Genomic DNA, 103,867 nt, shown 5'->3' with positions numbered 1-103,867 from the left:
GTGTGTCTTGAGGGTCTTCTTGAAAACAAACAGAGAAGACGACTGCTGGGAGACATGATAGAGGTCTATAAAATCATGCATGGTGTGGAGAAAGTGGAGAGAGAGAAATTCTTTTCCCTCCAACACAACACTAGAATCGGGTCACTCCATGAAATTGATTGCCAGGAGGTCTAGGACCAACAAACGGAAGTACCTTTTCACACAACGCGTGATCCACTTGTGGAACTCTCTGCCACAGGATGTGGTGACAGCCAGAAACCTGGATGGCTTTAAGAGGGGTTTGGATAACTTCATGGAAGAGAGGTCTATCAATGGCTACCAGTCAGAGGGCTGTGGGCCACCTCCAGCCTCAAAGGCAGGATGCCTCTGAGTACCAGTTGCAGGGGAGTAACGGCAGGAGAGAGGTCATGCCCTCAACTCCTGCCTGTAGGCTTCCAGTGGCATCTGGTGGGCCACTGTGCGAAACAGGATGCTGGACTAGATGGGCCTCCTTGGGCCTGATCTAGCAGGGCTGTTCTTATCTTATCTTATCTTATCTTATCTTATCTAAGGAGATGCTCTTATTTCAGCAGGGAGCATATTCCAAAGCCTGGGGGCAGCCACAGAGAAAGCCCAGTCATGGTCGCCACCAAACGAGCTGGTGGCAAACGTTACCAGACCTCTCCATAATATCGTAACAGGCGGCAGGGTTCATGACAAAGGAGGTGCTCTCAAAAAGCCTGGACCCAAGCCAATAAGGGATTGATAGGTAACCAGCACTTTGTATTTCACCCGGAATACAGTACCTCCATCTTATTATTATTATTATTTCTTGTTTACACAGTCAGACAGGTGTTATTGACTGGTTTGTTTTATCCAGACATCGAGTCCTTCCCAAGGACCTGGGATGGCTGAATTTTATTGTCAATTGTTATAGATATCGTTGCAGAATATAGGCTGTTCCCAGTAAAGCTGCTTTTTGTAATTGGCTGATGGTGATTTCTGTGGCCCCGATGGGGTTGAGGTGCTCTTCAAGGTCTTTGGGAACTGCACCCAGGGTGCCAATGACCACTGGGATTATTTGGGTCTTCTTCTGCCACAGCCTTTCAATTTCAATTTGTAGATCTTTGTATTTTGTAATTTTTTTCTATTTCTTTTTCTTCTATTCTGCTATCCCATGGTATTGCTATGTCGATTATTTTGACTTGTTTTTCTTTCTTCTCGACTAAAGTGATGTCTGGTGTATTGTGTGGCAGATGTTTGTCTGTTTGTAGTCGGAAGTCCCATGATATTTCTACATCTTCATTTTCTTCAACTTTTTCAATTTTATGGTCCCACCAATGTTTGGCTACAGGTAGCTTTTCTTTTTTGCAGATGTTCCAGTGTATCATCCCTGCTACCTTGTCATGCCTTTGTTTGTAGTCAGTCTGTGCGATCTTCTTACAACAGCTGATTAGGTGGTCCACGGTTTCATCTGCTTCTTTACAAAGGCGGCACTTGCTGTTTGTGGTGGATTTTTTGACTTTTGCTCTTATTGCATTTGTTCTTAGTGCCTGTTCTTGTGCAGCCAGTATTAAACCCTCTGTTTCTTTCTTCAAGTTGCCATTCTTAAGCCATTGCCAGGTCTTGGTGATGTCTGATTTTCCACGTATATTGTGCAAATATTGACCATGCAGGGGCTTATTTCTCCATTTTTCTGCTCGGTTCTTGACTTGTTCTTTCTTGTAGGCCTACTTTCTTTCATTGGTGTTGAATAGTTTCGCATTATTGACCATTTGAAGTGCATCTTCTTCACTGTCCTTGATATATTCTTCAAGGCCTCTTTTCTCCTCCTCTACTGTTTGATGGACTTGCAGCATTCCTCTTCCACCTGAGCTGCGAGGGAGGTAGAGCCTATCTACATCACTACTGCGGGGGTGCAGAGCATGATTGATGGTCATGATTTTCCTGGTCTTACGATCTAGCGTCTCTAGCTCTGCCTGGGTCCAGTCTATTATTCCTGCAGTGTATCTGATAACAGGTATAGCCCAGGTGTTTATGGCTTTTATGGTGTTCCCACCATTGAGTTTGGACTTGAGGATTTTTCTAACCCTCCTGATGTATTCACTTCCAATTTTTCTTTTAACTTCAGTGTGTGCGATGTTATCAGCCTGGAGAATGCCCAGGTATTTGTAATGTTCTTTCTCTTCCAGGTTCTTGAGGTTGCTTTCATTGGGCAGTTCTATTCCTTCTGTTTTTCTTATTTTCCCTGTGTTCATTATTAATGCAGCACACTAGTCTAGTCCAAACTCCATTGCTATATCGCTACTGAATATACGGGACAGTGTTTTAGCAGTGATTCGATTTCTGACTGGGACTTTCCATACAACTTCAGATCGTCCATGTACAGCAGATGGTTGATTTTACTTGATGTTTTAGATGTTTGGTATCAGAGGCCTGTTTTGTTTAGTATTTGTGAAAGTGGGGTCATGGCGATTACAAACAATAGAGGGGATAGTGAGTCCCCTTGGAAAATGCCTCTTCTAATGCTAACCTGTCCAAGTGCCTCGCCATTGATTGTTAACTGTGTACTCCACATGCTCATTGCTTTTTTAATAAATATCTGAATGTTTTTGCTGACACCAGTTGTTTCTAAACATTTTAGTATCCATGTGTGAGGCAATGAATCAAAGGCTTTCTTGTAGTCAATCCATGCAACACTTAGATTGATTTTTCTTCTCTTGCAATTTTCTAAAATCATTTTGTCAATCAGCAGCTGGTCTTTTGTGCCTCTGGTGTTCGGGCAATTTCCTTTCTGTTCAACTGGAAGCTGTTTGTTAGTTAATGTTGCATCACTTCATCTGCTATTATTCCAGTTAATAATTTGAACATGGTTGGCAGGCAGGTTATCAGTCTGTAATTACTTGGAACTGCACCTTTTGCTGGGTCTTTCATGATGAGATGAGTTTTCCCCGTTGTTAGCCATTGTTCAATATCACCGCCTTTCATAATGTGATTGAACTGTTTTGATAGTTGTTTATGAAGGCTTGTTAGGTGTTTAAGCCAAAAGCCATGCAGTTCATCGTCGCCTGGCGCAGTCCAATTTTTAATTTTCTTTGCTCTTTCACTTATTAATTCTGGTGTTATTATTAGATCTTGCATTTGTTGGTTACATTTTTTGACCTCTTTCATCCAGCCTGCTTTTTTATTATAATCTATTGGATTGTTCCATAATTTCCCCCAGAATTGCACCGTTTCTTCTTTATTTGGTGTTTCTATGTTTCTTGCAGTTTCTCCTTCTATGCTTTGGTAGAAACGTCTCTGATTCGACTGGAATTGGAGATTCTGCCTGTGTTGTGTAATTCTGGCTTCATATCTGCTAATCTTCTTCTTTGACACTGGTGTTATTTGCTGCTTTACTATTTCCAGGACTTCTCTAATTTTCCTTGAATCTAGGTGGTATTTTTAGATCAGATATTGTTTGGTGTTTTCATTCTTCAGCTTCTTGTCTTTCATATCTTTCAGTTTACTAGCATCTGATCTAAGCCTGGAGATTTTATTTTCTAATCTAATCTTCCATTTAGGTGATGTACTGCTTTCTTTTTTGACAGGTCAACTGATCTTATATCCGAGCTCTTGTGCTCTTATTGTTGCTGCACTGTACATTAGTTGGTTTGTTTCTTGCAAATTATTGGTTATTATTTCTGCAAGTGCAGCATTGACATCTTTTAATGCCTGAGCAAGTTGTTTTTTGGCAACTGTTTTTAGAGCTGGAAGTCGAACCCTGGTGGTTGTTTGGTTCATGTGCTCAGTTATTTTTTGCTTTAGTTCTTGTTGCTTTTCTGTTAAACGGCATTCGGGTTTTTGAGGTGAAGGCAAAGGGGAGGTTGCCTGGTTTTGATTTTGAAACAGTTCAGCAACAGTGGCATCCTCTATTTCCAACACCTCCTCCACCTACGCCTGAGCAACTTCTTCAATTGGTGATAATTCTTCTTCCATATCTTGAGCCCGTGTTGCTCTTTGCAGTTCTTCCAGCTCAACTTCTGTGAATACTTTATTTCTTATTATGAATCTTCTCTGGTCTGCTAGCCTTTGTTCTGTGATTTCTGTGTCTGGATGCTTCTCTTTCCAAATTTGGTACATTCTTTTTAAATAACCTCTTCTAGTTGGACTAGACTTGTAATAGCAGATCATTATTTCCTTGTTGGCATTTTTTGTATATATTTTTTGTTGAGCGACGTTTCTTCCAGTAACTTTGCTCTCTTCAGCCCTGGTTGCTCAACTGAAGATCCTGAGTCCTGTTGCCCATTTGCCACCAGATGTCCAGGGACTATAGCACCTGGCGCGGTCCTTGTTGACCCGGGCGACGACCGATCCGGTATAGATTTCTTAAAATTACGTCTCACCACATTGTTGATGGGAGAGGCACTCTTTGTCTGGCTCCTCTGGTGAGACCTGTCCAGTATGGTTGGACCTCTGGCATAGCTCTCACCTTCCTCAGAGCATGCAAGCCCCACAACCACGCCAAGGTAGTGCCTCACTGGGGGTTTATTATTATCATTATCATTATTATTATTAATTTGATTTCTATACCGCCCTTCTAAAAATGACTACACAGAGAAATAATAAATAAATAAGATGGCTCCTGTCCCCAAAGGGCTCACAATCTAAAAAGAAACACAAGACAGATACCAGCAACAATCACTGGAGGTCCTGTGCTGGGGGTGGAGAGGGCCAGTTACTCTCCCCCTGCTAAATACAGAGAATCACCACATTAAAAGGTGCCTCTTTGCCAAGTTAGCAGGGGTCTTATTTGGATTCCACTTCAGTTTGTTATCTCTCATCCAGCCCATTATTGTTTCCAAGCAGGCATTTAGGGAAGATATACCATTTCCTGATGAGGTCAGCATGGAGAAGTAGATCTAGATGTCATCAGCATATTGATAACACCCAGCACCAAACCTCCTGATGATCTCTCCCAGCCGTTTCATGTAGATGAAATATGTTGGAAAACCCAATATCTGAGCTACTCGTGAGGTGTTTCCCCCCAAACGGTCTCCATCTTGAATGTAGCTGTAGGTTGGATTCTGTCAGGTGAAGAAGGCTCACTTTGATTTTTTGAGTTGGTATGATCTGTTGGTATGATCATTGTGGTAGTCTTCTGTCTTGTTTCTGGGAGTATGTGGAGTACTCGGGTGTGAATGACCTTCAGGCCAACACACCTTCTTCTGAACATCCCAACAGCATTCCATTCTCTGGTTAGCTACCAAAGGTGTCAGTTAAAGAGGTGAGCTGTTGTCCAGCAGGCTTGTGTAGACACCCATGTTTACATTGCTGCTGGTGGTGCTGTGCTTTTTAGTTTGGAGAGTGGAGGGGTGTGTGTGTATGTGTGTGTGTTCGGTGTAATAAGCTCGTTGAAACTTGTGAACACTGCTGTGTGTTGGCCTGTGCTCCTGATATGAGATCTGGTTTGCGCAAGCAGTGCACACAGCAGAGTGAAGTGGTAGTAGGGACCATACCATATGAGGCTGCAGGTGGGCAAATTGTGTGCTTCAGGGCTCCCCGGTGTGCATAAAAACCCCCTCTCTGCCTGCAGACTTAAAACAGGAGTTCTTCCTATCTGCTGTTTGTGGTGTCTTACTTGTAGGGAGCATTTTCTGGAGGGCAGAGAATTCAGAAATGGCACCCTGCACTGGCAGAGACCTCTCTGCAGCCTGTTCTTACTATCCTGTTCTGCTGCATGGCTAGACCAGGCCTTAGTTTCTGTTAGCGACTCAAGAAGGCAGCTGCAGAACAAGCAGCAGCTGTCCACGCCACTCCTGGAGAAGCTCCCCAAGGCCGTGACCGCAGCGCTGCCCCACCCTCGGTGCCTCTTGGCAGCACTGGCTCTGCCGGGAGGGGCTGCTCAGCTGCGGCGTTGCTCCCCCTCCCCACCGCAGTGCTCCCTCTAGGGTGGGCGCCTGTGTCCACATGCACTCCCAAGTTTCTGATGTCTGCTCAGTCCGTTTTCGGTCCCACTCAGGTGGAATCAGGGAGGCCCCACTCTGAATGCACAGGTGTGCACACACTGCCTTGATCCTGCCGCCCAGAACAAAACTCATCCTGCACACAGATGAAAAAAATGAGAGAGAGAATCCTTGTGTGCCGTCTACAGAGGTGTTGCCACGCGGGAGCACCACAGGGTGGGGCAGGCCCAGAGCAAGAGGACGACTCCGATCTGTGCTTCACTGCCCTGTTAGGGAGATGGGGGCGATCAGTTAGCGTGCAAATCCTGAGTCATCTTCTGAACATCTTGCTAAAAATAAACTTGCATTTATTTTTCTCCACATTTTGTCAAGCGCATTCTCGCAATTATTGCCTTGTAGCAAAATAAATTCTTGGTCTCAGGTAGAGAGCAGCTAAATTCTTGGTTTCAGAAACTGTAGGCACAGTTTAAAGATCTTTGATGAACATTTGTGCTTATACTAACTAAATGCTCCAAGGAATAATTCTGCAAGTCTTCATTATGAGCACTGACCTTCTCACTCAGTAAAGGAGTGTATCCTCATACGGGCTTAAATCCCTGCGCACTCTGGACAGCCATGGATGTCGCCCCTCAGGTCATCTTTTTTTCTAAATTAAAAAGGTCCAGGTGTTGTAGCCTTGCCTTGGAAGGAAGGTGCTCTAGGCCCCTGATCATCTAAATGCCTCTTCTGCACCTTCTTGGGTTCTATAATGTATTTTTGGAGGTATGGTGACCAGAACTGGACATAGTACTCCAAATGTGGCTGCACCATAGTTCTGTATATGAGCATTATAATATTAGCCGTTTTATTTTCAGTCCCCTTCCTAATGATTCCAAACATGGATTGGTCTTTTTTCACGGCTGCTGCACATTGTGTCAACACTTTCAATGAGCTGTCCATCACAAACCCCAACATTCCTCTCCTGGTCAGTCACCAACAACTCCGACCCCATCAGTGTATATGTGAAGTTGGTTTTTGTTTTAGTTTTTTGCTCCAATATGCATCACTTTACACTTGCTAACATTGAATAACATTTACCATTTTGTTGCCCACTCCCCCAGTTTGGAGAGATCTTTTTTGAGCTCCTCACAATCTCTTTTGGATTTCACTTACCAATCCACACACGAACCTTTCTTATCCCATGACTGCTAAGTTTTTCTCATGAGTCTTTGTGAGAAACTTTGTTGAAAGCTTTTTGGAAGTCCAGGTATACTATGTCAATTGGATCACCTTGATCCACACACTTTTTGACACTCTCAAAGAAGTCCAAAAGGTTGGTGAGGCAAGATTTACCTTTACAGAAGCCATGCTGGCTCACTCCCAGCAGGGCCTGTTCTTCTAGGTGCTTTACAGTTTTATCCTTGAGGATGCTTTCCATCAATTTGCCTGGAAGAGATGTTAAGCCTGTTATTTCCCGGATCGCCCCTGGATCCCTTTTTGAAAATCGGTGTTACATTTGCTACTTTTCAGTCCTCCAGTACAGAGCCTGATTGCAGGGATAAGTTATATATTTTAGCAAGCAGGTTGGCAATTTCACATTTGAGTTCTTTGAGGACTCTGGGATGGATGCCATCCGGCCCTGGTGATTTGTTAACTTTCAGTTTTTCCAGACAGTTTAGAACATCATCCCTTGTCACTTCTCTCTGACTCAGCTCTCTAGCCTCCATCCCTAAACAGCCTGGTTCTGGAACAGGTATATGCTCAGTATCCTCTGCCGTGAAGACAGATGCAAAGAACTCATTCAGCTTCTCTGCAACCTCCATATCCTCCTTAATAATCCCTTTCACTCCCTCATTGTCTAATGGCCCAACCGCCTCCCTGGCAGGTTTCCTGCTTCTGATGTACTTGAAGTTTTTGTTATTCCCCTTGATACTTTTGACTAAATGTTCCTCAAACTCTCTTTTTGCCTCCCTTATTGTCACCTTGCATTTCTTTTGCCAGAGTTTGTGTTCCTTTCTGTTCTCTTCGTTTGGACAGGCCTTCCAATTTCGGAAGGAGGTCCTCTCTTCTTTGAGGACTGCTGATACAGGACTCTTCCCTTTGTAGGCCGCTGTAGCAGTGACTTATTTTTCCCCTGTGGTAGGCAATTGCAGCTGAGTAGCAATGTTCCCTCTAACAGGGATTCCCAGATGTTGTTGACTACAACTCCCAGAACCCCCAAGCAAAAGCCTGGGATTCTGGGACAGCTGGGGATTCTGGGAGTTGTAGTCAACATCATCTGGGAAGCCCTGTTAGAGGGAACACTGCTCAGCAGCCTTGCTCAGGTGGTTTGGAGCCCAGGCGAGATGTTGTCTGGACGCAGCACAGGAGCAAGCAGCTTCTCTGCCGGGCTCTGCAAACCCTGCTGGCCCACGCTCATGGCTGGCGCTGCTGTGTGGGTGAAAGCAGGTGCTGCAAAGCCCTGTCCCTCCATGGAAGGTCATCCAAGGGCCGTGATGCATTCCCAGCATCCTCTGCCCTGTCAGAAGACTGGAAAAGCCTCATGGTGCCAGTGGCTGCCCTCCCATTGGCCAGGTAGTAGCAGGAGGCGGGTGCAACACCCACACACCCACCCCCCGCCACCCAAGGGCTGGAACCCAGAGGGGAGGCGCTTAGCCCTTTCCTGGCACGCGGTGTGGCTTCCAGGGCTCTGCAGCTGGTCTTGCTCAGATCAGGGTGCTCCGCCAGCCCAGAGAACTGAGTGGCAGCCCTTGTTGCCCTGCCCTTCCTTGGAGAATCAGGTTTTTGGAAGGAGACTTTTGCCTCCGCTGTTCTGGTAGTTCACGGGTAGGACTCTGCCCCGGAGCAAGAAGGGGCTGCTGCCTCCCGCCACGCCACCCCACCCCACCCCACCCCACCCCCTGCTGCAGCACAGCCGCCTGCCGTCACAGCCGAGGGATGCAGCTGGTGGCAGGATGGGGCCTGCTCCAACAGAGTGTGCTTGGGAGGCCAGCATGTCCTGCACGAGTGGCTGCCGCCGGTGTTCTTGACACTGCCGGTGCCTTCGGGGGCCGGGCCGGGCGTGCGCCAGTAGTCCTAGTGGGAGCAGAGCTCCGGTTCACACAACAGACGGATCTGGGCAGGGGGGCTCTGCTGTCCTGCCTCCTCTTACAGAAACTGGGTAGCCCTGTGATCAGCCTGGGCTGCTGGGGAGTGCGTGGGTTCTGATGGCCCCACACATGGAGGGGAGTGGGGTCCCCCAGAGACCTGCACTGGGACCGGTGCTCTTCAACTTGTTCATATAATCGATCTAGACATTGGGGTGAGCAGTGAGAGAGCCTCATTTGCAGATGACACTGAACTCTTTAGGGTCCGGAAATCCAAAACAGATCATGAGGCACTTCAAAAGGCTCTCTCCAAACTGGGTGAGTGGGCAACACAATAGCAAATGTGGTTCAGCGTTGGCTCAGTGGGTAAAGTGATGCACATTGGGATGAAAAACCCCAACTTCACGTATACGTTGGTTTGGCACAGCGGGGTATATACCCGCGATGATTTGATTTACTCCTCTCAGATCTTGTACTATTCGATAATCCCCTGTCTACAGTTTTTTCATGGGTAGGGTTGGTGTGTTAAAGGGAGACTGGCTAAAGAGAGTGCCAGTTTTAGAAACCTTTGTATGGTGCGTTGGAGCCCTAATCGGGCCTCTAGACATACTGGATACTGTGGGACACGAGGAGGGACTACATTCTCCTCCAGCTCAAGGTGCACAGGTGCAACGAACCGAGCCCTCCCCGGAGCTTCACCCATCCAGACTAACAGAAACACAGCATTCAAAACTTCTTCTGGAAGAGAATGGGCGTTCTCCCTCTTAATTCCCATCAAATATGCTTGCAACTGCCATCCCTCCTCCTCAGGCACAGAGAAAGTGATTCTCCCTGGAGAGAACCTCCATTCTGCCTGCATCTTACAAAGCCTGACACGACCGCAGAGCGCAGTGGGCATTCTGGCATATAAAGGAAGTGATGGGAGAGCTGCCAGTTCCCCACCACACAGTCCATGGGCTGCAAAAAGGGCTGGTATACTTTCTGCCCAGTCACTCCAGTAATAGGCACAACTCTTTCCCCTAGTTTTCAGTCACATTTTTCAGTCCTCACTGAATGCCTGGCACCAGTATCAGTCAAGAAATCCACCAGTCTCCCCGCTACCTTCATTTTAACCAGGGGCTCCTCGGGAGGAGTCTTCCATTGCGGGACGCCCAGCCCCCAGGGCTCTGACATGCCGAGTCTTCCCGAGGGCCCCCCCCCCGCCCATGTCTTTGTTGGCCTTCGTGGCTCCAGTGGCCCCTCCCATGACACCGTCCACACTGCTCACAGTCTGAAGGCTGGTCCCACTCCAGACATCTGCCTTCGGAGGGCCCCCTACGCCGTCCTCCCCGATCTCTGCCTCCTCAGAGATCTGTGGAACGGGGACCTTTCAAGGCGCCAAGATTCCAGACTTCTTGCCAGACTCTCTCTCTTGCCACAGTTTCATAAGCTTCTGAGTAGAATAATGTTCCACACACTTTCTAGCATGCGAGCAAAACAACAATTGCATAATAGTATTATAGTCTACGGAACCTCCCGGCGGGCATCTAACCCCGGCTTCTAGTACGGCAAATGATCTTGACAAAAGGCAATCATGAGTTTCTTTTTTATAGAACCATCACTCTAATTTTTCCATTCTCTTAGAATACACTCCAACGGGACGCAGGTCTCTCCGTCGCATTATGACACGCAACGACCCACAAGTGCCCTCTCTTCCGTGGCCTGACGGTCAGATCAGCCTCGGTAAGCAGACCCTTGCCTGATGGCCCGGCTCAGTTCCCTGCTGCAGGAACAGGCCTACCGGAAACACAGGTCCGCAGAACCGAGCCCTCCCCACTCGAATGAAAGCTCTCGCTACCGGGAACACTTTCCCCACTGAAGTGACCCCTGGCTACCGAACGCGCAGCTCCCCCCAGAGCGGCCCTCACCAAGGGCACTCCGGGGGCGACCTCTGTCCCCGAGGGGCTTCCCTTCCTCCGCCCTGTCCTGTGGATGTGCCCTTGGAACGGAAGGGTCTCCTCTCATGCTGGAGAGCACCTCAGGTTGGAGGTCTCCTCTTGGCTGGAGAGCACCTCAGACGGCCCCCCCTCGAGATCTGCGCTCCGGACAATCGGCCGCTGCACACTGCCCAGAGTTTCGCTGGGGCTGTAGAGGGGCTGCTCACAGGCCAGGCAGGGGAGGCGGGGGTCGCCCTTTTATTCCGGAAAACAAGCCCCCAAATTGATAACCATAAATTGTCTGGTGCACTTAGCCAATTGAACTCACCCGCGGAGACCATTTAGAAAGCTTTATTCTACCTCTGCAGAGTAAAACAGCAAAAACCAACCCAGGGAATTGCTTCCAAACCAGGGCAGTACAAACCGGAGACTGTCCTGCGTTTATATACAAAAATGGATACAAATTTAGCACCTGCAGCAATAACAACAGACTTGACAGGCAGTCTACAATGCATCACCATATTGGTTCTCTGAAGAATACAACACTGCTTTGTTCCTAGCCTAAATTGTTAGTTTCCTACAGAGCAGACCCTTCTCAGAACTCATTCCCACCCTCTGATCACTGAGCCTAGCAGGGAGGTGCATCAATTAATGATCTGTTGCAGGTTTCGAGGCTGTAAAAGGGAGAGAGGGTGAGAATCTAAACAAATGCTGACTTCTACATGCTGGCAAAAAACTCACAAAATGGCAGACAAGGCCTCTGCTTCTAAGCAGGAAATCTAAAAGGGCGTTACTAATCCTAACGTACAGGTATCAGCAGTCTATAATTTATTTATGTATTTATTTATTTAATACATTTCTATACCACCCCAAACGCAAGTTCTCTGGGCAGTTTACAAGACAATAAAAACAGCCAATAAAAGATTAAAGCATTTCAACAATTAAAATTTAAAAGTTTAAACTATTAAAACAGTATCTAATTAAAAGCCTGGGTGAACAAATGCATCTTGACTGCCCGTTTAAATGTTGCAAGAGATGGGGAGGCTCTTCTTTCAGCAGGAAGTCTGTTCCAAAGCCTCAGGACAGCAATGGAGAAGGCCTATCCCTGAGTAGCCACCAGACGAGCCAGTGGCAACTGTAGACGAACCTCTCCAGATGATCTCAATGGGCGGTGGGGTTCATAGCAAAGAAGGCGTTCTCCTAAATACCCGGTCTCTATGGTCTCTCCGAGATGACTCAATCTGGCCACCGCATTCTGGACCAACTGCAGTTTCCGGACTATGCACAAAGGCAACCCCACACAGAGCGCATTGCAGTAGTCAAGTCTGGAGGTGACCAACATATGCACTACTGTTCTGAGGTCATTTATCTCAAGAAATGAACGCAGCTGGCATATCAGCCGAAGCTGATAAAAGGCACTTCTGGCCACCGCCTCATCCTGGGACACCAAGGAGAGTTTTGTGTCCAGAAGCACCCCCAGACTGCGTACCTGTTCCTTCTGGGGAAGTGTGACCCCATCCAGAACAGGGAGATAAAAATCATCTCCCGAGTTCCAACCCCGCACAATAAGTACCTCCGTCTTATCTGGATTCAGCCTCAGCTTGCTACCTCTCATCCAGCCCATCACGGCTTCCAGGCAGGCATTTAGGGAGGTTGTGCCTTCTCCTGATGATGCTGACATGGAGAAGTAGATCTGGGTGTCATCGGCAGACTGATAACATACTGCACCAAATCTGCTGATGATCTCTCCCAGCGATTTCATGTAGATGTTAAACAACATCGGAGACAATATGGAGCCCTGAGGGACACCATATCGAAGTTCAGGGTTTGTTTGTTTTTGGGTTTTTTTTTAAGAACAACAGTTCCCGAGAGACACCATCTGGAATCTGCCCGAGAGGTATGAGTGGAACCACTGCAAAGCAGTGCCTCCCACCCCCAACCCCCTCAGACACTCCAGAAGGATATTATGGTCGATAGTATCGAAAGCCTCCGAGAGGTCCAAAAGGACCAACAGAGTCACACTTCCTCTGTCCATTGCCAATTGGAGATCATCCATCAGGCTGACCAAGGCAGTCTCCACCCCATAGTCAGTCTAGAAGCCGGTCTGAGATGGGTCTAGATAATCAGTTTCCTCAAACACTGTCTGGAGCTGATTGGCCACCACCCTCTCAATCACCTTGCCCAGCCATGGAAGGTTGGAGACAGGCCTATAGTTGCTCAACTCTGAGGGATCCAGGGCAGGCTTCTTCAGAAGCGGTCTAGTAATTGCTTCCTTAAGGCTAGGAGGCATCCTGACCTCTCAGAGAAGCATTTATGATCTCTACCAGACCTTCTACGACAACCTCCCTGCCAGACAGTATTAGCCATGTCGGACAAGAGTCAAGAGAACAGGTGGTGGGCTGCATCGCTCCAAGCACCTTGTCCACATCCCCACGAGTCACAAACTGAAACTGATCCAGTCTAACCACACAAGTGGAGTCGCTGGACACCTCCAATTCAGACACTGCAGTAATTGAGGGGTCTAAATCCAAGTCGGCCTGGATACGAGAGATTTTATCCACACAAAAATCATTAAACACGTCACAGCGGGTAACAGATGGTTCCAAATTCTGATTCAATATAGGTGTTCGGAAGGGCAAAGTGGGACACGCTCCTAGCTTTTAGAATATGGAGCAATTGCATTTTATCTCAAATTTGGAATGATGCCAGAGGGTGCAGGGTTAGCATTCCTGGCAGGGCTGGGGAAAGAGCTGTGGATTCTTTCCTTTTCCACAGTCCAGGAGATCCGGTCCCTTTCTGTTTTGTTATGTTAGGGGAGCATAATTTCTGACCTCCATTTCTTTTCTGTGAAGAAGGAACTGTACTGCCTTCACCAACATTTGCTGGGCCTGTATCTGGGATAAACAAGTTATCCCCTAGAAGCCAAGAGAACATGTTGTCTTTGTAGTCTAAGCCTAAACACTCCACCGAAAAAGCATATCACACTGGCTGTGTACTTTGGCCCGGAGGCTGTATGCTTGGGAATGCTTTTCACCCGAGGTCTTTTATGAAGACAGCTGCAAAGCAGCTCTTTCTAGGTGGGCCAAGGTCTGCATGTCCCAAGCCTAGGAACTGCTTGCCCCATCCCAGCCCCTTCTGCTTCAGGGGCATTTTGCACCAGCCCACGGGCCTCTTGCCGCAGTCCGCAGAGCACCTGCGGGGGCCTTTTGCTTTCCCCCTTGCCCAGGCAGGCAGGACAAGGCAAATGCACCTTTGCTTCTGTGGATGCCAGCTTATGGGCTCCCCCCCCCCCCCCACTTGCCTGGGGCCTAAAGGCAGTGGTCTTGCACAGGGCTTGCTTTGGGGTGTGGGTGTGGGTGTCTTGGTCTCTTGACGGTGTCCTGTTGCATGGAATGCACCTGTGAGCGGAAGGCTTGGCTGTCCATCCCTGGCTCTTTATTCCGTTTCGGTTGATAGTTGCAGATTTCCCCTGCTTTGGAGTGCAATTGTGTCCGGTGCCTTGGACAGAAGCAGCAGGCAATGCATGACTGACAGACACGCTCGAACCCCCCTCATGGTGTTGCCAAACCCGAGTGGCTCCAGCACCTGGCACTGGCATTCTAGCTGGGGCTTGCCTGCTACTGCTGCATCTTGCAGCCCAGGCCCTTCTGGGGATACAGGGAAGGAACTGCTCCTGGGTGTGCCCCACAACCCCACCCCCCTTTAGGCCTGCCAGGGAGGTCCCCTCTCTCCCCAGGCCCTTCGCCGGGGCCCCTCCTGGCCATTCTCCCTCCATTCCGTTCCATCCTTGACTCACCAAGCCCCGCCCCCATTACAAAGGTAACCCCACTGACGGTTGCTATGGACAGAATCCTGCTCCTCCTCCTCCTCTGCGTCAGCTGGAGCCCCCTTCCCGTCCTGCTCCCGGCCCTGCTGGGCCCTTCCCTCCGCTGGATGAGAAGCTGGGGCCGGCTGCTCTGGAGAATTCTTTCCCTGCCCGGGAAGATGACTAGCAGCCTTGCATGGCTGCTGCTGCTGGTCCTGAGAAACAGCCTGAGCGAGATGGGCTCCGGGCAGGGGGTCTCCACTTTGTTCAGGACAAGCTCCCCTCCCTGGCTGCCCTCAGCACTTGCTCAGGGGGGCTCCGGGGACTCCTGCAAGTGGACAGTAAGACCTATGAGACTGAACCTGTCCAGGCTTCTGCTGCCTTTCAGCCTGCGGTGTACCGGCTGGAAGAAGAGAAGAGTTCTGCCCGCATGAGCTGTGGGCTGACAGAGGAGGAGCGAAGAGGCCATGATCCAGAACCCAGATGATGTCGGGGCAACCGTTGTTCAGACACACTCTAAAGATACATACACCAGGTATAATAATAATTAATCATAAATCATAACAAACAACTGTATTTGTTTTGTGGCCCCCCTCCCCCCCATAGCAATGGTCTTTTGGCCAGCTCACAAAGCAAAGCAAGAACGGAGCCAGGGAAGGCTGCCGCTGTGGTGCGCCATGACGCAGAGCCGCTAGGACTGGCGTGGCCGTTGCCGTGGCCCTGAAAGAGCGGCCGGCCAGCGGGCTGGGCTGGGCTCCTGGCTGTGGCTGACCCAGAGGGCAGAAGCGCCTTTGAGCCATTCCACCTGCTGAGTCCGCATATGGCTCCTTCCCGAAGTCCCTGGGACTGAGAGCTGCCATTCGAGCTGGCTGTGAACCGCCCAGGGACCTTTCGTTTGGGGTGGGAGGGAAATGACGGGAATAAACAAACAAATGCCTGGCCCACACACCCCACACCCCCCATGCCTTTCCTTCTACGTAGGGCTACAGTTTGCATCGTATGCTGGGGCCAGAAAACAAACTAGGGGTATATTTTTAAAAATTTTGACTGCCTTCCAGGCCTGGCTGCCGGCCAAAAGGGATGTTTGGTGAGAGTGAACATCTCTACATCTGGGTGGCCTTTGGCCCACCGAAGGCCGTTCTTGGACTCCAGCTCCCATCATCCCCCTGCCCATTGGCTTCTCTGGAGCCTGGTGGGGATGTGGGAGTTGCAGCCCAGCAGCGGCCGGAGGGGCTCACCCCTGGCTGGCACTGGCAGCTTCCCAGGGCTGGAGGCCAAGGAGGCTCTTGCCCAGCCCTTCTTGGAGATGCTGCCAGGACCGGAGCCTGGGCCCTTCTGCGTGCAGAACAAGGGCCCGGCCACTGGACGGTAGCCCCATCCCCGTCAGGCGGATGCACGGGACCCGGAGTGCCCAGCTTTGTCGGTGTGTTTTCCGGAACTGCCGTGGGACGGGCTGGAATTGGGAGGGAGGCTGTGTCCCGTTTCTGCCATGTCAGCTCCGTGAGGCACCTCCTCCCCCCCCGCCTCCATCCATGCCCCAATGCAGATCTCCCCCCAGGGAAGGGGGCGTGTGCCACCCAGGGCCCTCCTCTGCACCCTGCTGGCTCAGCAGGAGCGATGGCCCTCGCGGCCTCCTCGCTGGCTCTTTGAACGGAAGATTGCCTCTCTCCGCGGTCTGGCAGAGGCCGCCTTCTGGTTCGCATTCTGTTCAGTGCCTTGGATAGGGGCGGTGGGATATAACTGACACATGTTTTGAACAGTCCAGCCTGTCGCCCTGTTGCCAGATGCTAGCAGTCGCCATCTGTGTTGGGCATCCTTGCTGGGCTTTACGTGCTACTGCTGCCCCCTCCACCCCCGCGCCTCTTCATGGAGGAGACGTCTGCCCACGGCTGGGCCCCATTATAGCTACAGACTGCCTCCAGGAGGCTTAGAGGCAGAAGGCGTCTGTGTGCCAGTTGCTTTGAAGCAGCCCTGGGAGAGGGCCACTGGTCTCTAGGCCCCACTAGTGGACTACCCAGAGGCATCTAGTTGGCCACTGCAGATAAAGAGGATACTGGGCTGGTTGGACGTTGGTCTGACTCAGCAAGGCTTTTCTGGTCCCGGTCAGGAAATTAGGCTACTGGAGGGTGTCACCCATCTCTGTATGTGATAGACTACTCCCACCCCCCTTTAGGCCTGCCAGGGAGGCCCCCTCTCTCCCCAGGCCCTTCGCCGGGGCCCCTCCTGGCCATTCTCCCTCCATTCCGTTCCATCCTTGACTCACCAAGCCCCGCCCCCATTACAAAGGTAACCCCACTGACGGTTGCTATGGACAGAATCCTGCTCCTCCTCCTCCTCTGCGTCAGCTGGAGCCCCCTTCCCGTCTCGCTCCCGGCCCTGCTGGGCCCTTCCCTCCGCTGGATGAGAAGCTGGGGCCGGCTGCTCTGGAGAATTCTTTCCCTGCCCGGGAAGATGACTAGCAGCCTTGCATGGCTGCTGCTGCTGGTCCTGAGAAACAGCCTGAGCGAGTTGGCTGCTCACATCCCGCCTCCAGGGTTTAGGTATGCCTCTTACGAGGTGACCATCCCAAGGAAGCTGATCTCCAGATATGGACAGCGGAAACCCCAGGAGGTCCTCTATCTGCTGCAGATTGAGGGAGAGGGCCTTGTGGTGCACCTCAGGCAGAAGAGGGGCTTTGTCCCTAAACACTTCCCTGTCTTTACCTACAACAAGGCAGGGGGTCTCCAGGTGGACTACCCTTTCATCAGGGACGACTGCTTCTACCATGGCTTTGTACAGGACAAGCTCTCCTCCCTGGCTGCCCTCAGCACTTGCTCAGGGGGGCTCCGGGGGCTCCTGCAAGTGGACAGTAAGACCTATGAGATTGAACCTGTCCAGGCTTCTGCTGCCTTTCAGCACGTGGTGTACCGGCTGGAAGAAGAGAAGAGTTCTGCCCGCATGAGCTGTGGGCTGACAGAGGAGGAGCGAAGTCACCAAGAGGCCATGATCCAGAACCCAGATGATGTCGGGGGCAACCGTTATTCAGACAGACTCTGGCGGACATACACCAAGTATGCGAAGGTTGCCATTGTGGTGGACCATGAACGATATATTCGTTTTGGCAAAAATGAAACTCTTACTATTATGCAAGTGCTGGATACGATCAATTTTGCTGATTCATTCTACCAACCACTTGGAATTCGTGTGATCATGGTTGGACTGGAGATATGGTCACAAAAGAACCTCATCACAATTGCTAAGAGTATAGACGAACTGCTCGATGTTTTCAATACTTGGAGGAAAATGAGTCTAGTTCAGCGTCTAAAGCATGATGTTGGCCACTTATTGGTCTACAAACATTTTGGGGTGCAAGTTGGATTGTCGTTTGTAGGAACAGTGTGTGATCCTATTTGGGCATCTGCTGTGGAGGTGTTCATTACTTCCAGCTCATTCTCATTTGCGATAACCTTTGCTCATCAGTTGGGTCATAACCTTGGCATGCAACATGATGAGAAATACTGTACTTGTAATCAGCCTTCTTGCATTATGGCTGCATTACAAAGTGGCACAAGCAAGTTCAGCAATTGCAGTTATGGCAGCTATTTCAGCCAAATGAATAGAAGTAGGAAACAATGTCTGCTCATTCCACCTGAACATGAGAAACTGTATGAACTCAAAAACTGTGGCAACAAGGTGGTTGAGAGTGGAGAACAATGCGACTGTGGTTCAGACTTTCATTGTGAGTCAGATGCCTGTTGCCAGTCTAACTGTATGCTGCGGTCGGGAGCCAATTGTGCTTTTGGGAAATGCTGCTCCAACTGTCAGTTCCTTCCCGCTGGGACAATTTGCAGAGAAAGGATGAATATCTGTGACCTTCCTGAATACTGCACTGGGATTTCAGAGTGGTGTCCTGAAGATGTATATGTACAGGATGGCGCTCCATGCCTTGCTGGTGCTTACTGCTATCATGGGAAATGCTCGACACACAACGAACAGTGCAAAATGGCCTTCGGCAAGCAAGCTGTAGTTGCCCCTCTGAGTTGCTTCAAAGAAATCAATACTCAAGGTGACCGCTTTGGAAATTGTGGGATGATTCGTGGTAGTGTTTATAAGAAATGTGAAAGCAGCCATGTCTTGTGTGGCAGAGTCCAGTGCTCGAATGTCATGGAAGTGCCTACTTTAACTGAGCGTAGCACCGTCATCCAAACGTCTGTTAACGGCAACTTGTGCTGGGGTACAAACTCTCCAAGTGAAACAGGCGCAGCTGATCCTGGAGCAGTGAGAGATGGGACACCGTGTGGCAATGGCATGATCTGTATTAACCAGGATTGTATCCAGGTGTCCCTCCTGAACTACGACTGTAATCAAACCAAGTGCCACAACAGAGGAATATGCAACTCTCATAAAAACTGCCATTGTCATGAGGGCTGGGCCCCTCCATATTGCCTCGACGAAGGGGACGGGGGCAGCATTGATAGTGGCCCTCCCCCACCCAACAGCGGCCATGCAGGAATGGCGGCAAGCGTGGGACTCGTCCTTCTCTGTTTCTGCTGCTGCTGTTCTTGGGGATGGAGTTGGCTTACAAGGAGCTCTACTGATGGAATTGTCTTATAAGGAACTTCATGGTGGCGTTGCTTGAATTACTTATTGTGTCACTTATCAAAGTATCACATGGCAAATTCCTCGTGAGCTCTTGTGTGAGGATGACTCCGAACGGGTCCGACGCGACACAGTGAGCACTTCGGAGATGAGGAGCACACAGAGAAGGGCCGGCTCTGCCACACACAAGGCATTCTGTTTCTTGTAAAATAAATTTGGCCTCTCCCCACCCCCTTCAAAGAAAAAACCCAATTTTTTTTCAGTAGAATTAGTTCTCCAGGCTCATCAGTCCATGAACAGATTTGGGACAACCACCCAAATGGATGTCAAAGGATGTTTTCACACAGGGGCTGTCATGACACACTCATAGTGGAGTATCACTTAAACAAAGCACTCCCCTGTGTGTCAGTCTCACTCAAATGGGCTCTGGCTGACAGTATTATTTCCAGGTCTCATGGAGGCAGCACAAACCGACTACTAGAGAAAAGACTGGCGAAAGATTTGGCGAGGAACTCAAAGCTGATGCACATTCCATGTCAAAAGAACTCGACTCCCTCCAAGGAAGAGCCCTGGGTTCCTGGTTCTTGTTGTGGGTCCAGTGCCTTTGTAGTTTACAAAGGGAGCCCTTTCCAGGATAATCGTTTGCATCTACAAGATAGCCCTGGAAATGATTCCCATGGGCACACGCCCTTTCATTGGGAATGGACATTTACAGAGTTTGCTGAAAATACCAAAGACAGATATCTGGACAGATCTGGTTCATGGCTTCCTCTTCAAGCAAGTGATGATGTTTATTACCCATCCTGATGAAATATTTCCACTCCTGACTTGGAATCTTTCTCAATACCGTTTTGTGGAGGAGAACGTTTACACTGGAACTGACTTCTGTAGACTGCCAATGAAACAGGGCTGGAGGTTTGTCAAAACATCCATGCAGCCAGAGATTGCATCTAGTTGGATGATTCACATACACATAGAATCGGCTCAAAAGGGCACATTAATGAATTTTCCAATCAAGTTTTGGGTAAGGCGCTGTAATCAGCAACAGATTTGGGTAGAGGCCGTGATCACAAGATCAAATACTGCACAGCTTCATAGCATAAGTGATCTACATCAGAACCTGGTGGATAAACTACTAGTGCAAATATATTCTAGTGGGGTTTTATGTTGCTGCAAACAATATTTTGGGTAGAAGTGAAAGACTTTGGCAGTCACGCCAACACTCTCATTGACTTCCATGACAGTTAATCATGTGTGTGTCTGGACTGCAGCCTCAGCAGCTGCCACACGACTGCTCTCCATCCAAGATGGCACCAATGGTGGTTTCAGCTCTTGCAAACAGGAGAGTCAACACAGAGTTGGGACTTGCAGCAACCAGCCACCCGAATGCTGCCAGGCTTCTTGTACGCTGACTGCAGGACCCCAAAGGACTGAGCAGCAGAGCCTGGGGGTGGATGGAGAAGCTGCAGTAGCAACACACCAGAGGCAAGCAGCCAGCCAGCCCAAAAGTCCTCGGTAGATCTGTGCAGTGTTTCCAAGACATTGCCTTCTTTCCATCTCCTGTCTGCTTTGCGTTCTCATGGAACCCAATAGATTTGCCTTTGCAATTCCTTCTCAAAATCCCGATGGATCAGGATTGCATTTGGATGTCTGTAAGAATTGATTAGAGTTCAGAATGATATTTTTTTATCTTTCATATTCTTTATCATATTGCACAATATAGTGACTGTTTTAGAATGCACTTTACTTAAGTATAACCATGAGAACTATTCCTTGCATGATTTCAGATTACTTAATAAAAATATTTTTATTTACAAGAGATGTTTGGTTGCTGCAGTTTGAGTGCAAATGGTGCAGTAGTGACCTTGCAGAAAAGGCCGGCCTTTGTTTCTTCGGCTCTGGAATGCTAAGCAGCCTCCAGGAACGGGGTGGAATTCTCTCTCTCTCTCTCTGCCTTTTTTAGTGAAGGGATGGCGTCCAGAAGTATAAATGACAAGAGGTTATTTGTGAGTTTTGCACTTTAGGGGTACTCAAGTTAGTACAATATCCCCTCTACTTGGATGCCTCATGGGATTTAAATGTGACAGTGGTTTAAAAACTGCTCTGAAAACTGGAAATGATGTTCATGGCTGTCCCACCTCAGTTCCAAGGGATGTGACTCTTCCTTGAAGCCTCCACGTGAATCCCGCCCCCAGCCGTCATCTTGTATCTTGCTGCCTTGGACAGGAAGGAGGCTTGGAAACTAGAGGTTATCTGAATCACCTCAAAAGCCGGTGAACATTCTTCTAAGGTCTTGATTCCACAAAAAGAGAAGAATGCTACGCCATTTGCGCTGCAATAAATTGTGCATTTAATGTTTTTGCATATCTTTGCTAACTTTGCATAATGCAGTTCCGTGAAGAGGATATCACTGCATTTGGATCTATCTAAGAACAAGATTCTCCACATCCTACTGGAGTGTTCTCTGGAGAGATTTTCTGGAGCACTTTCTGCTCTCATTTGCCTATTAACATGGATAAATTTCAATATGCTGAGAGACAGAGGGGTGAAGAGACAGGTAGCCAATAAAAACAGCCCTGCTGGATCAGACCCAAGGCCCATCTAGTCCAGCATCCCGTTTCACACAGTGGCCCACCAGATGCCTCTGGGAAGCCCACAGGCAAGAGGTGAGGGCATGCCCTCTCTCCTGCTCTTGCTCCCCTGCAACTGGTATTGAGAGCCATCGTGCCTCTGAGGCTGGAGGTGGCCTATAACCCTCTGACTAGTAGCCGTTGATAGACTTCTCCATGAAGTTATCCAAACCCTTCTTATAGAGCCATCCAAACTAGAAGCCCATACCACATCTTGTGGCAGAGAATTCCACAAGTTGATTGTGTATTGTGTGAAAAAGTGCTTCCGTTTGTTGGGCCTAAATTTCTTGGCGATCAATTTCATGGGACGACTCCTGGTTCTAGTTTGTGTGAGAGATTTTTCTCTACCCACTTTCTCGGCACCATGCATGCTTTTATAGACCTCTGTCATGTCTCCCTGCAGTCGTCTTTCTTCTGAACAAAAAGCCCCAGGTGTAAGGAAGGTGCTCTAGGCCCCTGATCATCTTGGTTGCCATTTTCTGCACCTTTTCCAGTTCTACAATGTCCTTTTTTAGATGTGGTGACCAGAACTGTACGCAGTACTCCAAGTGTGGTCGCACCATAGTTTTGTATAAGGGCATTATAATGTTAGCAGTTTTATTTTCAGTCCCCTTCCTAATGATCCCTAGGATGGAATTGGCCTTTTTCACAGCTTTTTCAAGTTGGGGTTTTTCGTCCCAGCGTGTATCACTTTACACTTGCCAACATTGAAGCACATTTCTCATTTTGTTGCCCACTCGCCCAGTATGGAGAGATCCTTTTGGCACTCCTATCTATCTGTTTTGGATTTCACAACCCTAAATAGTTTGGGGTCAGCTGCAAATTTGGTCACCTCGCTGCTTACCCCTGCTTCTAGATCATTTATGAATAAATTAAAAAGCACCAGCCCCAGTACAGATCCCTGAGGTCTGAGTTTCCATTTTGAAAATTCTCCGTTTATACCAACTCTCTGTTTCCTGTCCTTCAACCAGTTAGCAGTCCACACATGTACTTGTCCCCTTATCCAATAACCGCTAAGTTTCCTCAAGAGTCTTTGATGAAGAACTTTGTCGGAAGCTTTTTGGAAGTCCAGGTATACTATTTCAACTGGATCACCTTGATCCACACACTTGACACTCTCCAAGAACTCCAAAAGGTTTGGGAGGCAAGGTTTACCTTTGCAGAAGCCATGCTGGTTCTCCCCCAGCAGGGCCTGTTCTTCTATGTGCTTTACAATTTTATCCTTGAGGATGCTTTCCATCAATTTGCCTGGAACAGACGTTAAGCTAACCAGCCTGTAATTTCCCGGATCACCCCTGGATCCCTTTTTGAAAATTGGTGTTACATTTGCTACCTTCCAGTCCTCCGGTACAGAGCCTGATTGCAGGGATAAGTTATATTTTTGCAAGGAGGATGGCAATTTCACATTTGAGTTCTTTGAGGACTCTTGGATGGATGCCATCTGGCCCTGGCGATTTCTTAGTTTTCAGTTTTTCCAGTCAGTTTAGAACATCATCTCTTGTCACTTCTATCTGACTCAGTTCTTTAGCCTCCATCCTCGAAAAGCCTGGTTCAGGAACAGGTATATGTTCTCTATCCTCTGCCATGAAGATGGACACAAAAGAACTCATTTAGCTTCGCTGCAACCTCCATATCCTCCTCAATTCATCCCTTTCACTCATTCATTGTCTAATGGTCCAACCGCCTCTTGTGGTAGTGAGCATGAATTGTCCCCTTTGGTAAGCAGAGTTTGTCTTAGTTTTCATTTGGATGGGTGACCACATGCAAGCACTATCTGCTGTAAGGGGATGGGGCTGTAGCTCAGGGGAAGAGCATCTGTTTGCATGCAGAATATTCGAGCTTCAGTCCCTCGTAGCTCCGGATAGAAATGGTGAAGTCCCTTGCCTGAAACCCTGGCAAGCCACTGCCAGTCCATGTAGACAGCCCTGAGCAGAAGGGGCCCCTGGTCCGACTCCATATAAGCCATCTTCCCAGGACCCCTCGCCCATGGCCAGTAGTAAATTATTGGAGGCAGGGGAGGGATTTGATGCAGAGCCATGGTGCAAAGGGTCTCCTTGCCCGCCCTGTGAGCAGGGTAAGGCACTCTCGATCCACATTGCTCCCCACCCCCCGTAGCTGCTTTTAACGAGAGCAAATGCAGCATGGGAGACCTGCTCGCGGAGCAGTCTCCTTCACCAGGCATGGTGTCCAAAGCCGCCGCCGCCACCCGTCTCCCCAGAGACAGAAAGTGGCAAACCAAGGCTCCTCACAGCCCTTTCGTTGCCTCTCCTCCTTCCCCTTGTCCTCAAGGGACACCCTCCACTCCTCCTCTTAGCTGTGTCTTTTGTGTGTGCAGCCCATGTGGAAACAGAGCCAACCCAGCTCTGCCCCACCAGAACACGCAGCCTTTTCTGAACGCTTGGAGGGGAGGCTGCTGTGCCAGAGCCGGGCCTGAGTGGCCCTGCAACGTGGAACGGAGAAGTGATCAGGGTGGAGGCCGCGGGGTGCTAGCAGGTCAAAAGTCCCCAAGAGGCACCTCTTAACGTGGTGATTCTCTTTATTGAGCTGGGGGAGAGTGACTGGCCCTGTCTCCACCCCCAGCACTGCTGGTGTCTGTCTTGTGTTTCTTTTTAGATTGTGAGCCCTTTGGGGACAGGGAGCCATCTGATTTATTTGTTATTTCTCTGTGTAAACCGCCCTGAGCCATTTGTGGAAGTGCGGTATAGAAATCGAATTAACACATGGCAGGAGCAGCAGCCGGGTGGAGTGCTGACTTCTCCTTTTAAAGCGTTACAATAAACTCATTTCTAGTCATCTTCATCTATTTTTGTATTTTTAAAATGTAGGCCAAATAGCGGCCTCATTAAGAATATTTATATACTGCTAATCAATAAGTCCTCAAAGGAGAGCTGGTCTAGTGGTAGCAAACATGAATTGTCACCTTTGCTAAGAAGGGCCCACCCTGGTTTGCTTTTGAATGAGAGACCATTCAAATTGAGAAGAGTCAGATGCCTGCTGGTCTGGGAGTAAGAGGAAGCAACAAGCTTGTATTTCCCTCCTAAAGAAGACATCAAGCAAGGGAACACAGCAAAGGAATAATAAAAAAATAAATCACCAAGAAAATGAGAGGGGAAGGAGAAACATAGTCTGTTAGGGCTGGAGATTTTCTAGGGTTTGTTTTCTGGCTGGGGAGAAGTGTTTGTGTCTTTGTATCGCCCTCCGGATCAAAACGCTGTCAGTGACTGGGAGTTGCAGGAGGAAATCAGGGAGGCATCAAGGAGAGGCAGGGCTGTAATCATGGGTGACTTCAATTCCCCACACATAGACTGGGTCAATTCACAGTCAAGTCATGACAAAGAGGTCAAATTTCTAGATACGCTGAATGACTGGGTCCTAGAACAGTTGGTCTTGGAACCAACCAGAGAGAAGGCAACCTTGGACTTAATTCTGAGTGGCACCCAGGACCTGGTGTGGGATGTCAGTGGCATCAACCTCTTAGGGAACAGTGACCATAGTGTGATCAAATTCAGCATACATGTGGGGAGAGAATCGGCAATGAAGTCTAACACGGACACTTTGATTTTCAGAAGAGATTGTATACCCAAAAGAAGGAAAGGTACCACTAAGTCCAGGAGGATGCCAGCATGGCTAACAGGTAAAGTCAAGGAAGCCATAAAAGGGAAGATGACTTCTGAAATTGGAAAGTCTGCCCCCCCCGATATATTATTTTCAGTACAAGACCAAGCAGAGCATACATACAACAAGCAGCTATAGTGCAATTATCAAAAGAAAAAAGAATAACACATAAAATCAATTGAAATTTTGTTAAAACATTTATTTTTATAGCAGCTGCACAAAATCTAGCCGTAGCCATGGTAATTTCCTTGTGCTGGACTGACAGGAAGAGCTCAACATAGAACTCATCCTGATGTCCTGGAAATTTGCTCAAGAAAGGTTCGAGCCAGGAGGTACGGATAGTTTTGTAAAAGGTACAATATAAAAGCACATGTGCAGCTGTATCTCCCACATCTGCACCACAGGGAGATAGTTGAGCCTTTTAAGGAACGCCCTTATACTTTCTCTCCAAATCCATAGATGGCAAAACACTGAATCGAGCCAGGGAGAATGCTCTCCTTTGGGTCAGAGCAGACAAATATGTAAGATAAGTTGCCAGAAATGAGTAACTTTAAAAGTAATCATTATAAACTCCAATAAAGACCCTACTCAGTTCCTTTTGTTTCTACAGGTCCCAAATTCTCTGTTTTAAAACTGTGTGTGTGTAAAAGATCCGTAAATCTGTGAAATCTGTAAAAGATCTGGAGCCTGCACAAATGAAGAGAACAGAAAGGAACACAAACTCTGGCAAAAGAAATGCAAGGTGACAATAAGGGAGGCAAAAAGAGAGTTTGCGGAACATTTTGCTAAAAGCATCAAGGGGAATAACAAAAACTTCTTGAAATACACCAGAAGCAGGAAACCTGCCAGGGAGATGGTTGGACCATTAGATAATGAGGGAGTGAAAGTGATTATTAAGGAGGATATGGAGGTTGCAGAGAAGCTCAATGAGTTCTTTGCATCTACCTTCACGGCAGAGAATACTGAGCATATACCATGTTTTGAAACAGGCTTTTTGGGGATGGAGGCTAAAGAACTGAGTCAGAAGTGAGAAGAGCTGATGTTCTAAATTGTCTGGAAAATTTGAAGACTAGCAAATCATCAGGGTCAGACATCATTCATCCAAGAGTCCTTGAAATTGCTGATCTCCATGCCAAAATATATAACTTATCCCTACAATCAGGCTCTGTACCCGAGGACTGGAGAGTAGCAAATATAACACATTTTCAAAAAGGGATCCAGGGGCGATCTGGGAAATTACAGGCCAGTTAGCTTAGATGAGGTCACCACATCTAAAGAACATTGTGGAACTGGAGAAGGTGCAGAAGAGGGCAACCAAGATGTTCAGGGGCCTAGAGCACCTTTCTTATGAGGCAAGACTACAACACCTGGGGCTTTTTAGTTTAGAAAAAAGACGACAGTGGGGAGATATGATAGAGCTCTAATAAAATCATGCATGGTGTGGAGAAAGTGGAGAGAGAGAAATTCTTCTCCCTCTCACATAACACTAGAACCAGGGGTCACTCCATGAAATTGATTGCCAGGAAATTTAGGCCCAACCAACAGAAGTACTTTTTCATACAATCCATAATCCACTTGTGGAATTCTCTCCCACGAGATGTAGTGACAGCCAACAACCTGGATGGCCTGAAGAGGGGTTTGGATAACTTCAGGGAAGAGAGGTCTATCAATGGCTGCTAGTTGGAGGGCTGTGGGCCACCTGCAGCCTCAAAGGCAGGATGCCTCTGAGTCCCAGTTGAGGGGGAGTAATGGCAGGAGAGAGGGCACGCCCTCAGCTCCTGCCTGTAGGCTTCCAGTGGCATCTGGTGGGTCACTGTGCAAAACAGGATGCTGGACTAGATAGGCCTTGTGGGGCCTGATCCAGCAGGGCTGTTCTTATGTTTTTTAGTGTCTGCACCTCACCCTCACCCTACCCAACCCTAAGCACAGTTGGAGGCTTCTTTGGGTCCTTGTCTCACTGGGAAATGGATACCTGTCTCCGCTCCACCTATGTCTCTATATGTATGCATCTACATACTCCTACGTGTAGCCAGCCAGATCACGCCATCGTGGATTGGCTGTTGTTTAGGACTGGGTCTGTCGCATACAACTTGCTTGGCCACTGTGTGAAACAGGATACTGGACTAGATGGGCCTTCTTGGTCCTGATCCAGCAGGGCTGTTCTTATGATGGAGCCAGTCTTGGACTCTGAAATTATTTGCCAGACCAGCTTAAGACTATTGCTATATATTCTTTATATTCTAAATACACCTATCTAAACAAAAGAATCTATGGAAGACACTCAGATGGGTTTGAAGTGCCACATCCTCTTGGTCTCATCTTTATTTCCCTCACCACGTAAAGGCACATGAGGCACAGAGTGATCAAGAGGCTGCAGGATGCCTGCATGGAGTCCGAGGCCAGCTGGGCCACCCTTCTCCGGTCACCAGGTCCTTCTTACCTTAAAGGACAGTTTGAGTTCTTCCCCTCCCCTCCCCTCCCCTCCCCACCCCTCCGTGGAAAGCCCTGATGTGAGATATGACCACCCACGTCAAGAGACCGGGGGCAGGGAGGGGCTCGTGACTACCAGCCACAGCATCTGCTCCCAGTCGTCACCTGCTCCCCTCCCCTCGTTCTCTTCCAATTGTCAAACTTTAAATGCTAAGCTCGTGGGGGGGAGGGACCTTTCCCACACCTCCCCCTTATGCTGGAAAGCACCAAGATCCCTCCCTCCCTCCCTCCCCACTACCCTGTGCGAATCTGCTTCCTGGATTCCTCATGCTGGCATCTCAGTTCTTGAAAACATGAGCATGAGAGGCCACATACACGCAGAGACCCATTACCGCGAACTTCAACCAAGCTCCCCTGCAGTTTAGAGGCCGTCCTGACCTGCCGTTAAAGCTTGTGCTGCAAGTAACTCTGCAATGCTTTGGATCTCCTACAGCGCTAGAGAAGCGCTCAAGATTTTATTGGGAACTTTCCCCGATTGCTTTCAGGCTCTAGGCTGGCTCTGCCTTGCCAGGGGAGCGTCTTGGTATGGTATCCTCCCCTCTCGGCATGCCAGCACATTCGCCATGGCGCCTGCCCTCTGCCCAGGGAGGAAGCTGGCCCAGCTCTTCCTCTGTGCCGCCGCCGCTCCTCCATGCTTTGGAGATCCTTCCTGGCACGCCAACTGGCTCCGTCAGGCTTTCTTCTTCCTGCCTTTGAAGCCCCGAGTGGCCCCTTGCCCAAAACAAATGGTGGGTGGGATTCTGGAAGACAAGACACAAGAGGGTTGCCTCGGCTTCCTGCCAGCTGAAACCCACCCCCAGCAAAGCCGGGGGGGGGAGAAGAAGAGCTCCTCCAGTGTCCCAAGCTGCTTAGGGCTTTCAAGTCTCAAGACCAGCCCTTTGAGCTGGACCTGGAAGTGGACTGGCAGCCGACCAGGCACTGGCAAGAGGTGATGAAAAGGCCCCGCTAATAATCCCGCACTCCTGTTTTGGACCAACTGCAGCTTCCAGACCGTTTCCAAAGGCAACCCCCAAAGGGGAGATGGCCAGCACATGGGCAGCTGTGGCTGTGCACTGCGCATCCACACCAGGGCACAGCTGGCAAATCAGGCGCTCCGAGCCAGAGGCCACTTCAGCCTCCAGCAACCGCCCCAGATTCCAGACCTGGTCTTTGGGGGCAGGAGACCTGCAGCCCCATCCCACACAGTCTGGACGCCATTCGCCCGGATGGGGGAACCGCCGGGGTTTCCTCGTGTTTCAGGACTACCCCGGGCATTGCAGCGCCTTTGCCCTTTCCTGCTTTTCTTGCAGCAGGCTTAGGCTGAACGAGCAGGACAGGGATATTCGAGACAGGTTCATGCTGAGGCAGCAGCCCGTGGGCCCTGCTCCTTGCAGAAGGCCGCAGACGCCACCAACCGGGATCTGTAGAGCCGCTTCTCAGCCACAGGCAAGGCCGGGGTGCTCTCGGGCCCAGGCAGCAGGCAGGCAGCCCCCTCCTCCTCCTCCTCCTCCTCCGCGGTGCTCTGGCTGGGACCCACTTCCATGGCATCGCCCTGCGACTGACGCTCCGCCTCCTCCGCAGCCACTTCCATCGGCACGGCGCTCTCCCTCGACAGCGGCTTTGGCTGCCTTGTGCTGCTGCAGAAAGAGGAGGGCGGCTGCCACTCTGGCCTGACAAGGAGCCGGTGGGAGGCCGCCTGCTGCAAGGGAGCGCGCTGGAGGGCCCTGACCCCGCCTCTCCCCGCCACACCCAGGAGGCCCTGCAGTCCTGCCCTCGCCTCCCTACTCCCCCCCCCCCACTTGCAGTTCTGGTGCAAAGCAGCCAAGGGAGGGGCCAGGCTTGGCCCTCGGGCCCCTGCCAGGAAGCCCCCCCCCCGGGTGCCCCTGAGCCAACTAGCCTTCTCAGCCGGACGCGCCCCAGCAGCTGCCACGAGGGTCACGGGAGGGGCAGGGGCCGGAGTCTGGCACACGGGCCTGAGCTCCTGGGAGGAGAGCAGCGTCCCGTGCACATGGCCGTCGCTGCTCTGCATGCAGAAGGCCCCAGGGGGGAGGGTGGGAAGAGGCCAGAACCTCTCTTTGCCGGGAAGCCCTTTCGTACTGCAATGGCTTTCCTTGCTCCTTAGCTGCACAGAGGTGAGAAGTTCACAGCTCGGTTGGGGAGGGAGATGAATTGCACTGGTTTGCTTTTAGAGAGAAGGGTTAGGGTTTGGTGGGATTGGAGAGGTTCCTAAAAAGTGGAGGAAACTTGAGCTGCGCTGATTAATTTGTCTGAAAAAATTTGGAAGGAAGAAGAATACAAGCGGGTTGCCTTCAGCATAACTTAGGGCAGTACAAGCCAGAGTAAAGATCGAGTGGACATCCAAGCTGGAGTAGGAAAGAAGGGCTGAAAAGGATTGCGGAGAAATCACTAGGAGAGAGCCAACCGCTCGGGAGAGCTCATCACTCGCCAGCAGTCTGGGACTGTAACCCCAGAACTGTGAAGTCAGAGGGGCTCTGGAACGCCACCTCCAGCCTCCAGGGCAGGATGCCTCTGAGGACCACTTGCAGGGGAGCCACAGCGGGAGGCGAGAGGGCCGGCCCCTTTCAGCTCCTGCCTGCGGGCTCCCCAGAGGCGGCATCTGGTGGGCCTCTGTACTGTGAAGCAGGAGGCGCTGGACTAGGTGGGCCTGCTGGGGGGGCCTGATCCAGCAGCAGGGCTGTTCTTAAGTGAGAGCAGGACCTCCGGCGGAACAAGGGACAGGCTGGGTTTGCTGGAGAAGCGAAGCTGAGCACAGAAGGCTCTGGGCAAGGACTCTGGAGATACGGCCCACTGGCCAGTTGGGGTATGTTTTGAGCAGTTTATTTCACCTTTGTACTCATTTGGTTGCTGTCTTGGTAATACATTTGCCAAACTGAACTGTTTTCAAAGTAAAACTTCTTCTTTATGTTTAAAAATCTGTAACTTCTGTCTGTTTTCTTCAGCCCACACCTAAAGTCTTTGCCGAACTGCTTAACTTTGAATACAACAGAAGTAGGATGGCTGGTTTCAGGAGACCCAGCCAGAGAGAGCCTAAAAGTCTACTTGGTGGCAGAGGTTAAAGTTAAGCATCACTGGGCAGGTGGGGGCAGCATGGTGGGATCCGTGACAGGCTGCAAAGGACTCCCACCCGAAATCTTTGAAGAGCAGAAAGACAACACCGACTCAAGGGAACCCTGCCCTGCCGGGACGCCAAGCAGCTTCTGGGGTGTTTCTGCATCCTCATCCTCTCCACAAGACCCCCTGGTGAGCTTCCACACAGAGAGAGAGAGAGCGAGAGCGAGAACCAACGCGGAGGTCTTTACCTTTTCGACTGCAGGGGTTTATCAAACCGGAAATCGGGTGGGTACCGATGCACTTTGACTAGGTGAGTTTTCCGTGCTTGGCTGCTCTTGAACTTCTCGGTACAGCTCTCAACCAGGCACTGGTACTAGAGGGGGGGGTGGCAAGGTTAGCCCAGCGAGTGGGGGAAGGAGCTGCCCGGTGGCTTCCTCCTCCCCCCAACAGCCTCCTGCACTTGGAAGGCAGGGCAGGATCCGCATCGGACTCCTAACACTGAAAGCACCCTAGAGGCCAGGCAGCAGCACCCGCTTGGCACAGCCTCACCAACCCCCCCCCCCCCGCCCCTTCTTCTCCCCAAGGATTTCAGGCAGCTCGAGACGGGAGCGGCCTGCCCTGGCCGGAGCCCTGGGAGAGCCACGGGGCAGTGCGGGGCTCGGGCGGCCGGAGCCGGGCTCCGCCGGTGGCAGCTGCGTCCTGCTCAGCCCCCGCCTGCAGGCGCCACCAGCCCCCCCCGCGTGTGCCCTCTGGGGGGGGGCCGCGGTGGCAGCCGCCGCCGCCGCTCACCATGTCGTGCTTCTGGGCCATGAGCTGGAAGAGGGAGTCGTGCCACTCCAGCAGGTGGAGGTCCAGCAGGTGGGCGGAGGGGAAGGCGCGCCGGCAGCAGGAGCAGACCTCCCGGTGCAGCAGGTTGTAGTGGTGCTCCAGGCCCTCCAGCGAGCCCAAGGCCTGGCAGCAGCCGCCCGCCGGGCAGAGGAACTCCCGGCCACTGGAAGGAAGGGAAGGAAGCCAGAGCCAGGGAGGCGGGTGTGGGTGGCGGCAGGCCCTGGCCCTGGCCCGGCGTGGGGGGGGGCCCTGTCGCCTCCAGGCCGCCGCCACTCACCCCAGAGCCTTTGGGCCGCTCAGCGCCCCCCCCCCCCGCGCTGGGGGTCGCGGCTGGAGAGGGAGGGGCGCGGCCTCCGCCCCCCCCACATCCCCCCCCGAGGCGGGCTGCAAGGGCGCCCCCCCCCGCCGCGCTGACCTGCCGGGCGGCTCCGGGGGCGCTTCCTCCTCCTCCTCCTCCTCCGCGTCCAGGCCCGTCAGCAGGAGGCCCTGCAGGGAGAGATGCCGGCGCACGTCGCCCTCCTGCGGGAGGAGGAAGAAGCACCGGGGGGGGGGGCGGAGAGGGGGGTCAGGCGGCGCGGGGGGGGAGGAGGAGGAGAGCCCCCCGCCCGCCCCCCCCGGGAGCCCCCACCTCGAAGAAGGGGTGCCGGGCGCCGAAGCGGAGCCGGGCCGGGGCGAAGCGGAACGCGGAGCAGGAGGCGGAGCAGGAGCCGGGCCCGGCCAGCGCCATCTTCTTCTTCCTCCTCCTCCTCCTCTTCCTCCTCCCGAGCCGGGCGGCAGCATCATCCCTTCGCTCCAGCCATCCGCGAGCGGCACCTACACGGTGCATCTGAGCATGCGCAAAAGCACTGGCGCATGCACAGTATGGGTAAATGAAGCTCCTTTTCGTTTTCTGCCCAAAACCCGGGCGGCCCGCGGGCGGAAGCCCCTCTCCTTCTCCTCCTCCCCTTCCGCCCTCCCTTCCGCTTCCGGTGGCGGGGGGGGGGGGCGCCGGCAGAGTCCTCCTCCCGGCCTGCCCGCGGCGGAGGCGGCGGCCCAGGATGAGCGAGTTCCGGATCCACCACGACGTGAACGAGCTGCTGAGCCTGCTGCGGCTGCCCCGGGCCGGAGGGGGGGGCGGCGGGGGCGGGGGCGGCGGGGGGGGGGGCCGAGGCCTACATCGAGCTGCTGCAGAAGAGCCGCAGCCCCTACGCCGCCACCACCGCCTCCGCCCTCGGCGCCAAGGTAGCCCCCCCGCCCAGGGAGGGGAGAGGGAGCCCCCCACCTCCCCCCTCCCTCCCCCCTCCCTCCTCCCAGGCGGCGCTGCTGCTGCTGCTGCTTCCAGGCAGGGCAGCCCCCCCGCCCCCCCCGGCTGCAGCAGCCTCCCCCCCGCCCCGCTGCCCCCCCCCCGGCGCTTGCCCAGGCCCGGCCGGCTCCGCAGGGAAAGGGGCCGCGCTGGCTGCCCGGCTGAAAGGGGGTCTCCGCCTCCGCCTCCTCCCCAGCTGGGGTCTCTCCGGGGAAATCGATCCCGTCTCTCCCGCAGGTGAAAATCGCCGAATTCTCTCGGACCCCGGAAGACTTCCTGAACAAGTACGAGGAGCTGAAGGCCAAGAACACGCGGCACCTGGACTCCTTGGTCTGCCTGCTGGCCAAGCTCACCGAGGACAAGGAGGTAGCCGCAGCCCGGACTCCGGGCACCCTCCGCACAGGCTCCGCCGGCAGCAGGCCTGGGCTCTGCAGGCAGGAGAGCGGAGGGCGCCGCTGCCCGGCGGGAAGAGGGCTCCGGGCAGGCGGGAGCCGCTGGCCAGCAGCAGGACAGCCAGCACCGCCCAGCTCTCCTCTCCCCAGAGGAGCGCGGGGGTCGGGAGAAGAGGCCCCCCACGGCCTCTCCCCATCCCCATCGCCCAGTGCAAAGGCCAGCAGGCCTCCTTCTCTCCCAAGCGTGCCAGAAAAGCGTGCGAGGGGAGACCAGTGGCAGGCACAAGTCATGAGCCAGGCCTACACTAGTGGGTCTCTGCCCCCCACCTGGGAGGGAAGGAAGGAAGGAAGAAACCCTTGATGTGGCAGGGGGTGGGGGGTACAAAATGCTGGCGTTCGGGCTCCTGTTGGAAGCTCTCCTGGACTGCTGTGGTGACTCCTCTCCGTTGGGCTTTTCCAGACCCTCCAATGTTTGCAGCAAAACGCCAAGGAGAGGGCAGAACTGGCTCTGAACAGTGGCGGCAGCGTCACTTTCTCCGCCCCCTCGACGGCTCCCAAGATGACCGTGCAGGAGCTTGAGGAGTTACGGAAGCAGCTGGGCACGGTGACCACCAGCGCCAGCACACAGCAGGTCACTTCTCTGGCTGGGGTGGCTTGACTCTGGGTGGCTGCTCTTTGGAAGAGCTGGCGGCGGCGGCGGCTGCTCTGGCTTCCATCCTGACACGACGGGGGGGAGGCAGGTGCATCCTTGTGACGCACAAGGGAGGCCTTGTGGTTCCCGCCCTCGTGCCATGGGTCAGGGGCTTATGATCCCAGTGGGCAGTTGCCCCATGCCTCAACTCTGCTTCTGTCCTGGGCCCAGAGCTGACCTCGTTCTGAGACGTGCAGAAGGCTGTGAGGACGGAGCCGTGGGGCTGAGATCGGGCCGGCCCAGCGAGCTCCCTGGCTCCAGCACAGCCTTTGGTTTCCTTCTGCGTGGTGCTTGGAGAAGGTTGGCTTCTGCAGGTGTCCTCCTGGCTCGGGGCCCGTGGGCTTCTGCCAGTGGCTCCTTGGCTGTGCTGCGTAGAGGGGCCTGGGCTGTTCTCAAGCCGGGTGCGGGTGGGCCCGGCTGGGGCTGGACGGGAGGCAGGTGGGTCCTTCCCTGTCTGCCGGGGAGAGCGCTGTTCCACACGTTCCGCCCTGCAAGAAGAGAACCTGGCCGCCCCGCCCCTTCCCCTCCCAGTGTCTAGGCCGCTGTTGCTGCAGGTGCCAATATGTCGAGTTTGGTTGTGACTGCCCCTCTTGGCAGCAGGAGCCGGGGCTTGAGCGGGGCGAGTGCTAGGTGGGCACGTGCCCGGCCTCTCCTTGCCCGGCAGCCTCGGTGGCTAGCTGAGCATTCCACTGCTCTGTGGCGGTGACCTGCCTCCCCCTTCTTCTTCTCCTCCCTTTGGCAGCCTCTGGAACTGGTACGGAAAATGCTGCGGGAGAAGCAGAACAAGAAGTCCGCGGGCCAGCCCATCCCGTTGTTTCCTGCGTGGGTGTATGAGCGGCCGGCCCTGATTGGCGATTTCCTCACGAGCTCCGCTTTGAGCACTGACACGGCTGTGCCCATCGGTCAGTCCTGCGGGGGGACGGTGGCTGAGCTGACGGCTCTGAGCCGTTTCCAGGCCCCCTCGCGGCAGGGAGCCATCCGCCGTGCAGGTCTCGGCCAGTCTCCCTCAGAGGACGTCGCTGCGGCTGCGCCCTCGTTCTGTTTTTCCCACAACGGTAGTCTGCGGTCCCCTGCTCAAGTGGGGCCCCCAGGGCCCCTGCCAAAGGTGCTGGAGCAACTGGCCCCCAGCTGATGGGCATCTCTTGTTCTCTTCCAGGAACGTTGCCGCTGCCCTCCCAAGAGTCCGCCATTGTGGAGGACTTGCTGTACGTTCTGATTGGGGTGGACGGCAGGTACATCACCGCCCAGCCGCTTGTGGGTCGAGAGAACCGAACTTTCTTGGTGGACCCCAATTTGGACATGTCTGTCAAGGAGCTTGTCACCAGGATTCTTCCCGTGGCTTCAAGTTACTCCATAGTAACCAGGTAGCCTCTTTGGCTTGCGGGCGGGGGGGGGGAGCTGTGTGGGGCACTGCTTGGCCCTGGGATGCTCTCCTCCCTTGGTGGCTGCAGGTAGCCGTGGCCGTCTCCTCCTTCCCTAGCAGACTGGGCTGCCTGTGGCTTGAAGGGCCGCCCCACTTTCTCTTCGTTGTCCAAAGGGCTTCCCTCCTTCTTGGAGCCAGCTTTGTCTCCACTTTTCCTGGCAGTTGTGGCTTCTAGTGGGGCTTCTGCAGGGAACATTCTCAGCGGGGAGCAGACGTTGCTTCCTCTTTGAGTGGCGTTTCCAAGCCAAGAGGACCCTCTTTGCCTGCTCCTTCCTTGCTCCCGCCATGTTGCCTGGGCTAGAAGCGCCCGAGTGTGGGGTTGTCCCTCTCCCTCTTCACGGCGTCCTGTTCTGCCTCTTCCCAGGTTCACCGAGGAGAAGTCTTCCTTTGAGTATGGGCAGGTGAATCACGCGCTGGCCGCGGCCATGCGGACCCTGGTGAAGGAGTACATGATCCTGATCACCCAGCTGGAGCACCTCCAGCGCCAAGGCCTCTTGTCCCTGCAGAAGCTCTGGTTCTACATCCAGCCCACCATGAGGACCCTGGAGATCCTGGCCTCTCTTGGTCAGGAGCGGGCGGAGGCGGGACCCTCTGGGTGGTTCTCCGGTTGGGGGGTGGGGGCGGGGGGGCAACGCTTCATGTCTCACGATGGCTGGTGGTGGCAGCAGCTGCTGCTGTGCCTGCCACCATCTGCCGGGTGACCGACTTGCGGTGGCTGGAACATCTGCCTGCCTCCCCGCCCAGTCGCATCCTTGTTTCATGCTCCTGGCTGACTGTGCCCTGAAACCAGACCCGGCTCTATGAGGAGTGTTGTTGTTGTTGTTGTTGTTTAATTGTAAACCACTCTGAGCCAGCTCAGAAGGGCAGTATAAAGATCAAATAAATAAATAATAACTGAAGCTTTTATACTGCTCTGTCAAAAAGGTTAGAGTGGTGTACTTTAAAACACCATTAAAGTCAGTTAATAATTAAAATGAAAATTATAAATGTATAAGCAATAATTAACAATTAAAAACATCGTAAAACAGCAATTAAATAAGCAGAGCAATTTAACAACAAGTTTTAAAAAGCTGAGAAAGCCTGGCTGAAGAGACGTGTTTTCAGAAGTTTTTAAGAAATGGCCAGAGCTGGGGAGGCTCGTATCCCAGCAGGCAGCGCGTCCCACAGCCTCGGGGCAGCGACCAAGAAGGCCCGTCTCGCTGCAGCCACCCAACGGCTGACTGTTGGCTGAGCAGAGCGTCTCTGCTGGATCCCCCTCGTCAGCCCGAGCTTCCCTTGCGCTGCAGAGTGAGGCTTTGCCTGAGCAGATGAGGGGGAGCTCAGGCGGGGCTGGCTCAGGCCGACTAGCATCGGTTTTGTCTCCAGAGGGGCGGCTTAAGCTAGCGGCGTGCACGATCCGGTTCGGCGCCACAGGGAGGGGAGCGGGATCTCTTTCTAAAAAGCCCTTACCTGCTCGCCAGCACCACTCGTCCCCAGGACCCGCGTGTGGTGCCGGCACGCCCATGGTGTCCCCGCCGCAGTCGCTGGAGGCGGCATGTGGCCCCGGGGAGCAGGCAAGGCCTGCCTTGAGGTCCATGCACTGCCCCGCTTCAAGCCTCTTTCCCAGCCCCGGGTAAAAGGACACCGCACTTAAGGGGCAGGCTGCTTGCCCCGAGGGAGTCTCTCTGGCCTCCCTCCACGCGTTGGGTTAGCCGGCCCGGCCAAGGGTGTGTCTCTCCCACGCAGTGCTTGTTCCCAGGAGTGGGACACTTGCGGAGCCGCGGCAGGGGCTGGATCGCGGAGCACAGCGCCAAGCGTCTGCCTCCTCTGGTTTCAGCTACTTCGGTAGACCGAGGGGAGTGCCTGGGAGGCTCCACCCTCAGCCTGCTGCATGACAAGACGTTCAACTATACGGGGGACAGCCAAGCCCAGGAGCTGTGCCTCTACTTGACCAAAGCCGCCAGCGTCCCTTACTTTGAAATCCTGGAGAGGTGGATCTACCGAGGCATCATCCACGATCCGTACAGGTATGCCGAGAGAGCCTTGCCTTGCTTGCCGGCTCACACGGTGGGAGGCCCAGCTCAGGGGCCCGTTTCCAAGGCCCTGCTGGTCACAGCCAGCACCCTGGGAAATGGGGGGGCCGCCCCCTCCCTGCCGTGCAGCCTTCCCCTTCCCCCACTCTTCTCCCTGCTGCAGTGAATTCATGGTGGAAGAACATGAGCTCCAGAAGGAGAAGATCCAGGAGGATTACAATGACAAGTACTGGGACCAAAGATACACCATCGTTCAGCCGCAGATTCCGTCCTTCCTGCAGAAGATCGCAGACAAAATCCTCAGCACAGGTGAGCTGCTGCTTCCCATAGGCTGTGTGGGGAGAGGACCGGCCCAGTTGGAGGCACGGGCGGGTTTCCAGCCTGGCCCTTTGGGCTCTTGAGAGCCTCCTCGGCCTGGCGTCTTGGGCCAGGGCTGCTCTGGAGGGGAGCTCCCCGGCCTTCACCGCCCTTCCTCTCCAGCCATCCTTCTCTCCTTCCGTGTAGGGAAGTATTTGAACGTCGTCCGGGAGTGCGGTCACGACGTTACCTGTCCGGTGGCCAAAGAGGTCATTTATACGTTGAAGGAGCGCGAATATGTGGAGCAAATCGAGAAGGCCTATAACTACGCCAGCAAAGTCTTGCTGGACTTCCTGATGGAGGAAAAAGAACTCGTGGCCCACTTAAGGTCTGCTTCCTCCTGGGGAAGGCGGACGGGCCCTCGCCTCAGGCCTTGAAGGGCCGAGCTGGCAAGGGTTTGGGCGGGGGGGGGGCCATCGACGGAGCCTCCCCTCTGCAAACCAAGGCTTGCACTCTGGGGCTGCTCCCTGACCCAGGCCTGGCCCTGGCCCCACAGGGGTCGGCTGGGGCGAGGCGTGGCTGCGCTTGGCCCCCTTGGGACTGCAGCCAGGGCAGGAAGTGGCAGCCAGGCCCCCGAGTGGAGCTGGGCCGCTGGGCTCCATCCACAGGGCTGGCCAGGCGCCCTCGGGAGCTGGGGCCCTGAGTCTGCCTGCCTCCTTGCTGGGCCTGGGGGAGGCCCTCCTGCTGGGCCCTCCGGCCCCCTCGGCCCCAGCCGTGTCACTCCCCCACCCCCGCCAGCGGCCTTGCAGCGGCCTCGCTCCTGGGGCCTTTGGCTCTGCTTGGCCCCTGACCTTGGCGTGAGTCTCAGGGACCGTGTCCTAATTGCTAGTTGCAGGCCACCCTGGGCATTGCTGGAGAGGGGGGGCAGCAATCCTGGGAACCGGGGCCTGCCTTTGTTGCAGGATGGTTTGGGGAAGTGCCTCCTCACAGCCCCCTTGCCTGCCTGCCTGCCTGTCTGCCTGCCTGTGGGGCAGCGCTGGGCGTGGGAGAGGCCTCTGACCACAGCAGGGCCAGCCCTTGTGGGGAGCCCGGATAGAGGAGAGAGCCCTTCCGCTCCGAGGGGGCCCCGCCTGCCCCTTGCCCCCCGGGGAAGCGTCTGGGGAGACGTGGGAGCTGCCTGCCTGCCTGCCTGCCTCCTGACATGGCAGACTACCCGGTTGGTGCCTCAAGCTGCTCTTCTCTGGGGCCACAAAGAACAGCGGCTGCTGCAAGCTGAACCCCGGCGATGGCCCGTGTGGGGGGAGCGGAGGCGGCCTCTCTGGGGCCGGGCCTCTGGGCTGAGGGCCTCTTGCTCTCTTGGCGAGCAGGTCGATCAAGCATTACTTCCTCATGGACCAGGGCGACTTCTACGTCCACTTCATGGACCTCACCGAAGAAGAGCTGAAGAAGCCGGTGGAGGAGATCATCCCCCCCCGCCTGGAAGCGCTGCTGGAGCTGGCGCTGCGCATGAGCACCGCCAACACAGACCCCTTCAAAGATGACCTGAAGGTGCCGGCCTCTGCAAGCTGCGACCAAGGCGGGGGGGCCGGCAAGAACGGGGCCAGTTGGGCAGCTCCGTCGCGGGCCACCGGGCAGGATGGCTGGAGAGGCTCTGCTTCTGCAGGGAGGGCCTGGGGGAAGCAGCCGTGCGGGGCTCACGGCCTGGTCTGGTCGCTGCCGCCGCCGCCGCCACTCCTCAAGGCCCTGGCGCTCCCCGCCGGCAGCCACCGCTCTGGCAGTGGGGCGGTTCCAGCACGGAGCTGGCCTCTGCGCATCCAGATTGGGCCCGAGCCACAGCGGTCGGGGTGCAGGCAGAGCCCTCTGTGGGGACTGGGTGGGAGAGTCCGCCGCAGGCCTGGCCAGCCCGCCCGCCCGCCCAGGCAGGTGTGGCAGTGGCTGCTGGTGCTTCTGGCTGCCCTTCGGAGGAGGAAGCTGGCAGCCCCCCTCAGGGCCTCTTCACGGCCGCCTCTCCTCCTCCCAGATCGAGCTGATGCCCCACGACCTCGTCACGCAGCTCTTGCGGGTGCTGGCCATCGAGACCAGGCAGGAGAAGGCGGTCATCAGCGCCGACCCCACGGAGCTCTCCCTCAGCGGCCTGGAGGCCTTCTCCTTCGACTACGTGGTGAAGTGGCCGCTCTCTCTGATCATCAACAGGTGAGCTGCGCCTGGGGGGCCCGGGGGGGGGGGGAGGGCGGCATGGCTCGTGCCTCAGCACCCTTCAGGGGACTTTCTCACACACACACACACACACGCCCCTAATTTGGGGCTGGGAGGGGCTGGACTACGGGGGGCCCCGCCCTGCCCCTCTTCCCTCGCAGGATGCAGCGGCTGGGTTGCCCGGGGGGGGGGTCCGGGCAGGGGCTGCCAGCGCCTCCGCCCCCTCCTCCGCCCCCAGCCGCTGCCTGCAGCCCTCCTTCCCCGCCTGCCTGCCTCCCTCCCTCCTAGGAAGGCCCTGACGCGCTACCAGATGCTCTTCCGCCACCTGTTCTACTGCAAGCACGTGGAGCGGCAGCTCTGCAACGTCTGGCTGAGCAGCAAAGCCGCCAAGCAGCACTCGCTCCACTCCTCCAAGTGGTAAGGCGGCCGGGGCACAACAGAGCCCCCTGCGGGGCTTCGCGGGGGGCTGGCAGGGGGCCCCAGGAGCAACTCCTCTCGGGCTGGCCCGCGTGGCCCTGCCGGGGCCCGGCTGCGAAGGGGCCCCCCCGACTAGTTTCCAAATCTCTTCAGCAGAGAGCCACGGGGGGGGGAGGCGCCCTCTTTTCCCTGCCCCGGGAAGAGCTCCTCTCCAGCCCCCAGCAGCAGCGCAGGCGCCTTCTGTGCTCGCGCCCCCCGCCCCCCCTGCGTGCTTCTGCAGGCCCCCAGCCCACCCCTTCCTTCTGTTCTAGTGGAGGGAGGTTCCTGGGCTCACGGCCTGCTTCTGCCCCCAGGTTTGCTGGTGCTTTCACTCTCCGGCAGCGGATGCTCAACTTTGTGCAGAATATCCAGTATTACATGATGTTTGAAGTGATGGAGCCCACCTGGCACGTGCTCGAGAAGAACCTCAAGTCGGTGAGCCTGCGGCGGGAACGGAGCGGAGCTTCTGCCCCCGAGGGGGCTTCCTCCCCGCCCAGGGCCCGGCTGCGCTCCCGAGTGCTGCTCCCTCCGGGGGTGTGTGTGTGTCTGTCTCATCCATTGGCTGCCAGGAGAGCGCGGCCGGCCTCGGCATTTTCTTGCTGACTAGAAACGAGATTCCTTCCCCACCCAATGGCCTTGCCCTGGAGCCACTGTTGCCTGCTGTTTGGTGGAGTGTGAGTGAGACAGACCGCGGCGGTCCTGCTCAAGGCCAACCCATGCATGCAGCTTCTTGTCTTCCTCCTGGGGGGGGGTGCGCCCCCCCCCCCTTCAGGCCACCCGGCATGAGGTCAGCAGCCCCAGGAGAGCGGAAGGAGCCACTGCTTCCAGCTCCGTCTGGATTCTCTGGGGTTGTGAGTCAGTCCCAAGAGACTGAACGCAGACGGAGCCATGCCCGGCTCAGGGGGTCTGCTCTCCTCCTCCTCCTCCTCCTCCTCTCTGGGTGGCTTTGGCTCATCCAGCGGCCCTTGATGGTCCAGGCTGCTGTCTCTGGCAGCCTCTGGAGGGGAGGGTTGGTGCATCGTCTGTCTCCTTCCTTGCACAGGCCTCCAACATCGACGATGTCCTCAGCCACCATACGAGCTTCCTGGACAACTGCTTGAAGGACTGCATGCTCACCAATCCAGAGCTGCTCAAGATCTTCTCCAAGATGATGTCTGTCTGCGTCGTGTTCACCAACTGCATGCAGGTAGGGTCACTCTCTCTCTCTCTGATCTATACCGACTGTCTGTTTTTAGAGAATGACAAGAGATGCATTTTCCAAAATCCACAGGCTTTCTCAAAGACCTCTTTAATGCGTAAAACAAAACACAAAACAGGCTGAAACATGTTCTTCAAGACAGTAACTAAGCAAACTGACAGCAAAGAGCCAATCCTGTGACAAAATCCCCACATCTCATAATTTGTGGGTGTCGGGGAGGGAGTCAGAATGCACACCCTCTCTCAGTAGCCAGTGAATCCCACCACTTCCCTCATTTCCTCTGTGACATTTATAGCAGCTGTTCTGTGTACAACATGGATAACCTTGTATTCACTGCTTTGCCTTGATGTTTCTCATAACATGCACTGCCCTGATGACCTTGAGACAGCATTTAGTGATGTGAAATGGAGGAGTGCCAGATTAATTTTGTTTGTTTGCTTGATTGATTGTTTATTTAACTTGTATTCCGCCCAAACTTTCCTCTCTGGGCAGTTAACAATGACATAAAATCAAAGATTTGTGAAAACAATGAAGGGAAGTGTCAAAGGGGGTGGAATATGCAGGCAGTTTTATATCGGGGAGTCACCTTAAGTGGCGCAGTGGGGAACTACTTGACTAACAAGCAGAAGGTTGCCGGTTCAAATCCCCATTGGTCTGTTTCCCAAACTATGGGAAGCACCCATATCGGGCAGCAGCAATCTAGGAAGATGCTGAAAGGCATCTTCTCACATTGTGCGGGAGGCGGCCAGGGTCAACCCCTCCTACCAAAGACAACCACAGGGCTCTGTGGATGCCAGGAGTCGAAATCGACTTGACGGCACACTTTACCTTACCTTTATATCGGGGAGACAGGTAGACCCTTGATAAAAAAATACAAGGAACATCTGGCAGACCTACAATATAAAGACTGAACAAGACCCTGAGCGGAGCATGTTATTCTGTTGAGAAGCAGGTACGGGGACGTGGGCGGGGAGGTGGAGTGTCTGTGGTCTATAAGAATAACTTCTCCCTAACCAGGATCCCTGTGGAAGTGTCTGACCGTATTGAATGTGTGTACCTAAGTTTGGGGACCAGGGATAGACTGCGAGTTCTCTTGGTGTACTGATCATCCCGCTGCCCGATGCAGTCCCTGAACTGATGGACTTGGTTTTGGGTTTGGCGTTGGAGTCTCCCAGGCTTGTGGTGCTGGGGGACTTCAGTGACAACTTCGGGGCCAATTTGTCTGGGGCAGCTCAGGAGTTCATAGCGGCCATGACAACTATGGGCCTATCCCAAAGGGTCTCGGAACTGATGCATATTGCAGGTCACACGCTTGACCTGGTCTCTCACTCTGATCCGGGTGGTGTTCTGTGGGTGGGGACTCGGGAGATTTCCCCATTGTCATGGACGGATCAACATCTGGTTACGGTTGGACTCACAGTCACACCCCACCTTCTCAGGGGTGAGGGGTCCATTAGAATGGTCCTCCTAAGAAGGTTATTAGATCCAATAGGGTCCCAAGAAGCCTTGGAGGGATTTAGGGTTGGCTCTGCTGGTGATCCTGTTGATGCCCTGGTGGAGAACTGGGACTCACCAGGGCAGTAGACATAATCGCACCGAAGCCTCTTCTCCAACCTGCTTCAAAATTGGCCCCTTGGTATACAGAAGAACTACGGGGGCTGAAGCGGCAAGGCAGGCGACTGGAGCGCAAGTGGAGGACTCGAATCCGACAGATTATAACATAGAGCACATTTGAAGATCTATGCTCTGGCTATACGGGCAGCAAAGAAGAGATTCTTTTCGGCCCATATTGCATCCACAAGTTCACGTCCGGCGGAGCTGTCCAGGGTTGTGAAGGGCTAGTGAGTGCTCCTCCTCCCTCGAATCAGAATTTGGAACCATCTGTTACCCGCTGTGACGTGTTTAATGATTTTTGTGTGGATAAAATCTCTCGTATCCAGGCCGACTTGGATTTAGACCCCTCAATTACTGCAGTGTCTGAATTGGAGGTGTCCAGCGACTCCACTTGTGTGGTTAGACTGGATCAGTTTCAGTTTGTGACTCGTGGGGATGTGGACAAGGTGCTTGGAGCGATGCAGCCCACCACCTGTTCTCTTGACTCTTGTCCGACATGGCTAATACTGTCTGGCAGGGAGGTTGTCGTAGAAGGTCTGGTAGAGATCATAAATGCTTCTCTGAGAGGTCAGGATGCCTCCTAGCCTTAAGGAAGCAATTACTAGACCGCTTCTGAAGAAGCCTGCCCTGGATCCCTCAGAGTTGAGCAACTATAGGCCTGTCTCCAACCTTCCATGGCTGGGCAAGGTGATTGAGAGGGTGGTGGCCAATCAGCTCCAGACAGTGTTTGAGGAAACTGATTATCTAGACCCATCTCAGACCGGCTTCTAGACTGACTATGGGGTGGAGACTGCCTTGGTCAGCCTGATGGATGATCTCCAATTGGCAATGGACAGAGGAAGTGTGACTCTGTTGGTCCTTTTGGACCTCTCGGAGGCTTTCGATACTATCGACCATAATATCCTTCTGGAGTGTCTGAGGGGGTTGGGGGTGGGAGGCACTGCTTTGCAGTGGTTCCACTCATACCTCTCGGGCAGATTCCAGATGGTGTCTCTCGGGAACTGTTGTTCTTAAAAAAAAACCCCAAAACAAACAAACCCTGAACTTCGATATGGTGTCCCTCAGGGCTCCATATTGTCTCCGATGTTGTTTAACATCTACATGAAATCGCTGGGAGAGATCATCAGCAGATTTGGTGCAGTATGTTATCAGTCTGCCGATGACACCCAGATCTACTTCTCCATGTCAGCATCATCAGGAGAAGGCACAACCTCCCTAAATGCCTGCCTGGAAGCCGTGATGGGCTGGATGAGAGGTAGCAAGCTGAGGCTGAATCCAGATAAGACGGAGGTACTTATTGTGCGGGGTTGGAACTCGGGAGATGGTTTTTATCTCCCTGTTCTGGATGGGGTCACACTTCCCCAGAAGGAACAGGTACGCAGTCTGGGGGTGCTTCTGGGCACAAAACTCTCCTTGGTGTCCCAGGATGAGGCAGTGGCCAGAGGTGCCTTTTATCAGCTTCGGCTGATATGCCAGCTGCGTTCATTTCTTGAGATAAATGACCTCAGAACAGTAGTGCATATGTTGGTCACCTCCAGACTTGACTACTGCAATGCGCTCTGTGTGGGGTTGCCTTTGTGCATAGTCCGGAAACTGCAGTTGGTCCAGAATGAGGTGGCCAGATTGAGTCATCTCGGAGAGACCATAGAGACCGGGTATTTAGGAGAACGCCTTCTTTGCTATGAACCCCACCGCCCACTGAGATCATCTGGAGAGGTTCGTCTACAGTTGCCACTGGCTCGTCTGGTGGCTACTCAGGGATAGGCCTTCTCCATTGCTGTCCTGAGACTTTGGAACAGACTTCCTGCTGAAAGAAGAGCCTCCCCATCTCTTGCAACATTTAAACGGGCAGTCAAGATGCATTTGTTCACCCAGGCTTTTAATTAGACCTTGTTTTAATAGTTTTAATGTTTTAAATTCTAACTAGCCGACCCCGCACAGAGCATCTGTGCGCGCTTTGGGGCCGGCTGTTTCCCCCTCCCTCTTCCTCCTGCCCCGGTCTCTCCTCTCTTCCCCTTCCCTCCAGCCCCACGCTCTCCAGCCCTCCCCCTCCCCTTCCTCCCCCCACACAGAGCCTCGGCGGACGGCCAAGAGGGGCTCCGCCACCCACGTGCCGCCGCCGTTTTTTCCTCCCTCCCGTTCGCCTGCTGCCGCTGTGGCTTTTCTCTCCCCCCCCATCCTCCCGCCGCCGCCACCTTTCTCCCCCTCACCCACCCACCGCTGCTACTCCCCCCCCCCCGCCCCCGCCGGCCAGCCACCGCCAGCACTTTCTGCCCCCTCTCTTCCTCCCTCTGCAGAACTCTCGCAGCGTCACAAGAGTTCTGCCACCAAATCCTGGAGGACACACACTGGCTAAGAGAATTAAATATAATTTAATTGAAATATGAATTTAAATAAATTTAATAAATAATGATAATAATAAATAATAATTAATAATTATTAAATAATTAATAATAACTAATTAATAATAATTTAAATAAATTTAATTTAAATATAATTCACAAGGAGCCTGGTGGAGAAGAGAACGTAATTATATATCCCTCCCTCGTTTCCCTCATATTCTTGGGAAAGGCCTTTTGGACAGTTAAATAGCTGACCATTACAGCTGAGACCTATCCTAATAAACTATCTAATAAATGGACAATAAGCTCCCTAAATACTGTAAACAGCCAACTAAAACAGTATGGAGATAGAAGGTCAGCAGGGGAGGGGGCACTTCCCAGTGTATTGCACAGAGTGCCACATGTACGACTATTTGCCCCATGGGCAGAAGTCATGGGTGTGTGCTCGGTGCAAGGAGCTCCTGGCTCTCAGGGAACAAATCCGTTCCCTCCAGACCAAGGTGGTGGATCTGGAGAAGCTCAGAGAGACAGAGAGGCATGTGGATGAGACCTTCAGGGATGTGATAGGGGCATCCCACTCCAGGGCTGGTAGCTCCTCTGCTGTCAGGGAGAATGAAGGTCTTGGGCAAGGAGGACATCAGTCCGAGGAAGAGGGAAATGCTCCTTTAGAAGGGACCCCTTCCGTGGATGATGAGCCCATATCCTCTCGCACGGGGGATACTACTCTGGGGGGTGGGGGCCTCCTTGTAGTTGGTGATTCGATCATTAGAGGTATAGAGAGATGGATTTGTGACCCACGTGTTGACCGCACGGTGACTTGCCTGCCTGGTGCGAAGGTTGCGGACATCACGCGGCATCTAGATAGGCTCCTAGGCAGTGCTGGGGTGAAGACAGCTGTCGTGGTGCACATCAGCACCAACGATGTGAGGAAATGTAAGGTCCTGGAAGCCAAATTTAGGCTGATAGGTAGTGTATTGAAGTCCAGGACCCCCAAGGGAGCATTCTCAGAAATGCTACCTGTTCTACGCACAGGTACAGTGAGACAGGCAGAGTTGAGGGGTTTCAATAAGTGTATGAGACGTTGGTGCTGGAAGGAGGGGTTTAGATTTGTTAGGCACTGGGATACATTTTGGGAAAAGCAAGGCCTCTACAAAAGGGACAGGCTGCACTTGAACCAAGATGGAACCAGACTGCTGGCACTTAAAATCAGAAAGGTTGCAGAGCAGCTTTTAAAGTGACGCCTGGGGAACAGCCGATGGGAGCTGGGCAGTATCCCATGTGGCAAAAGCCATCCTTTAAAGTGTGAGGCTGCAAAGAATTCAAATAAAACAGATGGGGACAGAGCAGAGCCGCATAAAGAGCAGACGGGAGGCTGTGCCAGCAGGTCAAAGAGTCAAAGGAATAGCATACATCAGGGGAGAGATTCCGTGTATAGGTGCTTGTATGCCAATGCCAGAAGCCTCCGAGCCAAGATGGGTGAGCTGGAGTGCTTGGTTGCTAACACAGAAATAGACATAGTGGGCATAACAGAAACATGGTGGAACAGTGAGAACCGGTGGGACACTCTTCTCCCTGGGTATAAACTCTACAGAAAGGACAGGGAGGGGCGCCTTGGAGGACGGGTAGCACTGTATGTTAAAGAAGGGATAGAATCTAACAAGCTTTAAAACCTAGGTGGACAGGAGTCCTCCACAGAAACCCTGTGGGTGACTATACAAGGCCGGAAAGGAATCGTGCTACTGGGGACATGCTATCGCCCTCCGGATCAAAATGCCGACAGTGACTGGGAGTTGCAGGAGGAAATCAGGGAGGCATCAAGGAGAGGCAGGGCTGTAATTATGGGTGATTTCAACTACCCACACATAGACTGGGTAAATTCACATTCAAGTCAGGACAAAGAGGTCAAATTTCTAGATATGCTAAATGACTGTGCCCTAGAACAGTTGGTCATGGAACCAACCAGAGAGAAGGCGACCTTAGATCTAATTCTGAGTGACACCCAGGACCTGGTGCGTGATGTCAGTGTCATCGACCCTTTAGGGAACAGTGACCACAGTGCCATCAAATTCAGGATAAATGCGGGGAGAGAATCACCACGGATGTCTAACACAGACATTTTGAATTTCAAAAGAGGAAACTTCTCCAAAATGAGGAGTGTGGTGAAAAGAAAGCTGAGGGGGGGAATCAGGAGAGTCACTTCGCTCCGGAGTGCATGGAGCTCACTCAAAAGCACAATACTAGAAGCCCAGTTAGATTGTATACCCAAAAGGAGGAAAGGTACCACTAAGTCCAGGAGGATGCCAGCATGGCTAACGGGTACCATCAAGGAAGCATAAAAGGGAAGAAGACTTCCTTCCGAAATTGGAAGGCCTGTCCAAATGAAGAGAACAGAAAGGAACACAAACTCTGGCAAAAGAAATGCAAGGTGACAATAAGGGAGGCAAAAAGAGAGTTTGAGGAACATTTAGCCAAAAGTATCAAGGGGAATAACAAAAACTTCTTTAAGTACATCAGAAGCAGGAAACCTGCCAGGGAGGCGGTTGGGCCATGAGACAATGAGGGAGTGAAAGGGATTATTAAGGAGGATATGGAGGTTGCAGAGAAGCTGAATGAGTTCTTTGCATCTGTCTTCACGGCAGAGAATACTGAGCATATACCTGTTCCTGAACCAGGCTTTTTAGGGATGGAGGCTAGAGAGCCGAGTCTGATAGAAGTGACAAGAGATGATGTTCTAAACTGTCTGAAGAAACTGAAAACTAACAAATTGCCAGGGCCGGATGGCATCCATCCAAGAGTCCTCAAATAACTCAAATGTGAAATTGATGACCTCCTTGCTAAAATATTTAACTTATCCCTGAAATCGGGCTCTGTACCAGAGGACTGGAGAGTAACAAATGTAACACTTATTTTCAAGAAGGGATCCAGGGCCAATCCGGGAAATTACAGGCCGGTTAGCCTAACGCCCGTTCCAGGCAAATTGATGGAAAGCATCCTCAAGGATGAAATTGTAAAGCACCTAGAAGAACAGGCCCTGCTGGGAGTGAGCCAGCATGGCTTCCGCAAAGGTAAATCTTTCCTCACCAACCTTTTGGACTTCTTTGAGAGTGTCAATGAGTGTGTGGATCAAGGTGATCCAGTTGACATAGTCTACCTGGACTTCCAAAAAGCTTTTGACAAAGTTCCTCATCAAAGACTCCTGAGGAAACTTAGCAGTCGTGGGATAAGGGGACAAGTACATGTGTGGATTGCTAACTGGTTGAAAGTCAGGAAACAGAGGGTAGGTATAAATGGAGAGTTTTCACAATGGAGGGAAGTAAGAAGTGGGGCCCCCCAGGGATCTGTACTGGGCCCAGTGCTTTTTAATTTATTCATAAATGATCTAGAAGCAGGGGTAAGCAGCGATGTGGCCAGATTTGCAGATGATACCAAACTCTTCCGGGTAGTGAAATCCAAAACGGATTGTGAGCAGCTCCAAAAGGATCTCTCCAAACTGGGGGAGTGGGCGGCAAAATGGCAAATGCGGTTCAATGTTAGCAAGTGTAAAGTGATGCACACTGGGACAAAAAACCCCAACTTCAAGTATATGCTGATGGGATCTGAGCTGTCGGTGACAGACCAGGAGAGGGATCTTGGGGTTGTGGTGGACAGCTCGTTGAAAGTGTTGACTCAATGTGCGGCAGCTGTGAAAAAGGCCAATTCCATGCTAGGGATCATTAGGAAGGGGATTGAAAATAAAATGGCAAATATTATAATGCCCTTATACAAAACTATGGTGCGACCACACTTGGAGTACTGCGTACAGTTCTGGTCACCACATCTTAAAAAGGACATTGTTGAACTGGAGAAGGTACAGAAGAGGGCAACCAAGATGATCAGGGGCCTAGAACACCTTTCTTACGAGGCAAGATTACAACACCTGGGGCTTTTTAGTTTAGAAAAAAGACGACTGCGGGGAGACATGATAGAGGTCTATAAAATCATGCATGGTGTGGAGAAAGTGGAGAGAGAGAGATTCTTTTCCCTCTCACACAACACTAGAACCAGGGGCCACTCCATGAAATTGATTGCCAGGAAGTCTAGGAACAACAAACGGAAGTACTTTTTCACTTGTTTACATTTATTGAGCACTGCCCAGAGCCTTTGGATGGGGCAGTCTAGAAATGCAGTAAACAAACCCACCCTAAAATATATTAATGCACAGAAATCCTCTCAAGGTGGGCAGTGTCAAAATCCTTGTGGAGGTGGCCCTTATTATCTGCTGGGGTTCTGTTCTGGCCTACAGTCACAGATAACGAAACCGCAGAGAATGAAACTTTTAAGTCAGTGGGAACTGCAGGGGTTAGCTTAGGTTAGGTTCCAGAGCCCAGGAAAATAACTGGGGGGGAAATCACTGAAAATGCAGGGTAAAAGCAGGAATGAGAAGGGAGTACCACACTCTGCCTTGGCCGCCTCGGCTCTCCAGCTCCCCCAGCAGTGCCCCCCCCGCCCCACCTGTAATGCATAACTGAACTTCAGCTGAACCCCACAGTTGAAGTCCAGCCCTTTATTCATTTGTTTAGTTGATATACTGTCCTTCCTAAAGTGGCTCAGGGTGGTTTACGTTAAAAAAATCGAACACACATAATAAAACAATTAAAATTCTGCATGAATTTAAATCAGACTAAAACTAATTAAAATTAAAACTAGGTTCCACTAAAAGCCAGGCTAAAAAGATGGCTCTCGGAGGCTTGCGAGGCAGCTAATCCTCTTATAGGACATTGAGCAGCACCGCCCCCCCCCCCCCCCCTTGGCCTGGTGGTTGGTGGGAAAGTTGGCCAAACAGGCAGCACAACATTGAACTGTACTGAATGAAACCAAAGGAGGGGAGCGAACTCCCTCCACGGCGGTGATGCTGGAGTCGACAGCCCTCTAGCTCAGGGAGGGTGTTGCCTTCCGATGGTGCCTCTGGAGCTGTGGTGCTGGGTGTGGCTGCCTTGTCCGAGCAGCTGGTGAGGGTGCTTTGTCTGGTCTTGGTTTGCAGAACCCGGCTGGTGCCCTTACAGGGCTGCAAAGCAGGCCCCAGCTGCCTTTGGGACGGGATGCTGTGCTCCATCAGGGGGCCCATTTCGAAGACCTGGTTGGCCCAGACAGCCCCCGGCTGCAACTCCTTTGTGGGAAACAGCTGGGGGAGCATCTCCTCTTCTTCCTCGTTGGTGGGTGACATCTTCCAGTTCCTCCTCGGCCGACTCCTCCTGGTGGGTTTGGAGGAGTTCCTCCACCTCCCAGAATCTCCTCAGCAGTGCCTCCCCAAGGATGCCAAATGCTGCCCCAAAGGGCTTTTAGAAGCTCAAAAAATGCAGAGCACCCCACCGTCCTCCTCCCAACGTCTCTCGCAAGCCACGACCATACAAGGGCAGTACTGCATGTGTGAATAACGCGGTTGGGTGTATATGTGAAACGGCAGCCGATGAGGGCCACCTGGAGTGTCAAAAACAAAGACCGCCCACAGCACGTGACACAACAGTTTCCTAAATGTGGCACACAACCTGGCCGTTCACCCCGGCTGTGGAAGTGTCCCAAAAGGAAGCAGTTCGACCTCAAGGCCTTGGTTATGGCTGTGACTGAGTTCTAAAGCTTATGGACGAACAGCAGACTTTAGTTTGTGTCTGTAGACAGGCAGGAGGACCAGTGGTTAGGCAGGAGGCCATTATGGCGGGGCCTTAAAACTAGAAGAATCGCTCTCACTGTGCATCAGCTTTTCTACAGATGCCGGGTCTGAGTGCATCTTTTTCTAGATTGGAAGCCCTTCCTTTTTTGAGTCTCTCTAACAACTCAAAAGGGTGAACGGCCAGCTGGTATATACAGGAAATAGTTTTAAAGTACGTGGTGGGTTTTCTTTTCTTTTCACTGTACTAGGATTTGGGCATGACTTGGTTTTAGTCATGGTTGTGTACTGCTCTGGGATGGGAGGCTCGCTCGTCCTCCTCCGCCTCCTCTCGTCTGGCCTTGCGGGGAGTGCTTCCTGGCGGCGTCGTGTCTTCCCTGCCCAGCCCTGTTTTCCTTCCACCCAACAGAGATTCTCTCACAGCATGAAGCTGGACAGTGAGCTGAGGCGCCTCACGGTGGAGCACGGGACCATGCAGGGCCCACCGACCGAGCAGGAGCGGGTGGAGGAGTCGACCAAGAAGCAGCTTGCTCACCGGGTACGTGGTGCTCTCAGCCTGTGCTCCTTGCTCAGCATCTTCCCTGTCTCCGATGGGCGGGGGCGGAGGGGCAGAGTCGGCTACGTTTTCCTGGGATAGGAACAGAAGAACAGCCTTGCTGCTGGATCAGGCCCATCTAGTCCAGCATCCTGTTTCACCGTACAGTGGCCCACCAGATGCTGCTGGGGAGCCTACAGGCAAGAGGCATGTGCATGCCCTCTCATCTCCTACTGTTACTCCCCTGCCACTGGTACTGAGGGGCATCCTTTGAGGCTGGAGGTGGCCCACAGCCCTCCAACTAGTAGCCGTTGACAGACCATTCCTCCATGAAGTTATCCAAGCCCCTCTTAAAGCTATCCGGGTTGTTGGCTGTCACCACATCTTGTGGCAGAGAGTTCCACAAGCAGATCACGCGTTGTGTGAAAAAGTACTTCTGTTTGTTGGTCCTAGAGCTCCTGGCAATCAATTTCATGGGATGACCCCTGGTTCTAGTGTGATGGGAGAGGGAGAATTTCTCTCTCTCCACTTTCTCCACGCCATGCATGATTTTATAGACCTCTATCATGTCTCCCTGCAGTCGTCTTTTTTTCGAAACTAAAAAGCCCCAGGTGTTGTCGCCTAGCCCCATAAGGAAGGTGCTCCAGGCCCCTGATCATCTGGGTTGCCATCTTCTGCACCTTTCCCAGTTCTGCAATGTCCTTTTTTAGATGTGGTGACCAGTCATTGCCTCCACGTAGCTGCATCGTGGTCCAGCCACTGGAAACCATGGGTGGGCCACTGCACAGCGGCATCTGCGCGATTAGCAGCGGTTGTGTCGGTGTTGCAAGCATGCAGAGGCTCCCTTGGTGACACCCGCAGGATGCTGCGCAGTGCGTTGGTCAAGATGGCTTCATGGGAGGAGAGCCTTCCAGAGCCCAATGACGGTTCGAGGAACACAGGGAAGAAGTCTGCAAGGAATCTTCCAGAACCATTTTTTAAACCTGGCTGAAGCCGCTTCTAACCACGTGAAATGTATTTTTACAAAGGGCCACTGCTAGGGAAGGAGACACACACACACCCCCCCCACGCCTGGCTAATACTGAACTTATTTATTTTATTTATTTATTTGATTTATATACCGCCCTTCCAAAATGGCTCAGGGCGGTTCAGCAGTGGGATCCTTGGCGGAGAGGGTGCCGCTCTCGGTGTCTCCCTTTGGGCACCACCCTGTCGCTTCCTAGGCAGTTGGCCCAGCATTCCTAGGGACTGGAGAGGGGAAAGAGCTCCCCAATCTCACGGGACACAGTTCTTGGTGCCAGTGAATCTTAGCTGCAACCTTGGCCTCTGACCGTGTTATTTTTTTATTCATTTAGTGCATTTCTATACTGCCCCATATGCAAAAAATTGAGGATTTCCCCCCACATGACCTTTCATGGCTCAAGGTGGGCCTGGACTGGTTTACCCGTGTGTAAAAAGGGGATTAAGATTCTAGCTTGATGGCTGAATCCACTCAGTGGCCAAATGGACTTGGGTTACCAGAGCCCTAAACGCAGGGGTGGCGTTCTGGAGGTGAGCCGGTGGTCTCAGGGTCCTTTCATCTTTCCAAGAATTCTCTGGCCAGCCACGCAGTGAGCATTGTTACAGTGACACACTTGGGCAGCAGGAGTCCTGCCGAAGGGTGTCACGTTTCAGGGGAAGTGCCTCGCTGTCCCTCTGAGCACCCACGCGCTGCAGGGCTCTCCTCGTGAGAGGGTGCCATGTTCCGGGAACTCTGCCTCTCTTCGGAACAGAGCTTCCTGCCTGTGCAGACTCCCTGGTCAAGGAAGGGCTTCCTCAGTCTGCCCCCCAGGAAAAAGGCAGCCTTTGGTTTTCTGTCCTTGTGTTCCACAGCTCTTAGCAGAGCACGCGGATTCCTTGCATGTAACCTCTGGCTTTGAGGCAACCATCAACAAGTTTGACAGCAATTTCTCAGCACATCTCCTGGACCTCCTGGACAAACTGAGCATTTACAGCACCAATGACTGTGAGCACAGCATGATCAACATCATCTCCAGGTGAGCAGGGATCCTCCTCTCCTCGGCCCCTGGATGCCAGGAAGGGCATCCTCTTCAGGCGCTTTGATGCTTTGCATCCCTCCCTAGGTTGGACTTCAACGGCTTCTACACGGAGCGCCTGGAGCACATGTCTGCAGAACGGAGCCACCAGAGAGCCCCTCCCAGGGCTGCGGTGGCCACTCAGTGAGCCAGACCACTTGGAAGGGACATGGCAGCGAAGAGGGGTGGTGTTTGTTCTCCCCGGCCTCGCAGGGCTGTGGGGGAAGCACGGGACGGACATTGTGGCGGCAGCGGCTGCTGCTCTGTCTGTAAAGATGGTGTGTGTATTTCTGGAGTATTGCTGCCTTCTTAAACACAACTGTAACTTGTGCAATTTAATCTGAGATAGCTTAAAATAAAACCCCCGTGGGGGACTCCGGGAGCTTTAGTGGTGTGCTTGCACTGCAGGGGAAAGGAGCTGATCAGACAATCAGTGGGTCAAGTCCCTCTCAGGCACATAGCATGTGATCTAGACAGCTCCGGACGGGGGATGCAGAGCAGTGTCATTGAGACCGAAGGCCAGCCAAGGCCATTGCCTTCTCTCCCTGCAACAGTCCCTAACCCCCTCCCTCTCTCCCCCTGGCTCACACCCTCTCCTGTGGCAAGAGGTTCCTTACCTGAATTGTGCCGTGTGACCTACTTTCCTCTGACCTCTTTGGATCCCCAGAAGATGCAGCCCTGCTCGATTTCATTGGCTGACCCTGGACTCTAATATGGAGGGAGCCCTGTTCCCTCTAAGGCAGGTGTGCGCTCACAAGTTTTCGGAGGTCCGCTCAGTTCATTTTAGATCCCGCTCAGGTTGAATCAGGAAGGCCCCACTCGGAATGCACATGCTGCGCACACACGGCCTTGATCCTGCCGCCCAGAACAAAACTCACCCCACAGAGAGGCCACTGGAGGAGGGAGCCCCTCCGTGCATCGCTGCCGAGAGATCTCTCCCCTGCCCCCCTGCCCGTCTTGTAAACGGGCTGGCATGATGGCGCTGCAGGGCAGCTACTTCCACGTGGTCTGTATTTCAACGGGCAGGGGGGCAGGCGAGGGGCCGAAGGCCTCTCCATGCTGAATCCCATTGGCAAGGGTTTTAAAACACACACACAGAGCCAGGAAGCGTTTGACTCCCTTTAATGGAGGGGTTGGAGATGGTACTTCTGCACTGCTCTCAATGAGGCATATGTGCCGGCCAAGAACACGCATCGCATCTCAGCGCAGGCTCTGCTAAACCAAGGATTGTTCGGACACGTAAAGAGAGTGGAATTTGTCACTCCTAATATTGTGGTGTTGCCAATGATCAAAACCAAGAACTCAAACCTTGACACGATGTTAAGGCACCATTTCATTAGGGGCAAACACCCAAATATTCCAAGGAATGCAAAAAAGCAGGCCCAAAAATAAGTAGTTCCTCTTTCTCTCTCTGAGGGCTTGTGAAAGAAACTGCTTGCACAGTTGATGGGCCCCTTCGGCCCCGACACTCTCTTTCTGTCCCTCCTCCCAATTCAAAACAAAAAAAATCAACTGCCAGTGTTCGGAGGGAAGGCGCAAAGGCCATGCACAGAGTTCAAAGCACCAGGTGCTGTTCTCCACAAAAGCAGGGGCTCCCACCCACCCTGCAGAAAATGGGCCCTCAGGGTTCACGGTGCCATCTGAGAGCAAACGCCCATCACGTCCCACAACAAGAGTGGTGTAAACGTGGCTCTTAAGCAGCCCCTTGGTCTAACAGGCCAGGCAGCAAAAAGGGGACCTGAGAAGAGGCACCAGGGGAGACGGGTAGCCCTTGCCGTCCCACATGAGGAGGGGGAAGGCAGGGCAAAGGCTGAAGGCCAGACTGCGGCGGGAACAGAGCGCGCACACAGGCGCACGAGCCGAGGGCTCAAGCACAGACGACAGCCTTGGAGGAGGTTATGAAAATAGCTTTATTCTGCACACCCGTACTTCTGAAATATAAACCTCCTGCAAACTTCCATCACAGGTTAAACTTTTCCAGTCGGCAGGTTCATCCTCTACAATAAAGTTTTCTGGTCACAGCATGATCCCATTTAATGTGTCAAGTGCCTAATCTTGATGGCTCAGCAGCAGCAGCAAAACTTACACAGGAAGGGCAACTTTTACACACACACACACCCCAGCCACCAGGCCCCCTGGGTCCAATTAAAGTCACAGCCCCCGTGGTTGCCAGCTCACCGTCTGGGTTGGCTCTGCTGCAGGCGAGCAGGGGGTGCCAACCCTGGCTCCCACTGGCCAAGTACAGAATGGGGGGGCGCTGTGCAGCCACACGGGGAGACGGAAAGCAGAAGCCACAACACCACACAGCAGCCGCCGAGTTTCCCTTTCGGAAGAACTCATCCCATCCCACCCGACAGGCCCCAGTTGATTTTCCCTTTCAAGATCCAGCAACGCTCATCAGCTTGGCGGCGGCGGCGGGGAGAGGCCAGGGAGGGAAGAACGGGTCCCTCCTCACCCCAGCAGAGCTCCTCAGGGAGCCTCTCAAAACATGCCTGTGCAAACGCCGAGGCCGCGGAAAGGCTGAGGTGCCAACTCATAATGCACAGCACTGAAGCGCCCCTTGTACGGGCTGCTCCCTTATAAGCCTGAATGTGTTACCTGCAGGAAGATTTTGAGGGGGGGGGGATCTTCCCACAAGACAGGCACAAGCACTCAGACAAGACCATCACCACGCAAAGACCCACACCTGTTGCATTTAACCCAGGAACACACTGCCGGTCTGCGAGCAGCGGAATCTCCGCCTCCTGCATGAGGGCAAGAACACTCCAGGCCACGGAAGTGTCCACGAGAGATGCAGCAGCAGCAGCAGCAGCAGGTATGAGAGGCTTCCGAGCTGCCCCCCCCGCCCGCTGCTGCAGAGAACGCAACAGCGACGTGTGTCTGTGTGTGGCTCTTGTCATATTCCTCAAGAAGGCAGGTCTGGCGAGGAGGATGGCGGGGCCAGGCGGGGCCAGGGGGGCGTTCGCGGCAGGGAGGCAGCACAGCCCAAGGACCGCCTCCCGGCTTTCCATCAAGCGGCACGCCCTCCATGCCCAAGCTGGCGTTCTCCCGTTTTCGAGGCGAGGTGGGCTTCCCGGGCAGTCCTTGCCACCTCGTCCTTGAAGGCACAGGAGGGGCTCAGCCACAGACGGGCGGGGATGCTGCTCCCAAAGTAGAGCTTGCTGTTGGCAGCAACGGCCTGGTAGCGCATCAGCTCCAGGTAGGCTGGCGTGAGTTTCAGCTGTGCAGAGAGCCGGGCCAGGCCGGGGGGGGGGTGGGGGGACACGGGGGGGGGGGGAGACACACGACATAGAACGGCCTTGTGAATAGTTGGACACGCAAAACAACAACATCTCCTTTTAAGGGGCCTCTGCACCCAAAATCTCCACAAATACCTCTGCTCACTGGGCCAAGAGGCACCTTCTAACGTGGTGATTCTCTTTATTGAGCAGGAGGAGAGTAACTGGCCCTCTCCACCCGCAGCACAGCATCCCTCCAGTGACTGTGGCTGGCACCTATCCTACATTTCTTTTAGATTGTAAGCCCTTTGGGGACAGGGAGCCATCTTATTTATTTATTATTTGTCTGTGTAAACTGCCCTGAGCCATTTTTGGAAGGGCGGTATAGAAATCGAATGAATGAATGAAGAAATGCAGCAGTTAGGCGTCCCTCTCCCCTGAAAGGAGGGCTCTCAGTCCCCCCCCCCTGCCTTTGCAGGTGCAGGCAAGAAGCTAAACTCACCTTGTTCGAGTCGGCGGCTTTTTGTGCCGAGTAGTATTCGGCGTCCGCTTTTGCCTTCTCTCTTGCTAAGAAGGCGGCATCTGAAAGGGCAAGGCAATCTCATCAGACAGTCTTGATGATGGGGCAGCTCAGTGGGAACAAGACCTCTGACTCCTGCAGATGGTGGCCTACAACTCCCATCATCCCTGGCTACTGGCCAGTGTGGCTGGGGGTTATGGGAGCTGTAGTTCAAAAACAGCTGGGGGGGGGGGCTGAGTTGAGCAGGCCTGGTCTTGGCCCTTGAGCAAGCGCCTCCCGGACATCTCCCACCTTCCAACTGGCTCAGGCAAGCAGACGGGCGGCTTGCAGCAGGCGGGACTCGGTGCGGCTGGAGAGGGGGCCGCTTGGCAACCTCTGCAGTCTCTCTCAGCCTGGAGAGGCCGCTCGTTCCGGAGAAGGGCCTCATCTCCAGGGGGCTGAGCGGGCGGGCGGCCTTTCAGTGCCTGGACCCCCTGGCCACACAACCTTCAGCCTGGGAGCCACTGCAGGGGCTGCAGCCAGCAGGCTCACACGAAGCAAGCTGCTGCCTCCTCTAGTTTGCAAGTGGAAAATCTGGCCAAGGGAATCCCGGGCAGGAGCTGGATGGGGGGGGGGGGGAGCACACACATCTCAGCCGGGGGGGGGGGGTCCATCTCAAGCCTGCCTCCAAACCTCTGGCCAGCAAATCCATTTCCGCCAGGCTTCCCAGCACTGCTTGGCATCAGTTTTAAAGGAGCAGAAGATCCATGAGGAACCAGTCCGAGGAGACCCAGCCTGACACTAGGCAGGCGCTCTCTGAGTGGCCCCTTGAGACCCCGGAGGCCAGGTTCGCCCCACCCACCCTCCCACCGCTCTGTGAGGCCTGCCGCTTCCCTGGCCCCAGACGTCAAGCAGCCTCAGCAAGAGCCTCAGGGGAAGCCGGTGGGGGGTCCATGCCCAACAACGGCAGCCGATGCCTCAGGCCTCCAAGGACGCGCACGTGTGCGTGTGCGCGCAGGCAGCTTCCAGGTAGAGGGATGGCCAGAGCGCGCCTCCTGGCAATGGGCCACACTCCCTGCCGCCCGGAGGCCCCCTGAGACATGGAGCCTTCGGGAGTGGGGGCTGCCCGAGCTACCTGCCTTCAAGCTCGGAAATCCGCTTCTCCGTCAGCGTCTCCATGACCTTCTGCCGATGCCAGATCTTGGCCACCTGAGCCGTCGTCTCCGCTTCTGTCATCAGAAAACATCCAGTCAAGTGCAATGGCAGAGATGCTGCAGAGGCGCTGCCATGCTTGCCAAGGCCGCCAAGAACCAGGAGACGCAGGGCCCGGCCCCAGCAGGAGGCCTTTCCCACCGCAGCCCCATGGAGGCTGGCCTCCGGCATGCTGCGCCCCCCCCACCCCGCCTCCTCAGGACGTGGATCTCGCCAGGGCGGCAGCGGCGTCCTCAAGGAGCTCCTCCCACAGGGCAGGGGTTCAAGCAGAGGCTGCACGTGGTGTCCCCCCCCACACACCCCGGAGCGCCCCACTTGATCCCACCTCCACAAAATGCAAAATGATCCAAGATTTAAAACTTGTGGCCACAATTGCTCGTCTGAGCATTCCTTTGCTTGGCGGGGGGTGGGGTGGCAAGCCGAGTCAGGGTTGCCCCGTTTTGTGCCTCCAGCGGCTTTGGGGCCGCGGCTCCCAGCAGCCCAACAACTGTGGCCAATAACCAAGAGATGATGGGAGTCGTCGTCCAGCACCTGCAGAAGGGCCGGGCTGTGCAGCCCTGTGGCGGGTCATGCGCCTCAGCCGGGAAGAAGCCCCAAAGGCCCAGGACACAGAGCTCCGAGCCCCCTTGTGAGCCATCGCGGCCTGCTGTGAAGGGAGAGCCACAAAGATGCCAGGCTGCTGCAACCTGCCACTGGGGCTCTTCGCGTGGCCGCCTGCGCAGAACCCTTGTCAGAGTCTCTCCGGGCTAACTTCCCTCCAGCCTTTCCATGGGCGCGAGGGCTCCCCTCTTCGGGCACGGAGTCCGTCAACCTAAAGCCTTAGAGGGGGGCGTTGGGTGGGTGGGTAAGTGCACAGAGGACCACCAGATGAACCAAAATTGCAGGTAAGCAACCTGCCGTCAGGACAGACTGGGGGCGGGGGGGCTCATGGACATGCTCATGCCACCGGAGGGGGCGGGGCTACCACCCCAAATGCTGCGGATGCCAGCTTGGAGAAACTCTGACGAGGTTTCTGTGCAGGCGCAAAGCTCAATTGTGTAGAGACCCCTCTTGCTGGCTAAACGGGGATGCTTCCCTTTCAAGACCCTGTGGGCTTTATGCCCAAACACAGAGAAAAGCCTGCAGGAAGGTGTGCAGTGGGGGGGGGGGGACCACTTCCTCCTCCTCGATCTCTGGCTGTGGCTCAAAAGGCTCCTCCTGGGCCAAAGCAAGGAGACTGGCGAGGTGGGGCATCTAAATCACGCGCGCCAGGGGGGGGGGGGTCCGGGGAGTGGCCAGCCCTCTGGCTCCCAGGAGGAATGGGTGCGGGAAGGAGGGGGAGCCGGTCCAGAGCCAAGCGGGGGCAGCTGGGGCTCCAGTGGGCCCTGCCTCAGGCGCCGGAGTCCGGCACTCCTCCGTGGCTGGCAAAGACAACTCAGCAGGCAGCCTCACCTATGACGGCCCTCTTCCTTTCGGTCTCCGCCTCCTTCTCCACCACCTTCTGCTTCTGGGTGGCGATCAAGAGCTTGGTCTTCTCCATTTCCCTGCAGAGCAAGAGAGAGGACACCGCCTGGAGGGCTGCCCGGGGGGGGGGGGTGTCCCAGCCAGCCTCCCTTCAGGGCCCCCCACGGGCCCCCCTCTGCCAAGAGGGCAGAGCAGCTGGCGAGGGACGAGGAGGGGGCTTTGGGCGTGCAGGAGGACTGAGGCGGGAGGGACAGTCGCCACCCCCCACCCCACTGGCCAGCTGCAGGGCAGGCTTGGGTTGCCCACAGGAGGACCGTCCTGCTCTTGGGCCTCGGCGGTGCCCTTCGGCTCGTGTCAACCTTTCTGCTAATGAAACTGGCTCCAAAGGCCGCTGTCCTCCCAAGCACTTGCGGTGGTGCAAACGCCCGCAGCCTCGCGCCGTGGCGAGCGATGTTCTCTGTGGCCGGGATGACAGCAGCCACCTCGAGCCAGCCAGGTTCCCGTTCCCCTGGCCTCACCCCCCACTGCCGCCTCTTCCTTCCTGCCAATCCCCCTTCGGCCCAGCAGGAAAGAGCGGCCTCTAAACGGCCCGGCCGGCTCCTCAGCCACAGCCTAAGTGGACAGAATGGCCTTTCTTCCAGGAATGCCGGTCTCCAGACATGGGGGTGGAGCTATGAACAGCCTCCTCTGCGGCCCGACGGAACAATCCTGCCTCTCTCGCGGAAGGGGCTTCGTTCCGTCCAACAACAGCAAACCAGGTTCACCGTTTCCCTTGAAACTGGCACCCCTGCCTGACAAGAAAGGGCCCCCCCCCCGTGTGTTTCTAGTTCTCCAGCATCTCCCACTCAGCTTGGGAAGTGGCCAGGACTGCCCGGCAAAGCAGGGAATCCCCACCCCAGCTCGGTCTGGCCTGCCTGGCACCGAGCACCGCTTTGGGTGCAAATCCTCTGCTCATGTGCTTTGCACATCTGAGATGCCGAAAGAACGACTCGGACAGCCCTCTCTGCAGCCCTTCTGACTCCTTGGCTGTAACCCGAGAAATGACCCTAAAATGCTGGGAAAGGGACCCGAAAGAGAGGAAACCGCAGATGCCCAGAGGTCCGCCCCCCCCCCCCCCCGCAGACGTCAGCTAGCGGAGACCAAGGAGGTCTCTCCTCCCACAGAGCCCCGAAGGCAGGCGCAAGGAGCATGTGCGCACACAGAGCCTGAGGCGGAGAGGGGGCGGCTTTTCCAGCCGGGCAGAGCTGGATGCAATCCCTGGCCACAAATACTCACACAAGCTCAAAATTTCTCCGGATGGCTTCGGGGATCTTGGGCTTGGTCACACGAACAGCCTGAAGAGAGAAAGGGGGGGGGGAGGAAGGCAGAACTCAGACCGGCAGCATCCGCCCGCCTGGCCCATCACATGACCAGGAGCGCTCACAGGAGACTCTCACACCCACACCCCCCCCCCACAACTGGGGTGCTCCCCAGCACCTCACCTCCCCCCCCCCCGCCGTTGAGCCACTGGCGGGTCTGGCTGGCCGGCCTCCTCCACAGCACCCCTTCCCTGGGAGCCCCAGCCAGCCACCCCCTCCGTGGAGGGCATCCCTGCCCAAGACCAGGCTGGTGAGCCCAGGGCAAAGGCCTCGCGACCCGCCCCCTCCCAGCTGAGCTGCAAGCACTGCTCCCGCCCCTCTCCCCACCCAGACATGGGCAGAAGCTACGGGGGGGGGGATGTCGTGCCCCTGCCCTGCTCTATCCCTGCCTGCGTCTGTGCCAGCAAAGGATGGGAAAGCCCCCTGCCTCCCCCCAACACACACACACACCACAAAGCTGCCAAGTTGTTTCCTTTCCTCAGAGAGAAAGGAAAGCACTGATGGCTGCTTCAAGACAGAGCCGCCTTTTGCGTGGGGAGGAGGCCCACCCGCTGCAGGGTTGCCAGGGAGCACCTCCACCACTCCAGGGATGCAACTAACTACCACAGGCGGAATTGTGACCCTCCTTACAGACCTGGCAGCAACCGGCTCCTGCCCAGGCAACAGAAAGCAATGAAGTGGGCGTGCATGGAACCTCACCCGGGGAGCCAACTCCACGGAGGAAACCCTGGGCCCCTTGGGGTTGAGTTGGAGCGACAAACGGCAGCTCATAGGCGCCTCCTTAGAGAGCTGCAGCTCTTTAGCTGACAGGCAGGGATGCCAGGCCCCTGATCCCCTCTGCAAGAGCGCCCAGGTGGTGGATGTGGGTGCTTAGAAACTGGGCACTCTTCTGCCTGTTTGGCACCAACCCATCCATCTCCAGGAAGTTTAGGATCCGCTGAATATCCTTGAGGCTTTGCTCTCTGGGCACGGGTTAGATCAATAGATCGACCAGATAAAGATGCAAATGCACATCCTTGGTCCACAAATGCACCACGAGTGCCACAGTGACCTTGGTAAACACTTGTGGCACAGAGCTTAGACTGAAGGGAAGTGCGTGGTATTGGTAGTGCCGACTGTTGTACGTGGACCCGAAAAACGTCCTGTTGGCAAGGTGAATGGGGATATGGAGATCAGCTTCCTTAAGGCCAATGAAGGTATACGTGTCCCTTTTCTGGCGGGATACAAAGGACAGTCGCAAAAGTGGGGTCTGGGTGTCCAAAAGGAAGGACTGGATGTTTCGTTGGCTCTCTTCTCCTCCTTGGAAGAAAGAGATGGCATGGCCTCCTTTTTGTCTTTAGACTCAAGCAGAATCAGGTCCAAACTTGCACCAAAGCATTTACCACCCTAGTAGGGTGTGGTAGCCAGGTTGGAACGAGACTTCCACCTAACTTCCCAACTCTTGGACCATAAATGTCTCTTAACGTTCACCTCAGATGCCAGAGCTCTGGCAGAAAACCTCATGGCACCCAGTAAAGAGTCCACCATGAAGGCATCTGTTCTTCCTGGCTGGTTCAGCTCTTGCCTAAGCTTGAAGTTGTTGCCTGATGGAACCAACTGTGAGAGTTCCTTAACCCATCACAGGGGTGCCCAGGTGAATATGGAGGAAGCCTCACATGACTTCCTCAAAGCAGCACCACATCTTGGGACACCCCCGTCCTTGGGCAATCCCTGGCCAGTAATCAGGGCAGCCATGGGTGCATCCACCCAAGGAACCCTCAGCATGTCCACAAGCTCCTAAGGGGCCAGATCAAAGCACTTTAAGGTGGCTGAAGGGACCCCGCCGTGGGGGGTCCGTGGGGAAGTCTCCTGATCACCCTTGGGTTCTGTGGGTGGGGCGGGCTCTTGCCCTTCTAGATTCAGGGTCCTGCAGGCCTTGTACAATCATGCGGCGAGGACTCCCTGGGGGAAAGCCCGGGAGAAGCCGAAGGCTCCCGGCCTGCTGCCTCCTGGCCAGCAGAAGAATCCTCTGAGCTGTCCCTGGGATGGGATGGGATGAGAGAGATCCCCAAGATCTGGCTGGAATGGAGCATTGGGGGCTGGGGGAGCTTCAGGCGATCGGCATGGGAGCCTCCAGCTCCTGCCTGCCCCGCGTTCTCCAGGCAGCCTAGGCAGCTCGAGTGACCCCAGATCAGAGCCCAGATCAGAGGAGCAACAGCGGCCTCCCTGCATCCCTTTCGTAGTGGAGATCACCCTCGGTCTGCAGACTTGGGTCCAACACAGTCAGGGCCGTGAAGCATCTCTAATGGCAGCTTCCCCCTACCTTTTGCTGGACTTCCCTGTGTTGGAAGGCCTTTTGCTCCCTGCAAGACCAATCCTTGAGCCAGACTGGGACAGGTTTGGGGATACCCTTGTCCCTCACCAGTGCTGAGCTCCCCGCGCCCGATGGACCCTGGCTAGGGCACTTGTGCCCACCCTCAGAAACACAGACGCCCCTCCTCTGGGCCTCCACGGATGGCCTGAGCCCCAGCCAAGCCCCTGCCAGCGGGGGGAGCCGGTGGTGGTGGCGGCTGCTGCACTGAGATGGCAAGCAGGATCGGGAGGCCACGCGCAGCTCCTCGGCTGAGGCTCAGAGTCTTCTTCCGCAGGTTTGCCCGGCCCAGGAAGGAGACAGGCTTATCCAAAGGGAAGCCTCCCTCTCGCTGCTTCCCTCGTGCTCCGCCCTTGTGGCAACTGATGGAGGTCTGGTGGGCTGAAGGTGAAAACGCCAGCTGGAGGATGCAGCCACGCCCCATTTCCCATTCCCTCCTAGCTCTCAGCTAACCCACTGGAGGGCAGAAAGTGGGAGGCACAGACGGGGCACCAAAGCTCCTTCTCCGGAGCGAGATAGGACGGAAACTGGGAGGCCCGGTGGTGGGGTGGGCGGGGGGCTTCCTCCTACACAAGCTGATCCGATCTAAGCTGTGGTTGGCCCTGCCTCGGGAGCAGATAGGCTATAGCAGCAGCCTGGCTCTGGAGACGCTCCCCCAGAGAGGGAGCAGGCAACTCTGCGCAAAAGCTGGACCAGTGGGAATAAGAACATCACAACAGCCCTGTTGGATCAGGCCCAAGGAGGCCCATCCAGCCCAGCATCCTGTTTCACACAGTGGCCCACCAGATGCCTCTGGGAAGCCCACAGGCAAGAGCTCTGTGCCTGCCCTCTCTCCTGCTGCTGCTGCTCCCCTGCCACTGGTGTCGAGAGGCATCTGCCTCTGAGGCTGGAGGTGGCCCACAGCCACCAGACTAGTGGCCATCGATAGACCTGTCCTCCATGAATCTGTCTAAGCCCCTTTTAAAGCCATCCAAGCTGGTGGCCATCACATCTCACGGCAAAGAATTCCATAGATTAATTATGCGCTGTGTGAAAAAGTGCTTCCTCCTGTCGGTCATAAATTTCCCGACCTTCAGTTTCATGGGGTGACCCCTGGTTCTAGGCTTGTGAGAGAAGGAGAAACATTTCTCTCTGTCCACCCTCTCCATTCCATGCATGATTTTATACACCTCGCTCATGTCTCCCCTTAGTTGCCTCTTTTCCAAGGTAAAGAGCCCCAGATGCTGTAGCCTAGACTGATAAGGAAGGTGCTCCAGGCCCCTGATCCTCTGGGCTGCCCTCCAGTTCTACAATGTCCTTCTTAAGATACGGTGACCAAAGCTGTACGTGGTACTCCAGATGTGGCCGCACCATAGATTTGTATAAGGGAATGAAAAAAGTGCCTCCTGGGAAGCCAGAGACTCGCCCTACTACGATGACGATAAACTGCTTTTCAACCAAAATTCCCAAGGCAGTTAACACAGAAAAATATATAAATAAGATGGCACCTATTCCCAAAGGGCTTGCAATCTAAAAAGCAAGCTAAGGTAGAAACCAGCAACAGCCACAGGAGGGAGGCTGTGCTGGGGTTGGAGAGGGCCAGTTGCTCTCCCCCTGCTAAATAGAAAGAAATCACCACTTCAAAAGGTGGCTCTTTGCTCAGCTCACAGGGGCAGTTAGCAGGTGACCCTGTCGCCTCACATGCATCCCGGAGGAAGCCTGAGCTTCTGAGAGACAAAAGGACTGCTGATACACCAAGAGGCACGGGAGGCTGGAGCAGAGGTGAACCTTTTCGGACACCCCAGAAATGCAACTGAGGCCAGGAAGATAAAGCCAGACAAGCAGGGTCTGGACGAGGGAGCCCTTTCGTTCTGGCCTTCCTCCTCTCCGAGCAAACCACGCCCCGCCCCACCCTTCTCAAGGTCTGGTCCCCTGAACCTGGTCTAAAAGCCTTCAGCCTTTGTTCGCATCTGATAATGCCTGGGCCAAAAACTCTGATGTCCTGAAAGTGAGGTACTTTGTTTTTAGCAAAACTAGCAGCTTATCTTGGAGAGACGCTCCCATCTTTGAGAGTAAACACACTTAGCACGGAGGTCTTTATACACCTCACATTCAAAGACAATATGGATGAGATCTTCAATGGCCCGGAGGTTACAGAAGCTGACGCTATTTCTGCTCCTAGAGGTGCCTTTGAATCGCCCCTCCCAAGGGTAGGGAGTTGAGCTTTAGGAAAAGCCCCTCTTAGCTTCACATCACTTAGATCCCACGTACAGAAGTGGCATAAACAGGTGGGGCAAGCTAAGCAGCTAAGGAGAGACACACAGAAGAACAAAAGGGTTCGATTCACCACCTCTTGTATCCGCCACTTGAACCTGCACCTCGGGATCTTTAGGTCACTGCAGAATGGCGCACCTGGCCCCACCACAGCCGGAAGAGAAGAAGAAGGACGTTGGCAGACCCCCCGTGGAGACCCTCCGCCAGCTCCTCTCTCCAGAGCCCACCACAGCCCCTCCCTTTCAGAGGGAGCCCCCCCTCCCCTCCGGCGTTGCACAGGAGGCAGCCGAATGGACTGGGGGGACTGAGCTCCCCACTCCGGGGGCTTCTCTGCGCCACGCTCCCTCCTGCTCACCTCCCCACACAGGCGACTTGCTTGTCCTTCCTCCCGCTTAGCCCTCTGCCCTTCCTTTCCCGCTGGTGCTACTAAGGTTGCCACAGCTCCATTGTGCTTCGGTGATACAAGCAGACTTTGTTCTTACACAGGAAGACAGAAAGCTGCCACAAGCCAAGTCTGACCCTGGGTCCCTCGAGCTCAGGATGGTCTACCCAGACTGGCCGCGGCTTCTCCTCCCAGGCTGCAGGCAGGAGTCTCTCTCCCAGCCCGATCTCGTTGGAGATGCTGCCGCCAGGGAGGGAACTGGGAACCTTCTTCTGCTCTTCCCAGAGCGGCTCCATCCCCTAAGGAGGGGAATATCTGACAGGGCTCCCACATGTAGTCTCCCATCCAAATGCAAACCAGGGTGGGCCTTGCTTAGCACAGCCGGGCCTCCGAACCAGCTGCTCCTCTAGGGTGCAATCCTTTCCTCAGGCCCGCTGGCAAGACTGGTTTCTGAGCTAGCCTCCCCCCCCCACCCCCAGTCACCCCGTTGCGGTGCCAGAGGGGCAATCAGGAAGCGGCTCCTCCCTCCCCCATGAAGACGGAGAGCTGGCCCACCTGGATGGTGAGCCCGGGGGCCATGGCGTTCAGGTCCTGCTGCAGCGCCAGCTTCAGGTTCTCATCGATCTGATCTAGACGGAGTGGGCAAAAGGCAGGCAAAGGGGTCCATCAGCAGGCAGGGCCAGCGGCACACAGCTGCCTCCAGCACCCACCCAGCCGAGCCCCGGTTGCACTGCAGGGGGGTGGCGGGAGAGGCCAAGCGCTTGCCCTGCTGGGATCGGCAACATGCAGCCGGGGGGGGGGGGGGCCAAGACAGGGCGCTCTTTGCGCCAGCGGGACGCTCACGTGGCCAACGACCCCCAGACAGGAGTCGCTGCGGTTTCCACAGAGGACCTGGAGGTGCAAGGAGACGCCACAAAGCGGGGGGAGCGAGCGAGCGAGCGGGCAGGCCTGAGGGCAGCCCAGTGCAGCGTCCCTCCGAGCTGGGCAGGCTGGACCTCTAACTGGGCCAACGCTAACAAGATGGCGCCCAACATCCTGTGTCCGGGCAAGAGAAACCTGATGCACGAGGCCAGGAGGGAGGCGGCCTGTGCACAGAGGAGGGAAGGATCTCTCTGGGCAGGAGCCAGCAGCCTCAGGCAGCCGCTCAGAGGCCCCTTGCCCAGACCACCGGCAGAACCCACACTCCACTCTGCCCTGGCCGGATCTCCCTTGCAGTTCTGTGGGTCCAATTGTGGGGCCCACATTTTAAGGAGGACGTTGATGAGCTGAGCGGCAACCAGGACAGGGAGGGGCCTGGAAACCAAGTCCTCTGAGAAAGGGTTGCAGTTGCTGGAGGAGGTCAGCCCCGAGAGGAGACGGCTCGGGGGAGAGTTGCTAGCCCTTCCCCAGGATCTCAAGGGCTGCCACACAGAAGGGCGGGGAGAGACGTGGACCTGCAACTCCCCCATCACCCACAGCCACCACCTATGGGGCCAAGTCTGCCCACCCCGATGCAGACAGAGGAGCAGAGTTGCCTTCTCAGCACGAGGAGGAGGAGGGCAGGACCAGAAGTGGTGGGGTGAAAGAGCAAGGGTGCCGATTCAGGCAGGTCATGAGGAAGGCTCTCTGGACTGTGAGGGCCGTCTGGCAGACCCTCCTTGGCTTCTGGTCCTGCCACCTGCCAGGGATGCTGGAGCCGCTCCCTGCACTAAGCCCTCCCCAAGGTCTGACCGTCTAGGATTCAACACAACAGAATTTCAGCGCACATGCAGCAATTTGAATTCCAAAGCAAAGCAAACCTTCATCATCCTGCCTGCAAAACACACCACTACAAAATTACCTCCTGGGGCCAGCCACTAGAGCCAACATTCAGTTTGAGGACTTCGTATTTTTAGAGACTAGCATGTCCAAGTCTGTTGGGGAAACGACTGGAAGTCAACCAGCCAGCTTCCACCCCAAATGGGGACAATGGTTATTTCCCACCCAGGAAGCCCCGATCCGTCTAAGTTCTCGGCCCAAATTTGATCGACAGCCTAACATGACCCTCTGCTGAACCATCCAAAGAAGCAGCATGTGGCCAGTGACACAAAGCACACACGCACACACGCACACCCCTTGCCCACCGACCCAGGTCCAAGGAGAACGAGAGTCATCCAGGCCTCCGATGAGACCAGCCATGACCCAACCTCCCTGAGGAAGGGTCTGCAGAGTCTCGCCTTCCAGGGCTACGGAGAGGAGGAGGAGGAGCAGGTACCCAAGCCCTACGGGGGTGGAGGGGGGGAGAGTGACCCCTACGTGCCCCACAGGTGCCCCGTGGGCAGCCGAGCACTCACCAAAGAGCTCGACGTACACCTCTTGGAGCGTGTGGCTGCTACAGAACTGGTTGAGCTCATGGTGGATCTTATTGAAAATGAGGGCCTTGTCGTAGTCAGCCGTGTAGTTCTGCACAATGCTGTGAACTAGGACAAAGGGAAGCTAGGATCAGAAGCGCTACCCAGAGAACCCTAACCCAATGCCAATGCCCCCCCCCACCTGGGCTCACAAAGGGGAGCCAGGAAGATCGGGGCCTCCTCAGGCACAGCAACATGAGAAAGCCCAATTCCCTGCTAGGGATCCTTCGGGAAGGGAACGCCAGAACCGTCATGCCCTTGTACAAATCCCTGGCATAGTTGCACTTGGAAGACACAGCGCAATTCTGGCCATCACATCCCCCAAACAAACGGCAGAGCTGGAACAGGAGCAGATGAAGCCGCCGAAACCACCAGGGGCTCAGAACCTTCCCTCTGGCGAGATGCAACAGCATCTGGAGCTTTTTAGTGGAGGAACAAGGCACCCAACGGCAGACACGACGGAGGCTTTTAAGCTTGGTTTGGGATGGAGAAAGGAAACCCATCATGCTACACACAATGAGTTCTGCCTCTGCAAGATGCAATGGCCCTCAGCGGAGTGGCTTTTAATGAGGATCAGTTCGCTTTATGAGGGGTAGTAGTCAACTGGCAGATGAAGTAATTTGATCCAAATATACAAGTATGAATGTCAGCAATTCATAAATCTTGCACTCAAGGCAATACTGATCAACACATAATCATTCTAAAACGATTACCATCTAATCAAAATTGGTGGTATCTTGTAAATTAGACATGGCATATCAAAACTTAACAAGTACTCAAAGCCATCCTTTTGGGGAGCAAAGGACATTCCCCTAAAACAAGGGATTTGAAAAGTTTGGACCACAGACTAGATGCTTGAGAATTTTCCCTCCACTCTAACTCCACTGCCCCCCCACACAACTCCTTTTGATTTTTCATAGCTGTGGGCTATACCTTTGTTGATTTTTCTCTTAATTTTCGCTAGCCAGAAACATAAGAACAGCCCTGCTGGATCAGGCCCAAGGAGGCCCATCTAGTCCAGCATCCTGTTTCACACAGTGGCCCACCAGATGCAGCTGGAAGCCTACAGGCAGCAGTTTGAGGGCCTGCCCTCTCTCCTGCTGTTACTCCCCTGCAACTGGTACTCAGAGGCATCCTGCCTCTGAGGCTGGAGGTAGCCTACAGCCCTCCAACTAGTGGCTGTTGATAGACCTCTCCTCCATGAAGTCATCCAAACCCCTCTTCAAGCCATCCAGGTTGTTGGCTGTCACCACATCTTGAGGCAAAGAATTCCTCTAGTTGATGATGCGTTGTGTGAAAAGGTACTTCCGTTTGTTGGTCCTAGATTTCCTGGCAATCAATTTCATGGGATGACCCCTGAAAATGGATAGAGACATTTTTCTCTCTCTCACATAACACCAGAACCAGTGTGATAGGAGTGAGAAAAATTTCTCTATCCACTTTCTCCATACCATGCATGATTTTATAGAACTTATGTCTCCCAACAGCCGCCTTTTTTCTAAATTAAATAGCCGCAGGTGTTGTAGCCTTGCCTCGTAAGAAGGGTGCTCTAGGCCCCTGATCATCTTGGTTGACCTCTTCTGCACCTTTTCCAGTTCTACATCTTTTTTAAGATGTGGTGACCAGAATTGTACGCAGTACTCCAAGTGTGGTTGCACCATGGTTTTGTATAAGGGCATTATAATATTAGCCATTTTATTTTCAATCCCCTTCCTAATGATCCCTAGCATGGAATTGGCCTTTTTCACAGCTGACGCACATTGAGTCGACACTTTCAACAAGCTATCCACCGCAACCCCAAGATGCCTCTCCTGGTCCATCAGCGACAGCTCAGATCCCATCAGCGTATACTTGAAGTTGGGGTTTTTCATCCCAATGTGCATCACTTTACACTTGCCAACATTGAACCGCATTTGCCATTTTGTTGTCCACTCCCTCAGTTTGGAGAGATCCTTTTGGAGTGCCTCACAATCCGTTTTGGACTACCCAAAAGAGTTTCAGATCATCTGCAAATTTGACTACCTTGCTGCTTACTCACTTCTAGATCATTTATGAATTTATGAATACCGTATATACTCAAGTATAAGCCGATCCAAATATAAACCGAAGTACCTAATTTTACCGAAGAAACAAAAAAAACCTGATTGACTCGAGTATAAGCCTAGGGTGGGAAATGCAGCAGCTACTGGTGAGTAGTACTGGAGCAGCGGGACAAATGGAGCCCATTGTGACCAGTATGTACTTTATTACAGAGGAACATTTTAGCACGGGCAGATAGATGACTCGAATATAAGCCAAGGCTGATTTTTTCAGCACATTTTGGGTGCTGAAAAATTCAGCTTATACTTGAGTATATACGGTAAATTAAAAAGCACTGGCCCCAGTACAGATCCCTGGGGGACACCACTTCTTACTTACTTCCATTGAGAAAACTCTCCATTTATCCCTACTCTCTGTTTTCTGTCCTTCAACCAGTTAGCAATTGACATGTGTACTTGTCCTCTTATCCCATGACCACTAAGTTTCCTCAGGAGTCTTTGACGACGAACTTTGCCAAAAACTTTTTAGAAGTTCAGGCATACTATGTAAACTGGATCACCCTGATCCACACACTTGTGGACACTCTCAAAGAAGTCCAAAAGGTTGGTGAGGCAAGATTTACCTTTGCGGAAGCCATGCTGGCTCACTCCCAGCAGGGTCTGTTCTTCTAGGTGCTTTACAATTTTATCCTTGAGGATGCTTTCCATCAATTTGCCTGGAACAGTTGTTAAGCTAACCAGCCTGTAATTTCCCTGATCACCCCTCTATCCCTTTTTGAGAATCGATGTTACATTTGATCCCTGGCTATAGTTTCCGATTATTCTTTTAGTTCTTTTTTATTGAATCTCCTATTTTGAGTTTTATCTTTCATTTTGTTGAGACTGCTTTGCAGACTGATTCAGAGAAGTGAGATACCTACTGAATTCCTTAATATGTTTAAAGCTCTTAAGATTTGCTCACTTAACCTATTTCCAATGTAACTCAAGCCATGTTCCACCCAGGAGTTTTTCCTTCCCCTCCCTTGTAAGACTTGCCACCTCTCTACAACCCTCCTTCCCCCTCTACAACCCTCCTTCCCCCCCCTCCTTTGCCACTTCTGGCCTACCCTCCTCCGCAGCCCTGTCCAGCCTCCCTCCCCTCTTCCCCACTGTCTAGACACTCCCCAATGAACAGATTTTCTCTCTGCCCAACAGAGAGTGTTTAGAGCACCACGACCTGCAGACATGCATGGTAAACGCCTGCGGGGGTGGAGGCCAGAAAAGGCCTCCATACAAACTGGGGAGTGCCCTCTTCTCTCTCTGCCTTTAGAAGCCATTCCTTATGCTGGAGATGGTCAGAAAGCAGAGCTCAACCACACACGCTTCTCAGGGACACAAGTTAAGAGCAGCCCAGTGTGATCAGTGACTGCAACCCCACTCAGGAAGTACCCACTTCTGTCACATGCTCTCTACCCCACAGACACCATGCGTTTTCCTGACCTCACCCACGATGCTCCATGAGATGCTTCCTTTCCCCTGCAAAGCATGTGTGCAACCACAAGGAAAAAGGAAATACCTGCATATGGCGCTAACATGTTCACCACTTCGATTCGATCGATGTAAATCATGACGCCGCCGCTGTAAGAAGAGGGTGCCAAGTGAGCCACAAACGACAAGGTTCACAAACCAGGACTGAGGCAGGTCGCTTCCTCTGATTTCTGCTTTTGTGAGCAACACACCCCACTCCTCCCTCAAGGGCAGGAGATCCCCAACTCAGCTGCCACAAAACACAGAGAGGAGGAGGAGGAGGAGGAGGAGGAGGAGAGCTTGGCTGTAAGCAAGCAGCAGCTGGCAGCCCATCCCCAGAGTCAGGAGATACGAAGTGGGGCCACAGGAAGAGACCCAGAGAAGCTTGCCCCACTGTCCACCAGCAAGAAGCACCACCGGGCTGGCGGGGGGGGGCACCACATCTGTGTGGCAGCATCAACCCCCACGGCCTCCAAGCCCCACATTCTGGCAAGAAGAGGCAAGACAGATGAGATGCTGGGTTTCCAAGCGGTCTGCACCAGCCTGGACTGGAGGTGCTCGGCTGGGCTGAGAGCTCTCCGGCGACTCCCGCTGATTACAAGACACCCCCCCCCGTGCAAATGAGACGCCTCTGAATTACAAGCCCCTGGCTAAGCCATGTGCAGAGCAATAAGGAGTCAGTGAGAAAACGACACATCCGTGGAAAAAGCAGGCTGAGGGTCGCCAAGGTCCTTCTGCTGCGTTCCAGCTGACAGGCAGGGAGTTGGGCCCCAGCGCCAGGGTGAGCCGGCAGCTTCGGCCACTCCTGAGCAGGCACCCCGCAGGGCAGGGCAGGGCAGGTCCTGCGCTTGGCACGGGTCAAGGGCAGGGTGCTTGGGAAAGCCTTCCCGGCAGCATCCGGCCGAGCCCCACAGGCCCTCGCTCAGCGAGAGAGACTGGAGTCATGTGCCGGGGGTGGAGGAATGGGGGGGCCTTTCCAGCCCGGCCCAGGCCGGCCCCTCCACCTCTGCGGGACCCGCATCCTGGGGGCGCTTGGCGCCTGCCTCTCGGGCCACAAGCCACCGGTCCCGGGCAGAGAGGCAGCAAAGGCCGAGGGGCCGGCAACGCACCTGGTCCCACAAGGCACGTTCTTCACTTCGTCCGTCTGCAGGGTGGTCTGGAAGAGAACAGAGAGACCCCCGAGGCCAGGGGGGGGAGGGGAAGGAGGAGGAGGAGGAGCTTCCACCGGGGGGGGGGGCCTGGAGCGGGAGCGTGTCCGGCCGCCCTCCCTCCCCAGAGGAGCCTCCCAGGGCTGCTCCCGGCACCCGGACAGGAGGGCGGCCCAGAGCCCAGCCCGCCTGGGCCAGGAGGGAGCCCCTGAGGCGGAGGCCCCGGGGGGGGGGCCTGCCGGGGCCTGCCCTGCCCTGCCCTGCCCTGCCCTGCCCTGCCTGCTGGGGGGCTCCTCGGCGGCCCCCACCCCCCGCAGGCCCCTCCCCCGCCCAGCCGCGGCGGCGCCAGACCTACCTGCACGGCCCGGTACTGGGTGACCCCGGGCAGCATGAGGCGGAAGCCCGGCCCGCTGAGGCCGCTGAGCAGCGCCCCGCCCCTGCCGGGAGGAAGAAGAGGAGGAGGAAGAGGAGGAGGAGGAGGAAGAGGTGAGCGCGGCGGGAGAAGAGGGGGGGGCCCAGCCGGGCAGGCCGGAGGCCCCGGGGGGGGGGGGGCGCCAGGCGGCGGCCCGCGCGGGCCTGGCTGGCTGTCTGGCTCACCGGTAGTAGACGGCCAGGTGTCCCTCCTCCACGCGGTGCACCGAGGCCCAGAGCAGCAGCGCCAGCAGCGCCAGCCCCAGCAGCGCCCCCGCCGCCGGCCGCCCCCCGCGAGGCAGCGCCGGCATCCTCCGCTCGGCCGGGCCCTTCTCCGCTTCCGCCGCTCGCCTCCCGCCTCTTCCTCCTCCGGCGGGGGCGGGCCGGAAGTGCCGCCGCCGCCGCCGCCGCCGCTGCTCCCGCCCCCCAGCGAGCTCTTCCTTCCGGGAGACACCGGAAGTGCTTCTGCAGAGCGAAGATGGCGCCGCCGCCGCCGGGGAAGCCGCTGCGCCTGTAAGAGGGAGGGAAAGAGGGGGAGGGGCCCGGGCCCCCACTCCCCTCCCCTCCCCCCGCGGGGCCCCCGGCTCCTGACCCGCCCCCTTTCCTCCCCCCCCGCCCAGGCTGGTCTGCGGAGACGTGGAGGGGCGCCTGGGGGAGCTCTACGGCCGCGTGCGGGGGATCCAGAGGAAGAGCGGCGCCTTCGACGTAAGTCCGGCCCCCCCCGGCCCCCCCCCGGCCTCCCCTGGCGGGTCCCGCTGCCTCCCCGCCAGGCCTGCAAGGCCCGCCCAGGAAAGGCCGCCTTAGCTTGGGGGGCTTCCCAGAGGGGGAGGGGGAGGCCTTCCCGCCCCCTCCTCCTTTCCGGGGCTGCCGCTCAGCCTTGAGACGGTCCTCCCCCAGCCGCGGGGGGGGCGCCTCCTCTCTGGCGGGGGGGGCAATTCTTGTGTGTCGGCTTCCAGCGGGGGGGGGGGTGCCCGGTTCCGGCTGGTGGCTGAGCTGCTACAAGGGCGCCTCCCCCCCCGCCACCCGCCCTGCTGCAGGAAGCCTTGGCCTTGGGCTTCCTCAGCTCCAGCCCCAGGGAGGCCTTTGCCCCCCACCTGACACCCCCCCCACATACCCCCACCTTGCCAAACCCCCACTTGTCCCTCCGGATGCCTGGGAGGGAGGGAGGGGGGGGGCGTCTCCGTGGGCAGCCTTGCTCTCCTGGCAGGTCACTTGGGGACTGCAAGGCCTCTCACGGCCTCCCTTGGCTGCTTCTAGCTGCTCTTGTGCGTTGGCAACTTCTTTGGCTCTGCTCAAGACACCGAATGGGAGGATTACCAGACAGGAGCCAAGAAAGGTACGCGGGAAACACTCTGCAGGCGCCCCCCGGGTGGCCCCAATAGCTGCCAGTGCCCTTTATCTAGTTCGTGAGTTTGTGGTCTGCTTCTCAGCCCTTGTTCTTAGGGAGAGTTATAACTGTAAACATGAAGTCGGCCTAAACAGGCGTGTGGGCAAAGGTGGTCCCGTTGGACTTCCAAAAAGCTTCTGACAAGGTTCTCCGCCAAAGGCTCTCGAGTAAACGTAGCAGTCATGGGAGAAGGAACCCTGGTCCTCATAAGGGACAGGTTCATGTGTGGATGGTAATGGGTTGAAGGACCGGAAACAGGGAGCCACACTGCCGCCCCCAAAGGCTTTTGGAAAACTGAGTGGGGGGGCTGCGGGGGTAGGGGGTGAATCAGTGCACCCTCCCCTGCCCTTAAAGCTAGACCACCCCCCACCAGCGGAACCACCGGTCTGTCAAACCGGTTCCGTGGACATCCCTACACAGCAGTCCAAGGGACCTTTTAAAGTGTCCCCGAAGCCTTTAGTGTTTCATGCTCAAAAGGCAGCCAGTAAAGCCCTGTGTGAGGCTGGGGCACTTCCCATTTTCTTCTCCTCGCTAACTAAATAGCGACCACAGATCCTTCACACTGAACTCAAGGAGCTCTCTCAGTCCATGGAATTTTTCCCCCCTTCAGCTCCTATTCAAACCTACGTCTTGGGTGCCAACGATGAAGAAACCACACATCGTTTCCCGGATGTGGATGGATGCGACCTCGCTGAGAACATCACTTACCTGGGTAACCTTAAGATGTGATAAGCTTGTTAAAAGGCTGTGAGCTGGGGAGACACATGTGAAGCAGTTTCCAGGTAGGGCTGGTCCCCGTGGGTCTGTCAGGCCTCTTCAGGGCCCACGGAGAAGCTGAGTGCAGCTGGGCACAGGCGCTCTTGGATCTGCTCTTGTGCCCCAAGGGAACCGGTCTTTGTCTGTGAGTGGGATCTGGCACCAACGCCAGGAGTCTTCTGCAGATTGGGAAGGAAGCAGCTCATCCCCCTAACCAGCCACTCCAGTCTGCAGTCCTGTTCTGCTCATTTCAGCAAACCTTGCCTCTTTGTCTGCCTTGGGCGAAGGAAGAGGACCCCCACCTGTGCATCTCTGGGAGACAGAGGAGGTGGCGGTGGCAGGAGCTTGTGCAGCTCAGTCCCTTCTGTCGCTCCTCAGCCGCGGGGAGGAGGCCTTGGCTGGTGCAGGGGTGGGGGGCGTGGGCAGTGGCACTCCTGACTCTGGCCTCTCCTCGAGAAGGTGGCCCTAGTCTCCCTGGTGTGCTGCACAAGCCTCTGCCCGGCTCACACGAGGACTGCGGGAAAGAGTGGCCGGTTGGTCTGGGGTTCCGGGTGGGGATGCCCTTTCTTTGGCCCTGCGGTGGGGAAGGCGCTTGCAGCATCTCTTCTATCCGAGTACCGCTGGTAGTCCTAGCCTGGCCCTTGGTGCTTTCCTGGTGGGTCGGGGTACAGAGTGCTCAAAACGTGGACACGTTTCCTGCAAAGGCTTGAGCGCTGCGTTTGGCTTTGTGTATGCAGGGCGCAAAGGTGTCTTCAGTGGGGCCTCTGGCCTGCAGATTGCCTACCTCAGTGGGTCTGAGGCCTCCGGGGAGCCGGCTCCTGCACACTGTTTTAGCACCAAGGATGTGGCTGACCTCCAGGGAGCTCTGCTCTCCACTCCCAAGTTCAGAGGTGTGGACATCCTGCTGACCTCTCCGTGGCCCAAAGGCGTGGAGATCTTTGGGAACCGCCCAGTGAGTGTTCCGCTTGGAGTCGGAGGGTGTTTCCTGGGAGGGCTGGTGTGCTCCCTTCCCAGAGATCCACGTTCTGCAGCAGGGGTGTGTGATGGTGAACTCCAAATAAATTGGGGGTACTTTTCATTCCATTGTCTGTTGTCCCTAAGGTACCCTTCCTAAGTTAATAGGAGAGGATTTCCAGTTAAGGGACGAGGCTATGGGGTGGGGGTGGGTGCGCCTTCCCAGCCTGACGAGCCGAATAGCTCATGGGGGGGCCTCCGGGGGGGGTTTCTCTCCTGCAACCTCCTGGGAACGAGGTTGGGGCTTTTGGTTGAAGGGGCCTCCCTTGTGCCTTCCCAGGGCGGGGCTGCATTTGCAGCAACATTCTCTCATCTGGAGTACAGGAATGTTGGGGATGCGGCTCTCCCCCCTCCCCTCCTCATTATTTCACAGAGACATGACTTGTTTGGTTAAACAGGGAGATCTGGACACTAGGAAATGTGCCTCTGGACTAGTAGCCCTGCTGGCTGCGAGCCTAAAGCCACGATACCATTTCGCTGCTCTGCAAAAGATCTACTATGAAAGGCTGCCATATCGGTACGTGGGACCATGAAGAGCTGTGATATCCGCCAGTGCTGGGCTCCTAACGAACATGCAGAATTGTACAGCTTTGTAGTGAGCATACTAAAGTCATGCACACTAGATCAGTGGGAAATAATTTCTTCCAATGAGTGGTGGTGCTTTGTGGTTTGTTCTAGTGCAGCTCTGAGCAGTTAAAAGAATTGTCTTAGCTAAACTCGTTAGTTAAAGGAGGGGCGGCCCTGCTGGTTTCCAAAGCAGCGTGACACCAAAGGGCCTTGGACAATCCCCTTCCATGTTCTGCCGTTTCACAGGAACCATCACTTCTGCGTCAAGGAGCTTTTAGAATCCATTTGTAATTGGATGCTGCTTAAGATCAGATGTGTTAGCCTGTACTGACTTGCAGGATAGCTCCCTATCTCAGTTTTAGAAACGGCCACCCCTACTTGGTGCTGATATTCTGTTCTTGCAGGGTTTCACTTTCCCCTTCCATCTACTAGAAGTGATGGGGCGGGGTTCTAAGGAACATAGGAAGCTGCCCTATACTGAGTCAGACCCTTGGTCTGTCCAGCTCAGTATTGTCTTCACAGACTGGCAGCGGCTTCTCCAAGACTGCAGGCAAGAATCTCTCTCAGCCCTATCCTGGAGATGCTGCCAGGGAGGGAACTTGAAAACTTCTGCTCTTCCCGGAGAGGCTCCATCCCCTGCGGAGGGGAATCTCTTACAGGGCTCACACTTCTAGTCTCCCTTTCATATGCAACCAGGGTGGACCCTGCTTAGCTAAGGGGACAAGTCCTGCTTGCTACCATAAGACCAGCTCTCCTCCTTGGTGCAGTGAGGGCCTCTTTTGCTTTCCTGGTGGGTTTGAACAAGCGGCCAGCTAATGCCAGCTTTTATGTGGGGCTTCTAGGATTCCCCCAACCTCCTAAAATCCCCATCTCTGCTTACTTTTAAATGACTCTTGAAAACACACCTGTTTTATCAGGCTTTTAGTTTATGAAGTTTTAAGGTTTTATTTATGGCCGTTTTAATCTGTTTTATTATTTTTGTTTACACAGACAGGTGTTATTGACTGGTTTGTTTTTTCCAGACATCGAGTCCTTCCCAAGGACCTGGGATGGCTGAACTTTATTATCAGTGTTGTTGCTGTTATTATTATAGATATCGTCGCAGACTATAGGCTGTTCCCAATAAAGTTGCTTTTTGTAATTGGCTGATGGTGGTGTCTGTGGCCCCCATGGTGTTGAGGTGCTCCTCAAGGTGTTTTGGAACAGCACCCAGGGCGCCAATTACTACTGGGATTGTTTTGGTCATCTTCTGTTGTTGTTTTTGTTGTTGTTGTTAGGTTTTACTTGGTTACTGTTTGTTTAAATTGCAAACCGTCCTGAGAATTTATAGAGAGCAGTATATAAATGTGACAAATGGATAAATGTGTCTGTGTTGGTTTGTGCAGAAACCACACTGTTCTCCAGGAATCGGCACAGCACGTGAGCAGATTCCTTGCCCTGGCCAGTGTTGGCAATGCTGACAAGAGGAAGGTAAAGGCCACTTTCTCCTCCTCCCCCCTCATAGGTGAACGGTGTAGATCCCTGGTTGGTCTTGATGTTTCCACTTAAACCAAAAACCTGCTTGTATAGGCGGAGGGTGGTGGGAGGAGTCCTGAGCCTCAAGATGCCCTGCTACAGCCTACTTAGCTGAGCTGATTTGTCCTCTCAGGTTTTTGTGTTTTGTAGATCACCTACACAGCTAGGTGCTGTAACACCTTCTGTTCTGGTCACCCTTCCTTTCGGTGGTTGTTTTTTCGCTCCCAGTATCTCTATGCATTCAGCATCCTTCCAATGAGTGCCATGGACCCAGTGGAGCTGGTCAGACAGCCGCAAGATGTCACTGAGAACCCGTACCGAAGGCCCAGGGGAGCGGAGAGTGGTGCTCAGCTGCTGCTGGAGGCAAAGGTACTAGCAGTGCTGTGCGTCTTTCAATAGAAGGTGTAACCTCTGTACGTAGACAGAGTGCATATTTCTTTGAACTACAAAATCCTGCTTAGTGGTGCCTGTTTTTTCCTTTCTGTTCTGACAGTGAAGTAGGATGAGGGATTCTTGACGTTCTTTTAAAAAATACAGGAATGGATCCCACCCACCCCATTGGGGAGCTGTGGATCATGTCCGGGTTATGTGAGCACCGTGTGTGCATGCCAGGTGGGTGGTGTTTAAAGAGGGTCTCCGTTATTCCCCTCCCCACTCCGAACTTGGATCATTCTGCTGTCTTCCTCTCTTCCCTCCATTTTTAAAAATGACTCCATTAACCCCCCCACCCCCCCACACACTTACTTACAGGGCTCTTTCCATTGCATCACACACACACACACACACACACTCTTAACAGTAGGATAACTGCTGCAGGTGCACAAGAGGCTCTGCGAGTCACACATGACGACACGTTTGACATGTGATTTGGGCCGGGACTGGCTGTAACGGGGACTTCAGAGACTAATATCTTGAAAAATACTGGATGGACAGATTCTCCCCCCGCCCCAAAATGCATTCTATTGACCTGAACTTCTGGACACACACAAAGCAACACTAATAAATAATTGGTAAGTGACCCATGGTAGAATATAGTTCTCGGTTGCTGGAAGCCGGGGGCATCTCATTGGGTTACCCCTCTCAGGAGCTCCCAAGCAGGGCAGCATTTGATTGGATAAAAAACAAGTCCCGCCTACCCGAGCCCCGGGGGGGGATAACTCCTCCCCAGCCCTTTCTGTCCTCGGCAGCTCCAAGCCGTTTCTTTCCTCTCTCTGCACCTTCAGCGTTTGTTTGTTTGGGCTTTTCCTGGCTCTCCTTGGCCGCCTTTATCCATTCCTTTCCAATATCAATTGCTTCACTCCTCTGCCTATATATATATATATATATATATATATAAAAGAAGAAGAAGGAAGGAAGGAAAATGGTTAACACTTTTCGCTCGTCTGTCCTCCCCCCCCCCATCTCTTGCGACTCCTCTGTGAATGGAGCAATCGCGGGGGGGCAAAAAGGCCGTCCTGCTTCCTCGGGGAACCACCCAGCTCAACTCCGGCCCGGCCGCTCTCGGCCTCCCCAGGGCCCGGCCGTAGTCGCCTCACAGGCCCTGCAGGCTGCAGCGGAACTCTCCCGGCGGGAGCTCGAGCGCCCTCCTGCTGGGCCTGCCCGGCCACTGGGACGCTTGGCTGGCTCAACGAAAGCAGCGCTCTCGGCCGCCCGAGCTCCCTGCAGAGATGGCGTGGGTGTCGGCCGCTCTGCAGCCTCCTCCGCCTCACGCCTGGAACCCGCCGAGCGTCTCCTGCCCTCGGGCTGCGAGACGGGCTCGGCGGTGGCGGCCTGCAGACAAGCAGCAGCTGAGTCCCCTAAAGAGCTAGAAGAGCTCCGTTTTAGGAGAAGCCCGTCCACCTACCCACCACCAACCGTGGAGGAGATACGGGCTATCTCGCTGCGGGTCCAAGAGCTGAGAATGGCGACCAGCGCACAGGAACGAACCGCAAGTACCGCCAGTGGGGCAACGGGGGATGGGGGCGGCCAGTCCTTCCCGTCTTCATCAAAGGATCGGGGGCAAAAAAGTGAAAAATCTGCTGCTGCACGCCCGAGCCCACCCCCTATAGTTGCAGCTGCCAGCCAGAGTCCAACCTTGTCTCTGCCAAAACAATTCCCCCTGAGTGGCAGGCCTGGTTCAAAAATGCCATGGTGGATCCAGGGTTTCAGGTCAGACCACCCAAGAAACCTAAGTCAAAGAAAAATAGGCGTCAGTCTAGACACAGGCCTTCCAATCCTGAGTCCTCTCGCTCACCACTGTCCCTGCTGGTACAGACCCCCTCTCTTCTGAGGCGTCTGACCATGAAGGGGAACCCCCACGGGGACCCCAACGCCCTGCCCCTGACTCGGACACTGTCCCAGATAAACAGGAGAGCAAAGGGTCAGATGGGGACGGGGGGGGGGAACCATCAGCGGTATCCCAACACCTGTTTGGGCAGAGGACTATCCCCTGGTTTCCTCCTGGCTTCCCCTTCCTGTTCCTTCCCATTCTTCTCTAGAGGGTGCAAGCCTAGTCCGCCTATCGGCCCCAAAGAACTGGGGAGGAGTTATCCCCCTTGGGCTGGAGTAGGCGGGACTTGTTTTTTATCCAATCAAATGCTGCCCTGCTTGGGAGCTCCTGAGAGAGATAACCCAATGAGATGCCCCTGGCTTCAGCAACCAGAAGAAGAAGCCTTCATGGTAAGTGGAACCAATGCTCCTTTTTCTACCAAGTAAAATCCACGCTACAGATTAGAAACTGCTGCATCCCAGTCATTTTTCAGGGGAGCTGCATGAGATTTGGAGGGATGGTCGCACTTTGCACCCAGTTAGTCTTTCAGATTTCAGGAAGTTTTAGATGAGTGGTTTAGATGTTATGACAGAGTTTGCAGCGGTGGCGTGTGGTCTTACAGCTTGCCTTAAATGCTCGCGGGATGCTGCTGTTCACTCCGTAGGGCCAGATCCTAGCTACCTTTTGGAAAAGGCTTCCGTTCTGAGTGCAAGAGGCTGGTAGCTCAGCCTTGTACTTACCCGGCAGTCAGTCGGGCTGTCGCTTTCTCTGGCCTGCAAGCGGTCCCTTCTTCTCTCTCTGCAGGAGGAACCTGCCTGCCAGTTTTTCTTTGATTTAAGCAGCAAGCCCAAAGGGAGAAAGAGGCCCACAGCAGATGGAGAGAGGAGGAGGCAGCAGCAGCAGCAGCAGCCGCTGCCCAAGCGGCCCCCTGGCAAACCCTGTGAGTTTTCGTCCCACGGCTCTGCCAAGTTCCCCCCTGGAAAGAGGGAATGTGCCTGCGATCGGCCCTGGACTCGGGAGGGGTTGTCTGACTGAGTCCCCGACTGAGGTTAGAAATCAGGTTTTCGCTCTTTCAAGGAGAAACGCAGCCTGGATTTATCCCCACTGTAGGCCACGAATCTGACTTGGGCTGTAGACAGAGTTGTCTCCACCCCGGACACACACGCAAACACGCCTTCTGTGAGGTGCCCCGGTACTCCCCCCCCCCCCCGTCCACGATGGCGCCAGGGCCTCGTGTGGCCTCGTGGGAGGTCCGGGGGTGGGCTGCACTTCCTGCTCTTCCCAGGCAGAGCAGGGCCTGGCGGGGGGGGGGAGGTGTCCCTCTGCCAGGCCACTGAGGGCGGGGGCACGGGACTCCGGCCTTGGGGCTGCTTCTCCCTGCCTGGAGGGAGGGTCTGGCCCGGCCCGGCTTCCCCGAGAGTTGCAGCCTCACTTGGGCCTGTGCTTGTGGCCTGCTGGGGAGGGGAGCGGGCAGTGGCCTGGTGTCCAGTGCCCCAGATGCCTCGCCGTCCCCTCTCCTGGCTTGATGGCGTTGGAGGCCAAGTCATTCTCTGTGCTGTGCTCTTCTTCTTCTTCTTCAGCCCCCCCTGCGGCGGCTTGCTGGTTTTGCCTGGCCAGCCCAGAGGTCGAGAAGCATCTGGTGGTGAGCATTGGGACCCACGTAAGTCTTCCGGGCTGCCCTGCCTGGAGGGGCGGGTGAGCCGCGATCTTTCTGGCCCGTGTCGAGTCTCGCCAGGCGGCCCATGAGCCTGGGGAGGGCGAAGGCTCGTCCCCTCCTGGCAATGCTGGCCTGAGCAGCAGCAGGGCGAGCCCAGCCCACGAGCCCCAAGGATTGCAGCCCAGCTTGGAGGTCGCCGAGGGAGGGAGGAGCAGCACCCTGGCCTGTGCTGACACCTGTGCCCCTCCTGGCCCAGGCCAGCACCCCCATCTCTGCACGGGGCTTCCCTTAGTCCGGGGGGGGGGATTTTTCCACCCTGCCGCTGCGCTGTGCCCCATTCCTTGTTAGGAAGGCCGAGGGCAGCACAAGGCCTTGTACTGCTGTGCTGGTCTCCGAGTGTCTCTGCCCTGCAAAGGAGGGCAGCAGCTCCAGGCCAGGCCGCTGAGTGCCTCAGCTCCCCCGCCCCGCCCCGCCCCGGCTGCTGCCCCTTAGTGGGAAAGGCTCCTATGCCGCCTCCCCCCCCCTCCTCCTCCTCCCAGGTTTCGCTTGCAAAGCTGTTGGCAGTTCTGCCAGCTTAGGCAGTTTCAAGCTTCCTGCCCACCAGCAGGAGGAAGAGATGCAGAAGATTTCTGTGTGGTCGTCGTCGTCGTCGTCTCTGCCAGCGCCTCCCTGGCTGGCTCCCTGCTCCTTTGAGGATCCCAAACTGCCCACGGCTGCCGGCCGGCCTTGGCTTGCTGCCCCCCGGCAGCGCTCCTGCCCTGACCCGGCCGGGCACCTCGTGTGGCTCCCTGGAGGTGGGCGGAGCCGCGCTGAGGGCCCTTCTTCTTCTTTGCCTTAGTGCTACCTTGCCCTGGCCAAGGGCGGCTTGTCCCCGGATCACGTCCTCATTTTGCCCATTGGGCACTACCAGTCGGTGGTTGACCTGGCTCCCGAGGTGGTGGAAGAAGTCAATCAGTACAAATCTGCCCTCAAGAAGTTCTTTGGGACGAAAGGGAAGCGGTGCGTGGCGTTCGAGAGGAATTACAAGAGTCAGCACCTCCAGCTGCAGGTGAGGCTGTACAGGGTGGCCCTCGGAAGCGGCTTGGCCGGTGGGGCAGCGTGTCCTCCTCGGGAGGGTTCCTGCCCGCTGCTGTACCGGCTTGCTTAGCTGTGGCCTTTCAGTTAGGGGGAGGCCTCCCTCTGCCAGCCAGCACAGCCTCTGGGTGGGCCCCCCGGCTGGGACAGGCTGCCTGCGGTTGTGATAGTTCCTCCCTGGCCGGCCAGAGACAGTGTCTGGGCGGCATCCAGCTATCACAAAGAGTGTCAAGGAGAGGAGGGCAGGGAGGGCCGCTCGAGGGAACGGGCCCTCAGCCGCGCACTCCTACAGGAAGGGGTCTCTGGGTCTTCCAAAGTCCATAAGTTTAAGCCTGCAAGGGATGGAGGCTTCTGCCTCTCCGCCATGATGAGGAGGAATCCTGCTGAGGGGCCCCCTCTGGGCCCCGGTGATGGCCTTCCTGGGCTCTTCCTGGGCAAGTCCAGGCCCGGGGTCCGAGCTTGCCGGCTTCTGAGTGCCCGGGAAATGCCGTTGCAGGTGGTTCCTGTTCCGCAGGACTGCTGTGCGACCGAAGACATTAAGGAGGCCTTCGTCGTCCAGGCAGAGGAGCACCGCATGGAGTTGCTGGAGATCCCAGAGCACTCGGCGCTCAAGCAAGTAGGCTTCCGTGACACAGAGCCGGCCGCTCCCGGGCAGAAGCCCCTTTCCTGTCGTCAGGCGGGCGGAGGCTGGGGGGGGGGGTGGACCATCCCCTGCTCCATCCCTCCCCTTGCCTGGCTCAGTGGGGGAGAGGCGGCCCCTCGGCAGAGCCCGGAAGCTGCAGACCGCCCGGCCTCCCGCAGCCCCTTGGCTGCCTCTTCCGCAGGCAGGCAGGGCCCTCAGGCTAACTGCTGCCAGGTCTCCGCCAAGATTGACTAACCGGTACCCGTTGCTGAGCCTGCCGCTGCCCCTGGGGAAGGCCAGCCTTGGCAGGCGGTCCAGCTCTTGTCACGGGATCCGCAGCCGGTTCGGGCGGCAGCGGCTGCTGCAGGATCCCCAGGTGCTTCACTCTGGCGAGAGGAGAGCGAGTTGCAGTGTGGCTGCAAGCAGCGTCCTGGGCTGGAGCCTGCTTGGTTTCTCCAGGGAGGCGGAAGCAGAGCTCTTCCGAGGCAGCAAGGCGCACACACACACCCCCACACCCCCGGGAGCTCCGTGAAAACCTGGCGGCATTTGCTGCTGCCAGTGAAGGAGCCGAGGCTGGCTTCCGGGCTGGCCATTGTGGCTCCTGCGAACGGCCATGATTCAGCAGTGGGGGGGGGCATGTTGTGGCCCAGCCTGGCCTGCCTCCCACCCCTTCTGGGTCCTGCTGCAGGTGCTCCCTTGAGCTTGACTTTGGAGTCTGCCTGGACTTGTCATTAGAACGTAAGAACAGCCCTGCTGGATCAGGCCCAAGGAAGCCCATCTAGTCCAGCATCCCGTTCCACACAGTGGCCCACCCGATGCCTCGGAAGAAGCCTACAGGCAAGAGGGGAGGGCAGGCCCTCTCTCCTGCTGCAGTTGCTCCCCTGCAACTGGCACTCGGCGTGTACTTGAAGTTGGGGGTTTTCGTCCCAATGTGCATCACTTGACACTTGCTAACATTGAACCGCATTTGCCACTTTGTCCCCCAGTTTGGAGAGATCCCTTTGGAGCTGCTCACAATCCGTTTTGGATTTCACTACCCGGAAGAGTTTGGTATCATCTGCAAATTTGTCCACCTCGCTGCTCACCCCTGCTTCTAGATCATTTATGAATAAATTAAAAAGCACCAGTCCCAGTACAGATCCCTGGGGGACCCCACTTCTTACTTCCCTCCATTGTGAAAACTCTCCATTGATACCTACCCTGTTTCCTGTCTTTCAGCCAGTTAGCAATCCACACATGGACTTGTCCCCTGATCCCATGACCGCTAAGTTGCCTCCGGAGCCTTTGATGAGGAGCTTGGTCTGCCTGCAGCCCGGAGTGCCCTTTCCCGGGGGGGGGGGGCCTGCCAATGCCTGAGCACTTTCCAGGGCTTGCTCCTCTCTGCAGGGGAGGCGCCTCGGGGCCCCCCTGCGCTGTGTTTCGGCTGCCGTGGCTTTGCAGATTGAGCTGTGGGCTGGGAGAAGCTGTTCAGGCTGGGACTGGCTGTCCTTTTTCTTTTCCAGATAGTTCAGCCTGGAACACCTTATTTTTATGTTGAACTGGATAATGGGGAGAAGCTCTTCCATCGCGTTGGGAGGAACTTCCCTCTGCAGTTTGGAAGGTACGTCCCTCTCCTTGCGGTTCTTCCACCTCGGTTAGCAAACGTGGTGGGGGTGTTGTCTGGCCCCGAGGAGGCGGCTTTCGGGGGAGGGCGCCGATCCCCGCCTCCCTCCCTTGGCGGCTGCTTCGCGGCCTGTCTGGGCCTCCCTCCCTGCAGCCACGTGCTTGAGGGGAGGCGGCGGTGGCCAAGGCTCCCGCCCTCCGCCCCTTCTTCCCTTCCGGCCCTGCTGTTGCTTTGCTCGCCCTGCAGCCCTCGGTGAGTTCCCTGGCCGGGGGGGGGGTGTCCTTGTGGCCCCCGGTCCCAGCGGAGCGGCCGCAGGCTCAGCCTGTGCCCTCCAGCCCTTTCCGAGGTGGCGGCCTTCAGAGCGGCCTGGACTTCTTTGCCTTCCGCAGGGAGGTGCTGGCCAGCGAGGCCATCCTCGGCATGCCTGGCCGGGCGGACTGGAGGAGCTGCCAGGCGGGGCGGGAGGAGGAAGCCGCCGCAGCCCAAGACTTCCGCCGGGCCTTCGCCCCCTTTGACCTTGCCCAGATGGACTGAGCCAGCGCCAGCCAGCCAGCCAGCGGGGCGGGAAGGCCCTTGTCCAGCCGTGAGCAAGGCCCAGCTGGCCCGCCTCCCCCCCCCCCCCAATGGCCCTTGCTGACACCAGCCGCCTTCCCTGCAGCCTCTCTCTCGGGGGGGGGGGGCTGGTCTCCTCTGGCTGCATCCGGTCCCTGCTCCCGGAGTGGCCCCCTGGGAGCGGCTGGGCGGCCTCTGCCAGGAGAGTTGGCCACGAGGAGGCAGCTGGTGCCTCCTGCCCCATTTCAGGCGGGAGGGCTGGCCGGCAGAGAGCGCCCCCCGCAGTGCTGCCCCCCGTGGGGCCCTCGCCAAGAGCCAAGGCGTGCCGCCTCTGGGCAGGCAGGAGTCTGAGCAAGTGGCCGTGTGCGGAGCGGAAGGGCCAAGGCGGTCTGCGGACAGGGACCGAGTGGAGGGAGCCAGGCGGCCAAGGCACGTCCACCCTCTGTGCGTCCTGCCCAGGAGGGTCCCGAGACTGCGGGGAGCTCCTCTTCAGCCCCACTTGGCCTCTGAAGACCCCGGACGCCCTTGCAACAGGAGGACACTGCGGGGGGGGGAGCTTCGTCACAGGGGCAGCCGGGGGGCCCGGCCACGGTGCAGGGAGGCGCACCTGCCTCCAGCAAGCGGAGTGGGCTGGGTGGCCTCTGCTTGGGGCTCCTGTGGAAAACCCCGCTCTGGGTGGGGGGCCTCAGCTTGGCCCTTGTGTGGAAGGAGGGGCGGGTGCTGCAAACATTTCTCTTGCAATGAGGACACTTTAATAAATAAAGATCTCTCTCGCTGGGTCCTCCTTTGGCGGGCTCATCTGTGGAGCAGGCATATGTCGGTTGCCAGAGACGGGTTCCGAGTGGCCTCTCTGGGTGGGAGGTGGGGCCTTGGCACTTCTCCTTGGGGTGGGTCCCAAAAGCCCCCTGGGCAGGCAGGGCCTCCCCCCCCCCCGCCGCCATAGGGGGCATCTTGGACAGCAGCCCATGTGTGACCAATGGTGGAGCTGTTGTGGGCCCCTCAAGCCCAGTGCTGGAGAATGGGTGCTGGTGGTTAAATCAGGTCCCAGGTGATCTGACCAGTCTCTGGGCCCTGCTTTGGTCTGGATTCATCAGCAAGCAGGCCTCGGCCCCTGTCAGCTTGCACTGCCACTTTGCCTTGATGGCTTTCAAACAGGCCCATGGGGCTAATAATAATGACCTTGATTAGGAATGGGCATGCACCACTTTGTGCCACCAGCACCCCAGGGAATGAGCCCGTGGCCCCCCTCTCAGACGGGCTCACACCACACCCAGCAACAGCCACGGGTGGGGGGTGGATACGGGGCCAGCTGCTCTCCCCACGGCGGTTGGAGTTTCCCCAGGTGCCGCTTTTTTGGCCCAATAAGCAGGGGCCACTTGTGTGCCTCCGTCCAAGGAATGCCACCGAGTGCTCCACAGAGGCTGCACCTCAAGAAGGAAGCGCTTGAGGCAGTGTCCAAAGTGACTCCTCTGAGAGGATCCATGCGCATGCAGTCTCTCCTCCTGGGCGGAAAAACCCCCTTCAAGGACTCTCCCTTCTCCTTGATTTCCTAGGGCTACTCCGCTCTTTGTCCTCCAGGTTTTTCCCTCTTTATAGAGGCAAGGCTAAAACTCCCCTTTGGGCCTGAGATGTGTATCAGCAGACACACGGGGGCCCTTTTAGGGCTATGGCATCAGACCAGCCAGGAGTCACACGCAGGCCTGCACAACATAGGGCCGGGGTGGGGGGGGCAGATTCGGTCCATGCTTGCTCCGAAACGTGCTCAATGGCGAGGCCTGCTCCCCTGGAAACATGCCTAGGATTGCAGCCTGAAAGCAGCAACTATTTAGGGAGAGAAGAGGACTTGGCATTGGTTGGGGGCATTGGCTGGGCATGCCTGCTGGAGGCCCCACTGACTGAGCAGGGACAGGACCTCTTCTCTGGCCACTACCCTTGGTTAAAACTGTGGGTCCATTGCAGTGTTCCCTCTCGCAGGGATTTCCCAGATGCTGTTGACTACAACTCCTGTAACCCCCAAAGGCCACTGCAGCTGGGGATGCTGGGAGTTGTAGTCAACATCTGGGAATCCCTGTTAGAGGGAACAGTGGTCAATTGACAGGGGAAATAGATCCCCAAGTAACTAATAATATGTTTAATTTTAATGTAATAATGTGCTGAAAATTTGACCTTGGCCCCTGCATGCCAGGTTGTGGGTGCTCCCAGCCCACCAGGACATCTGAGTTGTGCAGCCCTGAGCCAGGATTTTGCAACGCTGTCGGTCTTGGGAAAGGGGCCTTCTGGACTCAGATGCTCGCAGGCTGGGTCAGCAGGGAAGGGTTCCTGGAGAAGAGGCTGCTCTCCGCCTTGGAGGCGCTGGGGGGCCCCAGCTTTCCAGAACAGGAACCGGGGTTGTGCGAGAGAGGAAAGTCCTGTGCATTTTCCAAGGAGCAGTTTGATCTTGTCCATGTGTTTCAGTGGGAGATCTGCAGCAGAGTCTTCTGGGGCCTGCAACGTAGAGCAGCAGCCGATCAGAAGCTGGACGGCGCTGACCAAATGGCCTCTAAAACGAGAAGCCATCACCACTCCTTGTGTCGGCTTCTGCCGGGGTTGCAGTAGGCATAAGAGGGTCACACCAGTAGGGTAGAAGGGCTCAGAGGCTCAGCAGCAGCAGGACCACCTTGTGTCCAGCCCCTGGAAGGCGAATGTGGTGGGGCTTGTAGGAAGGAGGCGAATGCAGGGAAGCTGTGTGCCCCCCCCTTGGATGGAGAGCAGTAGGCGGGGGTGGGTGATGCCCTCTAGTTAGGCGACGATGTGCTTCTCCTGGGGGTGGTCCAGAGTGTTCCCTCGGAGGTGTGCCCACATTCCTGCGCTCACAGGTTTTTTGTTGTCTGCTCAGTTTTAGATCCTGCTTAGGTGGAACCGGGAAGGCCCTACGCTGAATGCACCCACCCTTCCTTCCTTCCTTCCTTCCTTCCTGATCTTTGCATCACCCCCCTCAAATTTGTTCCTTTGCTTGTTTTAGCATTGATTGGCCAAACTAAATCAGCATCCCCTTGAGATATAGACCAATTGGTCAGTTAGCCTCGGACTATCAATTTCTGTAAGAATTACACAAATTGATCGCAGGTATATTTGCATCTTCAATATTAGCTATTTTTGTCAAAAATCTACTTCAAAGGGTCTGTCACAGGAAAAACAGGCAGGGACCTTTGTGGTCATGCCCCCATCCTGCTGATATACGGTCATGTCCTTTCTGCCCTCAGTTTTTCCTTGGACGTAAATGTAGAACCTCACCCACGTCAGGAAGTCACAAAGGTGTCTCATAGGCTCAGTTCCATCTCTGACCATTGGATCGGGTTGTTGCATATGGACCCAAGGGAGGCAGCCATGACTTTGACATCACAGCCCCCACCTCTCCGTTCACTCATGACAGGGCAAGGTCAGGAAAGACTCCGCCCTGGGGGCCTCTGGGTCCTGGAGAGCAACCAGGGGGGTGCCTCCGAAGGTCAGCAGTGGAGGACTTGGGGGGATTTCAGCAGCACCTGCTTCTCCTCTGCACGCCGAAGGCCCCGGCGGCTCACTCTCCAGTTCAGAAGGATCTCCGGCTGGAGCAGGGCTGGGGGTGGCCCGTCTCGGCCTGAGGCCTCGGAGACGGAGAGCCCCCGGCAGGGGGAGGGGCTGGCCAGGCAGCGCTCTTCTCTTCCACCGCCTGGCCAAGGGTTCCCTGCTCCAAGGGTGCCCCCAGTCCCCAACCGTGCAGTGTTAATGGCATTTTCTAAAAAGTCTTGTGTTTTTATCTGAACTGGTTTTAAAAATGATTGTAAAGTGAGGCCAGATGCCTCCCCCTTGTTAATTCCACCCTTGAGCCATCTTGGAATAGCCCCAGTCAAGCGCTCTCTGACTCTCCTCCTCCTCCTCCTCCTCGGAGCACTTGGCTCAGTCCTGCTTTTGCCCCCCAGCCTGGCCGGCCAGTGCCACCCCCTTCTCTAGGGATGCCTTCACATCTGCTGCCGGGCCGAGTGCTGCCAGCCACGCTGGGGCAGGGGAAGCGCAGGGAGGAGCCCACCCGCCCCTCTGGCACTAGAAGCCAGGTGGCCACCAGGGGCGAGCCAGGCTGGCGCAGCACCCACTCCATGCCCTTGCCTCCCCCCCCCCTCCATGGGGACCAAAGAGCTGCCATGCTAGCCCTGCCCCCCCCCCCCGGCATGCCACATTGCTCAGTGCAGGTGTTGTGGGGCCTCCCCCTGCCCCTCCCCCCCCCACACCACTGGCCGGAGACTTCGGGGTCCTGTGACTCTCGCGGTGCCTGAAAGTGGGCAGATCCCTCCCTTCCGAGGGGCAGCTGCCAGCCCACTCCAGCAGGACTCCAAGCAGAAGCCTGGGACCCTCTTGCGGACAACATGCCTTGGAGAATCTCACCCCAACATCTTAACTGGACGGTGGGTTTGAATCGTTTCCAGGTCTTTATTTTTGCTCTGTTTAATGTTATTGGGGACCACCCAGAGATGGAGGTTTGGGACCGTATACAAAGGTGAACAATTAAAAAACCAACTTGCCTACCTATCTGATGGGGTTTGTATGACTGACCTGTGGAGTGATATTAATCAGGTTACAACATTAAAGGTCAGGAAGGTTCTTGCTGGAACTACTAGACTTAAAAATGTATTCAAACATTTCAACGTAATTTGATCCCAGAGCTGAGCTGGTTTCCAGTTCTTTCTGAGTAAGGTTCTCTGGGTGGCTTTTGCCCCAGGAGCAATGCTGCTTAACCTCATGCAAGAGTCTTTCTTAATGAGCAGAGAGAGCTGGCTGGGGGGCTACTCTTTGGGATGTTTAGTTCATCTTCCTTAGAATAGCACAGGAGGGGGCCTTGGAGGCCATCTAGTCCCACCCCTGCTTGAGGCAGGGAAAATGCAAGAGCAGCCCCAACAACAGGTGGTTGCCGGAAGGCCTCCTCCGGCAAGGGCGAGCCCACCCCCCACCCCCCCACCAGATGGACTCCCTTGTCAACCTACTAAGCGGCTTCTGTTACTCTTCAGCTGGAATCTCCTCCTGTAACTCAACCTCCTGTAACTCAAGCCCACAAGACCTCGTCTTGCAGAGGCCAAGTCTTTGACCTCTCCTCTGTGACAAAATACCTGAAGAGTTGCCATAAATTGCTATCATGCCCCCCCCCACCCCCCGCCAGTCTTCTTTTCTCCAGGCTAAACATATCCGCTCACACAGAGGATTCTCCTCCAGGGGGTGGGGGCCTCTTAGTAGTGGATCATTCGATCATCAGGGGCATAGAGAGATGGGTCTGTGACCCGCGTGTTGACCACATGGTGACTTGCCTGCCTGGTGTGAAGGTAGCAGCCATCACACTGTGTCTAGGTAGGTTGTTGGGCAGTGCTGGGGAGGAGGAGACTGCTGTCGTGGTGCATGTTGGCACCAACGACATTAGGAAATGCAGGCAGGAGGTCCTGGATGCCAAATTTAGGCTGATAGGTAGCATACTGAAGTCCAAGACCCTCAGGGTAGCTTTCTCTGAAGTGCTGCCTGTTCCATGCACAGGGACAGCGAGACAGGCGGAGCTGAGGGGTCTCAATGCATGGATGAGATGGTGGTGCCGGGAGGAGGGGTTTAGATTCATTAGGCGCTGGGATACAGTTTGGGGGAAGCGAAGCTTGTACAAAAGGGTCGGGCTCCACTTGAACCAAGATGGAACCAGACTGCCGGCACTAAAAATCAAGAAGGTTGCAGAGCAGCTTTTAAAATGAGACCTGGGGGGTTGCTGGCGGGAACAGGGTGGCATCTGCTTCAGCTGGCAGAATCCCCTAAGGTGTGAAGGTGAACATGTTTCGGATAAACCGGAAGGGGACAGAGTAGAGCCAGGAGTTGAGCAGAAGGAAACACAGGACTGGTTGCCAAATAGGTCAAATGATGGAAAGCGGGATAGCACACACCAGCACCAGGTGAGGGGCCCCGCATATAGGCGTCTGTAGTATACCAATGCCAGAAGCCTCTGAGCCAAGATGGGTGAGCTGGAGTGCTTGGTTACTAATGAAAACATAGATATAGTGGGTGTAACAGAAACCTGGTGGAATGGTGCAAACCAGTGGGACACGATTATTCCTGGATATAAACTCTATAGGAGGGACAAGGAGGGGAGGGTTGGGGGAGGAGTGGCACCGCATATCAAAGAAGGGATAGATTCCAACAAGCTAGAAAACCTAGGTGGGCCACAGAGTCATTATGGGTAACATTAGGAGGACTGAAAGGAGATGTGTTACTAGGGATGTGCTATCGCCCTCCAGATCAAAGCGCTGAGAGTGACCTGGAGTTGGAGAAACAAATAAGAGAGGCATCAAAGAGAGAGAGGGCAGTAATAATGGGTGACTTCAACTACCCACACATAGACTGAGTAAATTCACATTCAGATAATGAGAGAGAGTCCAAATTTCTAGATGTGCTAAATGACTGTGCCTTAGAACAGTTAGTCGCTGAACCAGCCAGAGAGATGGCAGCTTTGGATTTAATCCTGTGTGGTGCCCAGGACCTGGTGTGAGATGTCAGAGTTGTAGAACCATTGGGTAGCAGTGATCATAGTGTGACCCAATTCAGCATATATGCAAGTGGAGAATTGCCAGGCAAGGCCAACACAGATGCATTGAACTTCAGAAGAGGAAACCTCTCAAAAATGAGGCAACAGGGTAAGAAAGAAATTGAAAGGCAGCAGGGTCAAATCACTCCAGAAAGCAGGGAACTTATTTAAAACCACAGTACTAGAAGCACAGTTGGAATGTACACCAAGAAGGAGGAAAGGGACCACCAAGTTCAGGAGGATGCCAGTGTGGCTAACAAGTACAGTCAGGGAAGCTATAGAAGGGAAGAAGACTTCCTTCAGAAGATGGAAGTCCTGCCCAAATGAAGAGAACAGGAAGGACCATAAACTCTGGCAAAAGAAATGCAAGGACACAATAAGTGATGCAAAGAGAGGGTCTGAGGAGCTTATAGCTGGAAGTGTCAAGGAGAATAACAAACACTTCTTTATATATATCAGAAGTAGAAAACCTGCCGGGAGGGAGTTGGACCCTTAGATGAAAGGGATTATTAAGAAGGATAAGGAGATTGCAGAGAAGCTGAAAGAGTTCTTTGCATTGTCTTCATGGCGGAGGATATTGACCATATACCCTCTCCAGAATTGAGTTTTTCAGGTTTAGCAGCTGAGGAACTGGGTGAACAAGGGAAGATGTTTTAATCACCTGTGCACATGGCCTCTGCATGGCCACCGGGCCACTGGGTGAAGGCTGAAAACCGGCCAAAGAGCACCCAAACCAGGCTAGGGGTCATTTCGAAGGCCAGCAGGGGGAGGGGGGCCTCCATGGGACCCCCCACTGCCACCTCCAGGAACTCCCCTGAGCAGAGTAAAATGGTGTGTGTGTGTGTGTGTGTGTGTGTGTGTGTGTGTGTGTGTATGTATGATTTAAAGCTCGACCCCCGAACTTCAGGGGGTGTTCAGTCCGGGGTCAGACCAAATGGAGGCGGGGGGAAGGGTTGGTTCGATCAAGAATGGTTGAACCAAACCGGTTCGACCTCTAACAGGTTCAGAGTTAAACCTGTTTGCACATCCCTACCTGTGGGTGACAATACAAGGCCTGAAAGGGAATGTGCTACTGGGGACGTCCTATCGCTCTCCGGATCAAAACGCTGACAGTGACTGGGAGTTGCAGCAGGAAATCAGGGAGGCGTCAAGGAGAGGCAGGGCTGTAATCATGGGTGACTTCAATTACCCACACACAGACTGGGTAAATTCACAGTCAGGTAATGACAAAGAAGTCAAATTTCTAGAAGCGCTGAATGACTGTGCCCTAGACAGTTGGTCTTGGAACCAACCAGAGAGAAGGCAACCTTGGAATTAATCCTGAGTGGCACCCAAGACCTGGTGTGGGATGTCAGTGGCATCAACCTCTTAGGGAACAGTGACCATAGTGTGATCAAATTCAGCATACATGTGGGGAGAGAATCACCAAGGAAGTCTAACACAGACACTTTGAAGTTCAGAAGAGGAAACTTCTCCAAAATGAGGAGTATGGTGAAAAGAAAGCTGAAAGGGAAAATCAGGAGAGTCACTTCGCCCCAGAATGCATGGAGTTTACTCAAAACCACAATACTAGAAGCCCAATTAGATTGTATACCCAAAAGGAGGAAAGGTACCACTAAGTCCAGGAGGATGCCAGCATGGATAACAAGAAGCATCAAGGAACGCATAAAAGGGAAGACTTTCTTCCGAAATTGGAAGGCCAGTCCAATTGAAGAGAGGAGAAAGGAACACAAACTATGGCCAAAGAAATGCAAGGTGACAATAAGAGAGGTGAAAAGAGAGTTTCAGGAACATTTAGCTAAAAGCATCAAGGGGAAAAACAAAAAAATCTTTAAATACATCCGATGCAGAAAACCCAGGGAGGCAGTTGGATCATTAGACAATGGGGGAGTGAAGGGGATTATTAAGGAGGATTCAGAGGTTGCAGAGAAACTAAATTAGTTCTTTGCATCCGTCTTCATGACAGAGAATACTGAGCATATACCTGTTCCTGAAACAGGCTTTTCGGGGATGGAGGCTAAAGAACTGAGTCAGATACGAGTGACAAGAGATGGTGTTATAAACAGTCTGGAAAAATGGAAAACGAGTAAACTGCTAGGGCCGGATGGCATCCATCCAAGTGTCTTCAAAGAACTCAAATGTGAAATTGCCACCCTCCTTGCAAAAATATATAACTTATCCCTACAATCAGGCTCTGTACTGGAGGACTGGAAAGCAAATGTAACATCAGTTTTCAAAAAGGGATCTAGGTGCAATCCAGGAAGTTATAGGCCAGTTAGCTTAACGTCTGTTCCAGGCAAACTGATGGAGAGCATCCTCAAGGATAAAATTGTAAAGCACATAGAAGAACAGGCCCTGCTGGGGGAGAACCAGCATGGCTTCTACTAAGGTAAATCTTGCCTCAAACATAAATGATCTAGAAATAGGGGTAAGCAGCGAGGTAGCCAAATTTGCAGATGATACCAAACTCTTTTGGGTAGTAAAATCCAAAACAGATTGTGAGGCGCTCCAAAAGGATCCTTCTAAACTGGGTGAGAAGGCAACAAAAAGTATAAATTTGATAAGTGTGTGTGTGTGTGTGTGTGTGTGTGTGTGTGTGTGTGTGTTAGATTTATATACTGCCCTTCCAGAATGGCTCAGGGCAGTTCACAACATGATAAAAACAATTAAAACAAATTAACAATTAAAATCGAACTATTAAAACACAATAAAACCAATGAAACAGATAAAAGCCCTGAAAATTAGGGCAACAGTTTAAAACAATTAATCATTTAAAACTCTGGAAGGCCAGGCCAAATAAGTATGTTTTAAGGGCTCTCTTGAAGGACAGCAATGATCTCAAATTACGAATTTCTGCCGGGAGTGCATTCCATAGCCCAGGAGCAGCTACAGAAAAGGCCCACCTCTGCATCACCACCAGACGAACTGGTGGCAACTGGAGACAGACCTCCTCAGATGACCTTAATGTACGGTGGGGATCATGTAAAAGAAGGCGCTCTCTTAGATAACTAGGACCTAAGCCGTTCAGGGCTTTAAAGGTAATAACCAGCACTTTGCATTTTGCCCGGAAACATATCGGCAGCCAGTGTAGCTGTATCAGCTACACTGAAACAAACAAACTTCAAGTATACGTAGATGGGATCTGAGCTGTTGGTGACTGACCAGGAGAGGGATCTTGGGGTTGTGGTGGACAGCTCGTTGAAAGTGTCGACTCAATGTGCGGCAGCTGTGAAAAAGGCCAATTCCATTCTAGGGATCATTAGGAAGGGGATTGAAAATTAAACAGCTAATATTATAATGCCCTTATACAAAACGATGGTGTGGCCACACCTGGTGTACTGTGTACAGTTCTGGTCACCACATCTAAAGAAGGACATTGTAGAACAGGAAAAGGTGCAGAAGAGGGCAACCAAGATGATCAGGGCCCTGGAGCACCTTTCTTACGAGGCAAGACTACAACACCTGGGGCTTTTTAGTTTAGAAAAAAGATGGCTGCGGGGAGACATGATAGAGGTCTATAAAATCATGCATGGTGTGTAGAAAGTGAAAATAAAATACATGAAACTGCTGGGAGAGATTGTCGGGAGGTTTGGTGCTGAGTGTTATCAATAAGCTGATGACACCCAGATCTATTTCTCCATGTCAACCTCATCAGGAAATGGCATATTTTCTCTAAATGCCTGCTTGGAGGTGGTAATAGGCTGGATGAAGGATAACAAACTGAAGTTGAATCCAAATAAGACGGAGGTACTGAGTGTGGGGAGTTGGGGCCCAAAATATGGTTTAGATCTGTCTGTTCTGGTAGGGTTACACTTCCACTGAAAGATCAGGTATGTAGTTTGGGTGTGCTCCTGGACCCAAAGTTCTCCTTGGTTTCTCAGGTTGAGGCAGTGGCCAGGAGCGCTTTTTATCAGCTTTGGCTGATACGACAGCTACGTCCATTTCTGGAGGTAAATGACTTTAAAACAGTGGTACATATGCTGGTAACCTCCAGGCTTGACTACTGTAATGCACTCTATGTGGGGCTGCCTTTGTGCGTAGCCTGGAAACTACAAGTGATACAGAATGCGGCGGCCAGATTGGTCTCTGGGACAACTCGAAGGGACCACATAACACCAGTTTTAAGCCAATATGTTTCTGGGTGAAATACAAAGTGCTGGTTATCCTCTATAATAAAACGCTTGGTGTCCGTCCGTGGACGGACACCAAGCGTGTGTCTGTGCCTCCTTGGCCTGTTCTGCGCATGCGCAGAGCGCATGCGCAGAACAGAGCAAGGGAGACACGACCACCGGCACCCGGTGGCCATCTTGGGCGGCCAGAAGCGGCCGCCCCGAAGAAGCCGGGTGAGCGGTGCCGGGGGACACTGGCCGCCGCCGCCTTGGCCAGAGGACATGCCGCGGCGACAAGGGAGAGGCCCCGGGCAGTGGAGGGCCCGGCCAGAGCCGCGGGCGGCGGCGGCGGGCCTGCTGGAGCCGCGGCGGCGGTGGGTGGCGGGCCCGCCAGAGCCCTGGGTGGCCGGCCCAGCCGGAGACACGGGCCACGGTGGGTGGCGGCCGAAGAAAAATGCTGCCGCCGCCGCTGCCGCCGAAGTCCCACCCTCCCTCCCTCCCAACTTCCGAAACCACCTTACCCCTCCCGTGACAGTTGTGAAAAGAAAGACCTAAATTGAAGAGGGAGAGAGGAGCTCGCAAGCAGTGCTCCTCCCTCTGCAAAGGCTCTGCCCGAACTGGCGCTTGGGGCCGAAAGGACGCAAGAGGCGTCCTTTCGGCCCCAAGCGCCAGTTCGGGCAGAGCCTTTGCAGAGGGAGGAGCACTGCTTGCGAGCTCCTCTCTCCCTCTTCAATTTAGGTCTTTCTTTTCTCAACTGTCACGGGAGGGGTAAGGTGGTTTCGGAAGTTGGGAGGGAGGGAGGGTGGGACTTCGGCGGCAGCATCGTCGTCATAATTTAAAAAAAAAAACAGTAAAGGGGAGAGGAAAAGGCTAGCGCCCGTTATTATAACGGGCTTCAAAATACTAGTTACCTATAAGTCCTTAACAGCTTGCGTCCAGGCTATTTAAGTGACCGCCTTCTCTGTCATGAACCCTGTTGCCTATTAAGATCATCTGGAGATGTCCGGTTACGTTTGCTACAAACTCGTTTGGTGGCAACTCAGGACCGGGCTTTCTCTGTGGCTGCCCCAAAGCTTTGGAATATGCTCCCTGCTGAAATAAGAGCATCTCCTTCTCTATTAAGATGTGGTGACTCCTTCTGGTCACCACATCTTAAAAAGGACATTGTTGAACTGGAGAAGGTACAGAAGAGGGCAACCAAGATGATCAGGGGCCTACAGCACCTTTCTTATGAGGCTAGGCTACAACACCTGGGGCTTTTTAGTTTAGAAAAAAGACGACAGCGGGGAGACATGATATTTATTTATTTATTTATTTATTTATTTATTTGATTTATATACCGCCCTTCCAAAATGGCTCAGGGCGGTTTACAATTAAAACAAGCCACTAAAACAATAAAAACTAAAACAGATTAAAAACAATATAGCAATTAACAATATAAAAACATTTAAAAATAGAATTAAACAATTTACAGTAATTAAAAACCCCAAAATCAGGTTAAAATTTAAAAACCCTGGAAAGCCAGGCCAAACAAATACGTTTTAAGGGCTCTCCTGAAGGCCAACAGAGAATTCAAATTACAGATTTCCGCAGGGAGCGCATTCCACAGCCCCATGATAGAGGTCTATAAAATCATGCATGCTGTGGAGAAAGTGGAGAGAGAGAGATTCTTTTCCCTCCCACACAACACTAGAACCAGGGGTCACTCCATGAAATTGATTGCCAGGAGGTCTAGGACCAACAAACGGAAGTACTTTTTCACACAACGCGTGATCCACTTGTGGAACTCTCTGCCACAGGATGTGGTGACAGCCAACAACCTGGATGACTTTAAGAGGGGTTTGGATAACTTCAGGGAAGAGAGGTCTATCAATGGCTACTAGTTGGAGGGCTGTGGGCCACCTCCAGCCTCAAAGGCAGGATGCCTCTGAGTACCAGTTGCAGGGGAGAAATGGCAGGTGAGAGGGCACACCCTCAACTCCTGTCTGTGGCTTCCAGCGGCATCTGGTGGGCCACTGTACGAAACAGGATGCTGGACTAGATGGTCCTTGGGCTTGATCCAGCAGGGCTGTTCTTATGTTCTTATTTATTTTCAGGAAGACTCTCAAGACTCTCCTGTTCTCACAGGCTTTTAATTAGAATTAATTTTAATAATTTGTTTTAATAATGGTTTAATTGTTCCTGGTTTTTTTTCTGTTTTATGCTACTGTTTTAATTGTTTCGTGTATTTTAATCTGTGCTGATTTTTAAATATTGTTTTAAAATTTTTACACCACCTAGAAATGTATATATCAGGCAGTATACAAATATGAGAGAGAGAGAGAGAGAGAGAGAGAGAGAGAGAGTAAGTATTAAACAGTGATCTAAAATAAATGAATTTTTTTCTGATGAACTACTCCACCCACCCACCCCGCCAACCTTTCCCCAACATTTATCACCATATCCTATAAACCTGCAGGATTGCTTCCAACGGTCCCCATTCTTGGAGACTCCAGGAGCAGCATTTCCTAGGAAATTCCCAAAGATGAGGGGAAACTGCTCCAACTGCTCTCAGCACCACAAGGAGACTGACCAGCTGGATCTGGCCAAAGCTTAGCAGGCCCCTGGCACTGAACTTGCTTTCTCACTGGAGCTGTGGGGCGGGCATGCAAGAAGGAGAAGAGGGCCTCCTCCCCCCCCCCCACACACACACACCCCAATGCCATGACAGCATTTCACCTGGCCTGCAGCCACTGCTGCGTGACAAAAGAGACTGATCCGGAGCTGTGCCAGAAGGAAGAGCCTGCCAAGCCTCCTTCTCAAGGGGTCCACTTATCTGCTTATCCCAAAATGTTATACAAACCTCTTCAGGGCAGGCAAATAAAGCCACTACCCTCATCAAAAGAAGGTGAAGATTGGCACAACAGATCAAAGCCAGTGGTTTGCGGCAGTGAACCTGATGAAACCAGCCTGCATAAGGTAACCAAAGCAGGGGCCTAATTACAATCGGGCAAGGGGAGACTGGAGGCCCCACTGGGGAGGGCCCTCCCTCCCCACTGCCTGGAGGGCCCCCGGAAACATGCCACATGACTCCCCATTGCCCGCCCGCCCAGCCCCAAGGCCCCTCACTCAGCCAGTCCCCCGTGCCCTGTTCTCCTGGCCAGCCATCTAAGCAGCCTGCAAGCTGCTAGAGCTCCTTCTCTCCCCACCTCTCAGCTGATCAGTGAGTGGGTGGGGCTTCCAGAGAAGCGGCTGTGAAAAATAAAATCAGGTCCCCCTGAAGCCTGAACGCGAGCGCCGAAGGAAGGAAGGAAGGAGGCAGGCAGAGCGGCCAGCGCTGGCTGTCCTGACCCAAGACAGTTCTCTGCAGACCCTCTGCCCGGCCCAGCCAGCCCAGCCTTTGCCAGTAATGGAGGCAGAATGTGAATTCCTTTTTGTGGTTACTCCCGCCCCCCATATATAGGGATCTGCTTGCTTGCTGTAGGCCTTTGATATGGGCAGGGTGGGGGAAACTGAGAAGTCTCTGAATATTTAATTCGAAACAGATCAGAAAAATTGCTGGCTTAAAAAAACAACTATCTAAAAAGTCCTATAAGTGGCTTGTTTCATGGCAAAAAATTACAAAAACTTCTGGAACAAACAATATTATGTTTATATTTATTTATTCATTTTTTTATTCATTCATTCATTCATAAATGCACTTATGTTCAAGTTGTTTTGGAACCCAGAAGGTCTGAGTGAGAACTGTGAAGCATGTGTGGTGCTCTTATTTTATTTCATTTTTCTTTAGAAATGCCAAGCTGGTTGGACATGTCCAAAAACCCCACTCAGACTATTTACACTGTACGATTCTGTAATGATATGAAATGTTAAGGAGGCCCTGCACATGCTGATTTGCCCCCCAGCCCCGCACCCCACTAGGGACGACCCTGCTTCTGAGCACCTGCAGAGAGTGGTTTTTATCTCAGTAGAGTGAGAGACCACAACCAGCCCGACTTCCACACTGGGGAGCAGGAAGAATGACTTTGAGGACAGACTAGGGCATAACTTCAGGAGCTCCTTGAGCCCTGGCATGTCTCATCTATCTTAAAATTTTACCAAGAAGAGGCAGATGCCTCATTCTCCACACACCCCACCTCTTTTTCTCCTGAGGAATGGTGCTAATTCTTGCTCTTTTCTCTATTTCTCCCCACCTATCTTCCTTGCTTCAGTGGGACTTACTGGTCTCCTATAGGGAGAAAACTATGCTGGGAACACACATTAGTTTCCTTTGCTTGACATCCCTGAGCATGTGCAGTCCTATATGCACTTACCAGGGAAGGATCTCAGACAGTTGAATGCAATGGAGTTTATTTTGAAGTAGACATGCTTTCCTTGCTAAGTCCCTTAGGTTTCAATGAAATGTACTTCCAGCTAAATGTGGTTAGATTTGCTGCCTGAGGCTGCAATTCTCCACACACTTACTTGGGACTTTTACACACAGCAGGCTTTACTGCAAGTTTACTGGGAGGCTTTACAGTGAAATGGAAGTTGTCCCAAAGAACCAACGCAAAATAGTGTGTGTGTTTTTTTACTCCAGATATAAATCAGACTACACTCTAACGAGCAGTGAAAAACCTGAATTGCATGTGAACTGCTCCCCAATAACTCGCAGGGACTTCAGGGTTAAACTGGCCAACATGTGAATGCAGCACCTCCATTCCAGAGGAGATGTGTGTTAAAGGGCTTTAAAAGCCTGGTGTGAAAAACCTCCTGGAATCAAACTTCACTGAATTTGTTCAGAATTCTGAGAAAACAGACATAGGCTCACAATGCATGGTTGTCTCCTTTGCTAATCTGCAGCGAGGGGTCCATTTTAATAATTAGTGTTTCCAGTGTGTTCTAAGCATTAAAGGTAGAACAAATATATAGCACTCACTGTATAACACTATATATTGTGAAGTGTGTGTATTCAGTGAAATGTATTTCCAGGCAGCATACTTATTTTGAAATATCAGACTTAAATCCTTGGGGGCCTGGGGTGTGTGGAGGCCCTGGACTTTGAGTGGGGGGGGGGGCATTTAAAAATGTTGTCTCTGGGCCCACTCCAACCTTGCTACGCCCCTGAACCAATGCAAGATTTAGGGATCTCTTTGGGGTGGCAGCAGCGGCTGCTGCTGCCGCTGTGCCAACCTTCTGGGGAGCAGCACTGAAGAAACTGGAGCTGGCCCATCATGTGTCTTCCAGGACTGCAAGGGGTTACTCTACGTGGTGCTGCCTTGGAAGGCAGTTCAGAAACGGCACATGGGGTACAGAAGGCCACTGTCCAGTTTTTGTCCAGAGCCCTCCGATTTGATCATACCCTTCTGAAAGTCCACCATCTTGTTTCTGACCTCAGTTCAAGGCGCTGGCCTTGACCTTTGAAGCCCTGGATTCCAAGGATCACCTTCCCCACCACCACCCAGATAAATGATCTCAGATAAATCCCACCCAGATATATGATCCATTTGGGGGAGGGGCCCTTCTCAGAGCCCCCTGTAGGAGGGGTGGGAACAAAACAGCGGGCCTTTTTGGAAGTGGCGCTCAGGATTTGGAATACTGCCCAAGGGGTCCACCCAGTCCCAACACTGCTTGAATTCTGGCAGGCAGCAGAGACTCTTTTCTTTCTCAGCTGGCCTTTCCCAGGGGCTGTTTTAACTTCCAATGGGAGTGCTGCTCTTTCGGATTATTTAGTTGCTCTTCTTAGAGAATTCTAGCCGTGTTGCTTTCATTAATGCTGTAGTAATTTATTATTTAGCTGTGTTAGCCACCTTAATAGGTTTTTTAAAACAGAAAATATATAATATTTGTCTGTGTCATCCAGTTTTGGATTATACAGATCATCTAGCCTGATGGATGATCTCCAACTGGCTATCAACATGTGACACAGATTCTAAATGACTAATGCGAAATACAAGGAACAAAGCACATTGGCTGGTATGTTCATTGTAATCACA

At 54.3% G+C, this 103,867-nt stretch overlaps 5 protein-coding genes across 12 annotated transcripts; 3 read left to right on the top strand and 2 right to left on the bottom strand.

Annotated features, from left to right (window-relative positions):
- Positions 1–16,915: 16,915 nt before the first annotated feature.
- Positions 16,916–21,099, top strand: LOC128339288 (disintegrin and metalloproteinase domain-containing protein 20-like). Its single transcript, XM_053282914.1, has one exon. The coding sequence runs from the start codon at positions 17,018–17,020 to the stop codon at positions 19,301–19,303; it is 2,286 nt and encodes a 761-aa protein (XP_053138889.1). The 5' UTR covers positions 16,916–17,017; the 3' UTR covers positions 19,304–21,099.
- Positions 21,100–25,711: 4,612 nt separating this feature from the next.
- Positions 25,712–32,840, bottom strand: ZNF511 (zinc finger protein 511). 4 transcript variants are annotated; one of them, XM_053282922.1, is made up of 6 exons: positions 32,531–32,665; positions 32,318–32,421; positions 31,864–32,065; positions 31,323–31,447; positions 29,418–29,639; positions 25,712–28,763 (listed from the first exon to the last, which is right to left on the bottom strand). In XM_053282922.1, the coding sequence occupies exons 1-6, from the start codon at positions 32,627–32,629 to the stop codon at positions 28,694–28,696; spliced, it is 822 nt and encodes a 273-aa protein (XP_053138897.1). In that variant the 5' UTR covers positions 32,630–32,665; the 3' UTR covers positions 25,712–28,693. The 4 variants fall into 4 exon arrangements, with proteins under 4 accessions (XP_053138897.1, XP_053138898.1, XP_053138899.1 ...); XM_053282923.1 differs by having other exon boundaries at positions 29,418–29,636; XM_053282924.1 differs by lacking the exon at positions 32,318–32,421 and having other exon boundaries at positions 32,531–32,840.
- A 28-nt stretch (positions 32,841–32,868) lies between these two features.
- Positions 32,869–54,441, top strand: TUBGCP2 (tubulin gamma complex associated protein 2). 2 transcript variants are annotated; one of them, XM_053282916.1, is made up of 18 exons: positions 32,869–32,995; positions 33,030–33,123; positions 33,422–33,550; positions 34,037–34,207; positions 35,010–35,169; positions 35,424–35,631; positions 36,055–36,254; positions 37,507–37,696; positions 37,866–38,011; positions 38,207–38,387; positions 39,367–39,547; positions 40,020–40,192; positions 40,484–40,612; positions 40,966–41,086; positions 41,694–41,837; positions 51,859–51,987; positions 53,857–54,020; positions 54,108–54,441. In XM_053282916.1, the coding sequence occupies exons 1-18, from the start codon at positions 32,940–32,942 to the stop codon at positions 54,205–54,207; spliced, it is 2,676 nt and encodes an 891-aa protein (XP_053138891.1). In that variant the 5' UTR covers positions 32,869–32,939; the 3' UTR covers positions 54,208–54,441. The 2 variants fall into 2 exon arrangements, with proteins under 2 accessions (XP_053138891.1, XP_053138890.1); XM_053282915.1 differs by having other exon boundaries at positions 32,984–33,123.
- A 1,510-nt stretch (positions 54,442–55,951) lies between these two features.
- Positions 55,952–74,653, bottom strand: ERLIN1 (ER lipid raft associated 1). Of its 2 annotated transcripts, XM_053282920.1 has the most exons (11): positions 74,434–74,653; positions 74,192–74,273; positions 73,798–73,844; positions 72,738–72,799; positions 69,087–69,212; positions 67,330–67,403; positions 61,707–61,765; positions 60,420–60,511; positions 58,916–59,005; positions 57,780–57,859; positions 55,952–57,279 (listed from the first exon to the last, which is right to left on the bottom strand). In XM_053282920.1, the coding sequence occupies exons 1-11, from the start codon at positions 74,556–74,558 to the stop codon at positions 57,070–57,072; spliced, it is 1,047 nt and encodes a 348-aa protein (XP_053138895.1). In that variant the 5' UTR covers positions 74,559–74,653; the 3' UTR covers positions 55,952–57,069. The 2 variants fall into 2 exon arrangements, with proteins under 2 accessions (XP_053138895.1, XP_053138896.1); XM_053282921.1 differs by lacking the exons at positions 73,798–73,844; positions 74,434–74,653 and having other exon boundaries at positions 74,192–74,272.
- On the top strand, positions 74,647–88,023 carry CWF19L1 (CWF19 like cell cycle control factor 1). Of its 3 annotated transcripts, none has more exons than XR_008312947.1 (14): positions 74,647–74,760; positions 74,868–74,952; positions 75,505–75,583; positions 76,245–76,346; positions 77,128–77,342; positions 77,803–77,921; positions 79,357–79,441; positions 79,715–79,855; positions 82,539–82,674; positions 83,315–83,394; positions 84,230–84,439; positions 84,962–85,077; positions 86,590–86,687; positions 87,080–87,122. XR_008312947.1 is itself a non-coding variant. In XM_053282919.1 (14 exons), the coding sequence occupies exons 1-14, from the start codon at positions 74,726–74,728 to the stop codon at positions 87,222–87,224; spliced, it is 1,632 nt and encodes a 543-aa protein (XP_053138894.1). In that variant the 5' UTR covers positions 74,649–74,725; the 3' UTR covers positions 87,225–88,023. The 3 variants fall into 3 exon arrangements, 2 of the variants coding, with proteins under 2 accessions (XP_053138894.1, XP_053138892.1); XM_053282919.1 differs by having other exon boundaries at positions 74,649–74,760; positions 83,315–83,376; positions 84,962–85,081; positions 87,080–88,023; XM_053282917.1 differs by having other exon boundaries at positions 74,650–74,760; positions 84,962–85,081; positions 87,080–88,023.
- The last annotated feature ends 15,844 nt before the right edge of the window (positions 88,024–103,867 follow it).

The sequence above is a fragment of the Hemicordylus capensis genome, chromosome 1, assembly GCF_027244095.1.
Source record: "Hemicordylus capensis ecotype Gifberg chromosome 1, rHemCap1.1.pri, whole genome shotgun sequence".
Taxonomy (NCBI): Eukaryota; Metazoa; Chordata; class Lepidosauria; order Squamata; family Cordylidae; genus Hemicordylus; species Hemicordylus capensis.
Note: the sequence above shows the minus strand (reverse complement) of the source record. Positions and strands in the feature narration are given on the sequence as shown.

Bases quoted from the DNA above. Each gene is read 5' to 3' on its own strand.
- CWF19L1 (XM_053282917.1), top strand. From the start codon at position 74,726: ATGGCGCCGCCGCCGCCGGGGAAGCCGCTGCGCCT. The intron at 82,675-83,314 runs GTGAGTTTTCGT...CTTCTTCTTCAG, and splicing joins GCGGCCCCCTGGCAAACCCT to CCCCCCCTGCGGCGGCTTGC. The intron at 83,395-84,229 runs GTAAGTCTTCCG...TCTTTGCCTTAG, and splicing joins TGGTGAGCATTGGGACCCAC to TGCTACCTTGCCCTGGCCAA.
- ZNF511 (XM_053282922.1), bottom strand. From the start codon at position 32,629: ATGGCGCTGGCCGGGCCCGGCTCCTGCTCCGCCTCCTGCTCCGCGTTC. The intron at 32,066-32,317 runs GTCAGCGCGGCG...CCTTCCTTCCAG, and splicing joins CCCCCGGAGCCGCCCGGCAG to TGGCCGGGAGTTCCTCTGCC. The intron at 29,640-31,322 runs GTAAAGACCTCC...CTCTTTCTGCAG, and splicing joins AAACCCCTGCAGTCGAAAAG to CAGCACAAGGCAGCCAAAGC.
- LOC128339288 (XM_053282914.1), top strand. From the start codon at position 17,018: ATGGACAGAATCCTGCTCCTCCTCCTCCTCTGCGTCAGCTGGAGCCCC.
- ERLIN1 (XM_053282920.1), bottom strand. From the start codon at position 74,558: ATGCCGGCGCTGCCTCGCGGGGGGCGGCCGGCGGCGGGGGCGCTGCTG. The intron at 67,404-69,086 runs GTGAGTGCTCGG...CACTCCGTCTAG, and splicing joins GGTGTACGTCGAGCTCTTTG to ATCAGATCGATGAGAACCTG. The intron at 57,860-58,915 runs GCAGGTAGCTCG...TTGCCCTTTCAG, and splicing joins GCGGATTTCCGAGCTTGAAG to ATGCCGCCTTCTTAGCAAGA.
- TUBGCP2 (XM_053282916.1), top strand. From the start codon at position 32,940: ATGAGCGAGTTCCGGATCCACCACGACGTGAACGAGCTGCTGAGCCTG. The intron at 35,170-35,423 runs GTCAGTCCTGCG...GTTCTCTTCCAG, and splicing joins TGACACGGCTGTGCCCATCG to GAACGTTGCCGCTGCCCTCC. The intron at 39,548-40,019 runs GTGCCGGCCTCT...TCCTCCTCCCAG, and splicing joins CCTTCAAAGATGACCTGAAG to ATCGAGCTGATGCCCCACGA.